Genomic DNA, 125,303 nt, shown 5'->3' with positions numbered 1-125,303 from the left:
CCACACTGATAGAATATATTCGTAAATCTCTAGGAATTAATTTCGTACAAACAACTTCCATAAAATATACGAGATTTTCGTACATATGATGAATCGTTCGTAGTTCTATCGAAACACTTTTGTTTTTTATTACGAGTTTTTCGTGAAAACCACGAAATGACTTTCGTTAGCTTATTACGAAACAGCTTCATTCAGCAAACGAGTCGTTCGCTGTTATATACGAATATCTTTATAATATTTACGAGCACCATTCGTCAAACCGTCCACGTCAAAGGAGCAATATGGAGCCATTGTTGCTGTTCGTCAGATAATTGTTGTTGTCTGACTATTTAGTAGTCGTATCCGTGTCCGCCGGTTGCAGGAAGATTTCCTGAGCCTCTTTCGCTTCCAGTTGATTCAGAATCTGGAGCAGTACAGAATCAGTTGAGCCGTCGCGAACTGCTCGTTGAATTTGTATGAATAATTTTGAGTTTTTCTCTGCCAGAGCGATATCGGTGTTGTCAAACATCGATCCTAAAAGATCGAATGCGACCAACGAATTCGTTTGTATTATACATAAACGTTTATTAAAATAAACGAAACTTTCGTTCATCAAGCGGCCATTTCCTCGAATCACAATAAAATCGAATTGGCCAGATCGATTTTTTTAAATAAAAAAAAACATCGATCTTAAAAGATCGACTGAAAACAATAAGAGGCCAATAAATACGAAAACTTTTCTAAAATAAACGAAAAGATTTCGTGCGACGAAATCGTTCGTCATATACACAAACGTTTATTAAAATAAACAAAACATTTCATTTCATTCACGAAAAATAATGTCGTTATCAACGATATCATTCGTGCAGTGTACATTAAATGTGTAAAATTTACGAAAGCTTTCGTTCACCATACGGCCATTCTCGTTCATGAAATGAACGAAAATTACTATTTACAATGCACGAAAATACTTCGTTGCAGAAAACGACGAATGAATTCGTGCATTGCATGATTTATTTTATTCACGAATTTATGTTATCAGTGCATCTTACATCCCATTCCAAAGTGTTTGACAGAGAATGGAGCCCTGAGTAACGCCCGCTGCGACTCGCATTGCCTTCTGCCCTTTTGTTCGTCTGGTACAGCAGTGCTCTACTCTGGAAGTAGCTCTTCAGGATCTGGGTCATTCTTTTATGCCACGCTGCGGCATTGGTCTATTCGAGGCTGGATGGCCCGGTGACTTCCCTGACTTTGGCAGCAACATCAGTTTCTGTACCTTCCTCATTTCGGGGATTACTATCGTCTAAAGACTTCAGCAGTAGCATCCTGAACATGTACGGATATGCCAGGATCGCAGCTTTCAGCGCCGCTGTTGGTATTCCATCCGGACCGGGGGTTTTCTTTGATTCGTCACATCGTCACATCGACGCGTCTTTGAGCTCGTCGTTAGTCACTTGCCACTCGATTGTGTTACCTCCTTCTTCTTCGCCGTACGGCGTCGGTGACCAGGTAGTTGAATCGTGATTCGGGAAGAGACCCTCAACGATTATGTTTAGCTTAACCGGGCATATTTCAGCTGGTGTCGACGGACCCTCGTCTTCGTCATGACGACTCAGTACGCGTCCCCCAGGGACTGGCGTTTATTTCTCAGCACAGCTACTTATGGCAAATGGCTTGCTAAGCTTGATCTCCTGTTTTAAAAAGTCCCTACCTTCTAGATACGTCGCTTGCGCTCCTCTCTCACTCTCCGATCTTGCGCTCTGAGCCCGCCTTCTGGATCTAAGACAAGCAGCGTATAGCATACTGAGTTACTCATTTAACCAGTAAGCTGCACGCCGTCTACTACATGGCCCTAGTTTTCGTGACATTGTAACGTCACAAGCCGTCACAATCCTTCTTGTTAGCCGTCAGCCGTATCAACGTACTTGATTCCGTTGTTCGCCGAAGTAACTCAACAAAGAGGTTTTCGTTAAAGGCTATCGTCTTCCACTTTAGCTTGCCGCCCGTCCTTCTTCGTGCTGCAGCAGGGTTCCATTGGCCGATGCGGTAGCGAATCGCCTGGTGGCCTCTATGGGGATACTTCTCTCACACTCACCAGTCCATGTTCGCCGTCAGTCAAGGAGTACAGAATGTGGAGAAATTTCTCTCGGTACCGATATCCGTTTCGTGAACCATTAAGCTCCCAGCTCCTCGCTTCGCCGCGATCTACTCGTTATAGTCCTCGGCGGTTGAGCTAGCCTCCACAACGTACCGACAGGTAGGTGTCGAGTGTGCAGTCAATTTCCACTACAAGAAATTTTTTTTACAAGATAACTTTTGCAAATGAAACTTTGAGAATTTCATTTAAAATATTAGGCATATTTTTGTTTAACATATTCAATTTTTTCAAATTTCTCCAAAATATTTCGGGGGGGGTTTGGTCCCCAAAACCCCCCCCGCTACTACGCCACTGATCTAGGGTAAAGTGCCTATTTTCACCATACTAAGCAAGGTGCCTCACTAATTTATTAATTTCATGGCCTACAATCAATGGAATGCGTAAAAATTGACATCAACAGCTTTGCTTCGTTGTTAAGAACCAATATAATATCACAAAAGCGCAGAAAACAGTGAAATTATCGTGTTTGAGCTCAACGCAAACTCGAATCGAAACCCCCCATTGTTGCGCTACCATTTGACTCAATGCGTTGAACAAAATTGGTAGGCACAGCTCTAACCAACGGCTTCAAATGATGGTGATAATAGAAACATGGCGAAAATGGGATCATCCCCCTACTACATGTTACATGGCTGCGTTTCGGCTTCGCCTCATCAGAAACCGACACTAACTTTTTGTCGGAATATATTAGCGCCGGCTTCACGTAAATCCCTAAAAACTAAAACACACTTTGTGTTTCAATCGAACGACTGATCAAACGTGATGTCCCGTCCGAGCAGAAGTTCTGTTTGTGCCGATGAGACATAGTGAAGCCGAAGCTTGTCTTGGCTTAGCAGGCCTATGCGAAAGCACTATGCTATATATTTTTGCGCTAATCTATTCCGACAAAAAGTTAGTGTCGTTTTCTGATGAGGCGAAGCCGAGACGCACCCATGTAGCAAGTAAGGATTTGTGCCTTTCAAGTGCAAAGACTTGTTTTACCAAAAAAATTTCGCTCTTGTGAGAATTTTTGGTGTTTACCAATTTTCCTCCTTAGGGTGAAATATAGCATAGTGCTTTCGCATAGGCCTGCTAAGCCAAGACAAGCTTTGGCTTGCTGTTGCATTAAATCTTCATTACAGCATTAACAGTGCAATAAAGGTCTATATTAGCATCAATAACGCATAAATGCACAGCCGAAATAGAGCATTATCGCTCGCTCTATATGCGTATATAAAGCTGATATAACGCGTACATGCTTCAAGCACACAGAACAGACGTCCATCTTCAGCATTCAACTTGTGTAAAATCTCTAACGGTTTCGAAGGTAGTTTGGATATCTAAACCAGGTGCGCTACTGTCGTCATGTTTTTTTGTGGCTGGGTGCGACAGAATTGACAGCGGTTATTACTCTACCCAGTCAAACTAGTCCGGAACCGATTCGGACTTCCAGCATGAATTCCAGCTCAAATGCGTCAACCGATAGAGTCGGAATCGGTTGTTTTCTTTGAGCTAGATTCTATGCTGATTCCATCCAGGATTTCGAACTGGTTCCGGAATCGATTTGACGGATAGTTGGGATAGGTCGGTGTGGCGGCGCTAGTGTTTTTCGTACATTAATTCAAATGTTTACACACGTTTTTTAAATATTTTTGTTCGATCATGGATGTCTGTTCTCTGTGCTTCAAGGATCTTTAAAGCATTTAAGCTTTACATGTGCATTTAGTGCCTTTATAGAGCAAATAGAAAGCCGATATAATGCTATTGTAATACTGTGGGTTTATTTGTTATGTAATTCTTCTTGAAGATTATATTGCGCGTTGGTGCTATATAATAGCATTAGTACTGCAGAAACGAGCTGTCAATCTCTGCACAGTAGTAGCACTATATTTCGCCTTTTCTGGCATAATACTAGCATTATATCAGTATTTAGGGCTTCACGGCTCTATAAGACTGCTTTATATGTGGATCTAAAGCAGATATTAGTCTACGTTATAATGCTTATTGGTTACTTGGGTAATAGCAGTTTTGCTACAAAACGAGGGATGGCTTTGGCAGGTGGAATGAATAACCTGTGTCACAGGAATATCGCCTGGTAAATGGAATCAAAAGCCGTATGAAGAGAGGGAGAATCCCAAGCATATTGCATACGGTTTGAAATCTTCTTCGCAAGGCACAAAAGGTATTAAAAGAGAAAACCCGAACAAACGGAATATGGTGAGGCAGAGTTGGAAGCTGCGGCAATAAATATCCCCAGTGAAATTCAGGAGGAAGTATGCGAGAATATTCTCAAGATGTATCCATTTTGATAGATCTTTTGTGAAGAAAAAAAAAATCCTGCGATTTTTTTTCTAAATATCGAAGTGATTTAAATTTTTTTAAGCAAAACGTAAGTTTCAGATTTCCGATGCATGTAATCGAAAGTTCGAACCGTTGTTAACGAATCGCTATGTAATTATCAAATATGGTATTCATTTTACGACAGGAGAATATCGTGTTGGCCCTTGCCATCTATATTGGTTTTGTGCTATTGATGGTTAAGCTTTTCTATTTATTTGTATTTCGAGGAAAACGTTCTAAAGCTTTTCTCGTCATAATTTCATATCGAGAATTATAGTACTTATATTACACACTTATTAATAATCTGTATAATAGGTATCACTGAAGACGAAAACACAATTCTATGTGTAAGAACAAGGCGCTTCAAAACAGTGAAAACTAGCGAAGCGGAATTAAAAAATAAATGCAACACTGAATGACTGAACAGAAAGGACAGATGAAACTAACGAAAAATCTATCTAACGAAATTCCAACACCACCTCATATAACAACAGCGGAGAAATGCCATGTGATAATAGTGAATAAAACCAGCGTTTAAAGTGATATGTTAGTATGTAAACAGTTTTACTAATTTTCCAAAAAACCTCAAAAGAAAAATAGCAGATTCTTACAAAAAAAAATAAATCTAAGTTAATTTTACAATAACGAATCTTAATTACAACCTACAATTTAATAAAATAAAGCATTTTGGATTTTAGCAGAAATTCCATTGATTGTTTTAGAGGATTTTATTCATTTGGCTCTGTTCGCGATCAGAAACACATAACAGGAATATTTCAAAACTATTACTCGCATTGTTACTTGTTATAAATTTCTGTTATTTTAACTACTAACGAGACCTAATTTATAACACAATATGTTACAAAAATTGTGTTCTGTTATAATTACGTTATATCATTCTGATCGAGTTTATTGCACTACTTGATTATATTGTTAATTATCACATGATTTATGTTAGGTTTGATTTTTATGCTTCGAATCGTCGAATCGTTTCTCGTTAGTAACTAGCACCAAGTAGGTGTCTTGTTAGACGGTATATCTATAATAGTACCCAAATTAGTACTAGATATACACAATAAAACCCAAACAGTTCACACGACACATGTGAATGCCTAAAGCAACTGACTTGTACCGAGTGATGTCCCGGGAAGCAAGTACAGAAGCTCTGGTTTACAGATTTATACAATATTTCCCAAATGAGAAGATTGAATTAAGGGGGTCTTCTACTCTCATGGTTTAAAAAATCGGTTTTTTTCTTTGTTTAATTTTATTCTATATGTATCTGAGAATATGCCATAAAAAGGATTTGGTGAAAATCATATTCCTTGGCATGTTTCTGAGAACCGAAATGTACCCATCTATGACTGTTTCTGAGATACTAAACGCGGCGCACCACGATGGCGCTTGTCTATGGAAAAATCAATGTTCAAAGAATTATATATATATATATATATATATATATATATATATATATATATATATATATATATATATATATATATATATATATATATATATATATATATATATATATATATATATATATATATATATATATATATATATATATATATATATATATATATATATATATATATATATATATATATATATATATATATATATATATATATATATATATATATATATATATATATATATATATATATATATATATATATATATATTCCCTATGCGCCACTGTGCGCCGCACAGTGGCTCGAGGCCTCGAAAATAAATTTTTGAAATATTAATATTTTCTATTTTTCCTAAATTTCTCATGTATTGAGTGATGTATATCATTGGATAAGAACACGATTTTTACCATGAGTTTAAGCGTAGCAAAGTCCGGAGTTTTTAATGATTTTCATTTCCGAAACCACCATTGTTCTGTTCAATTCAAATGCATGTTGCTCTTTTGATTTTGGTCCGATTTTAGCACAACTAGTTTCATTGTGTAGAGGAACGAAATAACTTGGTTAGTGAATAAAATACATTTGGTAAATACGCTTGGAACTATGACTTTTTAGTTAAAACATGCTTGAAGTGGTTAGATCAAAAATACTTTTTGCCTTTCTCATACAAAGAACGGCTGTGCAATCACTGTAAAAATCGACATTTTAACCGAGGCCCGGAGGGCCAAGTGTCATACACCATTCGACTCAGTTCGTCGATATCGGCAAATGTCTGTGTGTATATGTATGTGTGTGTATGTGTGTCTGTATATGTGTGTGTGTCATTTAAACTCACACAATTTTCTCAGAGATGGCTGAACCGATTTTCGCAAACTTAGTTTCATCTGAAAGGTATAACGCTCCCATAAGCTGCTATTGAATATTTAGTTGATCCGACTTCCAGTTCCGGAGTTACAGGTTGAAGAGTGCGGTCACACAGCAAATTCCCATATAAACTGGTACCACCATGTAGTTAAAATGATGTAAACCATATTAAAATTGATGTAACATTACTCTAGTTTGCGGGTCTGGATCACTAATGATCAATTAAAGCAGCTTTGATCACATTGGCCACCTATGACGGTTCATGACGCCTCCGGGGAACCCGCCAAGTTCCTTAGCTAATATCACACCCATTCCCCAACGAATTCTCTACCGATTTTTACAAACTTGATTTCAAATGAAAGATACAGTAATACCGTTAACTGCTGCTGAATTTCATTCGGTTCTGACTCTTGCTTCTGGAGTTACAGGGGTGTTAGTAAGGATACACTGGAATTTCCCATACAAATCGGTACAATCGTAATACCTCAGAGGCTAAAAACTATTGAAATGGTCACCAAATTACTTCTAATCGCAGATCTAGATCACTGATTGCCAATCAAACATTCTTTGAATATATTGTCCACTATCGACGATTCCGGAAGTCCGGAATTCCGGGCATATTCCACAATTAAAGTCACATCGGTTCATCGGTGATGACTGAACCGATTTTCTCAAACCAAGTCTCAAATGGAAGGCAAAATATGTAGTTGAGTATTGCGTCGCCGCCCCCCCCCCTCCTTGCCCTTACACCTCCCTCCTTCATCACTCCCCTCCCATTGGACCACCCTCACGCCCGCATTTCCTTCATCCACCCCGTATACCGAAATAAGATGAAGGATTTCTGACGCATCCTCCACTCCCACTCTACTAATTCCCTCCAATTTCAAACCCATTCCACCAACATTTCAAAATATAATCACATGAAGATAACATTGAGCTCATACTGATTAAGCTAATTAAATATTATTCTTTTGCCTTTCTCATATAGAAAGGTTATGCAATTGCTCCAAAAACCGACTTTCTAACCGAGGCCCGGAGGGCCGAGTCTCATATAACATTCGACTCAGTTCGCCGAGATAGCAAAATATCTGTGTGTATGTATGTATGTATGTATGTGTGTATGTATGTGTGTATATATGTGTGTATGTACGTGTGTATGTATGTATGTATGTATGTGTGTATGTGCGGATTTGTTAACAAAATGTCCACATCGGTTTCTCGGAGATGGCTGAACCGATTTTTACAAACTAAGATTCAAATGAAAGGTATAATATTCCTATAGGTTGCTATTGAATTTCATTTTCAACCGACATCTTTTTCCGGATTACGATTTGAAGAGTATGGTTACAAAACAAAATTTGTTGATTTGTCTACATCGGTTTCTCGGAATTTTCTGAACCGATTTTGACAAAATTGATTTTAAATGAAAGGTCCATCAGCTGCTGTTGAATTTTGTATGGATCCGAGTTCTGCTTCCTGAATTACAGGGTGATACGTACGATCATGCAGCAAATCCCGATTCTAACGAATTCTGCGATGAATGTAAAAAGGTGATTTTTTTCCAAAATGTAAACACAACTGTTGAATTTGTAGATCTAGGTCACCAACAGTCATTCAAAGTCTCTTTGGCCACACAGGCCACCATCGATGGATCCGGAAGCATCCAAATTCAGAATAACGGTTATATTGGTTTCTCGAAAATGGCTAGACCGATTTGATCAACTTAGTCTCAAATGAAAGGTGTTGCGTCCCCGGAAACTGATATTAAATTCCATCTACATCCGACTTCCAGCTTCGGAGTTACGGGTTGTGGAGTGCGATCACATAGAAAACTCCGATTCAAACCGATACCTCGATGAATGCAAAAGGTGCTCTTATATATACTTACCAAGTGTAATACGACTGAAAGACATTTCCATAATGTTATATTTTACGAACCAGCTATTAAATCATAGTTTGGAGAATTGCACCTATAGGTGGATTAAAACAGGTTTTTCACTAATGTATTCTGTACAAATTTCGGAATCATTTCGGAATGGTCACATCGTATTCATTCTATGAGAAATAACCTCTACTTTACGAATATCATGGTCTCGTTCTGCGCCTAGGTGCACAAAAAGGTTTAAGGAGATTTTGAAGCTTTGTTACTGATATGGAGACGCATGGTGTTTTGTGTAAAATAGACAATCTACAGTAAATCAACACGTTGTACAATGGATTTAAAGTAGTGCTCTTCATTTTTTATGATATTGCTGACATTAGTGAACAGTAACGGAAAATGTATCATGAAAACGGGATCATAGTTATAAGAAAGGTTCAATGACACTGTATGGAAAAATTCATTTAATATTTTACTACTTTTGACATCAAAAATGAGCTCAGCACCTCAAAATTAGCTTAAATTGTGATTTTCAGCCAAATTAGATAACATTTGAGGTTTTGTCCGACTTTTGTTTGAAGACCCACCACTGTGCGCCGCCGTCTCCGATGATTTGTACACGCCGTCGATTTCAGGAAAAAATGGTCAGCGCGCCGATTGCCTTTTTTGTGCTGCGCCGCCGATCATATTTAAACTCGCGCTGAGTCCATATTTGACCTGAATGTGCATAGAGTGAAATAATTTTGGTATACTCTTTGTAAAACTATAATCTTATTGAATGTAATACTTTTGTGTGATTCTTACCATTACCAATCTTAGGCAGGATATTGTAGTCCATATGGAACAAAGCTGCTTTCGAACCACACAGCAATTCAGCAAGCAATTCAACTGTCACCATTTTTGCGAGCGGTTTGCTTATGAACTGTGAATTTATATAGAGTTCCGCTGTTAAAAGACTGGACAAGCGAATATCAGCCGAATAGGTCGGTAAGAGGTATTAAGATATTCAGAGGTTAAGCACTATACTTGTTCTGATCGTTTCTTGTTTTACTAATCAATCAATCGATATGATAATGAAATAGCATTGACAGTATTTTTTCTGACTTTCTACTCGCATAGTCATCTGGAACGCAGCAATCAACAGTCAGTCTGTGGAAACGATAATACTTCCTACTGTCGAATTCTCAGTAGTTAAAGACACAAGTTACTCAGTACAAGAAAATATTTGGCTCATGCGGAATTAGATAGCATATTGCACGAAAGATGTTACTTTTTCATGGTTAGAAACAGTTAAAACTTAATGAACCGACATCTAAGCCAGCACAATTGTTTCTACAAAATCTGTGTAAATATTTAAATAAAAATACGTTGCAAATTACCATCACACACGTGAATCACCATTCTACTCAAATTTGCACGCAAGCAAGGTTCGTATAACGATTGCTGAACATCTACTGGCGATGTTGAAAACAGTCCTCGAAAGTTAACTCACGTCCCGTCATGCCTTCGATATAGTATTTCAAGCCGTACGACTTTTAACTATTAACCTTGGTCTGGTATTTCAGAAAGTAAGGCGTTGGTGTCGTGTAAGCCATTCGTCGTGTGTTCGAGCCTCCGCGAGGAAGGATTCTTAGTAGTCAGTAGCCTCGTAACACTAGCCATGCAATAGCCCTGCACATTCCTAAAACCTGGCTGCAAAATCTGCCGAAATGAAACTTGGAGCGGAAAACTGGTGCTAGACATACTTCTATCAGCATAATGGAATGTTTTCTGTAAGTTTACAACTGGTTCTCTCTAGAAAATTCATCCGCCTTTCAATTTTCTTATCTTTTGTTTCCCTTTTCCTTTAATTTACCGAAAAAGCCTACAAAACCGATACAGTAGAACTTTGCCGCAATCGAAACTTAGTACCATATTGGCCTATTGTTCGAAAGTGATTCGATGTTTAACCTGTATTGGAAGCCGCACCATTTTGTAATTTTATCATGCTAAGGATCTTTTTTCAACGAGATACGTAGAGAAAATATTGAGTGCGGTGTATCAAACGATCAAAGCCCAGAAAACGTCCCGTTAATTTCTATTTCAATATTTCAGAAAAAACATTATTGGTTATCCGTAGGATCTCGTGCTCGTGACTTTCTATTGAGAGTGGAGACCTTCTTTCGCGGTGGGGATACAGTTGACTGCTTGTCTGCTGTATCTTTGGGATTATTTGCTTCAATGTAGTCAACGAAAGTTTGGTTGGCCGTCGGTGACCTAGAATAGAAAATTTAAATTGTTTGAGAGACATTTTAGCAAAATTTTAACCTTTTTTGCTTTCATCGGAGTATCGGTTTGAATCACAATTTGCTATGTGATCGCACGCCACAACCTGTAACTCCGGAACCGGAAGTCGGATCGGGATGAAATTAAATAGCCATTTACGGGGACGCAATACCTTTCATTTGAGGCCAAGTTTAGTCGAATCGGTCTAGCCATCTCCGAGAAACCGATGTGACTGTTATTCTGAATTTGATACTTCCGCCGGGGCTTCCGGAACCGATGATGGTGGCCAATGTGGCCAAATAGACTTTGAATGGTTGTTAGTGACCTAATACTACAAATCGAAGCAGTTGTGGTCATATTTTGGAAAAATTTTCACCTTTATACATTCATTGCAGAATTTATTAAAATCGACATTTTCTGCGTGTTCGTACTCATCACCCTGTAATTCCGGAACCGGAAGTCGGATCCATTAGAAATTCAATAGCAGCCTATGGGAACGTTGCACCTTTCATTTGAGACTAAGTTTGTCAAAATCGGTTCAGCCATCTCTGAGAAAAATTAATGACATTTTTGGTCACATACATACACACATACGCACATACACACACATATACATACATTTATTTATTTATTTTATTTATTTATTTACTGGTCTTCGAGTTACTCGTACAGACAGTTTCTTAATTAATATTAATTCTATGTTTAAAGGTAGTCTTAGTAATGCTAAAATCATATTTGTCAGCTACATTATTAAAATTACGACAGCATACATTGAACGGATTGTTTTGAGAAAAAAGAGTACGATACATTGGTAACCGAAAGAAATCAGTTCGTCTGGTGGGTCTAGGCGGTACGTTGAATCGGAGCTGGTTCAGCAACTCCGGGCTATCTATATTGTTTCCCAGAAGATCAAACACGAAGAGCCGTTGCAGCATTATCCTCCGACTTGCAAGAGTCGGCAAACGTAGAAGATTGCATCGATGTTCATTGGGCGGTAGACGAATAGGATCAGTCCAAGGTAGTAACCGCAGAGCGTAACGAACAAAGTGACGCTGAATTCGTTCGACGCGGTTGATTTGTACAGCATGATAGGGTGCCCACACAAGTACACCGTACTCGAGAATGCTACGTACAAGGGCGCAGAAGAGCGATTTTAGGCAGTATACATCGTTGAATTGTTGCGTGTTTCTTTTGATGAACCCCAATACGGCATATGCTTTGGCTGTAGACATTGCAATGTGCTGCGCGAAACTCAATTTGCTATCGAGAAGAATGCCTAGATCCTTAACTGTGTTTACACGGTTGATAATGCTTGTTGACATTCTATAATCAAACGTTGTTAAGTGCCTGTTACGACAGAACGAGATCACATTACACTTTTGTACGTTTACTTCCATCCCGTTTTGTGTGCACCAATTTAGCAGAGAATCGATATCGGCTTGGATGGCACAGCAATCGACTGCCGGAGCAATTACACGAAAGAATTTCAGATCATCCGCGAACATGTACTTAGGGGACTGTATAGTGGAGCACAAATCGTTTACGAATAAAATAAACAGTAGCGGGCCTAGATGACTTCCCTGGGGAACACCCGACTCTATCACAAACGGAGATGATCTCATTTCATCGATACGAACGTACGCACAGCGTTCGGTGAGGTACGACAATATCCACCGTGTCAACCATTCAGGAAGTCCCATTCGTTGGAGTTTGGCCACCATTAGCAAATGAGGCACTCTATCGAACGCTTTAGCAAAATCCACATAAACGGCATCAATTTGTTGACGTTCACCAAGCGCGCTATTTAGTGACGAAACGTATGCCATAAGATTTGTACTTGTCAATCGTTTTTTCACAAATCCATGCTGCCACTCGGAAATAATATGGTGCACATTCGGATACAGCATATCATGAACGAGGCTTTCGAAAACTTTTGGTAAGCAACTCAAAATTGAGATGGCACGATAATTCTCAACATCATTCACGCTACCTGTGTTATGGATCGGTGTAATAGCTGCTGTCTTCCAGACACTCGGGAAAATTCCTTCGAACAATGATTTGTTGAAAATTATACTCGCAGGAACAGCAAGCGCTTCAGCACATTTTTTAATGAAAATAGGCGGTAGACAATCCGGACCAGCTCCTATGGCACCATCTAGTGACTGTAGTTTCAGCTCCACGTCGCGTACCGAAAAATTGAAGAGCGACATGTTCAGATCGAACATCGGTAGGCTATTCAAATACGCTTCAGACAAAGGTGGTCGGTTATTACTTTGCACACTTTGAAAAAAGGATGAGAATAGGTTTGCCGATTCAAACGGGGACTCAGCGGTAACATCCTTGTAACTGACACGTTGGGGGATTCCCTGCGACTGTTTCCGATTTTTCACAAACGACCAGAACGAATTAGGATCCTGCTTAAGGTTTTCCTCCGTGCGACGAATATAGCAACGAAAACAATGCGTAAGCATCGAGTTATATTCGCTCTCAATAGCATGCAACTCAGCTTTATGTCTATCATCTCTCCAGCGAAAAAAACGTTTTCTAACTTTACGAAGGCGGTTCCGCAGATGCTGTAACTCAGTATTCCACCATGGTTGCCTGCTACCGTGAGCACGACGGGGTCGTTTCACAGGTACATTGTCACGAAGTATAGTATCTGGTTTTTCATATAAACATGACACAGCTTCATTAACACTGCACCCATCCAAAATCTCATCCCATCGAATGTCGGCGAACATCTATTAACCAGATCGAAATCACAACGGGTGAAATCAAAGCCAGACGGGTATTCAAAATCAATAGCATTTTGCTTCACATCGTTCGTCTCAAACAGCAATACAAAAGGTCGGTGGTGCTGGTCGATTTTAAGCAGTGGTAACGGTGGCTCCAACAATTCCACACAACTATTATCGCTAATAAACGCTAAGTCGAGCAGTCTTCCATTCACGTTCACTTTATCGTTAATTTGAAACACTCCGTTGGCTAAAACAGACTCGACCAGAGATATTTCCTGTTCCGACGAAGCATTCAATGGCAGCAAACAGTTTAAATTTTCATCCGACATCCAGCGTAATTGAGGAAGATTATAATCCCCAACACTCAAAACCACGTCTCGATCACCCGCCAGATCCATTAATTTTTTTACACATATTGCATGTTGATCGTATAAAGAAGGCTCACTTTTGGGCGGGAGATATATAGTGCAAACTATTATATCAAACTTCGGCGATGAGATTCGAACAATAATCTGCTCCAATTGCTCGCAGCCAGAAATGTGAATAGCAGAGCTCTGAAGGTTGTTTTTTACTCCTATCAAAACCCCCCCACCTCGTCTGTGTTGGCTGGTTTGGGGGTTTCTATCACAACGGTAAATCGTATAGTTTAGAGCTAGCTCAGAGTTTGAAACGTCGTTGTTCAGCCAGGTTTCAGTAAAGGCAACAACATCATAATCGCACTGAGAAAGTGATAGTAGTAATTGATTTGTCTTACTCCGGACCCCACGCGTGTTCTGATAGTAAAGCGAGAAAGGACGGTAACTGTTTTCACGATTCGGACCTCGACAGTTGAAAGTAGAAGAGCGATGTGCAGACGGAGGTGCGCGGATGCAGGGTAACGCAGCCGATAGATCTTGAGCATCGGTAGAAGTTTGTGTATGGCAGTAGGCAAGTGCGAAGAGTGGCCATTGTGATTTAGTGTCTGCTGCGGCTGGCAAAAAGCGAAAAGTATTTCGTCTGTTCGACGTGGGCTGGAAATCAAATGGTCGGAAAATAATTCCCTTCTGCCAAGTTGAATTTGATAGTGCTAAATCTTTCAACTGCAAATCAATGCCAGCTTTAAACGAAACAAACGAAAGTTCATCGAGTGTTTTGCCTTTAGGTACAAGTTTAACAACGTCCACAGCTGTGTCTGTTTTTAAATTGTTCCTGATTAGCTTTTCGATTTGATGCACTGTTGCCTGAGGATCGAAACCAGATAAGTACAGCCAAAACTGTTTATTCTTTCTAGCTGCGACCAATGGTATAGTGTCGTCCGGTTCAATATCTTTTGTACCTTCGAAAATGTTATCGGTGCGATGCGGTGGTTCATTCGGGATTAACAGCCGTGGTCTCTTGCGTGAATTCGGGTTACGTGGTGTAGTGGGAAAGGGCGTTCGCTGGAGTATTGTATCAATCTTCGTTGTGTTGAGTGCAATTTCATTCCTCAGCTCGTCCAGCACCTTGTTCTGCTCATCAACCATTGACTGCATTGCATTGTTCGTGGATGAAATTACTTGACGAAAACAAGCGTTTGCCATCATTTTCATACAAGCTTTGCACATCCAAAACAATTGTGAGCATCCAGATACAGCGTCACGAATTTCCGCTGACTGGTGAGCACATTTGAGGTGAAAAGATGATTTACAAAAGCCGTTGCAAACTATTTCGTCGGCCTTGTCAAGACTGCGAGTACAAGCACAACAAACAGGCTCCATTGCTTTTTTCCGTACGACCTCAACACAAAGCGAATGCGGTGCAGTTTTTTGGAGATTTTCCGATATAATTTGACAAACAGCGTTGAACTCCGAGTCACATCGATGCAGTGATGAAAAATACGTCAGATATGTAGTAATCCACAACGAATAAATCCGAAAAAAACGATAAAAACACAATATTAGCACAGAGAGATAAAAACAACTAACCGACTTGTCTAACCTTGTTGCCAGTTTTTCACATACACACATACATACACACAGAGACATTTGTCGAACTCGACGAACTGAATCGAATGGTATATGTCACTCGGCCCTCCGGGCCTCCGTTAAAAAGTCGGTTTTCAGAGCAATTGCAATACCTTTCTATTGAGAAAGGCAAAAATGTTCCGCTTCACGACAGCACAGTCGTGTAGAACAATATTCAAAGTCAACGATCGCGGCGTAGGGTCGGATGAACGATGCTAAACCAACTTTACTCATTATGGCAGTAATAAATACGTTTCCTTTGGTCTCGAGATAACGGTGGTTGTCGTTCACTTCACTCGGTTGTCTGGCTCAGGCAGAAGTAGAAATTAGACTGAAAACCAGGTATTGTTATTTCATCTCAGAGGAATATTTATTAAAATGAATGGCATAAAACTGTTCATGCTTTCTGAAACTGTGTTAGCATCGATATTCGTAACGGTTGGCATTCCAAGCATTAGGAGCGGTGATTTAAATTTATCTTTAGTAATCGCAATTTTGGGTAGGGTGGGTGCTCCTATAGTTGAGGTGTACCAATAATGGCAGTAGTGGGTTATACGCCTAACTAAGGTACCAACCATCAACAAATATTTTTTTTATCGATACATCGCACTAAAATTATGCGACAATAAAACTGTTATCCTTGAAATTTGCTCAAATAACTATTGAAAAAAATGATTTTCTTAGAATTTTGAGCTCCCTTGCACCTATAGTTGATGTAGTGTACCTATAGTTGCAAGTCCTATAAGAAAGCAATGGGATTTGCAACAATAGGAACCGAAATTAGCGATTGCACCACTATTGGTACATGTGTTCCTATAGTGGTACAAGCGGTTTTGAATACATAAATTGGTTATTAAGCCATCTTTATATTTTTCCTATGAAGTAGGGACTGAAAGCTTTCGTTTAATGTATTAACATTGCCCATAGGTCTATTAATCGATTTTTTATCAAAAATTTTCCTTAAGCATGCGACTATTGGTACATCCACCCTACTGCTAAAAATATTTACTTTTATTTTTTCCATTTTCTCAAATAAAAATAATTTCCGGTTGAAAACATAGTGTTATACTTAAAGCTGATGACACCGCTACGTCATTAATATTTGGTTTAATTTTGACACACGCAGACACAATAGTCAACATAGCAAGATAATTGAGAAAATTACTACTTCCCATCCAAATCAAAAAATATCCCACGCCGCTTTGCGCCGCCGCCGCCGTCGATGATTTTAGCGAGTGGCATCACGCCGATACGCCGCCGGCCCAAATCACACCAACGCCGCCGATAACGACATTTTTCATCGGCGCACACCTCTAACTGTATGATTTTTCAACAGTGAACATGCATATTCATGAATCGCAAGATTACGACTATTTAGAAGTGCAATGTCTTTGCCAGAGTTGTTGATTCAAGAATTTTGAAATTCTGGCACCATGTGAAACCTGGGATAGGACGTGCGATGCGGAAAAAGTAAATGTCACCGCGAACCGGACCCTTCTTGACAGTTTTCATTAACTACGTAGTCCTACACTGATAAAAATATAACAGTAACATCTATTAATTCTACACACAGATTTTTGCAATTAGCGGCTGCATATGCATACTATTTACTCGCACATAGATCTGATGAGAAAAATATCAATACATACTATTTTTGCATTGACATTTTATAACTTCGGCACATAAAACATGAGTCTATAGTGACACGTACATATAATTTATGTGTAAACTTGTTGAATTCTACAGTTTGCACTTAAAATATCGTCGTGGCGTTTTCAGAATTTTGAAATTCTACTTGGTTACTTAGATATTGCGAGAAACGTCATGAGAAATTGTGAGTTTTTTGTTTAAAATCACTGTATCTAGGGATTTGCACAAGTTATATTGAAGTTCTAGATGTTTTTATGCGTGAAAATGTCTGAGGAACACAATGACATAAACATTTTCAAAAGAAAATTACACTAGTTGTGAGAAAAACACAGTTTTAGATTTAAATTGGAAATAAAGGATATTTGGCAACACTGTAACTAAAAATAACTATTTTTTCTAGATGCCCTGACTCATTTCCTTCAAAATGCATTTCACCGATTGTTTATAGCCCATATGAACGCAAAGATATGAATAAAAGTTAAAAATTGATGATTTTTTTCTATGGAAAATTTTTCATGCACGATTATGACACGTTATACAAATTTTGTCATCAATACACGCCTATGACACGTGTGAGTGCGACTTTTGTTTACATTCATAGTAAAAACTCGCAACATAGTCAAGCGATCTTCGTAATATTTGAGAGATTGATGAAGAATAGATAGAAGCATTAATTGTCTTCTTTGGAATGTTTATACCATTTATAAGTTTCAAGATATTCAATCTCAAACTTTAAAAATCGTTTTTCTCGAAATGTGCTAAATGGCGCTTGTCATAAGATAGCACAACAGCGACGATATATGTTTTGCACTTGATGAATATACTCTTTTTGCGCATATAATTGCTAAGTGCGGGTAACAAATGGATTGTACAGTCAGATTATTTTGAGTGTAGTATCATAACTACATCCAAAGCGTGTTATGTAAATATTTTGGACAAATTATTCAGATGAATTTAGCAGCCAAATAAGTAAATGTAACTGATACACGTAAAATTGTTTTATTCTATTCAATACTTATAATCAATATTGTTCTACACAGTATGATAGCATAATTCATGTCATAAGTGAGCTATACGATTTTCGAATCAAATCAGTACGTTGAACAAATTGAAGAACAATTGTGTTTGTTTAGCATTTTTCTGAATTTAGGAGTGTTGTGTCATTATTTCTGTGCGTGTTGCTAGCACCCCTTTTACAGATTACCATCGTGAGTGTTTGAATGGTGTTACAGAAATGGTACACAAGAGTTTTACGATTTCCAAATCTTAATTTCTTTGCGTACATTTTTTTTGGTTTTAGTTCAACGAAAAAAGAGAACCACCTTTCAAAGAGTCAGGAAACTGAGATACAGTAGGTCGACAAAATGACATGGTCAAGTTCACTAGCGCCTCCTAGTGGAAGAATCCCATACTCTTCGATATACCACCTCGAAGGTTTTGATCTCGTGATCAAATTTGCCGAATGCATTGACTCGCTTAAAAATCAGGAAATATCAAATTAGGTTGAACAACGTTGAACAAAATACATTAGGTTGAACAACTGACATGCTCACTAGCGCCGCCTAACGGTAGTTTTCTGAAAAAACCGTTATACCACATTTGATTTGCTAAGCAACCTCGTCAACGATACTAATTTTCTAAAAAATCTAGATCTTTAGATACAGTAAGCTGAAAAAATAAAATGCTCACTGGAGCCACATAGCGGCAGAATTTTAAATTCAAACTATTTTATCTTCCATTGACTAGCTCTTGATCTGCTGAACAAGTTTATCGATGGAAGTAACCCTCCACATGATCGGGATCAAGAGATATATCGAAGGAAATATATTTTGGTCGAACTTCCCACATCGCGCGTTCTATTGGTCTTGTTTTATCAAACAATTTCAGATTGTATTGTTGCACTTGAAGTATACCAGTGCACAAAAATGATTGTATCTTGTCCAAAACATGATTTTTGAAGAATAAATAGTGGTTTGGCATTGATAAATGTCTTTGCAACAAAATGACAACGAAAAATCTCAAAGTGTTGTTCAAAGTACAACAGCGCGAGTGCTCGAGGTTTAAAGATATTTGGCATCGGAAATACGAATTCGATTTCTGAAATTTCACTGGGTCATGCCCTTTGAAAAAAAAATTGTTCCAGCTTATATGAGAATTTCTTATGTGACCGGACAGTTCAGTCTATATTGCCAGAACCATAAAACCGAAACCTACGAAATTTTATAGACGCTTATGGGGATAATATACCTTTCAATTGGGACTAACTTTGTGAAAATCGGCCCAACCATCCCTGATAAACTGATGTGAGTTTGTTAATTTTGATAGGCGGTTACTTTTCCGGGGCACTTCCGGAACTATCTATGATGGTCAATAAGGTCAACAATGATCTAGAACTGCAAAAGCAAGTTGTTTGACACACATTTTAGTGAAATTTTTAGCTTTTTTGCATTCATTGCGGAAGTTTCTGTGCGACCGCTCGTAACTCCGGAACCGCAAGTTGGATCGGCATGAAATTTAATAGCAGTTTACGGGTTGTGAAAGCTTTCAGTTGATACTGAATTTGGTCCAATCGGCATCTAGCTATTTCCAAGAAACTGATGTAATTGTTATTCTAAATTTGGATACTTATACCGGGCCTTCCGGAACCACCGATCACCCTGTAATTCAGGAACTAGATGTTGGAACCACACAAAATTCAATAGCAGTCAATAGTAACCTTGTACCTTTCAATTAAGACTAAGCTTGTGAAAATCGGTTAAAAAATTCCGAGAAATTGATGTGGACGGATCATGACTTAAAATTTTTTGTAACCGTACTCTTCAACTCGTAACTCCGGAACCAGATGTCGGATCAAAATAAAATTCAATCGCAGCCGATGGGAATGTAATACCTTTCATTTTAATCTTAGTTTGTAAAAATTGGTTCAGCCATCTCCGAGAAACCGATGTGGATATTTTGTCAATACGCATATACGCATATATATATATATATATATATATATATATATATATATATATATATATATATATATATATATATATATATATATATATATATATATATATATATATATATATATATATATATATATATATATATATATATATATATATATATATATATGTATATGTATATGTATATATATATATATATATATATATATATATATATATATATATATATATATATATATATATATATATATATATATATATATATATATATATATATATATATACACACACATACATACATACATACATACAGATATTTTTCAATCTCGACGAACTAAGTCGAGTGGTATATGAGACTCGGCCCTCCAGGCCTCGGTTAGAAAGTCAATTTTTGGAGCAATTGCATTGCCTTTCTATATGAGAAAGGCTAAAACCATTTTAAACACTCTTTGACATGCCACATAATGCTTGCAAACGTACAGAAAAGTTTTCACTAGGAATTTGTTCTAGTTAGGCCACTGTGCGACGAATTATTTTAATGTTGGTCGCTAGTGAAAGTCCATTCTTTCCTATTCCGAAATTTCAGAGATGCTGATTTTGCATAAGGTGGTTCTATTAAATACACTGTGCCGGTTGCCCGGAAGAGAATCTATATGATGAGTAGTTCACAAGATAGCAGTGTTTATTTTGAGCGTTTATACTGTAATAGGTTATAAATGTTGAGGTGCGGGAAAATAGGGAACAGTATGAATTTTTGTAAAGCCACATTTTCATTGCATACTTGTTGTAAGTCTTGCCTAGCACAATGTCTAATTTGTAAATTCAGCTCGAGAGCATGAAAAATACTAATAATTATCAAAGTTGTAACAATTTCCGCAAAACGTGTTTTTTCGAAGAGGCTTGCCGTGACTATCATTCCAGTCCAACAGCTCAAAGCATTAAACTAAACAAATTTTATTTGTTTATGAGCTTGTGGTATCCTTGAACGATTCATTTAAAAAATTTATTCATGTAAAAAGGGACGATTTTTCCAAAAAGGCAACTTTATTGATATGAACAAAATTATTAAAAAAATCATTACATTGATATGAAAATTGAGATTAAATGGAATCGTATCAAAGATGTCGATGCCTCTTTATATGGAATCTATTGGTTGTAGGCCGAGTTATTAATAAAATAGTACGGCACTTTCTCTAATAAGGCCAAAATAGACCCATGCATGAGCCACCATTTGTAGATATCATGGCGCAGATAATAACTGCTTTCACAAAATCCATTATTTTCGTTTTTATAGTAGTCGTAAGTTTAATGAAATTGCATACGAAACTGCGTCATATATTTTCTATCAGATAGCGCGAATATAATGTTTTCATTCAGTGCAATGAGCTGAGAAACTAATTCAGCATGAATTTTTGAACCGGGACTCCTGTATTGAAACGTTAGAAATATTCTACTTAAAATATAATCAAATATTTCAATTCTGTATATTGGAGGTTACGGTTCTTGTACTTTTATTCTAATGATTATATATTAATAGTAAGAACAGAAGAAGCTTTGTAAAATCGAATCACGTACATTCAACTGGTTTGACTAGAATTAGAAATATTACATTAGTTAATTTACATTACCCTTTTGAAACGAAAATATAAAAAAATGAAAAGTAGGTATATCCATGATTTGAATTATACATATAGATATGGGAGGACGGATAAAGATGTGTTACAACTAAAGACTAGACTATGACATTAAACTTAACCTTTGCTTGTGAACTAGACATTTACACCACTGTGCTCTACTTAAATAAATTTTCATTCGGTATATCTACTTTTGATAGTAACGTTATTTTATAAACAACTAAAACTCATCTGTTTAATTGATGTATCTAATACCGTTCAATTGAACTCTTTTTGAAGTGTAAAATAATTTAATAACTTATTATTTCGTTGAACTTTTTTTCAATGTAGTTTTCACCGATACAAGCTAAGCTGGTCGTGGAGCTCATCTTCATTAAGAGCCGAATCTATACGAAACTCTTCATTTTGTTTCCGAAGCAGATCAAATATCGCAGCTAGTTGCACTTTTTCGATTCTAAAACAATGAAATCAAATCACGCACGATTGTTTTGCAAGACATAAAATTAAGTTACTCTTTTTCGGCCTCCCTCTGTTCTTCCGTGAGAGTTTTTTCCAAAGACTTTAATTTCGCAGATTTTAGCTGCCGAACGGATTCTATCCTCAAGTTTTCGTCTTCGCTTTCTTCGTCAATCATCTAACTGTTTTGGTTGTTCCTGAAAGGAATATATCCAGTATTCTTTTGTTTTGAACATTCTTCTTTAGGACAATTATACCTTCGTAAGGTGCTGCAATTTATTATCATCTGGTCCATTAGTTCCGTTTGTGAGCCGTGTCACACTTCCTACATAAATGGTTAAAATAACGATTGCCACAGATGTAACTATACTGAATATATAAAATGTAGAAAGATTTGTGAAATAGATCAGCAAATTTTCCAGATAATTCATTTTTTTTATGTTCCAGACAAATTGTGAAACCGTATGAACCTTATTAACACATGACAGTTTTTGGTGAGATGCAATTTATTTGTGTGTCAGTTTCTCCATCTCACCAAGGACCTTGCATCTCACTACGCTTTTGGCCAAAAAGTTTTTAGTACAGCACGTCTGATCTTGCATGCAAGATCTGAATGATGAATTCCAGGTATCTGCTACACTGAGAAACAAAAATATGCATAGTTAGCATACTTTCTATTCCCGTCTCTTTTCTTCTGCTGTGATTTTTATGCATTTTCATGCATATACTTCTAGTAAGCATTCAATGAGTGGATAGACCGAATATGTCCAATGCATAAAAAATACAGCAGAAGAAACGAGAGGCGTATAAAAAGGAAGCTATCGATGAATAAATAAAATTCTGTGTGTACGCCGCTATGATTTCAAAGCCGCCGCGTTAGGGTCGATCCACAATAAATAGAATCAATTTCAATATGAGTCATATATACGGTATAATTCAAGGGATCGCCATCAGGCGATGATAGTGTGCAAGTCGAAGTTAGTTTTGAAATGGTGATCACGTTTTTTTCAAGGAACTGTTCTCAATGTCATGTCTGGTAGGTCTGTGCTAAAACGCTTCAAGAATAATTCAGCCTAAAGAAATATTTAATTCTTTCAACATGTCTGGATCCTCCCAGAAGGCCGTGTGCCAAATATCAAAAATAAACGAAAAAGGGTAACTTTTCCACCTAAAAATTCAATTGATTGAAGCAACTTATTCGATGTTTTATCCAGATGTGAAATAAAAGAAATTTGTAATTTTCCTCGCATTATGCATAATGTCAATTAGAATAAACACCAATCTTCTCCGCCGATAACAGTGATGATCTCCAACTTCAGAGTCCTTCGAACTGAGCTTTCGACGTTCCTTCCGGATGTGAAAGTCTCTTTTTAGATTGGCCGAAGAGGAGAATGTCGAGCCACAGCGGATGGCTTGATTGGCCAAAAACGCCACAACCTGTATCTTACGGGGGAAGTTATATGAATTTTATTCATTTGATATCAATACAGATAGACAATTCAATGATGTTTGAAAAGGTTACCTCAAAGTCAAAGTTTGGACGAAATATCCAACAAATTGAAAAATTAACTTCGCTTTTCTTTTTCACATTTTATTCGTATGACGAGAACAGCCAACGGATTCAACGCGCCACAACGCTCTGCCCGAGCAGAAGAAAATAACTGTGGAATACCAAATTTAGGTATCAATACCAACGACTGTTTACCACAATATGGTATTAATGAGCTCTACATAAGAGGTAAAATACCAAAAAAAATAACACAGACATGTTCTACAAATAACTTTTTGATAATGTAACGAGTTATTATAATACCTGAATAATAATAAAACATTCTACAACCTTCCAATAACAAAATTAACTCTATGGATTCTATTCAATAAGGTATTGATTTGGTATTTGTAAAAAAACAGTGGAATACATAAATAATACGAAAATAAAGTATTATACCTCATTGAGGTATTGAGCAGGTATTTAAAATTGTTTCTTCAATACTTGCTCAATACCTCAATGAGGTATAATAATCAATTAATACCAAATTTTGGTCTGAATACCAAAAAATATTATGCTCGGGTTATTGCCCAGTTATTTTCTCCTGGTCGGGTGCAATTATTATAATCCAGTGTCGTAGATGACAATTGACAAATTGTCATTTGGATTCCAAATGAAGCATAAATCATTTTTTTAGCATGCCATATTCGAGCAAAAATTGTAAATTCAGGTTCAGAGCAACAAAAGCAACAAATAAAAAAATGCCTACCTCTTCAGGTACTAGTTTAAACGTGTTATTCCGCTTCACAATAGAAAGACAACATATATACAGATCTTCTATCTCCGTCACACCATCATAATGGTGCGCCATCTTCCGCTTCGGTGGCAGGCAATACGGCTAAAAGAACGATGCTATCATGCCCCAATAGTGTTTTCACACAACGCTTCCTTTGCTCCAACCGATCTAGGTAGCATAACGGAAGAAAAATTGAATTTCTTGCAGCAATCAATGTTTCTCACCCGCAATTTTGATGCGGCATCTATCCCAATTGTAGGGGAGAGATGACGCACGATGACATTTTCCTCTGAAGTTATGGATGACCGTGCTCATGATCAGAATGCCTTCTAAAAGGTCCCAGCTATTCAATACATGATTTACCAATTAAAAAAATCGAACGATGCAAAAAAAATTAATTTTAATGCGGTGCTGAAAAATTTTCGGCACTCTGTGATGCAACTGGACTGCCCATAATCGCAAGTCATTCCCATGTTCTGGGATTCCATATCTACATGGGACTGACTCGCGAATATAGGCAGTGGACGCACTTAATCTTTAATAAAATTTTCGTAAAGTAATAATAAGGATTTTTTACATCTCAAATTTGTACTTCTTTGCAAGACAAACTCACAATCTACTTATCTATTTACCTATATATATATATATATATATATATATATATATATATATATATATATATATATATATATATATATATATATATATATATATATATATATATATATATATATATATATATATATATATATATATATATATATATATATATATATATATATATATATATATATATATATATATATATATATATATATATATATATATATATATATATATATATATATATATATATATATATATATATATATATAAAAGTCAATGATTGTATGCATATGATTTATAGACTCCTAAACGGCTTAACCGATTGCCGTAAAAATTTGTACATAGTAGGCGTTTGTTATGGAGCGTGTTTGTGTGCTATTGGTTGGGGATTATCTGCCCGCTAGATGGCGCTTCGGAACAAATTGTGTTTTCCTCCTATATCGATGAAAGTCGCAGCAACGCGCGATGGGTATTAGCTAGTCTATCTATCTTCTATATATATAAAAGTCAATGTTTTTATGTAAATGATTTATAAACTCCTAAACGGCTTAACCGATTGCCGTAAAAAATTGTACATAGTAGGCGTTTGTTATGGAGCGTGTTTGTATGATATTGGTTGGGGATTATTTGCCCGCCAGATGGCGCTTCGGAACATATTGTGTTTTCCTCCTATATCGATGAAAGTTGCAGTCTTAATTTTCAATATATATATATATATATATATATATATATATATATATATATATATATATATATATATATATATATATATATATATATATATATATATATATATATATATATATATATATATATATATATATATATATATATATATATATATATATATATATATAAGAGACAATGTTTGTATGCATGTGATTTATGGACTCCCAAACGGCTTGACCGATTGCCGTAAAAATTTATACACAGTAGACATCTGTAATGGAGCGTATTTGTGTGCCATTGGTTGTGGATTATCTGCCCGTCAGATGGCTCTTCTAACCAAATTGTGTTTTCCTCCTATTTCGTTGAAAGTCGCAGCAACGCGCGATGGGCATTAGCTAGAAAAATTATAAGAGTACAAAAGTGATCCTATATACGAAATATAGAGAGTGTGGCATCTCATCCGCCGCGACATTTCTCTCGAAATTAACCTATTTCAATTATTATTAATCATCCAAATATCCTAACTGATGAAATAATATTGTAATCAAAAAAGTCTACGTCAACAGTTCTTACAACCCCATTGAGCTGGCCCTTATAGTTTCCAATTTTTTTTATTTGACACGGTCCGATGCGTAAGCTTGGCGAAGTTGTATATTTATTATGTATTTTATTCGCCTTTTATACATTTACAACAAATAAACAAAAACTGTGCGTCCACCGATTTCATTGCACACGTAATTTACCGTTGCGTATGGAAATTATTTTCCGCGTCGGTTGAGCATTTTGAACATCAGTTGATAACGCCTGAAGGTCATTCGATTCGCTTTCTTGGTTGTCGCTTTCGTCCATGCAATCGTCACTTTGGGTATCTTGTAGAGTAAAGTACATATTTTTACCATACTGAGGATGCCTGACTAATTCATTACTTACTCGGCCTATAATCAATGAAAGGTGTACAAATTGGCATCAACAGCTTTTCTTCGTTGTTAAGAACCAAGATAATAAAACCAATGCGTTGAAAACAGTGAAACTCTTGTGTATGAGCGCAACGAAAACTCGAATCGAATACCCCTATTGTTGCTCTACCATTTGATTCAATGTGTTGAACAAAGATGGCAGACACTGCTCTAACCAACGGTTTCAAATGGTTAGGGTCATAATAGAAACATGGTGTAAATAGGCACATCATCCTACATTGCTGATTGTTTTGACATTTTTTTCGGCTCGCGGTTGGCGGTCGCGAAATCATCTTCCTTGTTTTTTGTTATCTCGTTGGCAGTGTTGGTAGTATCTTCTAATGTACTGGAGGACGTTGTGGCTTATTAAGCTTTTGTTGATTGTTTAACAGATCTTACTAGGTTTGTTCCAGTACCAGGAGAAACTAGAAGTACTCCGGAGAAAATCGTTCCTGTACTCTCGAAAGGACACAAAAACCAATTACACATCGAGGGCTTTGCGCAGATTGACGCTGGTCCACATTTGAAAACTTTACATCGTCGCTGATGCACTATCTTACGACAAGCGTCATTTAGCACTTTTCGAGAAAAACGATTTTTAAAGTTTGAGATTGAATATGTTGAAATTCCTGATATTGCTGCTATCGCATGAAAAAGTATAATATTGGACATAGTTATCTATAACGCATAATTATACGAATCAGTTATGATTCATTTTTATATGAAATCTTCTGTGCACATTTGTGACACGTCATACATATTTTATCATCAATACACACTTATGACACGTATGCGAGCGACTTTGGTTTACAGTCAACCGATCTTCGAACAAATCGAGAGATTACTTCAGAAAAGATAGAAGTATCGAATGCATTCTCCGAAAAGCTTCTAACATTTATAAATTTTAAGATATTCAATATCAATCTTTAAAAATCGTTTTTTTTCGAAAAGTACTAAATTGTGCTTGTCATTAGATAGCACAACAACGACGAGGTGTCTTCGACGATTGAAAGCATACTGAAATAGCCCACTGATCATGACTTATTTTCTAGAGCAGATCAAGATTTTCGCGCCCTCCAATGCTGTCGTTCGTAGAAGAACTTGTGGTGCATTTTTTCGTAGATAGTATTAAGAGTGAAAACGCAAAAAATCAGATGATAGTATGAACCAATAAAATCAAAATAAACAATTATAAATTATCCCCATATTTTGTCCGCATTGAATGTATCAAAAAGACTTATACATCAGCTAAATTAGCTTAATTATAATTCTAAACTAGTAGTGTTCGCCCATCTATCAATGTAGATTGACGACATAATATACTATAATAGCGAGTCAAACTATGAGCCTCGGAATTTCCACAAAATCGCCGATTTTCATGAAAAATATTTTTTTGAGTAGGGTGCATGGAGTGTAACTTTTGGTATAAATATTTTGAAAACAATGAAATTGTATTTTTCTCAATTTCCTATTTCTCAAAAACTACTCAAGATAATTGGAGGAAGTTTTGCAAGGTTAATTCTATCAATCTTATAGAATGATGCTTACACTTTTATATACTTTTATATACTTACGGAATATTTGTTCTAATAGAAGTATATGTATTACATACATTTTTAATAAAGATAAATATTTTCGTGTTCTCGGCGCTACAAAAAATAAAAAAATATGCCAAGTGACGCAGAAAACGTTCACCTTCAATAATCTGTAAAGATATTTTTGTCCTTTTGTTCCTGTCCCTATGAATGTAGTGTTTTGTCACGCGCCGCGCTTTTTCAACATGCGGCGTATTTCGATGATGCCCACGATAACGCACTATCCACAGCCCACGCGAACTCGTCCAACGGGCATGTTCAAAATTGCGTTCAGCACATTGTGGTAACTATCATTTAGAAACGCGACGACTACTGTTGTGTAGAAAATCGTAACGTCTATTGTTTAGAACGTGATCAGTTCTATTGTTAGCATTTAGTTTAACATGTGTTAATTAAAATTATTATCATAAATAAGGTTTTATAGGAATAGGTAGGTAATGTCCGGGTACCCTGACAAGGTAGATAGTGTTGAGACAATGCTTAGTTCTTCGATTTGGGTTCCGCACGCGATCACTAGTTTGGACCGTGATTTGTCTGAGCTAAGGCCCTTGATAACATCCTGACTATCGGAGTAAAAGTTTATAACTTTACCGGCAAGCTTCGTTGAAGGACCAATTATACCCCGCACATAATCGCGAAGATCTCTGCTTGGAATACAATACACTACAGTAGCGAGTGATATTGTTCCAATCTCCTTTCACGACAGTAAACGACGCAAATCCGTTTATAAATAACAAAGTTATTAACGTTCAAAATAGTGAAACCCTGCCCTGCCAAAATGCGGTCACCAAGTATTGCGTTTATCCTACCCGAGATACATGCAGACTGCGCGTCGCTTCCAAAATAGACTGAAGGGACACATTGTCAAAAGCACCTTCAATATCTAGGAATGCACCCAATCTAGATTGCTTGAACGAGATGGCCTTATCTATGTTGTAAACAACATCCTGAAGCATAATGATGGTGGATTTCCCACACTGTTAAGCATGTTGCATTTTGTGCAGTGGATATATTCCTGATGTAATGATAGATGATTTTTTAAAAGCTTTTGGAAGATAATAATTTAAGCTGATAGGCCTAAAACTCTTGGCTTTTTTATAGTAGATCTCCCTTCTTGGGGAATAAATCTAACAGTTATTTCTCGCAATGCTTTTGGTAGCAAGACTGGAAAGCATAGTTTTTTTTAAGACATGTTTGAGAATATCAAACCCCTTTGGCAGTAGAACGGGAAATATTCCATATTTTCCGGACGATTTGTATGGAGAAAATCAGTCAAGACTGTCCAAGAGAATTGCCAGAATGAGATCTGTGAACATTGTTCAGTTCTGGATCGATAGAATCTGGAAAGTGTGAGTCGAATAGACATTAGTATAAAAGTTTTGCCAGACTGCCCGCTCTGCAGATCAATGACATTTATTATAAGAATTACGAGCTGACCTGAAAGCACTAGAGTCATCACGCTGACGTTGTTTCCAAGCTCTTCTCATATCCATCTTCGTTCTTTGAAGCTAAGCTTTCACCAAGGGATTCCCCTACTCGATTTAACAATACGAAGTGGACAAGTTTCTTCGTAGGATGCTACAATGAATGAGTTTGTTGTATTCACGACGTCATCCGAGTCGTTTAGTTGACTAATTTTTGGCAAATATTCATGAAATTTAGTGTCCAAGTTTTTCAGAAAGAGGTCACATTTTGATATGATTACTATATTTTGTCACATTGAGGGTGACATCATGATGATCGAAAAATATATATTTATGATCGAATAGAGACGGTTTAGTTTCATTTGGATCCTGCCAATATTCCAGCTCATCCAAAATTCTTTCATAGCAAAGTGTTATGTCTAACACCCAGGCTAGCTCCTCTGTCCCAAACCTCGCAAAAGTTGGAGATTTGTACTACTTATGTACTACATTAGTTCAGAGCTTCTCAGATTGATGTGTGAGCTGCCCCAAATGATCTGATGAGAATTTCCATCACTGCCAAAATGAGCGGAAGCTCATTTCTGCTACAGTTTTGTAATCGTCAGAAGAAGGTAACGCGTTATGCGGTAGATATGCTGAACTATATATGCTTGTTGTCTATGTTACCGATAGTCAGAGTAGCTGTGATTGCACAGATATCGTAGTTGTGAGCTCCGATATGACACACGCGTCAATAGCCTTATTTGCAAGAATGCAAGCAGGAGTCATTTCACGTGGGTTAGTCATGTCTGTCTTGTTGGAAGCAATGCACTATGGTCCCAAAGCTGTATTTAGGAAGACAAAACTGTTTGCGCCAAAACCGTTGGTTTTAGATATATAGTATCTTCGGCAAACTTTGTTAGTACTTTCTTGCCAACTTTTTTATATTAGTTGAATTAGGGTGGTCCTTGTGGTTAGGGTGTTCAAAGTATCAACTTTTTAGATATGTAAAATTCAGCTACATAGTGTTCTACAAAGTTATAAATCAATCAAATTGAAGCAACTTTGCCGAAGAAACTATGTGGCTATCTCTAATGGTTCGTGTGCTATGATTTTTGCAATATTTAAGGTAGGGTGGCTCTTTAAAAATTGGTTTTCTATTAATATCTTTTTATGTGTTAATTTCTCGCTAATACTTTGTTCTAGAGGTTTTTAGAACTTTTGTAAATACACATTTTTGCCGAAGCAATGAAGTTTCTATCTCTTTTGTTTGCATAGTTACAGGCGATTTTCAAAACAAAAATGGTTTTTTTCAAAGCTATATATCTTTCAACATTGCAAATGGATTTTCAATCTTTGAATTTCATTTAAAAGATCGGAACTTTTGCAGTTTTTGGTGAAAAACTACGGGAGCGTTATTTCTGTAAAATAAATAATTAATTTTTGAAAATGGTGTATTTTTCAACAAAAATCGTTTATAACTTTTCAAATAGACGAGATAATAACTTTGTTACTTCAGCAAAAATCTTCGCCATACAAAGTTCTAACAGTGTTGCAAACAAACTATTTACGATAAATCAATGTATGAAGTGACAAATGAGATATAGTGATTTTAAGGGGTCACGTTTTCAACGTTCAATCTCTTATGGTAAAATCAAATGAGAAATAGCCATTGAGTGTGATAATACCGAATGTCATGGCAATTCTATTGGATTTGTAAACGTTTTTGAAAGAACAATCTACCGTACATCTAAATAGTACAGTGGATTTACAGTAGTGTTAGCTGCAAACTATCGTTAATTCTAAATCGGCCTACAAAAGTTATCTATGCTCACTTGAGTAAATCCTTTTTGGTTTGGACTAGTGCTCAAAACGAGTGCTAGAAAGAAAATGTTTTAGTTCACGTCTTGTTATATTAAAATAAGATCTTGAAACGAGTTTGTTATTCATAGCAGCGGAAATTATTGTATGCTTTTCCAACATTTATGCAATGTTTGAAAGTATAAATTAATTGTCGACTATAATGACGGCTGTGGGTAAGTTAAGGAAAGATTCTCAATTTTTGTTACTTCAAAACAAATAAAAATAAGAGGTCTGAAAACCGCTAACCGCGAACTGGTAAAATAACTCATAAACCATAATTCCCTAGCATCTATATAATGCATGATGACGGTACTTGCTTTATTGGCCCCGTAATAGATAACTTTTATTTAGAGTTTACTATAGTACGCTATTAACACTATTGTGAATTAACTCTAACATGTAGTTGTACGGTAAAATGTTGTGTTTTCAAACAGTGTCACATATTCAATAGATTTTCATTATAACACACATTGACTATTTCTCAGTTGATTTTACCATAAGAGATTGAGCGATCAAAACGTGACCTCTTTAAATCACTATTTTTCATTTGTCTCTTCATACACTGATTTATCGTAAATACTTCGTTTGCAACACTTTTAGAACTTTGCATGGAGAAGATTTTTGCTGAAGTAATAAAGTTATTATCTCGTCTATTTGAAAAGTTATGAACGATTTTTGTTGAAAAATACATCATTTTCAAAAATTAATTATTTATTTTACAGAAATAACGCTCCCGCAGTTTTTTCACCAAAAACTGCAAAAGTTCCGATCTTTCAAATTAAATTCAAAGATTGAAAATCCATTTGCAATGTTGGAAGATATATAGCTTTGAAAAAAACCATTTTTTTTTGAAAATCGCCTGTAACGATGCAAACAAAAGAGATAGAAACTTCATTGCTTCAGCAAAAATGTGTATTTACAAAAGTTCTAAAAACCTCTAGAACAACGTATTAGCGAGAAATTAACACATAAAAATATATTAATAGAAAACCAATTTTTAAAGAGCCACCCTACCTTAAATATTGCAAAAATCATAGCACATGAACCATTAGAGATAGCCACATAGTTTCTTCGGAAAAGTTGCTTCAATTTGATTAATTTATAACTTTGTAGAACACTATGTAGCTGAATTTTACATATCTAAAAAGTTGATACTTTGAACACCCTAACCACAAGGACCACCCTAATTCAACTAATATAAAAAAGTTGGCAAGAAAGTACTAACAAAGTTTGCCGAAGATACTATATATCTACAACCAACGGTTTTGGCGCAAACAGTTTTGTCTTCCTAAATACAGCTTTGGGACCATAGTGCAATGAAGGCAGTGCTAAGTAACTTTTCAATATAGAAGTTTCCTTTATGGAAGTACGGTTCTTGAACCAATCCTATGGAAGCATTCCGCTGCGTAATGCAGCATACCGGGGAGTTCGGCCGGCTTTTCCCACGCTCCGTTCGCCGTTGAAAATAGAGCGGCTTCCTTAAATGGCCGAGCAACCAAAATAATTGACAAGAATTGCATTAAAATATATTTCCAAGTTTATGTTTTAGTTTGGCCGCACTGTTGATTCTTTCCTGTGTGCTAGATGCAGAAAGATTGTTTTCATTGTGGTAGTAGTGTAGGGGAACATGGGGAGACTTGACGAGGCTTTCAGTTAAACCCACGCAAATCTCTGAAAAATCCAAATACTTTAAAGGGCATTCAAATTCAATGTGCAAAATTCATGATTTTTTGCCGAATTTTTAATTACATTTTAAGTCTCCCCACTGCGAGATATTAAAGAATAGTAAATATTATAAATATTGTACCCTCCTTCAGATTTGCCACTTGGTGAAGTCTCCCTACAAAATCTTAGTTAAGTTTCACTAACATTAGTTCTTACGTTCAATGCCGTGCAAATTTTAATAACAACTGTTTCAATATTCCGATTTATGTAAAATAATTTCACTATTTCACAGAGAATAACATGATATATGAGTACTTTAAAAAATTAATTGCTCAAGTAGATATGTCCATACAAAGTTTGATGAAAATTGTATCATTTGCCGCAAATTTATTAATTGCGGAACATTTACTATGAGGAAAGGATTTTTTATGCCAAACTTTGAAAATTACCTTAAGGGACCGAAACAAGCACAAAAATATTGCTTACAAAATTTTAAGAACCGTTTTTTCCAATTGTAAAATCTCGCTCTTGGTCAAGCCTTCCCATTGTAAAGTAAAAATGGAACATTCGTATTTCTGAATCACGTATTGTAACACTTGGCCTATCCTAGCGTTTATTGAGTGTTTTTAGTGAATTAATTATTAATGGGGAGCATTTTCAGCAAAGTGAATCTGTCAAATAGATTAAATTCAAATTGCTGAAGTTCCAGTATGTTAAATTGCTAAAACCTTCAGCTGATGAACATTCAGCAAAATGTTACTGACTTTCGGCGAAAAAAAATGGTCTGATAGAATATATTCGTAAATTGCTAGGAATTAGATTCGCACAGAAAATTTTCATAAAATATACGAATTTTTCGTACATATAATGAATCGTTCGTAGTTCTATTGAAACACTTTTCATTACGATTGTTTAGTGAAAACCACGAAACGACTTTCGTTGGCTTATTACGAAATGGCTTAATTAGCAAACGAATTGTTCGCTGCTATATACGAAAGTCTTTATAATATTTACGAGCACCATTCGTCAAACCGTCAACGTCAAAGGAGTTTCAATATAATATGGAGTCATTGTTGCTATTCGTAATATAATTGTTGATCACCACGACGGTCTTGGTCTGACTATTTAGTAACTGTATCCGTGTCCGCCGATTTCAGGAAGATTTCCTAAACTTCTTTCGCTTCCATTTGATCCAAAATTCGGAGCAGTACGGATTCAGTTGAGCCATCGTAAACTGCTCGTTGGTTTTGAATGAAGAAGTTAGTTTTTCTCTGCGGGAGCAATGTCAAAAAATATGCTATTAAATACGAAAAATTCTCTTAGATGAACGAAAAGAATTCGTGCGACCAACGAGATTGTTCGTAATATACACAAATGTTTATTAAAATAAACAAAACATTTCGTTTCATTCACGAAAAATAATGTCGTTTTCAACGACGACATTCGCACAATGTACACTAAATTAGTAAAATTTACGATAGCTTTCGTTCATCAAGCGGCCATTTCTACACACCACAATCTTTCTAGTCCTCAACAATGATGAGCAGGTTGAAATAGAATCGAATTTGCCAGATCGGTCCCTTTAATTAAAAAAATCACTGATGTCAAATATCGATCCTAAAAGATCGAATGCGACCAACGAAATCGTTTGTAGTATACATAAACTTTTATTAAAATAAACGAAACATTTCGTTTCATTCACTAAAAATAATGTCGTTATCAACGATTACATTCGTTCAATGTAAACTAAATAAGTAAAATTTACGAAAACTTTCGTTCATCAAGCAGCCATTTCTTCGTACCACAAGAAAATCGATTTTCATAAATTAAAAAAAAAAATCGATGTTATCAAACATCGATCCTAAAAGATCGACTGAAAGCAATAAGAGCCTAATAAATATGAAAACTTTTTAAGATAAGTGAAATAAAATCGTGCGATCAACAAAATCGCTCATCATATACATAAACATTTATGGAAATAAACTAATCATTTCGTTTCATTCACGAAAAATAATGTCATTATCAACGATAATATTACTGCAATGTACACTAAATATGTAAAATTTACGAGTGCTTTTGTTCATCAAGCGGCCATTACTTCACATCACAATCTTTCTAGACCCGACTAGAAGTGAGCAGGTTGAAATAAAATCGATTTTGCCAGATCGATCTTTTCAGTTAGTTAACAAAATCGTTGCTGTTAAACATCGATCTTAACTTATCGATTGAAAAAATAATATGCTAATGAATACGAAAACTTTCTTAAGATGAACGAAATAAATTCGTGTGTGCAATGACATCGTTCGTAATATACATAAACGTTTATTAAAATAAACAAAACATTTCGTTTCATTCTCGAAGAATAATGTCGTTATTAACGATAACATTCGTGCAATGTAATCTAAATAAGTAAATTTTACGAAAACTTTCGTTCATCAAGCAGCCATTTCTTCGTACCACAATAAAATCGATTTGGCCACATCGATTTTTTTTAAATTAAAAAATATCGATGATGTCAAACATCGATCCCAAAATATCGACTGAAAACAGCAACAGTCTAATAAATACGCAAACTTTTCTAAAATAAACGAAATACATTCGTGCTACCAACGAAATCGTTCGTATTAAACACAAACGTTTATTAAAATAAACAAAACATTTCGTTTCATTCATGAAAAATAACGTCGTTACCAACGATAACATTCGTGCACTGTACATTAAATGTGTAAAATTTACGAAAGCTTTCGTTCAGCAAGCGGCTATTCTTGTTGATGAAATGAACGAAACCTATTATTTACAATGCACGAAAATACTTCGTTGCAGAAAACAACGAATGAATTCGTGCATTGCATGATCGATTTCATTATATTTACGAATTTATATGATCAGAGTTTGACTACGTTTTACACGCAATTCAACCATTGTAAATATACTAGGAGAACTGTATTGAGCATTGGAAGGTAAAATTGAGCACCTTCTAGCCCTGCGAGAAAAGCACCTATCTTTATGAAAAATGTCTTTTTGTGTTTCTTGACCCCACCGTTTTCAAGTGAAAATTGTTTTGAAACCTTACATGCGCTAGAAAGAAATAAGGCATAAAAGGGTTAACCGATAGTTCTGAATAAATATGTATATAACTAATGAAGAATATAACTTGAAATTATTCTGGCTGCAGCCAAATAGATATTGTCATCATTTCGCATGCTTGGTTCAAAACCAAGGGATGGCATATTAGGCATATTACCCTATCTATCACAAGCTCATTGAGTACCGGCAGTAATTTTACAGGTTAAAACATGTAAAATTCTATGATCAGCCAATAAATTACGATACAATTTTGTTTACGTAAACTGTATTACTAATATGTTTTGGTGTGCTAGCCATTATTTATTTATATCCAAGTTTTCGACCATCTTCAAGAGCCTGAATACTCTCGGCACGAACTGCCTAGTTTAATCAACTAATTCAAACCTCTGTTTTTGTGCATGACGTGCCCCATCCATTCCTGCATCATCCCAGTATTCGGTGATAGCGATACAAGCCACAATCTTTGATCGCAGTTCTCAGACACAGACAACCACGCGGTGATTTTTTTTGGTCGTGCATATTACTTTAGCAAGAGGCAGAACTTCCAACTTCAGTCTCAGGCTGATCGTGCAGCCGCGCAGTCCTAGAATTAGTGAACTTTCTTTTCACTTCTGTTTGCGTGCAGATTTGTTAAAATTCAAGGTACGCGAAGAGTGCCGGTTTTCATGTGTTAAAGGTTAGCTGATTTTATTGTTAATTTAACAAGTGCCGATCGGAGATCGTGATTCTAGTTTAAGAACAGAATGTTTTTTGTGTACGAATACACTGTTATTTATAAGTGATTCCGTTGGGCAGTATTGAAGGAAAAACAAGTTTTGGTTGCTGCATAGTTCGTCAGCTTAATGACCTTGCGGCTACAATAGAACGAAGATCATTTCGTCTTTGTTTCTAATGAGGCATTATTTATTCATGAATGTATCGTTAATGGGAAAATTAAACTTATTGGTAATATTGCCTACTCGAACATAAACACCAACTGACGTTGGCTTGTAAGAGATGATAGGTTGAAAACTTTATTTATTTTGAAGGCTTGACCATTTTCGTTTAGGATCTATATTTTTGTTCCACATTGTAGTATATATTATTTGGATTTGAACCCAATAATCAGATCTGCACGTTTTGCCGATTACTAAACTTATTGTTTTTGAATTCCGTATCTGATTGTGTCATTGATTAATAAACAGATCAACAGCTCTGGCACGGTTAACACATGTGCTTTGCAAAAATTTAGATGTTCCTATTCTCAACCAACAATTTGATCCCAAACTACATAACAAGTTTAGAAGGCGTTCAGACGTTAGTAATGTATAGAAGTAAACAATACTACCATAAAGGGCTACGATTCATGGGGGTTTCTGATTAAACAACTCACGGGAAGCAAAGGATACGAACTTGATTAAACAAAGTTTCAAATCACTGGGCATAAAATATAAAGCATTTTGTTCACCTTCTTGTATATTTTTTAAGACCGTCGCGTCAGATCCAGCAGAAATAATGGGATTTTCAGACCAATTATTGTAGAACGTATTGTTAGTGCAACACATGCAATATTTAATGCAATTGATCTGTTCACAATTTGTCAGGATTGTATATGTGCGTGTATGTTACTTTTTTCCATTTATATTATGATTAATAGTTTTGCCAATATATACTGATCGTATTAACTTCCTTTTAACTATTTGAATGGACATGCCTTAAAAGCAATGAGCAAGTTCAAAAACGTCATCATGTAATAATTTGTTTCGTAACTGATTGTCGAGCCGATAAGTCCATAGATGGGAAAAACGAAATAATGTTAAGCAAACCAACGGATCACTTTCTAGTGAACCGGTTCTTCTGTAAATGATGGAACATGAAACCCACGACCAGCGAAAAACCCCAATCGTTGGGGATATCCGGCTAATCGAAAAGCCCGTTCGCTAACGTGCGTTGTTTTCGCTTCAGGTCAGATTAAATTGTATTACTGCGATGACCTACAAAAAGAACAAATGCTTGTAGCACAGTTCGGAGCCGGGTGATTTTGATTTAAATAAATTATCAATAATGCTTTTAGAATTTACGAATGACGATTATTTCGTGTTGAAGTACACACCATATAATATTACTTAATTTGAAAAGGTTATCGCAGAACCACAAGAATACGGAACTGCAATCGTTCTTAATCATATTTTTGCTTTCAGCTCAACGGATAATGGCTAGTCTCTGGTTAGGCCTGATTTTGGCGTTCAGTCTGACCTTGGCATATGCACAGGAAGAGGTTATCGTACGTATTGATATAACATTATGATTTTATTGTTGTTATGTATTGCTTTCTATTCCGCCAGAAATGCCCAGGAGGAGAGTGCGTTAAACTACATCTTTGCAGAGATGGTGAACTCGTCACAGATGGTTCCAATTTAATCGATATCAGGTAATAATATAATAAAATTAATACATTTCTGAGTTCATTACTTTTCATTTCGGCATTCGATGAATACAGAAAACGTATATCGGAGATGCATTTTCAATATCGGAAACAAGAAACAATTGTGTGACAGTGCGACTCTTTGACAAGTTTGCAGACTTTTAAGTTACTTTCGGTGAAAAAAGCGTCGTTCTAAAAAAATGTTTAGCGATACAGAGAGTGTTCGTCTATTCAGTCAATTTCCATGCAATAATGAAATATTTGAGCAATGTGCTGCTAAATTTTTATTGCAAACTATTGAAAATTGGAGGATTCAGGAGGCACCTTGAAAAGGCGGTGTACACCATAACTCGAAATATCCTGGGCCAATAGTTTGGAAATTTCGCACAGTTTTCCTTTCTGTCATTGCCCAGGTAGTTGCAAAAGCGTTTTACAAAATTATTATTATTATTTTCACAATAACATGTTAGCTGATCTTTTTAGTGAAAATCGGGTATTTGGCTTCAAAGTGAAGTGAAAAATTCAAAACTCGAGAAAAAAATAATAGAGCTCCCATAATAGGTGTATTAGATTTCGAGTTACGATTTTATTTTGTTGGAGACGAACCACTGCGACCAGTATTTAGATATTTTGTGGTAGTTGAGTTACGATGTACACCGCATAACATATTTTCGGCGAGGCGCCTTCGGAGATTCGCTGTCACTCGCTCAATTTTCAGTATTTTCCCATGAAAAGTTGTGGAAATATTGTTCAATTGTGGCATTATTATATGAGAATTGAATGAACGCTCTTTGTATTGTCACAACAATTGATTTAAATGTGACTTTTTTATAGATTAACCTTAGCCAACGCTCTCCTCTTAAGAATCGAGATCTTATGCAATGGAATTTATAATACCTGTTATGAAACTCAATAAATATTTTTCGTGAAATGGCACAATTTTAAAATAATTAACACTGAAAATGTTATAAAAATCGACACAAAATTGATTCTTAAAAATCCTAGGTTTGTCGCTGGAGAAAGCTATTTTGAATATACTGTGAAAATTCAAGAACAATAAAAATCATTTGTTCGAGTTACATTGCCGGCTCGCTTAAACAAATGGTTTCGAGAAAAATGCGGTTTTAATTTTTACTGAGGGTATCAGGGGCGGACCCAGAAAAAATTTCGGGAGGGGTCCGAATTTTCGATTTTAAAATGAAAATTGTACAATTTTTAATACGTATTACATATCTTATTTAATGAATACCAGTTTCGCTGGTAAATTTTTCTTTGGAGTGATTTTGAGTTTGAAACTAATATAAACTTTAAACTCATTTAAAATTTCTCAACAAATAAAATAATTTCGGAGGGGGGTCCGAACCCCCAAGACCCTTCCCCTGGATACGCCACTGGAGGATATACAAAAAGGAATTACTGTATCGATTTTGTTGGCTATTTTCGGCAAATTTGAGACTAAGAGAAACGAAAGCAATGAAATTGAAAGACGGATAGGTATTCTAGAGCGAATCAGTTATAAACTAAGAATGGAAAACTAGAACTAGGCAGGCTCATATGGGCATGATCGAAAGGAAATGTGAAGACTTGGGTGCAACGTCCAACTCCTACTCTGCAGAAGGCAAAGAATTCTTCACATTTCCTTTCGATCATGCCCATATGAGCCTGCCTAGTTCTAGTTTTCCGTTCTAAGTTTATAACTGATTCGCTCTAGAATACCTATCCGTCTTTCAATTTCATTGCTTTCGTTTCTCTTAGTCTCAAATTTGCCGAAAATAGCCAACAAAATCGATACAGTAGAACCTTGCGGCAATTAAAACATAGTAACACAAAAAGGAATTGCGATTGAATTGAAAATGTGAACATTTATATATAGAAGCCACAGTACATGTTTGAAAAAATCCTTTTTAAGACCATAAAGCACATTTTAGGCCAATAAAAAACCGATTTTTCAAATATTAAATCCCATAAAACATGGGACAATTATGCGTATGACGGTAGTGTAACCCTTTAAGCAGTTGTCAGATCATGATTGGCTCAGCGTTCAGTTAGGTAAACTAAAATGTGTTGCAGATTCCCAGTGAAGATCGTCTACGTGTTGGTTACACCATTGAAGGCTCAAATACTCATATTATTCATAATTAATCTATATATTTTAAATTCTTATAAACTAACTTTATTAGTTAGCTTTAAAGTCGTCACTGTTGTGCTATCTTATGACAAGCGCCATTGTCACATTTCGAGAAAAACGATTTTTAAAGTTAGATAGTGAATATCTTGGAACTTATAAATGATAAAAACTATTCAGGTAAGACAATTGATCTATTTTGTCTTAATCGCTCTATTATTACAAAAGATCGGTTGACAATATTGGGAGTGTTGGCGAAAAGTGGAAACAAAAGTTGCATTATTATTATTTCGATGAAGCTTTATTATACGCATACATTATTTTTTCGATGAAAACACGAGAGAAAATAATCTCTATAAGAGGACAGAAAAACAATTGCATACACGAGGTCTCTGGTAAAACTATATTTAGACAAAAATTCAGTTCAGTTCAGAATTTGTAGATATACAGTACCAGCAGAAAGGGATTGTTACGTTAATAAGTACCATCGTAGACACCAATGACTGACATTTAGCCACTTTCGCGTTAATTTGAATTTTAAATTTGAATAATATTTTCGCTTGGGTTTTTTGTCTCTCGGTAGATAAATATGACCAGAAATAAATCAATATCATTGATGTACTTACTGTCCGGAAACTTGCTCTCCTTTTAAACAAGTTCAGTTTTGAATTGTTCTTCTTAACGGTCTTAACGGTATTGTTTAATACTTAAATTTAGAGGTATTTTTTAACAACAGGGATACCCCCCTTGATCGAGATGTCATTTTTATATATGCTGATTTCAATGATTACAATGTTTGTTAGTACACATGTTATAAGAGCAAAGGCATAATATCTCCATTCTACTTCAATGCTAAGTGAGATAAAACTGTCTTTGTAAGTTAACCTCCCAAAATTGGTTGAAATTTTGAATTCTTTCTCTTTGGATTTGCGTTCAATACACTGATATATTATATATTTTACACGGTGTGTTTGATAGAACATTATTCGAAAAAAAAATCGGTATCTCTAAAACTTCAGTATGTGATAGAATGAACATTTCTCTTTCATTTGCAACCGATCGCAAAATAATCGGTCGGGGACTCCAGAACAACTTTTTATTTTAAATATTTTTTGTTTGAAAATATAGGTTTTGCAATGAAACTGTTTGACATTTTTGCCACTAGGTATTGCTATAAACAATTAAATATTACTAAAAGTGAGAATCTGGTGGGATATTTCATTGTCTACAAATATGTTGAAAATTATAAATCGATCTAAAATCGCCCGGGAAAGCAATTAAAATTTTGTCAAAGTTTTAGATTTGTATGGGGTTTACTGGTTAATAAGCCGATTTCCAAAAATATTCTCCTTTTTGAACAATGGTTTGTTTTAATGGAATAGTGTAGAGGAATCTGAGCGCTGAAAAGGTCCCACCTTAAAGCGGAAAAAACATATTTCCAAATTTCACCAATGATATCTTATGACCAAGGACGTATATAGAAGAGTAGATCAAATTTGTATGAAATTGGTACTCTTTTCAAAGATGCTTCAAAGATTCCAAAGTAATGTAGTAAAAAAGGAACAGTTTTTTCTGTCAAAAATGTATTCGTTTCTTCATTCTTTTTCATTTCTTCCCTCGTTCTGGAAGACGGCTGATATAATCTGAATCAACCTCCTTTTACGTCAACATCTTGTAAGATATTCGGTTCCGCTGTGTTTCCAGCGCCACAATCCAGGCAAGAATTCTATACCTCAGTATCGACAACAATACATAAGCCAGAAGACGCCTTTTCTATTGCTTGGTCGAATTAGAGTACGGCTAGCTAAAGTGTTGATAGTTTTGGCCGTTTTGTCGCAGGAATTGTCGAAGTGGGTGTCGTTCATCGATCATCTCACCCAGTTGTTTGAAAAGCACGCTTTGAGACATGGTCACCAACAGTAATTTCAACATCGCTACTTCATTTCATTCGCACAAACTGCTGTTACATATAATAGAAAGACAATTAATAAAGGTTTGTTTTCTAGGTTTAACCCTGACGATCCCTGCGAACACTATCTTCTGAAGTGTTGTAAGATTCCAAATGAAGAAGATGAAGAAATCGTTGAACCTCCATTTTCTGGCGGGCAAGAAGTTGTGCAACCACCGTCTAGTCACGGAGAGATAATTCCTGTTCCTCCCACGACTCACGAAAATCTCAATAGTGTTGACGCAGGAGGTGGTGGTGCGATTGGTGGCGGAGGAGTAGGAGGTGGACCAATAGGGAACGGAGGAGCGGGCGGTGTGCCTACAGGAGGTGGAGGAATTGGAGGAAGTTCAACCGGTGGTGGAGGATTCGGTAGCGAACAAATACAAGGTGGAGGTGTCCACCCAATAGGAACCGGAAACGGAGGCATTGGCCCGATAGGAAATGGAGGCGGAGGAGCTGGCGGAGTGCCTACCGCAGGTGGAGGTATTGGAGGAAGTTCAACCGGTGGTGGAGGATTCGGTAGCGAATCAATACAAGGTGGAGGTGTTCACCCAATAGGAACCGGAGGTGCAGGCGTTGGTCCAATAGGAAATGGGGGCGGGGGCGCAACAGGAGGTGGACCAATCGGTGGTGGTGCTGTTGGAGGAAGTGGAGCAGATATTCCACCTCTTGGTCCGCAAATAGGAGCTGGTGGTTACGGTAATTGTCATGGACAAGGTTTCATTGGTGGTGGTAGTTTAGGTTACGGTAGTGGATCACCTGTAGAAATGTTTGGGGGAATGTTTCCATGGGGCAAGCCCCACTTGGGAAATTTGCAGATTGGTCAGTATCCACCCCAAATAAGTGGGTTGTTTAACTATGTAGTTGGAAGCGGCGGGCAATTTGGAAGTGTTAATAATGCGGGTGGTTTTACCGGAGCACCTCAAGTACCTGGTATGGTAGGATCAGGAGTTAGTGCGTCATCTAGTTCGTATGCTGGCAGCCAATCTGTGGGGCACTCCGGGCAGTTTGGGACTGGTTCAGTAAGTGGTTCGACATCTGGAGCTTTCGTTGGTAGTCAGGGAAATTTACAAACTGGAGGATCACAGAGTAGTGCCAGTGCCGGTAGCTCTTCTATTACATCTGGAGGACTGGCAGTGCCAGTCAGCCAATATGGGAGCAAACCAGGACAGTTTGGAAGTAGTTCGGTCACTGGCTCGGTATCTGGAGCTTTCCCTGGTACCCATGGCATTGATCAATCGACAGGATCGCAGAGTGGTGCTAGTGCGGGCAGTTCTTCTGTCACATCCGGTGGATTGCAAGTACCTAGTCATATAGCAACTGGGACTAGTGCTCTTTCGGGCAGCCAATCTGTGGGGCAATCCGGGCAGTTTGGAAGTGGTTCAGTGAGTGGTTCTACATCTGGAGCTTCCACGGGTAGTCAGAGCAATTTTCAAACTGGAGAATCACAGAGTGGTGCTAGTGCGGGCAGCTCTTCTATCACATCTGGAGGAATGCAAGTGCCTAGTCACACAGAATCCGGGACTAGCGATCTGTCAGGCAGCCAATATGGGAGCCAATCAGGACAGTTTGGAAGTAGTTCGATTACTGGTTCGGCTTTTCCTGGTAGTCATGGCATTGGTCAACCGATAGGATCGCAGAGTGGTGCTAGTACGGACAGTTCTTCTGTCACATCCGGTGAATTGAAAGTACCTTGTCAAATACCAACTGGGACTGAAGCTCTTTCGGGCAACCAATCTGCAGGGCAATCAGGACAGTTGGGAAGTGTTTCGGTTACTGGTTCGTCGTCTGAATCTTTCTCTGGTAGTCAGGCTAGTGGCCAATCTGGAAGAACGTTGAGTGGAGGTCCTGCAGGCAGTTATTCTATCACAGCCAAAGAAGTGCATGTTCCTAGTCATACAGAATCTGAGGCAAGTACTTCGTCTGGTTCCCAGATTGGCAGTCAAACGCTGGTGGAAAATATGCCGTTTTCTAATACATCGACTGGGTCTTCATCTGGTAATCAGTCTGGAGCTAATTCAATAACTTCCGGAGAAATTCAATTACCCAGTAATACGGATCCTTCACTATTCAATCAAACTAAGGGACAAATTGAAAATGAATCATTTTCTGGTCCGTTGTCAGGATCTTTATCTGGTAGTCAGAGCTTGGATAATCCAGAAAGTATTTCAGGAGGCCTGCAGCATCCCATTGGATCTGGAGTCAGTGAACAGTTAGGTGGTGGATCACTATACCCACATGGAGAAGTGCCAGGAAGTTTTTCGCCTGGACTTGAGCCTGAAAATCAATCTATCCCTCCTACTGGAGAAATTGAGGTTCCAGGTACAAACGATTTTGAAGGTTCAGACGGAAGCCAAAAAACAGGATACTATGGTAGCGATTCTAAAATACCTGTAGGAAGTATGCCAACTGCTGGTGCAGGAAACAAATCTCCAGGTCAGTCTGTTGATGATGTCTCAATTCATTCTGGAATAAAAAGCCCTAGTTTACCAGAATCTGGTGCCGGTATTTCGAGTGTATCTGCACAAAGCGAGCAAACATCAGGGCTTATTAGTAGTGGTGTTTCTACTAGTGAAGTGAAGAAAAATGATATGACTGGCATTTCGGCTGGTCAATTATCAACTGGATACCCAATCTCGGGAGTTACGCATGACCCAAGTGGATCTGGGTTGGGTGCCGCAGTGGACTCTCTTGGACATTTAAGTGAAGGCACACAAAGCACTACTACAACCGGAAAATTGCCAGGAGGTTCATCTGGTGTAGATGCCAAACCACCTGGACATTTTGGAATCGGTTCGTTGATACCAGCGGAAGGAGTTTCAAGCACAAAAGAATCATCAGCTACATTAGGATCCGATAAAGTACACAAAAGTGGTATTACTGGTTCTGGTATATTTAAAGGTAGTAATGTTGAACCTAGCGCAGTTTATACTGGCAGTTCTTTATCACAGGGACAACTTATTGGAGAAGCTGTGATTTCACCTGAAAAGGTATCAGCAGGAGGATTTACAGAATCTATATCGGGTTCCTTATCAGGTTCTGATTCCGGAGGTTTTGTTCGAGAACAAACTGGAAGTGCTACTGATACTATAGGAGTGCAGAGTACTGGTACAACAGGATCAGTAGGCGGTACTTTACATGGTTCCTCTGCTGGCCTGTCTGGTATCGATGGAAAGCATACGACAAAGGTAACACATGATTTAAACCATGGAGAAACCGACAAGTATTCTTCCAGCAGCGCAGGAAGTGAATCACATCATACTCTTTATGGGACTGGGCCGACTATAGTGCGACCTGTAGGAATTGGACATGGTTCAGAAACTATTTTACCTGATAGTAAGGGTATCATAAAAGATCAAACAATAAATACATCTGGAGCCAGTGCAGGAGGAACGTTTATTAAACAACAAGATTTTACTGCAGGTGGAGTAAAGGGTGGTCATCAAAAATCTACAGGTGGTGCTTATGGAGGGCACTTTACAGAGAAACATTCTGGTAAATACTCGTATGGCGCTTATGGTCATAAAGATAGCTCACACGGTTAGTACTGGTCACATTTTTGATGCATGGGTTCTGCACGAAATGCACGAAAGAATGTTACAAAATAAACCGCAAAAGCAGTGGAATTTCTCTTAATGCAAGCAAGCTAGATTGTAGAATAATCATTATATTCATGGCATTATAATATAATTGGCATTATTTCCAGATGTAACAGCAAATCCACTTGTTCCTTCGCAAGAAAACGTGGGATGTGGGATTCGCCATGCCGATGGAGTTGGATTCCGAATCACCGGCAACAATGACGGTGAATCTGAGTACGGTGAATTCCCTTGGATGGTTGCAATTTTGAAAGAAGAAAAAGCCTTAGATCAGGTCATCAATGTATATCAGTGTGGTGGATCTCTGATCCATCCTCAGGTTGTGTTGACCGCTGCCCACTGTGTACAAAACAAACAGCCTCATGAGATTAAAATACGCCTTGGAGAATGGGATACTCAAACTACCAATGAAATCTATGATCATCAGGTATTCTGGAACAAGAAACAATAAGGTTACCTTAAATATTTAATTCTGTTTTATTTGTTTGTAGGATCGAAACGTTATGGAGATAGTTGTGCACGATAAATTTTACAAGGGAGGTCTTTTTAACGATGTAGCCTTGCTATTCCTTAATAAACCGGCGGAAATTATTGACACTGTGAATACAGCGTGCTTACCTCCTCAGGATTATAATTTCGATTTAAATCGTTGCTTTGCCTCTGGTTGGGGTAAGGACGTATTTGGAAAAGAAGGAAAATATCAAGTTATTCTAAAGAAAATAGAGCTGCCCATAATGCCTTTCATCAAGTGTCAGGACGCTTTACGCACAACTCGACTAGGTAGAAGATTTAACCTAAATAAGAGCTTCATTTGCGCCGGAGGAGAACCAGGAAAAGATACCTGTAAAGGCGATGGAGGATCTCCTCTAGTTTGCCCTATTCCAGGAACGACCAACCGTTACTATCAGGCCGGTATAGTTGCCTGGGGTATTGGATGCGGGGAAACGGGAATTCCTGGTGTATACGTTAATGTTGCCGCATTTAGAAATTGGATCGATGAACATTTGACACAGCATAGCATCCCACATGATTATTACATCTACGTATAGGAATAACAAATTGACCCGAAAATACAATTCCCGAACGGATCGGTATATGTGATTTTGAATATAAAGATCTTAATATTACTGCCATGCGGGAACTATTTCTCACTGGTTTACAGGAAAAGAAGATTATCAACTGGTAACTTACAATGACACAAACTCATATTCGTACACCACTATGCGGAAGGCTTATATGCACTTTACAGATAAACATTTTATTGATAGATTTTAATTATGTAGAATGATTTTACTAGACAGCATAGGGAATATTGAAGCATCATCCTTGTAGTACAAATATTGTTCAGCATATCTACCGCATAACGAGTCATCTCCTTCTGATGATTTGAAAAGCGTTGTATCATATTGTAGCGGAAATGGGCTTCCACTCATTATCGGCAGTGATGCAAATGTTCATAACATCATTTGGGGCAGCTCAGACATCATCCAAGAGGCTCTGGACTGATGGAGTACATAAGTAGTGCAAATCTCTACATTCTGAATGTGGGAAACCGAACAACTTTTGCGAGGTCTGGGAGAGGGAAGGAGTTAGACATAACGCTTTGCTCTGAAAGAATTTCGGATGAGCTGGGTAATTGATGTTCCAAATGAAACTGAACCGTCTCTATCCGGGCAGAAATATGTATTTTTCAATCATTTTGATGTCACCTTCAATGTGCTAACATATCGTAATCCTAAATCTACAAACTGGGACCTCTTTTTGAAAAACTTGACGACCAAATATCATGGATATTTGTCAACAATTAGTCAATTGGACGACTTAGATGACGCCGTGGATTCTACAAACTTATTCATAGTAGCATCCTACGAAGAAGCTTATCCACTTCGTACCGTTAAATCGATTAGGCGAACCCCGTGGTGGAGGGCTGAGCTCAGTGATGTACCAAATCGAGTTTTTATAATTTTGGGAAAAAAACCCAAGATTTTTTCCCGGTTAAAACCGGTTTTTCGCGGGAAGATTGGGTTTTTTGCAATTTTTTGACATTTTAGTAATTTAACATTAATGTATTGTTATTCAAACATTTTTATTTTATTTATGAGCATTATTGTAATAAAGTTTTGCATGTATATGAATTCTGAATGGTTTTCCTCGATTGAATCATTGTTATAGCGGTGATCCAGTGGCGTAGCCAGGGGGGGGGGGGGGTTGGGGGTTAAACCCCCCCCCCCCCCCCAAACCAAAATTAATTGGATTGAAAAAAAAAAATGATACTGACGAATTTAATTTAATATTCCACAAAATATTTTTGGAAAAATATTCTCTGATCACTACATTGAGAACTGTGTTTAAAGCGTCATGAAAACTTTTGGAAAATTGTGGGAAGGGGATCTTGTAACTTATCTCTTAGCCAAAATCCCATAGTTGTCAAATTACTTCAATGTAAAATAAAATAACTGTCTGAATTATTATGAGCTCATTTTTGGAAAGATGCTTCAATATATGGATCAGAGACTATTTTTCGAATGGGAATCTAAATTTGAATAGGTTGATTGCATATAAAACATAAGCTTGTTTACCGAAAATTTGCATACATTTCAACATTTGCTGAAAATGTATTTTTTTAGATTGTGTAGAGTTTAGACAACAATTCAATATGGTTAACAACAAGAATAACATTTCTGAAACTAGTTGAAAGCTGATGTAATTTTGTCTCTAGTAGGTCAGGATCGGTTTTATGAGCATTGGATTTTTGTTGTATTATCAACTATATGAATAGCCTCTTAGCAGGATGCAATGAATGGCGTACTAAAATTTGGTGTACTACGTACTGCAAGTTGTGAGGTTGACTAATGAAGAAAAGTAAAATTAATGCTCGATAAATTTTTAACAGTCACGATCACATTCATTCGAAACTGCCAAATTTCGATGTTAAGTAACATTGAAGAATTTCAAAACGTAAAAGTGTTCATCTGCTGATAGAATAATTTTGACGGTTAATCCTCCTAGAAGTAATTATAGAGAAGAATTACTCTTTAAGCAAATTTGGGTCGAGACTTAATGTCTCCAGCAAAGTTTTCGAAAGTGCTATTTCAAACAACTTTGTCAAAGACATAAATATCCCACATATTCAGAGTATCGAAATATAGTAGTAGAAAACCTTTACAACAAGCTATTCTGAAATTACTGTATTTGATAAATCTCTTCTGTGGTAATTAAATAATAAATTCACATTGCGTTCAAGGTGCCTTTGAAGCTTACAAAAAAATAAGGGAACTGGATTTAAAACAAATAATTCCTAGATATTAAAAGGACTCAAAAACACAAAGATTGATTCCATTTTCAGGAGCTAGCTTCAATTCGGCGCTAGCTTAGTCCGCCCACCAAGTTAGTGTCGGATTCTGATGATGTGAAGTCGAAACGCAAGTTTCAGTTCCATCCATCCATAATTTAGTTATAGGTTTTGTGTTCTCAACTCGCAATGAATGTTTCAAACAATTTTATCCGTAGCGCAGAAAAAATAGTTTTCACCTAAATTTTTCTTCACTAAGAGAAATATAGCATGCCCAGTCCATTTAAATCCCTATATGTTGAATTCATGTAGCCTTCATATTGACATTATCAAAAACTTTGCTGAAGGCACCATGTCTCTTAATATTTTTGAAAAATTAATTCACCATAATTACCTCTATGAGAATTAATCACTAAAATTTCTATATCAAAGCAGGCGCTGTTTTATGTTGATAACTTCCCGAAGTTGTCAAACTTTCAAAGTCAAGGATTATTATATTAGGTGATCTTGAACGTTGAAATTTTTTTAGATCATTTATCCCACTTTAAAAGATCGCAATTTTTGACTACATTGACATATTATACAAGAAAATAATCTATAGAGGTTTGAAAACTGTTCCATGTTGATCTTTCTTGTTTGTAGACTGGAATGACATCTATTTGACTACTTATGTTTTTGAGTTTTCAAAAATATATCAAACTCATATTAAATTTTAAGATTTTTTAGAAAAATTTGCGACTTTCATCAAAACCCCCTCCAAACCAAATTTCTGGCTACGCCACTGCGGTGATCCAACATTTCTTTACAAATATTGTGGTTAAATTAGTGATAATAGTTTTCAACACGTTTTGGGCTAAGTCGATTGCGTATCTTACTGTGAATCCACCTAAACGTACTAAACATTTTTTCTACTGTTGCTGATGTAGTTGATGCCGAAAGAATTCGGATTGCGATTTGTGAGAGTTCTGATTACTGTTCATACTAAAGACGAATTTCAAGGCCACTCGTTTTCTGCATCTTACTCACTTTTACTTTTCACCGAACTAAATAGGTATTTTCAAAATTTTGTGTGAATACTTTATTTCGCTAAAAGTATAGGAACCCCTAAAATGAGTAACAAGCAGAATAAAAGTAGTTTGGGCATCACACGATTATTCTAATTTTCACTAGTCCGAATAACAATGACAATTGTTCGCAGAATTATGTGAAACAAGTTGGAATGTGGAATGGACCGAAATTAAAGTCGAAGGAACAGAAAATGCTCCGTAAAACCCGTTATAAATATACTAGAATGTGAAAATTGGATTTGAACTTCAAGTTTCAAAATCGGACACGAGCTTTTCGATTATGGCCTATAGAATAAAAACCGTAAAAAAGTATATCCGGTTCTTACAAAGGACTTTTCTTTATACAACTTTTAATCTTTTTTTATATATATATCTTTATTTTAGAGAGCTTTCAGCTTTGAGCTGGTTCACCTTTTTAATCTTGAATGTAACGTTGTACGGGTTTCATGAGCGAACGATCTACCACGGACCAGGTGTTCGCTCTTCGTCAAGTACTGCAGAAATGCCGCGAGTACAATGTGCCCACACATCATTTGTTCATCGACTTCAAAGCCGCATACGACACTATCGATCGAGATCAGCTATGGCAGATTATGCACGAGTACGGATTCCCGGACAAACTGACGCGATTAGTGAAGGCGACGATGGATCGGGTGATGTGCATAGTACGTGTCTCAGGGACGCTCTCGAGTCCCTTCGAATCACGCAGAGGGTTACGGCAAGGTGATGGTCTCTCGTGTCTGTTATTCAACATCGCGCTGGAAGGTGTAATAAGAAGAGCAGGGATCGACACGAGTGGTACGATTTTCACAAAGTCCATTCAGCTACTTGGCTTCGCCGATGACGTTGATATTATTGCACGAAACTTTGAGAAGATGGAGGAAGCCTACATCAGACTGAAAAGAGAAGCCAAGCGCGTCGGACTTGCCATCAACATGTCGAAGACAAAGTACATGATAGGAAGAGGTTCACGAGAAGAGAATGAGAACCGCCCGCTTCGAGTTTGCATCGGTGGCGACGAAATCGAGGTGGTTGAAGAGTTCGTGTACTTGGGCTCACTGGTGACTGCCGACAATGATACCAGCAGAGAGATTCGTAGACGCATCGTGGCTGGAAATCGTGCTTACTTTGGCCTCCGCAAGACACTTCGGTCGAACAGAATTCGCCGTCGTACGAAGTTGACCATCTACAAGACGCTGATTAGACCGGTAGTTCTCTACGGGCACGAGACCTGGACCATGCTCGTGAAGGACCAACGCGCATTTGGTGTCTTCGAACGGAAAGTGCTGCGTACCATCTACGGTGGAGTGCAGATGGAAGACGGCACATGGAGACGGCGAATGAACCATGAGCTGCATCAGCTGTTGGGGGAGCCGCTCATCTGTCATACCGCGAAAATCGGACGACTACGGTGGGTTGGGCACGTAGCCAGAATGTCGGACAATAGCCCGGTGAAAACGGTTCTCAATTGCAATCCGACCGGTACAAGAAGACGTGGCGCGCAGCGAGCACGATGGATCGACCAGGTGGAAGACGATTTGCGGACCCTTCGCAGACTGCGTGGCTGGCGACGCGCGGCCATGGACCGAGTGGAATGGAGGAATCTTTTGTATACGGCACAGGCCACTTCGGCCTTAATCTGTTAATAAATAAAAAACGTTGTACGGAATTTCCTGTGAGAGAATTATACTGGAGGTTCATCCTTGCCGACTTTTTCGGGTGAGATTATTCTAAGCGGTTCTCATGCTCAAGGATCTCTGTCCGATTTTTACGATTGATGTTTATATTCGATTTTTACATGCTAAGATATCTGGAGTGGGTTCTACACAGTATGTTTTATCCTTGCGACTTTTATTTTCGGTCTCTCGAATGTAAATGTAACATTCTTTAACCCTCCGGATGTCGCGCTTATGGCCCACTGAACGAGCAGCCGCTGGTGCCCTAAGACGATTTCGCTAGATTTTCAGAGCAGCGTGCACTCAGTGCACTAGCGCGACTGCCGAAAGGTTAAAAAACATTAAATGAACATCATACATTCGATAAAACGAAAAAACCCATATTTCGTCCGGGTTAAAATGATTTGGGAAAAAACCCGGTTAAAACCCAAAAATAAAAACCCGGGAAGATGGATTTTTTCCCATCGGTACATCACTAGCTGAGCTTGAAAGAATGAAGAAGGATATGAGAAGAGCTTTGAACCGGCGTCAGCGTGATGACTCCAGGGCTTTCAGGTCAGCTCGTATTGCATATAAGAAATGTCTTAGATCTTCAGAGCGGACTGGCTGGTAACACTTATGCAGTATTGTCTCTAGTCTGAACGAGGCTAGCAGGCTAAATACAATTCTCTCGAAATCGAAAGATCTTCAGATGAACTTCTTCAAAATTAGAGACGGTGTTTACTGCCGCTAGAAGCATAATTGTCCAATGTGTATAGGGATTCCCATAGCACATGGGACAGTTATGCTTCTAGCGGCAGTTTATGTGACGGACAAAAAAGATGTTCTTAATGGTCTCTTCGATGCAGACTTTCCAGGTTGTATCGCTCAGGAGCTGAACAATGTTCTCAGATCTTATTCTGGTGATTCGGACTCGTGGGACATTGGTTACCACCGAATCGGTCAAGTGGGCAATTGACAGCTTTGCTCCATAAAAATCGGACGAATAAATGGATTCGATATTCTCAAACAAGTCTTGAAAAAGATTATGCTTTTCAGTCTTGGTACCGGGTATACCCTGAAAGCATAGAGAGATATAACTGTTAGATTTATTCCCAAAGAGGGGCGCTCAAGCTATGAGGAAGCCAAGAGTTTTAAACCTATCAGCTTATGTTCCTTTCTTCTAAAAGCTTTGGAACGGATCATCGATCATCACATCAGGAACGTTAGTTTAGTTCAATATCCACTACACGAAATTTAACATGCTTATCAGTGTGGAAAATCCACGATCACTCTGCTTCACGATGTTGTTTACAATATTGAGAAGGTCTTCTTGCTCAAGAAATCTAGCTTGGGTGTATTCTTTGATATTGAAGGTGCTTTTGAAAATGTGTACTTCCAGTCTATTCTGGAAGCGACGCGCGATCATGGGGTATCTGCATGTATATCGGGTTGGATAAACGCAATGCTTAGTAACCGCAGTCTTTGCTCGTCACTGCGACAAGCTGAGATATGCATGTTGAGTATTTGCGGTTGTCCTCAGAGTGGCGTTCTGCCACTTTTGTTGTGGAACCTGGTTGCCGACGGCTTGTTGAAGAAACTCAACGATTATCAATTACTAATGCAACATGCATAAAGAGCTGTCGAACAGTGGTGTCGACAAGTTAAATTATCAGTTAAACCAAACAAAAATTCAATTGTTCTTTTCACGAAGAAACGAATAACAACCGGGGCTCGTCTCTTGCAGATCTCTTATTCTGAGCTACTGTGTGCAAATCAAGTCAAATATATTGGAGTTATATTGGATTCCAAACTTAATTGGTCTGCTCGCATTAAGTTCAGAGACAAGAAAGCATGCATGGCCTTCGGGTAGTGCAGACGAACTTTTTGAAAGTCCTGGGGTCTCAAACCTGAATACATCTATTGAATTTACACGACAATTGTGCGTCCAATACTATCATACGGATGCCTTGTGCGGTGGTAAAGGGCAGAGGTGATGACTGTCCAGTCAAAGCTAAATCATCTGCAAAGAATTGTGCTCATGGCGTTGACTGGTGCTTCCACCACAACTCTGACTGCTGATCTTAAGGTATTTCTAAATATCAAACCATTGCACTGTCAAGGGCCTTAGCTCAGAAAAATCACGGCCCAAACTAGTGATCGCGGGCCAAACCCAAATCGAAGAACTAAGCATTGCCTACCTTGTCTGGGTGCCTGGACATTCCGGTATAACTAGAAATGAATGGCTGATGAATTGGCCAGGGCAGCTTCAGCGGTTGCCTTCGTTTGTCCTGAGCCCGCCCTGCCGATTTCGACAATTTGGATAAGAGAAAAAATACGGTCCTGGGCTTCGTCCGAGCACCGCAATTATTGATGAACTCAACAAACGTGTCGCCAAACAAAAGACGTTTCTAGAACAGCCGTTCCCAGTGATTTATACTACATTTTTCAAAGCTTCACTCCATGCTGACCAGGGTTTTAACTGGCCACTGCAATCTCAATTATCACATGGCAACTATTCAGCGCGCTGAGTCTTTTTCATGTGATCGTTGCGAATTCGACTACGGAACCTCATATCATCTGATATGCAACTGTTCATCAGTAGAGCATGGTAAAACAATTGCGAAATCGAGTTTTCGGCCGTGCTTACCTAGGTGACACCATGTTTGGACGACTAAAACTCAGAGACATACTAAAGTTTATGTGGTAAAGAGCTTTAGGCTTTAGGCTTCTAATTCTACTTGCTACTTGGTGAAACTTTAGAGTTATCACAATACTTGGTCGGCGAAAAGAGTGAGGCACACGCCGGGTTGCTCCCCGGGTTGCGAGGACCTGAAAAACCGGAAGAACGAGCTAGTGTTGCAGCGACCAGAGGAATGTTGGTTAGTGGTTAGTGTATCATGCGAAGCCAGCAGGCGAAGCGGAAGGAATGGAAACAAAAGGATGAAAAGAAGATGGAACAAGAGAAGAAAGTGAAACGGAAGTCTTCTCGGAAGAGGTACAAGGGTGATGCACTGATCATCGAAGCGAACGATACGACGTCCTACGCCGCTCTTCTCAAGAAAGTGAAGGAGCTAAAGGAACTGGGAGAAAACGTTGCAGAAAGGAGGTGCACTCAGAAAAGCGAGATGATCTTCGAGCTGTAGAAGGATCTATTAGTCTAGAGCTAATTGTTGCTCAATTCTTGGGCCGCGAAGCAATCGTTAGAGCTCTGTCGCAGGAAGCCGTAGTCGAATGCAATGGTCTAGACGACCGTAGAAGAAATGAAGGGTGCACTGAACGATCAGTGCAAACTAGATCTACCGGTGACTATTCGGATTTGGAAATCGCGTGGAGGTACTCAAATGGCGGTGATTCGACTACCGGTGGTCGATGCTAAGAAGAAGGTGGAGACCGGGAAGATAAAGGTCGGTATGCTTGTTGAGAGTTGCTCAGCGAGTTACCAAGCAGATGGAGCGATGCTTCACCTCGGACATGAGGCGAGGAACTGCAAGGCCCTGCACAATGTAGAAAATGCGGATGAAAGGGGCACGTTGTTAGAGACTGGACGAAGCAACCAAGGTGCATGATCTGCAAACCGGAAGACGGAAATGACCACACGACGGGCGGCTTCAAATGTCCTGCTTACAGAAAGGCGAAAGCAGGCCAACAATGATGGAGATAACCCCGCTTAATCTCAATCATTGCGACATTGCATAGCAACGGTTGTGGCAGTCAACAACAGAAACGAAGTGCAAGTTACATTTATTAGCCTTACTTGAGCAAATCTTGCCTCAATCAAAAGTTATAGCTGGTTAAAAACGTTGTTGGCCACAAACAACATGGGTATGAAGGGGTTAAGAACCATAGTAATCCAAGAAGAACTAGAATGTGAAAGAAAAAAAAGTTTAGAAAAGCGTGAAATAGGGTCGTATGAGCAAGCTTAGAGGTTTCTGACGATTTAACTCTTTGTCTTGTATCGCAGGAGTCAGGATATTTCGGCATTTTCGTCGAGTGCGAATCACCTGAGTCTGCTGCATGTCCAGACAAGCGTAAAGTGACTTAGCATTTTATGCTGTCGGAACCATGTTCCCCTTACGTAAAATTTAGTTTGTCTATAAATAATGCATTGATGAACAACTCAGTGCATTAGTAGTAAATGTAGTGTTGATATGATAGATTAAAGAGATTTATAAGTGGGCTGAGATGTTGGCTATCTTTTTATTATCAACACTGAACTAATATCTCATATGCTAATTCATCAGTTTCTTCCCCCATCATTATCATCAGGTGATTCTCGGTAGTACATGTAGTAATATACTGTAACATCTTCCTGTGTCATTTGTTCATCAATCCAATCTCTAAACTTTGCCACATTAGTGTAGGCTGCTGGTACTCCAGGGCGTCCGCATCCGACACCCCAGGACACCATGCCAACTGCATATACTCGATATTGTAGGTCATCCGGGATAGCGTAGACAATTGGTGATCCTGCATCTCCTTGGCACGTATCTACCTCTGAGTCACCACCGGCGCACATGAAGCTATCGTCCAACGAGAACCGAGAATTCCTTGTCATCTTTCGCAACACACGCTCACAATCCGATCGATGTGTGTATGGTAGCTCGAGACTTTTTAAGATTTGTTGATATTTATTACGGTTAGTTGGTGTTGTGCCCCATCCGGTAGCCACGACATGTCCATTGGAGATGGTGAAATCGTTTGGGGGCAAGCAGACTGGCTCAATCGTATCGCCAAGATCGAATTTATCGTCCAGAAATAAAAGGGCAACATTATTCACCAATGATGTTGGTTTGAATGCAGGATGAACCTTAACTAGTCGAACAAATCGCTCCTCATGTGGAATAGGCTCTTTCAATGAACCCATGTCCCATTCACCGGCACGAACGATCAATGTTTCAGGTTTCCGCCGAAAAGATTTAACGCAATCTGCAGTTGTTAAAATCACTTCGGGATCTATCAAAGCTCCTCCGCAGACAAATTTAGTACCTGATCCCGTCCCAGTCAATATGGCTACCATCCATGGAAACTCTCCGTATTGGGACTCTCCCTCTGAGCCACCTATTGTGTTGAAACCAACGCCGCCCTCGTTGCGATATCCGCATCCTCGTGGTGTGTAATTATTATTCATTGGTTTAGGTTTGAGCGGATCAATCGTAGTCCATTTTTCAGTTGTAGTGCTCTGTCGTAAACAGCAAACCTTCTCTTCATTTTCGCATTCTTCATACATTTCTCCGGCGGTTGTGATACACTCTTGAGCAGATAGGCAAAGTCCACCAATGTCATTGCAGATCACTCTGTCGGTCGCAGGAGCACTGCTATCAATTATCGAAGATGTACTTTCTGTAGTAGTACGAACAGGCTTTGGTGTTTGTTGCCCTGGTTCTGTGACTGTAGCACAGCAAACAAGGCCATTGCATTCACCCTTGCGATCGCGGTAAGTTGTGCTACGGCAGGTATTCCTGGATGTACATTTTCCATTTCCATTGAAGCACGGCTACCGAAAATAATTTGAAAGTTTAAAAATAATATGATTATGAACGCACGGTTATACCTTTCCACTAGATGCAGCAGACGTGCTATTCGTTCCGTCGCCGGTACAACAAACATAACCCGGGAGTTCGCATTGCGATATTCGCACATTGATTGTGAGAAGGGATGAGCATTGATTCTGTGGAACACATTTCCCTCCAACGCTGTTACAGACATCGGAATCCAAGTTAGATTTAACTTTGTCAGTCGGGCAACAAGTATGGTCAGCATTGCTGCAGTCAGCATGCCTTGCTTCGATTATTGATATGCCATCTGGATTCACCAGACACTGATCATGTGGTACACATACACCATTATTATTGCATGTTTCCGGTTCCAGCTTTGGTGGGCTGATTGGTGTTTTCTTCTGAAATTTGCAGGAGTGAAAAAGAATTCATGAAAAATCTTTGGATATTGATTTATATAGGGTTACTGTCTTATGCAGGTCTGTGTGTGAGTCCTGGTAGATATATTTGGTTTGTTCCAATGCAAGCTTCTGGCTTCCAGTTGCTCCGGAGCAAGCAGGAATAAAAAAAACTTTTTTTTCCGGTTTGCTACCAGCAAAACTGAAAAATGTCATGGTCATGACCGGTCAGCTGGTTGAATGATTGCGTTTTCGCTCATGACATTCACAATTCGTACGACATGTCACACAAGCGCATGTACTATAACATGATACATGTGACAAGTAGGGGAAAGAGGGTAACAGTGGAACTATGAAAACGTATTGTTTTCATAGTTTCACTGTTACCCTCTTTCCCTTACATTTTACCACAGAGAACAGACATCCATGATCGAACAAAAATATTTAAAAAACGTGTGTAAGCATTTGAATTAATATACGATAAACACTAGTGCCGTCACACCAATCTATCCCAACAATCCGTCAAATCGATTCCGGAACCGGTTCGAAATCCTGGATGGATTCAGCATGGAATCTAGCTCAAAGAAAACAACCGATTCCGACTCTATCGGTTGACGCATTTGAGCTGGAAATTATGCTGGAAGTCCGAATCGGTTCCGGACTAGTTTGACTGGGTAGATGAATAACCGTTGTCAATTCTGTCGAACTCATCCACAAAAAAACATGACGACAGTAGCGCACCTGGTTTAGATATCCAAACTACCTTCGAAACCGTTAGAGATTTTACACAAGTTGAATGCTGAAGATGGACGTCTGTTTTCTGTGATTTTACATATCTCAACACAAAACTGGTTTGTCAGGTGGGCGTCAGAAAATGCACTGTTGTGAAAATAGTAAACAGATTTCATTGTTATGTGATATGTCGGCAAAGGACCAGTTTTGAACATGGGCAAAACAATGAATATCGTACTTTGGCGGATAATTGGAAAGATAGTAAATGAGACAAAATTCAGTTTTTTAACCATTCGAAAATTAAAATATTGAAAGTTATTCGTAGTTGAACATCAATAGTACGAGTAAGAGGAAGTTAAGGGTTTTTTTAGAACTTTGCGTAAAGTGAATTGATCAAAACTTTTATAAATTATAATTTATCATTTCAATAACATTCTGTAATTTCATTTTTCTATGGAAAAATATCGACAAACAATTCGGTGATGAAGCTTTTTGTAGAACGTCTCCGAAAAAACATTTGAAAATTAGATTTTCTCAAATGTTATTGCGAGTTATTAATTGCTATGTCCGCCACAGCCGCATGCACTTTTGTCATATGATGATGCGTGTGCGATTTGCCGGCGACGCTCCGCTGTCAAGTTTAGTTACGCTATTTTTTTAATTTTTTCTTGTTTACGACATTTTATTAGCTAGAGATTTCTATAGTTATAAAAATTTAGTGCCATAGTACTCAAGTGAGAACAAGGATTTACATATATACAGAATGGCAGATTCATTAGAAACAGGCTTAGGATCTTACGGATTAATCTGTTTTTGTTTTCTGTTGGCAGGAGTTGAGCTTAGGCAGCATTGCGACGAACCGCTCAAGTTTTCCAACATACCTAACGGCAAAGACAGACTTGTTCCGCGTTATCATGGGAATTTTGCGTGTTTATATTTCCAACACAAATATTCTCAGCGTGTGCGAATTGATCTGAGCAAGATGACCTATTTTGCAATCATCATAAAAGTTCATGATACCAAGAAACCATGAATTGGATTAAGTAAAGAACACAGAATAATTTCCAAGTAACAATTGAAGTTTTATAGCATGCTACAAGTGCAATCTAAGTTTTATGAGGCTATAGAACTTCCATAAAACCTGAATTGTTACTAGGGTTGACATATTGTAGGACAAAGGGATAGTTCATTTCTTGCGGGTGGGGTAATAAGTTCAATTTAGTGCAAGTAGGACAGTAAGCATTTCGCGTAGATCAAATTTTGTTATGTTTATGTTGTAATAAAATTTAATTATTTAACCCATTATTGCCCAACTTATTTTTCATGCGCAGAACAAATTGAGCTTTCCGTTCGAAAAATTTTAGCTGTCATTCAAATAGAAATATTTGTATACACAAAGTAGCTTATATAATTGGGAACACCTGATGAAAATATTAGATAAATTGGTGAATTGGCTCCTGAGATGTCGTTATCACATCGCAGCAAAGGAACTTACTGACTTGATCGAACAGCATTGAAAAGAGCATGCTATCAAATCATAATGCATATTGAACCGGAATATAATCAATAATATCCTGTGACATATCAACTCAACATCAGATGTTTTAGTCTGTAACTTTACGTCCATGTTGTGTAAATGTTTTAAAATAATTCATCTGAACATTCCAACTCGACAATATTTCAGTTATTTCAGCTCCGATTTCTTTATATTGAAGTCTCCCCCGCTGAATTCCTTAACTACCTACGCCCATGAAATTGAACTAAGGCTTACGGATAATTCATTCAAACATACCCATGGGGTAAATCTAAAATATATGATGTTATTTTGGAATGCTATATGAAATATCATTGGTACACCCGCAGTGTTGGTTTTGTTTTTCGGCGATTCGAACTATCGAACTTTGAACAGCTATAACCTGTTTTAGAGACATTCTAGCACCATACATACTTCGGCAAAGTTGTTCAGCATAACCTGGACTATTCTGCTATCTAATTTTTGGCATACTGCAGTAACAATTCTTGTCTGTAGAATCGAAAATGCAAAAAGGTAGGTTTTCCCATACTAATTTCCACACAAATTTCAAACGCAGTGCGCTACGCCGGGACGAAACCAATCGACATTAAAGTTTGCAGTTATTTGGGACCCCCAAATGGAACCAAAAAAGTGGTGTGCTCGGTTGATGTAATTATGATTATATATATATATATATATATATATATATATATATATATATATATATATATATATATATATATATATATATATATATATATATATATATATATATATATATATATATATATATATATATATATATATATATATATATATATATATATATATATATATATATATATATATATATATATATATATATATATATATATATATATATATATATATATATATATATATATATATATATATATATATATGCAACTTGAATGATTGCATGATTATTCAAGAAACAGTACCTACCTGTCCTACATATTTCGTCGGGCAACATTTGTATCCACTCCAATCGCACTCATCTGATTTTTTAAACAGCTTATATTTCGGTTCATTCAGATCAACTCCGCACTTTTCTATGGAAACACACTTGCCGTTGTTTTCCGCACATGCCTGTATGATTGTTGGAGTAAACTTAAAAGCTATACAATGTATAGTCCTTTCCATATCATACCGATTCTTTGGAACAGCACCTTAGGAAGTAATCCTCGCAGATATCGCCCATGCGTAGATCTAGTAGTCCTTCACCATCTGTATTTATCACACCATTCGGGCACAAATACGCATACACACAGACTCCTTCCTCGTTAGGCGATAATGAACATGGCTTGGGTGGAGTAAAGTTTTATTAGAAACTGTTGATTTAATTTGAACAAGCGCTTACCATATCTGCATTTTGTCGAGGATATAACGTAAAATATTCGCCGTAATAACGGCATTGGGAAATAGGCAGCAAAGATATCCGGTCAACCAAATCAATCTCAACCGGGACAAGAAATCCATTGCGATGTACTTTCACCTACCCGTAAACCAACTCACTGACTTAAAATACGTCCTTTGAACGGTGGAATGAGAATTCAGTTATCAATGCGAGCTCTGTGGAGTTCCCCAGACAGCGATAGGGACTTCATGCATCATTTGTTTTGAACCTTCGTGTATTGGTTTTAATCCTGAAAAGTACTGCATTCTGCGAAAAACTATAAATAACCTATTTCGACCAACGAAGAGCATTGTTACCCCTCAAAAGATCGTTTATTGAGTTTTATTTATTTATTTTTTCGCCAATTAATCAACCGTAAACTACACTACACAATATTTTATTATTCACATAGATACTATGATATCACGGAGTTGAAACACTTTTTCAAATTTGTTCGAGGCCTGTTTAGGTCAATAATGTTGCACTGCTCGTTAAAAAAAGCCATCATCTGGTTGAGTCATCCGATTTTAGCGTAATCTGTGCATATTGTTGAGGTTATAGAAAATTCCGGAAGTCGCCATCTTGGATTACAAAATGGCTCAAGACATTGATTCCCGTCATGTACTCGTCAACCCCATTCCAAAAATATCCATATTGTTGAGATTATAGAGAATTTATCTAAACCGGAAGTCACCATCTTGTATTGCAAAATGGTTAAATACATCGGTTCTAGTCAGTAGATCGTTAACCCCATTCCGAAGATACCCAATTTTTATTAGTAACATTTAGTTAGGAATATGTAAAATTGCATACAGCTTCTTACTGTACTGTACGTACTCAAACTATTTTTTCGAACTTGGTTCGTAAGAGTTCGTTATTTCGAATTTAGTTCGTAAAAAAATTACGTAAATAGAATATTACGTAAAAAAGAGTTCGTTAATGGAGGTTTAGAGTCCTTATTTTGACACCAGTCGCATACGCCATCCACTCAATTAAATAAAATCTACTTGCGTGAGTCCAATGCGTTGGACGTTTGCTCAACAAATGAAATACATTCTTAACTGAGCGTTGCTGTTACGCTTGTATTGACTAATTCATGTGCCGTTGTATTAGTGCGAGGTTGAGGTTAAATCGGGTGGAATTTTTGCCAAGTAAGGTTAAATCTGATGGCGAATCGTGAACATCGCGTTATATGTATGTTGTCCATACACATTGCAATTGTGTTGGTGTCCTAAACGTCAAATACGTCAATAAACAACCATTCTCAGAAGAGGGACTGCTTGAAAATTAGGAACAAGGTGGCGGTCTTACCCGGTTTCTCCTATATATAATCATGTATAAATGTCCAATCATTATAGGGAGCCATCCATATACCTCGTGGACAGTTTAGGGGAGGGTATGGGGTACGAAAAAGTTCACGCTTGTCCACGAAGGGCTCGTTGGTCGTATGGGAATTTTTCTCGTGGACTCTTAATTTTCTACCAAATTTGCACCATTATTGGCTTAATTTTTGTCCTTCGATTTATTCTAATAGTAAGAAAAACTTAAAGCGCACATTGATTTCTGTATAATGAAAACTGCATTGGCGACCATCATACAATTTTGCTCCAAGGAACACTTGAGTCAATATTTTGTAATTTTGTCAATTACCTTTATTTTTTGGATTACTTAGCTTGGTACAAGATTTGGTAATTATGATGAATGCAAAACATATGTTTTAGACTCACAAATTTTAAAAGCTCGCCATTTTGTCGAACAATGAAATATTTCCACAAAAGTCCAAAAAACTATCAACATTTATTGACAAAATCTAATCGGATTTCGTTCGAAGCTAAAGAGGCTATTTAGGTTTATATCCTGCAGCATTGTAAAATTCCATATTTTCCAGAGCTTCGAAATTGCTTCCTGAAATTATCGAAAAATGAGTCCACGTGGTGGGGAGGGGATACAGCAATTGTCTACAAAAGGGGAGGAAGGGATAAAAATATTTTCTGCCTACGTGGTATATGAACGGCCCCTTGGTTAGATGCGCATCTCTGCTATTTATGACAAGCGCCATTTTGCACATTTCGAGAAAAACGATTTTTAAAGTTTGAGATTGAATATCTTGAAACTTATAAATGATAGAAACAATTCAAAGAAGACAATTGATGCTTCTATCTATTCTGTATTAATCTCTCAAATATTACGAAGATCAGTTGACTATGTGGCAAGTTTTTACTATAAATGTTAACAAAAGTCGCACTCATACGTGTATTGATGACAAAATTTGTATGGCGTGTCACAATCGTGCATGGAAAATTATGATCAATTATTAACTTTTATTCATATCTTTGGCTTCATTTGGTCTATAAACATATGCTATATTTCCAGTTTAAAACATAAATTGTATTTTTCTCACGATTCGAGCATTTTTGTTTTGAAAATCATTTCAGAATCCAATTTCCCAACGGCTAGTTGCCTGATACATCCAAAGTATCAGTAACGAATTTGGTATATATTCATACCAAACTTGAATGAAGACTGGAAGACTGAAAGACTGGAAAGCTGTAAGACTGGAAGACTTACTTTGGTGGTAAAGTACAGGCGAAAAGGTATTCTAATTCAGAAGATGAACCAAAAAAAAATATTTTCTTTGTGTAGAAATAATACAAAATAGCATGCATGAAGATAGACAAATGTTATATACAAAAATAAATAAATAATTATGTAATTCAATACATAATGTTGTGATGGGTATTTCATTCCCTGATTCTTCCTCAGAACTAAGCAAGAAAATAATGAAGTAGTAATGGAATATTTATTTAATGACTTGTTTAACTCTTTTCAATGGAATTATTGATTAATAAAAATATGCTTAGTTGCTAAATTATACAATATCTTCTCATAAACTGAGTTTTATTAGATTCTGAGATGATTATGACATTCATTGGTTTAGTTTTCGATAAAAATACACTGAAAAAAATCAGTTTGGACAAGGAAAAGTTTTTTTTTTCAAATAACTTTTTTTCTTGAAAGAGCCCAACTTGAATTTTTGACGCTAGGTAGGGAACACAATTACATATCTTGGACAAAATTTCATCTAAATCAAAGATGGACTTTATTGTAAATGGATTTTAAATTTTTAAAATCGATTTTTTTCAGTGTAGGAGTCGATAAAATTTTTTCAACATTTTTATTTAAAAATTTGACTAATTTTGTGAAAATCACTCCTACAACATTTTTTGTATGATTTGTCATTTTTAAACTTTAGCCATTTGAAAAAAATTGTAAAAAAAGTTTGATCCTTTTCAAAAGATCTTAACTTAAGATTGATTTTAACTTTCATATAGTGGCTGAATTGTTTGTCGAACCGGTTCTCCTTGTGTTTTATGTACACAATAAAATGCCGTCGCAATGGTATAACATGAATCATTCAAGCGCACTGTGACAAGCTTCATCTTTTCATGGTGGAATACATAGAATATATTCAACGACAACATGCAATGTATATGGTTTTCTTTTAAAAAAATCGAAGTGCAGCTTTAAATGTGTTTAAAGCTATTTGTATTTTCTTTTCAAATTCGATGCATATGTAGTTCAGCTTTTTGTCTCGATGATGACTGAGAATTTTCAACGGCTTATTGAAATATCTGGAGGAACATGTTGAAACCTTCTGTTCCGAATGATTAATCCAAATGCTTCGAAAACAATAAAAAATATCTTTATGAATCCAACAGATAGTTACTATGTTTCACAAAAATATGTGTTTCGATACCATAAACTACTTTGTAGAAGATTCCAAGAACATTGGGGAATGCCTAAAAAGTAATCACGATAAAACCAATTTTAAGTCGACTTCCATATAAAATGTTACATAAATTGAAAACTATTAAATTTGGATATATAATGTTTTCATTAATTTGTTTTGTAGTAACATTTGCTAAAACTTGGTCGAAGAAACAAATTCTTTATCTTAACAATTTCAGAAAATAAATTTCGTACATCACTTATAGGTTAATTAATAACTGAACACTATATTCATATAGTTGCGCAATTAACTACTACTAAGATTAAGCCGAAAATATTTTTTAATTATTTTATCGTTCTAGGATTATCTCCCACAAAATATAAAAGAAACCACAACCTAAAAAAGTTTTCACACATTTGGAATAAATCATATAAGAAGCGTGACAAAGACATTGAGAAAAAACTGACCAAATTACCTCGAAACTGTAGTGGGCGGCACTTTTTTGTCGAGAAAAAGCATATATATTTTGTACTAATTTTTTGCACAAGAATACTTAAAAGATGCTTGGGGTTCATGAAAATCAAACGACCAGATACCTGAAACAGCATAAACTACAAAAAAGCTGCTCTAAGTAACATTTTTTAAATCCAATAGTTTTCCACCCCGTGTGTGTTCGAAACATTGTAAAAATGTGAAATTTTAATTAATGTTAAATTACACGAAAATGTTCGATTCTAAAATTTTCTGCTCGGTATGAAAATCTTAGACGAATTCAAAACATTTCAACAGCAGTCCTGATAGATGAATTATGCTTGCTTTCTGGAGATAGCAGTGTGCATGGGGAATCCCGGTGACGAGAAAACAAATGATTAACTCTAAGCCGATGTGCTGTTCATGTCGACCCTCAACGAGGCACTGAAACAACAAGTCCCAGAGAAATCCGTTCCGCAGTAAATAGTTTGCAGTCGGCGATGGATTGGAAGGTAGCAGTTTTAGTTAGTTGCATATGGTCTATTGGACTTGCGACTCCTCAGGAAAACGGTGTCATTTTTCAGTTTAACCGTCGAAAGTCGACCACGCCAGATCCTATCCTGAGCTTTTTCAATCAGTGCAACCGAGGAAGGGGGACTTGCGTATCCGAATGCAAGGACAGGTTTGTCGTTATAGATTAACTTGCGACGAACTTGTGTTATCTCTATACAATTTCAGTCTTCGTGTGGATTCTGAGGACTGTGTTAGCGTTTGGCATGTTTGCTGCAACAAAGAAGAGAATGATATTATTACTTTCCCATCGAGGAAACCACCAACGCTCCCCGCAACCAGTTCAACCACAAGTAAACCACCTACACCTAAATACACTACACCCACAACAACTTCGACCACGGAAGCACCGTTGGATGAGAACTGGACACCGCCGGACTGCGGAGTTCGGCAATCAAATACTGAAGTTAACAGTCAGACTATCGAAGATACAAAACGAGGCGAGTTCCCTTGGAATGTGGGAATATTTACGATGAGTACCAATTTTCTCGGCATTGAACAAAATGTGTTTCATTGCGCCGGATCGCTGATAGACGATTTTGTAGTCTTAACCGCTGCTAGTTGTGTTCGGAGAAAGAACGCCTCGACACTGATGGTATTCGCAGGTGTTTGGGATGTGACCGACGAGCAGGAAAAACGCCAGGTGGGTTAATTGCTAGGATGAGTAGATCTCTCAAGAATTTAATTTGAACTATTTTTTATTGCATTGAGCGCATGTTTACTTAGAGTTTAGAATCCGTAAAAAGAACTGTTTACAAAAAAATTGCACCGTGTTACAACTACATTTCTCTGTTCCCTTAGATAGTTAATCTAACTTATAAAACCGATTAAGTGCACCTAACAGTGAGATGAGATTTCTTACACATATTACTGTTGGATAATTCATTCATTATTCACGCAAAGTTGGCACCCAACTAGAAGTGACATGAACAAAGTTTCGAGTCCTGGACGGAAAATACTCGAATAAACTGAATAAATTTTTAAAAATCAAAAAACAAATTAATCGAATTAATAAAATGGGTAGAATTATTACATTAATCAAATTAATACAATAAATATTTCAAATTAGTTCAGCTTAAACAATAATTAAACAATATTTTAAAACAAGTTCTAAAACTAATCGAAAAATCTGAAGTGTTTCAAAAGTGAAGCAAATTGGATGAAATGAATAAAAGTGACAGATGTAATAAAATTAATAAAATGAAGAAATTGAAGAAAATATATAAAGAGGAGAAATCTACTAATCTAATCTAAAATAAATCATTTGTATAAAATGAAGAAAACAAAAAAAATGCGGTCAAAAATATATGGATAAAATAAACCCTTTCATGTCCAACTTTTTTGTTTCTAGCGCATTTAGGGTACAAAAGTCGTTTTTTCTGGGTGTTGGAGTAAAGATACACGAAAACCCGTTTTTAATCTAGATTGGTACTTATTTAGTAGTAGCTATAAGCTGTTTAATTTTTACCTTACGATCCTCAATACACATTTTTTTGTGGGAAAATCTTGTCATATATACATACAGACATTGTCCCAATTTGTCGAGCTGAGTCGATTTGTATATGAGACTCGGCCCTCCGCACCTCAGAAAAAAAGTTTGGGCGAACCCTATACATTTCTTTTGTAAGAAATTCAAAAATCTACTCAATCCACTTGGTAGTGAGATTAGACAATAGACATTATGTGTAATAATACTGCCGGCTCATTTATTAGTTTTCAGAAATCATGAAAAGTACGCACTGAACTAGAGATGAGATGCACACAGTTTCGGGTCCCGCACGAATGAAACATCGATTAAACTGAATAAATAATTGAAAATTAATTAAATAAATGAAACTAAAAAATAATGAAGCAACAAAATGAAAACGGTTATCGAATTCATAAAACATTTTATGAATCAAATTATTCAAAAAAAAAAAAATAAAATTAGTTCAGCTCACAAAATGAAATATTAGACAACACAGTGAAAGCCTGATTTAATCAGCCCCTATTTTATCTGCACCCGACTTTGTCCACCCCTGGTTTTGTCAACTTTTTACCCGATTTTGTCAACCTCATATGAAAAACCGTTTGGTGGGCTCTTGCGGACGAACAAAGTCAAATTCAAATGAATCATTTCTTGAGCATATTATTTTATCTTAAATATGCTAAGAATGCAAAAATAAAAATATGATTTGTTTTTAAATATTGCGCTGTTAGATTCTATTTTTTTAAATTATTCTAAATATTCAGAAAAGGTTATGAAGCTATTTCTAGGGGCTAAAGAATAGAATTAGAACAGTTTCAGCTTATTAAACAGAAAGAAAAGTATGTCTTGATTTTGTTAATGTCACAGTTTATCAAGGGGCTAAAATTAATAGAACAAATAAAATTGAGTCCAATTGAACCAAGTGAACAACAACTAGCAATCTCTCGATCTAGTGTGCATTGTCTCGAGAACAAAGGATAGATTTAATTTATTCTTGCCATCATGAGTAAAGTTGACGAAAAAACTCTGCTCCGACCCAACACAGCGGTCGTTGACTTTAAATTCTGTTCAATACGATTGAGTTTTCGTGAAGTGGAATACCTGCTGAAGGTGAAGATGCAGCTTAGACTTAAGGAGATTATGTATCTTCAGTATCATCATCTTCGCAATGTAGTACTCGTATCATTCAACAAATTAGCCCAAGCCGAATGTTTCGTTTTGCAGAACAACTTGAAGCACGTGGCTGAAAGTGATAAAGTTGGAATTAAGATTCCTGGGTATACAGAAAAAGACCACGTTAATGTAAAGCTACATGACCTATCACCACGTACCCCTCCTGATCTAATTGCAAAATACATGTCGCAATACGGAGAAGTAGAATCTGTTACACGTGATACGTGGAGAAATTTCTTCCCAGGTACACCTAACGGTGTTCTTGTGGTGAGGATGCGGATCGAAAGACCTATCCCATCCCACTTGACCATAAAACTCAAAAAACCCACGAAGCTACTATTAACTAAACTACGTTATGCACCCATGAGGGGCAAACTCCTACATGCAAGTATTGTAATCAGACAGCGCACCACGGACAACCTTGTGCGGAAGATTGAAGTGAAGGACAGGAGAGAATTAAATGATCCCCATAACGCAGCAGGCGAGCCGCGAAAGAAGGTCTTCGCTCGCAATAAAAAGTTGCGCGCACGAGATCCAACGAATAATCAATAATATTTGTTTTTATTTTTATATTTACATATTGTAAACACATGAAAGATCCACGGCTTCGTTAAGCTACCGCTATGAGCCGTGTCAAATAAACGAAATAAAAAAAATAATTAAATGAATGAAATGAATAATACGAATAAAATTAAGAAAATGGAAAAAATAGAACAAATAAATTAAATAAAATAAATTGAGTAGAATGAAAAAATGAATACAATGAATAGGGGCTGGTAGAGGGTTGTTGGTAAATCGATTGACTTGTACGCAGCTCACCTGGGTTCGAATCCCAACCCCGCACGTAGTATTAGAGATTTTTTCTCACCCAAAAAACGGGTAAAGGACATTAAGGTTAAAACCTCTACAATTAAAATAAAAAAATAAATAAAATGAAAAGTAACATAAATGAAATAATTAAAATAAATCAAAAATAAAATAAATAAAAGTGCACTGCAGGTTATGTAAGAGAAAACTTTCCTCTTTTGTTTATTATCAACCTATGTGATTGGAGAGTAGCATTTTGTCCGGAATTTCCACTCAAAGTTGGCAGTTGGCTTATACACTCTAATGTCGAGAAATAAATAAAATGAATAAAAGAAATAAAACGGATATTGTGTATAACATTATTAATATCAATAAAATGAACGGTATAAATAAAATGAGCTAAATTAACAGAATTGAAAAAATGAATAGAATACATAAAAGGGTAAACAGGATAAAATTAATTAAAAGATTAAAATGTAGAATTAAACAATATTAAGTCATAAAATAATATAATAAATTAAATTACGTAAATAATTTTTTTGGAAAGATGAATAAAATAAATAGCTGAAAAAAATAGTAAGACTATTGGTGTGAAGAAACTAAACTAAATGCTTGAACTAGAAAAAAATGAATAAAATGCGTAAAATGGAAACAGTGATTTAAACAAGTTAAGTGAATAATATGAGTAAAAGACATGAAACAAATAAACGATCACTGAATCCAAAGATTTAACGAATAAAATATATTATTGTAATACAATAAACTAAAATAAGCTAATCGAATAAAATTATTACGGAATGAAATAAATGATTTAAATGAAATGGTCATACAGTTAAAATTAGTCAAATTTTCAAAATGAATTGACTAGGTAAAATTTATGAAATAAAAAAACTGAAGACAAAGTTGTGTATAGAATAAAATTCAAAACAAAAATGATTTAACTACAGTTAATAGACGAATTGTTTCAGAAAGTTCTGAAATGCTTGTGAAATTCCCATTATTAGGAGAATGGTTAATTAGTATACAATACACTTTCCAGCGGTTTCATTCTTTTCTGTATTCAGTTTTTCCTTTTTTGATGTTCTTTTCTTTACGGCGTTGTTTAAGATTATCTGTTGTTTCCACTTTACAGCGTGACCTTAATAAGCTGTCAGGAAACTAGAGCCCATTTAGGGAAACATGTCATTTAAACATGTCTTTTTGTTCACATATTTCAAAAACAAATATATTTTTTGGTTTAAATGACTTGCACAGAACAGAATTTTCCGGTGGAGTATTTTAACGCGGATTTGGGAATAATAAACTGTAGTTCGTGAACGGATTTAGACGATCGATGGTTTGTTAGAAAGGTATTTCAATAAACTTTTAATTATTCATGATAAAATCTGGACACCTAAGCACAAAGACCTTAGAATTTCACAAAGATCCGTTCAAAAATCATTAAAATCTTGACCGATCATCTTTGCTGCCAATAAAACTTTACACGTTTTACCGGGAAGGAAGACTTAACGTTTTCCACAGTTAATGAGATTATTTTGACTCAAAAGCAATTTTTTTAAAGGGCATAGAAGTATTTGCATGCAACATTTAAAAAAAATTCGACTGTCGTATTTAATACAGCAAAACTATATGAGAAAGAGTTACAGGGAATTCAACCTTCTGCGCGAAAAATATACCCTAAAAAAATATTGTGACATATTTCACAAAATCAAGAATTGGTCCCCATATTTTAACTTTTTTCAGTTAATACTTTTATTAAAGTCATGTACTTTTATTAAAGTCATGTGACCCTATTTTAACTCAGCGCTTTTTCGAAACGAATTGAAATTACCAGATTTTTGTTGGGAAACAATTAATTACTCAAAAAATTATCATGCTTGTGGTTTTGCGTATCTGATCAGATTTCCAGATAAAAATAAATATTTTCAATTCGGAAGACTCGTTTCAGTTCCATGAACTCTAACTAGATTCTAATTGGACTATGTTTTCTTATTCGCAATTAAATAGTTATCCTGGAAGGAGTTGAAGAGTGAAGAGTCGACGATTAGTACATCATTGTTTTGACTAGTTTTATTTATGCGCAGAAAGAAATTATTTTATATAGAAACAAATAGAAAAAAGAGTCACATGATAAGTTTCCCCGTGCTGTTTTAAGTTTTAAAAATTTTTTTTTTTTTAGCAAAAGTTTTTTTTCACGCTGCAACCCTACCCCCTCATTAATACTTTCTTATTAATAGCTCCAGAATCAGGATACTCTGAAAAAATGTCTTTTGTGTTTAAAACGATAATCATTTCATTTGGTGATGTTCCACGATGAAAAAACGCGAATAACATGTAAAAAGTGTATAATTTCACGAACCAATTGTTTTTTTATTGAAACAAAATTCCGAATATCTCGAAAACTATCGCGTTATGGAAGATGCATTTTGATTTGAAATGAGGTTGAGAATAATATTTCATAATAAAATTATAGTTTTGTCTATCAATTTGTGTGAAAATTAAAGACATGTTTAAAACATTTAAATTTTTGGATTTTATGATATGTCACAATATTTTCAGTGCATATTTTTTCGCGCAGAAATTTTTATTTCCTTTAACTCTATCCCATATAGTTTTGCTGTATAAAATATGTACGTTAATCGAACATTTTTTGAAAATGATCTTATTGGCTGTGGAAAATATGTTTAATCTTCCATGCAGGTAAAACGTGTAAAGTTTTATCGCAATCGAAGATGGTCGGTCACGATATTAAAAATTTGTAGGCGAATTTCGGTGGAATTTTTTTTGAATGAAAATTGCGAAATCGGTGTAAAAAGTAGCATTTTCAAAATTTTGTTAGTCTACAGATTTTTTACGCGAATTTTTCAATTTCCCGCAGATTTTCGAACAAAAGCAGATTTTTACGCGCAAATTGGCACGATTTTTGAAAGTCTTTGATTTCGAATGATAATAGTTTCAACTTCGAAAAAAATAGTATATTCCGAAATTTTACAGTACACTCAGGTTTTTTTACGCGGGGGATACAGGCCGCGTAAATGAAAACCACGTAAATTTCAAAATCCGCGTAAATGAAAACCGCATAAATTTCAAAATCCGCGTAAATGAAAACCGCGTAAATTTCAAAAACCGCGTAAATGAAAACCGCGTTAATTTCAAAATCCGCGTAAAAATACCGCACAAAAAATCGCGTAAAAAAAACTTGAGTGTATATCAAAAAGCTGTAGCATTTAATTTATTATTATTCTTAATATATCCTTAATGGCAATGGAAAACACTTACTTTGGTATTTGACACAATATGCGTGGTGATGGTAAAATCTACTATAATCAGGCATAATAAAACATTTTCAAATTGTATTAGCACTGACCACAACCTTATATTTAATTCCAGATACGCAAGGTGAAACAAATTATCATACACCCAAACTTTGTTACATCATCCAGGATATACGATATAGCGCTCCTTGTTCTGGAAGACAAAGTGGATTTTACACCGACCGCTAACCGCATCTGCCTACCGGATATCGGAGTTAGTTTTAACGACAGTTACTGTCTAGCCACCGGTTGGGGTGTAACACCTACAGAAAAATCCTTTGAGCAGATACGACCAATTTTAAAGATGGTCGAACTGCAGTTGGTCGACCACAACGAGTGTGAGATCAGAATACGAAAATCCCTCCCATTTAACGTTCGATTCAAACTAAGTGAGGTATTCCAATGTGCCGGTATTGAGCCCGGAATTAGTCTTTGTCCAGGAGATGTGGGCTCTCCATTATTTTGTACTATCCCGGGGCGGCCACGACAGTTTTACCAAGTTGGAATATTCTCCTGGAGTGAAAGCCAGTGCGGCGAAAAGGCGGTCCCCGGTGCGTTCACAAAAATTAGTCATTTCCGAACTTGGATTGATGGACACATGGAGGCAAAACAGCGAGGTGTAAACGTATATGTTCCACAACCAGAGGACTCCAGCGAAGATAATAGCTTTGCAGCTGATTAAAATAACGATTTCAATACTACCCCAACGAGTTACCTTATTGTTCCGAAACTGAAAGGCTCTCTTATTTGTGTTTTGTTTTGCCCGTTCGTTTAAACACTCACACTACCAACGATTACTAATCTGGAATTGTGGCGTTCGGCGATAAACTTGAATTGGATGACCAATAGTTTTCGATGATACCTTCTTCTTTCTGGTCATAGAGCGGTGCGTGCAGGTTCCGTGTGTTTATTTTGTTCTGGTCCCATCTTCGAGCTTTCAATTGACAGGTCGGACCGGTTCTTCGAAGTTTATTTTACAACGGTAAGTTTTTATTATTAGTAAAATCAGCGACATGCAGCAACAACAAAAACTTAGCTCATACCTAATTGTACATTTTATGATCGTTGTGATTACGATCAGCAAGAGATTGTTTGACAGTGGGGGGACTCTAAATTGGGGAAAATATTTTTACTAACTGATAAATGTAGAACAATAGCATAAAGTGTGAAGGTTACTTTGTTGACGATGGCTCTATTTGACGCGATCATCAAATCGCGTGAAACCATTCTTTAAAATAGCAATAAAAGCGATTAATTCATTTCATTACCGCAATAGACAGTTAGAAAAGCTGGTACGAAGTATGTTCAATATACCACAGTGACAACAACGAACGGCAATGCTTTGTAGAAGCTAGAACACAGGTGTTGGATATGGGATCACAAGGTCATCGACCAAAAAAATAAACTGAATGGCTTTGGAAATACCAGTGCGGAATCAAAACTGGATGTGACAGTGAATCGGAGGCGAGATTCGTTCCGTTGGTTTTGCTTCAATGCAAGAGCGGAAACTGTTTGTAAATTGATAATTGTATATATTGGTAGGCGGTACCGCGTGTCCCGTAACCTGTACATAGTATTATAATTGGAATTCAAATTTTGAAATACAGTGCTTCAAATTCGAAATCGTACACCGTTATGTGGAATGTAAACATACGTAAACAAATAGGTTTTCGAGATATTTTATTTTTGAAGAAAGATTGTTCTAGACAGCATAAAGAAGAAACAATCATTGTCTTTGTACTATAAATGTAGTTTTTTTTAAATGTGTATAATTCTAAAGATATCTCATATTCGTAGGGTAAATATTAGCCTGGCCATTTTTGCAACTTCACTCCATCTCAGAGAGCGCCGGGTTGAAATAGTTTCATAGTAGCCTAACAAAAACACCAGTTAAATTTGAAGCCCACCCAAGAAGAATTAACCCTAGAACGTTGCACTGGGGTACAAATGTACCCCACGCCTTCTTTGGAGCCGTGTGAAGACGAGAATTCGGCATTTACTGACCTGGGACCATAACTATAATTCAATTTAGACTTCCTAGTAAGAGTAGGAAAAGGTGGTGTAGCCAGTTTGATTATGGTTTTCGTGGAAGCAGGTGTCAAAGTTGGCGTGGGGTACATTCGTACCTCAGTGTACGGTTGCCGTTAGTGTTTCGTCCAGTTTCGTGCTGTCAGTGGAAATGTGATTCGTAACAATACCAGTTTAAATACTGGTTGTTTTACTATGTGAGTAACAATTAGTATTATTTAATCATTTATTCAATTAATTTAATTTAATTTTCAAGTAGAAAAAAATCTTTCTCATTTTTGCTAATTTTTATTGTTTATTTTTTATAGTTTTTCAAAATAATGACTTGCAAGTATAATTTACGCATAGCAACTGCTGTAACAGTAACGTTGCGTGTTACGAATGCATTACTGATCAAAAATATTTATTTCATTTCAATTTCCACCCCATTTCGTGGTATTTTCCAAAACCAGATTTTTAAACCTTCACTCTTTCAAGTAATTGCACTTTTTCAAAAATTTCGAAATTTTATTTTATTCCGTTTCTAGATCATTCTTTCAACTTTAGAATCATTTCTTTTTCTAATCGGTTGAAAATTCGTAAATTTATAGTAATTTTTGTGAAAAAAGTCAAAACCACGATTTTCTCAATTTTTTTGTTTACTCACACAGCTGTTTACGCAATTAAAAACGCTTTTAATCCACCTAACAGTGTGATGAGACATTTCTTATAACTCTTATCACTCTCTTCGGATATTATATCGTTTGAGAACATTTAGAACTTGATGCTTCGCGATGTTTTGCCTTTCTCATATAGAAAGGTTATGCAATCACTCTGAAAAACGTCAACCTAATCCCGGCCCGGAGGGCCGAGTGTCATATCCCATTCGACTCAGTTCGTCGAGATCGGAAAAAGTCTGTATGTGTGTATGTATGTGTGTGTATGTGTGTGTGTGTATGTGTGTGTGTATGTGTATGTATGTGCGTATGTGTCAAATAATGTCACTCATTTTTCTCAGAGATGGCTGGACCGATTTGCCCAAACTTAGTCTCAAATGAAAGGTGCAACCTTCCCATCGGCTGCTATTGAATTTTGGATCGATCGGAATTCTGGTTCCGGAATTACGGGTTTCAGAGTGCGGCCACACAGAAATTTCTCATAAAAACTATAGGAAAAATTAAAAATAGAATTTTTATTTTTGATGTTAAATGTATTCAAGGTGCATAAAACGTCGAGATTTGATGCAAACACGAAAAAAATTTGACGAAGATTCACTTTTTTGGATTTTGCACATTTTTGCCTTTCTCATATAGAAAGGTTATGCAATCACTCTGAAAAACGTCAACCTAATCCCGGCCCGGAGGGCCGAGTGTCATATCCCATTCGACTCAGTTCGTCGAGATCGGAAAAATTCTGTATGTGTGTGTGTATGTATGTGTGTGTATGTGTGTGTATGTGTGTGTATGTGTGTGTGTATGTATGTGCGTATGTGTCAAATAATGTCACTCATTTTTCTCAGAGATGGCTGGACCGATTTGCCCAAACTTAGTCTCAAATGAAAGGTGCAACCTTCCCATCGGCTGCTATTGAATTTTGGATCGATCGGAATTCTGGTTCCGGAATTACGGGTTTCAGAGTGCGGCCACACAGAAATTTCTCATAAAAACTATAGGAAAAATTAAAAATAGAATTTTTATTTTTGATGCTAAATGTATTCAAGGTGCATAAAACGTCGAGATTTGATGCAAACACGAAAAAAATTTGACGAAGATTCACTTTTTTGGATTTTGCACATTTTTGCCTTTCTCATATAGAAAGGTTATGCAATCACTCTGAAAAACGTCAACCTAATCCCGGATGGTTTACGGAGAGGGGTTACACTCCCCCTCTACTGTTCACTCCCCTCCTTTAAAAATCTCCTTAAATCACCCCTCAGACCACCACTTCATACCTCTCCCTTTCAACCCCATCATCTTTAAACCACCACTATATTACAAAGCATACCAATTTAAGCTGGGGAGTCGTTCGTTCATGAGACTTTCGCCCTCCTCACATACCCATCCCCGCATGACAAAATGAGTTAGCAAGCAGATAACATTGATCTAATGCTGAGTAGGCTAATGGAGTATGATATTTTTTTGTTTCAAGTGTTTCACCGTCGACACGTAGCTCATCAAGTTCGTGGCTGGCATGCCATTGTGTATAAGTGCAAAGTGTACTAAGAATGTAATGGACATTTCCACAATTATGTTGAACATAAAAAGCCTCCGTGCCATAGTTTAGAGAAATGAGAAAGGCACAATTGCACCGCTAGGTGGATTAAAACAGGTTTTGATAACACATACTACATGGGATTGTGGCAGGACACAGAGAATCGCTCAAATCAGCATAGGACAACATCAGTGCTAGAAATCTCAAACCAAATCAATGGGAAAGCGAAAAAGTGGCCCATAAAATAGACATACAAACGAATTATTGCTAATGCTCTGTTAATAAAATATCTAAATTCCTTAATCAATGCATTGTGGTGGGAAAACTGAATTTTCCTAAAGGGGTTATGTATATTGTACTGAGCCAAAAAATCGATTTTTTTTTGAATCGGAATGAAGTTTATACTTTACTCAAATTTTCAACGCGACTGAGACCTAAATATCAACGCTTTTTCTGGAAAAAAAGCGATACTAGCAGTGACACCATTCAAAGAAAATCAACAGTGAATATTTCCAGACTTGGTTTTATTTCCTATTTAAGAAATATTGTGTTTTTTACATCCTAGATTGCATGATTCAGTGATCGAAACCCAAAACTTCATGAAGTATTTGAAATTATTAAATTAAAATTTGTGTTTGCTATTGAAATTGACAAAATGATAGTATCGCCCCTTTGACGATTGTTTACTTTTTCGGTCCCACCTATCAGCATTGAAGTATCACCCTTACATTTTGTTTACAATACCAATTTTACAATTGGTGGGGGTTTGGTGAAAATCGATCTTACTGTCCAAACGGCATAATTCCGAAACCGTAATTTTTGAAGTTTTAAAATTATGCAGAAATAATTTTTCAAAAAATAGTAACAGAGTTCGTGTTTTTAGCGAATTTGTTGACTTTATTGTAGTCATGAATATTAACCTGAGAAAATTCACCATAAATACTTCTTGGACGATATACCGTCAAAATTATTTTATCAAATGATGCGCTGTTTAACGTTTGTAAAACTCATCGAAGATACTAACCCTCCGAAATTGGCGGTTTCAAAATGATGTTATCTTGACCTTAAATTACTGTTTTTGAACATTTGACCTATACATATAATTGGTCATACAACAAAAATCAAATTCTCATCAAAATCGATCAGAACCTGCTAGAGTCGAATGGAAATCGTAATTTTTCATAAATTTCTCTCTACATTCGGAAAGTGTTATCCTCGATATTAATCATATTACGTTTTCGTCTCAACTCGACGCATTCCCAAAATGAAAACCTGTTTTAATCCACCTAGTGGTGCAATTGTGTTTTTCTCATTTGTCCAGACTACGATTCCATGCCTGGTTATATTCAATACAATGGTGGAATTAAATATTTCATGTTCAGTTCGATTTGCACATACGTACAATGGATCGACAGCCACGATCTTGAGATACTGACCGCCGCTGGTTTCAAGCGATGTTTCAGTATCACATAGTAAGATCCGGGAGGTTCGGGTCCTGCCGAAAATTTTCAACTTGTTAAGAAATTTTAAACTAGTTTTAATTTTAAAGTAGCAACCACTTACTGCATACTCCCTCCGGGCTGGTATGATTGACGATTTTTAGAGTGATTGGATTACCTTTCTATATGAGAAAGGCAAAAATGTCCCAAAAAAATCAATTTTTGTCAAACATTATTTTTTTCGAGTTTATATCAAATCTCGATGTTTCATGCATTATAAAGTCATTTGGCATCAAAAATACAAACTTGATTTTCATAACAGTTTTTGCAACCGACCGAGACGGTTGTGCCTCCAGGTGGAAGGTTTTGTTCTCGAGAGAGTGACGGAGTGCGAGACGCTGTATGCGTTATTGTGGGAGAGAGAGAGAGAGACCAGTTTGTTAAGTGTGAGTCGACAGTTGATACGTCGGAGGCGTGGTCAACGGCATCCTCGACAAGTGGTGTTTTGACAGCAAACCGCGGGTAGACGAATTTGCCTACCGCGGTGGCAGAAATCGACAGTGATCGTGCCTGTACACACAGAAAAAAATATAGTGTATTGGTGTCGTCGGGCAATTCTAATCGACGAGAGGGAAGCGTCACAGGTAGACCCATTTGCTCTATTTGTCTACCGCAGAAGTGGTACGACGAATAAGGAAAACAAGCGGCACCGAAAAGTGCCGCATCGACAGTGGGATTTTCGCAGCAAGCCACAGGTAGCCACATTTGTCTACCAAAGTGGTGGAAACGGAGAGAGCGCGCTTGTGGTGGTGATACCGACGAGCAGCTTAATCGGAGAGAGTTTTGAAGTGTTGCAGGTAGGACTATTTCTCTACTGAAGAAGCAACGCGACGAAGAAGGACAGCAAGTGTCACATTGTCAAACAACGGGCACCGAGTTTACAACGTAACACATGAGGTGTGTTCTACCGGTCTTCGTCACCTAATAGATAGCAGATAACAGGTATATTTTTCATTCCTTTTTGTGATAGTTTTTCTTACTAGGTAAAATGGATGAAGAGATGGGAGAACGAGTAACAGAACCTCCCCCTAAGCCTTATGCTGAAAATGTAAATCCGACTAGAATTAAAATTTACCCAGAGTCGTCAACGGGACCATGGATTGTATTTATTAGGCGTAAAGCAAAGGCGCTAAATATCATTCAAATTTCTAAAGATTTGACTTCGCGATTCTCGGATGTAAAAGAGATCGTCAAAGTTAATAAAGATAAAATACGCATTGTCGTTGGTAGTCTCAAACAAGCCAATGCAATTGCTTCTTGCGAGCTTTTTACGCGTGAATATAGAGCGTATATTCCTTCAAAAGAAATTGAAATTGATGGGGTCATCACAGAATCGAGTTTGACTGTTGATGACTTAGTTAAGCATGGGGTTGGTCGTTTCAAAGACACCATACTTAAAGACGTAAAAATACTTGAATGCAAGCAATTGCATTCAGTATCACACGAAGGAGATAAAAAAGTTTATCGACTGTCTGACTCATTTCGAGTGACTTTCGCTGGGTCTGCGCTGCCCAACTATGTCATTATCGATAAGATTCGTCTCCCTGTTCGCCTTTTTATCCCTCGTGTAATGAATTGCCTTAATTGCAAACAGCTTGGCCACACAGCCACTTACTGTTCCAATAAGGCACGGTGTGGCAAATGTGGGGGTTCTCATCAAGAGGTTACATGCAATGAAAATTCAGAAAAATGTTTAATGTGCGGAGAAAACTCACATGAGCTCCCTGCATGCCCCATTTATAAATTGCGTGAGGATAAAATTAAACGATCCTTGAAGGAGAGGTCTAAGCGCTCCTATGCAGAAATGTTGAAAAATGCTACCCCTAAACCCATCTTCTTAGAAAACACTTACGCATCTCTATTTTCGGAACAATCTGACTCTGACGGAGCGTGCGAAGGTACATCATTTGTTTTACCCGGAAATTCCAGAAAAAGAAAAAAGTCTTCTTTTCCCAAGCTGCCAAAAAAGGGCCTTAAAATTTCTCCACCAATAGATAAACTGCGCCCAAAACCGAAAAATTCCGATTCAAAACCGAAATCAATTCCGCCCGGTTTTGGGAACGTACAATCCAAACAGAACACCATTACTGGTAATAATAAAATTTCGACTTCCTCTGAGCCTCAGCCAGGGGTAGGATTATTGAAATTTTCTGAAATTGTTGATTGGATTTTTAAAGCATTCAATATTTCTGAACCACTAAAGAGTATACTTTCAGCTTTCCTCCCAACAATTAGAACATTTTTAGAGCAGCTGATTGCTCAATGGCCCATCCTTGCAGCGATTGTATCTTTCAATGGGTAATTCACCTCCTCCAATGAAAGATTCCATCACTGTTTTACAGTGGAATTGCAGAAGTATCATACCTAAAATTGATTCCTTAAAAATTTTACTGCATAATTTAAAATGCGATGCTTTTGCTCTATGTGAAACATGGCTTACCTCAAACATTAATTTCAACTTAAATGATTTCAACATTATTCGCCTAGACCGAGACACCCCGTATGGAGGAGTGCTTCTAGGAATTAAAAAGTGCTATTCTTTCTATAGAATTAACATCCCCTTGTTTGCGGGCATTGAGGCTGTAGCTGTCCAAACGAACATTAAAGGTAAAGACATGTCTATCGCTTCTATATATATACCTCCCAAAGTTCAAATTGGACAACGTCAAATTTTTGAGGTAGTGGAATCCATGGCTGCTCCGCGTCTGATACTGGGAGACTTCAACTCGCACGGAGTATTGTGGGGTTCCCTCTACAATGATAATCGATCCTCTTTGATATACAATGTTTGTGACGAATTTAATATGACAGTTTTAAATACTGGCGAAACAACACGCATCCCCAGACCTCCTGCACGTCCAAGTGCATTAGATCTATCTCTGTGCTCGACATCACTTCGGTTAGATTGCACGTGGAAGGTTGTACCTGATCCTCACGGTAGCGATCATTTGCCAATCGTTGTTTCAATTAACAGTGAATTAGGCCTTACGAATTCAATCAATGTTCCTTATGACTTAACACGAAATATTGATTGGAAAACATACGAAACATTAATTTCCACTTCTCTTGCTTCGACAGAAGAGCTACCCCCTACCGAAGAATATGAATTCTTAGCGGGTTTAATTATTGAAGCAGCAGAACAAGCCCAAACGAAATGCAATCCTGGAATGACAATAAATAGACGGCCCCCTAATCCTTGGTGGGACAAAGAGTGCTCTGATGCATATGAAGCTAAACAAGTTGCCTACAAAGAAATTATGAAACAGAAAGGGGGTATACGTGAGAACTTTGAAAATTATTTCATTTTGCAAAACAAATTTGACAGTATACGTCGTGCCAAAAAATCTAGTTATTGGAGACACTTCGTTAATGGCTTGTCAAGAGAAACATCAATGAGTACTCTTTGGAACACAGCCAGAAGAATGAGGAATCGAAACGTGACTAATGAAAGCGAAGATTTTTCGAATCGTTGGATATTTAATTTTGCCAAGAAAATTTGTCCCGATTCTGCTCCTGCGCAGAAAATCACTCGCGATGCTCCCACAAGTAACGATTTCATAGACTCGCCTTTGACAATGATGGAATTCTCAATTGCACTTCTCTCATGCAACAATAATGCTCCGGGACTAGACAGAATTAAATTCAACTTGGTGAAGAATCTGCCTGACCTAGCAAAAAGACGCTTGTTGAATTTATTCAATAAGCTTCTTGAGCAGAACATTGTCCCGCACGACTGGAGACAAGTGAGAGTTATCGCTATTCCAAAACCGGGAAAACCAGCCTCCGATCATAACTCGTATCGACCGATTGCAATGCTATCCTGCATCAGGAAATTGTTGGAAAAAATTATCCTACGACGTCTCGACAATTGGGTTGAGGCGAACGGCTTGCTATCAGATACCCAGTTTGGTTTTCGGAGGGGAAAGGGAACGAATGATTGTCTGGCGCTACTTTCGTCAGAAATCCAACTCGCTTACGCAAAAAAAGAACAAATGGCGTCTGTGTTCTTAGACATAAAAGGAGCATTCGACTCAGTCTCCATTGATGTTCTCTCGGAGAAGCTACATCAATGTGGTCTTTCACCGATATTAAATAATTATTTATACAATTTATTGTCAGAAAAGCACATGCATTTTTCATATGGCGATTTGGCGACACTCAGAATAAGTTACATGGGCCTCCCACAAGGTTCTTGTTTAAGCCCCCTTCTCTACAATTTTTACGTGAATGATATTGATAATTGTATTGTCAGCCCATGCACTCTAAGGCAACTTGCAGATGATGGCGTGGTTTCTGTTACAGGACCAAAAGCCTTAAATTTACAACAACCACTGCAAGATAGTTTGGATAATTTATCAAGTTGGGCTTTGAAGTTAGGCATCGATTTCTCTACGGAGAAAACAGAGTTGGTCGTTTTCTCAAGGAAGCGTGATCCAGCTCAGCTTCAGCTTCAGTTGGTTGGTAGAACGATAGCCCAAGTCCTGACTTTTAAATACCTTGGAATTTGGTTCGATTCTAAAGGCACATGGGGAGGCCACATTAGGTATCTAATAACGAAATGCCAACAAAGGATAAATTTTCTGCGAACAATAACTGGATCATGGTGGGGTTCTCATCCAAGTGACATGATAAGATTGTATCAAACAACAATACTTTCAGTAATGGAATATGGGTGCATCTGTTTCCGTTCAGCTGCGAACACTCACATTATTAAACTGGAACGGATACAGTATCGCTGTTTACGAATTGCCTTAGGTTGCATGCAGTCGACCCATACAATGAGTCTTGAAGTACTAGCGGGAGTTCTTCCTTTAAAAGACCGATTCTGGGATCTCTCTTCTCGTTTACTTATTCGATGTGAGGTTATGAACCCACTGGTAATTGAAAATTTTGAAAGACTTGTCGAGCTTCAACCCCAAACCAGATTCATGACAGTGTATTTCAATCACATGTCACAAGAAATAACGCCTGCTAGGTATGTTCCCACATACGTCAATATACTAGATATTCCTGAATCCACTTTATTCTTCGACACGTCCATGCAAGCAGAGATTCGTGGAATTCCGGATCATCTACGCTCGCGGGAGATCCCTAAAATATTCACAAGTAAATATCAACACATAGACTGCCTTAAAATGTTTTACACTGATGGGTCACGAATCAGTGAGGCCACTGGTTTCGGTATTTTCAACAATAATTTTTCAATTTCTCTCAAACTTGCAGAACCCGCCTCTGTTTATATAGCGGAACTAGCAGCAGTTCACTATAGTTTGCAAATAATTAATACTTTACCCCCGAACCATTACTTTATCCTCACTGATAGTCTCAGCACAATTGCAGCTCTTCGCTCAAAGAGGATTGATAATCACGATCCATTCTTTTTGGGGAAGATACGAGAATCTCTGAGTAACCTGACAAGAAAATGTTATAAATTTACCCTAGTGTGGCTCCCCGCCCATTGCTCTATTGCGGGCAATGAGAAAGCTGATAATTTAGCCAAGATTGGTGCACTAAATGGTGAAATATATGAAAGACCCATCGCTTACAATGAATTTTATAGCGCTTCTCGACAGAGGACACTTGCTAGTTGGCAAACATCTTGGGACAATGGAGATATGGGACGATGGCTACACTCAATTATCCCTAAAGTATCAACGAAGGCATGGTTCAAAGGATTGGATGTAAGTCGGGACTTCATCCGTGTGATGTCTAGGCTCATGTCCAATCATTATACTTTAGATGCGCATCTCCGTCGTATTGGGCTCGCTGAGGGTAATCATTGTGCTTGTGGAGAAGGTTACCATGACATTGAGCATGTTGTTTGGTCCTGCACTGAATATCGTGAAGCCAGATCACAATTAGTAGATTCTTTACAAGTCCGAGGAAGACCAATCCATGTTCCTGTTAGAGACATCCTGGCGTATCGCGATCCTCTATACATGGAACTTATCTATCATTTTCTAAAAGCAGCGTCTGTCAAAATTTAATTAAATTCATCTCCTCATACTCTCATCCAAGGCTAATCATTCACCAATTAAAGTGTCCTAGAATATTTAGTTTTTAAATTTAGACAATAACAGAAAAAAAGTAAATAAATACACCCGAAAATACTAGATCATTATGAAATACAACAATGTAAGGAAAAAAGCAAACAATAAAGTGATTTCAGTGTTAGTTTTAGGCAAAGTACTAGTATAGTTAAAATTAGTCTTAAGGATTTTTGTAACGTGCTATGTAAAAAAAGAAACTGGCGTAAAAAGCTTTTGCAAATGCCGTGTCAAATAAACGTATGGAAAAAAAAAAAAAAACTTGATTTTGAAAATTTTTCATTTCAGTTTATATGGGAATTTGCTGTGTGATTGCACTCTTCAACTCGTAACTCCGGAACCGGAAGTCCAATCAATAAAAAAAAATCAATAGCAGCCGATGGGAAGGTTGTACCTTTCATTTAAGACTAACTTTGTGCAAATCGATCCAGCCATCTCTGATTAACAGAGGTCACATTTTTTTCCACATACACACATACACACACATACATACATACACACACACAGACATTTTCCGATCTCGACGAACTGAGTCGATTGGCATATGACACTCGGCCCTCCCGGTCGGGATCAGATTGACGAATTTTAGAGTGAATGAGAAAGGCAAAACATTTTAGCAAATGTTGAAAGTTATGCATTTTTTTGGTGAGATGTTCTATGTTTTATAGACATTAAATCAATTTTAACTTCGCTTCCTATTAAATAAAGACCCTTATTACAGTACATCTCTACAAAAACGAGCTCAATTTGAAAAGAAATCTGAGGATTATGATTGATTACAGAACTCTGGAATTTTCTATTGGAATGTTTTCAGGCAGGATTTTGATATTGATGCAATTAGACAACTGTGAAATCAAGACCAATAGATCAGTTACATATCAGGACCCCATTCCGACAATTTATCAAAAGTCCTCATGATGTTTACAACAACAGGATATCAATGTACGGATCAGATAATTGTTATTGTAATATTGAATTGAATCAGTCTGCATCAATAAATTTTCAACTTCAATCCATTTTTTTTTTGGGTGTGGTGGGGGGGGGGGTTGTATGGTGTTAAACCCCAAAACCTTCTCTTGGCAACGCCATTGCTTGGAGTTATTTATTTCGCTTTTCATTTTCCGATATGTTTCAGATCGATCCGATGGTCATGAGTTAGAAAAATTGCAGTCAGAAGGTTCGCACAAATGAACATTTTTGCACTGATAAGTTATCAAGTTCCTTCCAGACAACTTGGAAGTGTTCGGTGATTATTTCTAGCGGTTGTAGATAGAAAAATGAAATACAAAATTCGTTTTATCGAAATAATGCTTGGCTTATTTCAATGGATTATTACTATATATATATTGAACAATAAATAGGCGACAAAGAGTAATCCACAAACAACAAGCCATAACTTTTAAAGTATTCAAAATAGATATTTGAAGTCTTCAGTAAAGTTATTCGCAAAAGTAAGAGCTACAAATTTGCTGAAGGCATCATTTCGATATAATCACTTCCAAGAAAATTTGTGAAAATATCTCACTCATAGGGGGATTAATCAGCAAAAGCACAATACCAAAAGAAAGGGCATATTGCCTCCATTAAATTCTCCGAAGATACTAGTGACCTAAAATAAGCCGTTTTGGCGTTAAAAATAGATTACATGTTTTTGGTCATATTTCTGGCAATGGGAAATGATAAAAATCTTTCGTCCGCATTTAATGTTAAATATCTCTTTTGATAATAGTCCGATTTCAACAATCTATAGCTTGTTCGAAAGGTATTTATTAAAGCTATCTAAAAACATATAAATTGTTAATCTATATTGTCAATTTCGGCAAATAATTCCAAGAAACTGCAAAAAACGCCATTTTTACACATTCAAACATTCATATCTTGGAAACTAAACATCAGAATAAAAAACAAATTAATAGCGATCATACTGTTTTTTAGTTCTTTCATTTAAAATTGGTTTGGATAAGATCGGTTCAGCCATTGGTGAGAAACACGAATGAGAATTTGTCCGTTACATACACACACACACACACACACACACAGACACACACACACACACACACACACACACAGACATTGTCCCAAATCGTCGAGCTGAGTCGATTGGTATATAATACTCGGCCCTCCGGGCCTCGGAAAAAATCTTGAAAGTTTGAGCGAATTCTATACATTTCTTTTATAAGAAATGTAAAAACGAAGAAAATGATATATTATACATTTCTTTTGTTTGCATTTTTACCTGCGCAAATTGTGATCAAACGCGTGGGGTACATTTGTACCCCAGTGCAACGTTCTAGGGTGGAAAACGCAAGTGCAACGTTCTAGGGTTAATGAACCCGAAAGTGGATTGAAGTGAACCATAGGCAATTTTATTGAATTTTTCTCCTGTTTACATTTCTAATAAAAGAAATGTATAGAATTCGCTCAAACTTTCAAGATTTTTTCCGAGGCACGGAGGGCCGAGTCTTATATACCAATCGACTCAGCTCGACGATTTGGGACAATGTCTGTGTGTGTGTGTAACGGACAAATTCTCATTCGTGTTTCTCAGCAATGGCTGAACCGATCTTATCCAAACCAATTTTAAATGAAAGAACTAAAAAACAGTATGAACGCTATTAATTTGTTTTTGATTCTGATGCTTAGTTTCCAAGATATGAATGTTTGAATGCGCAAAAATGGCGTTTTTTGCAGTTTTTTTTTAATTATCTGCCGAAATTGACAATATAGATTAACAATTTATAGGTTTTTAGACAGCTTTAACAAATACCTTTCGAATAAGCTATAGATCGTTAAAATCGGACTATTATCAAAAGAGATATTTAACATTAAATGCGGACGAAAGATTTTTATCATTTCCCATTGCCAGAAATATGACCAAAACATATAATCTATTATTAACGCCAAAGCGGCTTATTTTAGGTCAATAGTATCTTCGGAGAATTTAATGGAGGCAATATGCCCTTTCTTTTGGTATTGTGGTTTTGCTGATTAATCCCCCTATGAGTGAGATATTTTTACAAATTTTCTTGGAAGTGATTATATCGAAATGATGTCTTCAGCAAATTTGTAGCTCTTACTTTTGCGAATAACTTTACTGAAGACTTCAAATATCTATTTTGAATACTTTAAAAGTGATGGCTTGTTGTTTGTGGATTACTCTTTGTCACCTAATAATTGTTCAATATAGTAATAATCCATTGAAATTAGCCAAACATTATTTCGATAAAACGAATTTTGTATTTCATTTTACTATCTACAACCGCTAGAAATAATCACCGAACACTTCCAAGTTGTCTGGAAGGAACTTGATAACTTATCAGTAAAAAAATGTTCATTTGTGCGAACCTTCTGACTGCAATTTTTCTAACTTATAACCATCAGATCGATCTGAAACATATCGGAAAATGAAAATCGAAATAAATAACTCCAAGCAACGGCGTAGCCAAGAGAAGGTTTTGGGGTTTAACATCATACAAACCCCCCCCCCCCCCACCACACCCAAAAAAAATTGGATTGAAGTTGAAAATTTATTGATGCAGACTGATTTAATTCAATATTACAATAACAATTATCTGATCCGTAGATTGATAACCTGTTGTTGTAAACATCATGATGACTTTTGATAAATTGTCGGAATGGGGTTCTGATATGTAACTGATCTCTTGGTCTTGATTTCACAGTTGTCTAATAGCAGCACTATCAAATTCCTGCCTGAAAACATTCCAATAGAAAATCCCAAAGTTCTGTAATCAATCATAATCCTCAGATTTATTTTCAAATTGATCTCGTTTTTGTAGAGATGTACTGTAACAAGGATCTTTATTTAATAGAAAGCGAAGTTAAAATTGATTTAATGTCTATGAAACATAGAACTGCTCACCAAAAAATGCATAAATTTTAACATTTGCTAAAAATGTTTTTGCCTTTCTCATTCACTCTAATCCCTTCGTCGATCTAATCCCGACCGGGAGGGCCGAGTGTCATATGCTAATCGACTCAGTTCGTCGAGATCGGAAAATGTCTGTATGTGTATGTATGTCTGTATGTATGTATGTGTGTATGTGGAAAAAAAATGTGACCTCTGTTAATCAGAGATGGCTAGATCGATTTGCACAAAGTTAAGCTCAAATGAAAGGTACAATTTTCCAATCGGCTGCTATTGAATTTTTTATTGATTGGACTTCCGGTTCCGGAGTTACGAGTTGAAGAGTGCAATCACACATCAAATTCCCATATAAACTGAAATGAAAAACTTTCAAAATCAAATTTGTATTTTTGATGCCAAATGACATTATAATGCATGAAACATTGAGATTTGATGTAAACTCGAAAAAATAACGTTTGACAAAAATTGATTTTTTTGGACTTTGGTACTTTTTTGCTCTGTTACTATTTTCTGAAAAATTAATTCTGTACAATTTTAAAACTTCAAAAATTACGGTTTCGGAATTATGCCGTTTAGACATTAAGATCGATTTTCACCAAACCCCCACCAATTGTAAAATTGGTATTGTAAAAAAACGTAAGGGCGATACTTCAATGCTGATAGGTGGGACCGAAAAAGTAAACAATCGCCAAAGGGACTATATACTATATATACAATCATTTTGTCAATTTCAATAGCAAACACAAATTTTAATTTAATAATTTCAAATACTTCATGAAGTTTTGGGTTTCGATCACTGAATCATGCAATCTAGGATGTAAAAAACACAATAGTTCTTAAATAGGAAATAAAACCAAGTCTGGAAATATGCACTGTTGATTTTCTTTGAATGGTGGGTTTTTTCAAGAAAAAGCGTTGATTTCTGATTTCGATTTTTTTTTGACTCAGTACGATATACATAACCCCTTTAGAAAAATCAGTTTTCCCACCACAATGCATTGATTGAGGAATTTAGATATTTTATTAACAGAGCATTAGCAATAATTCGTTTGTATGTCTATTTTATGGGCCATTTTTTCGCCTTCCCATTGATTTGGTTTGAGATTTCTAGCACTGATGTTGTCCTATGCTGATTTGAGTGATTCTCTGAGTCCTGCCACTATCCCATGTAGTATGTGTTATCAAAAACATCGCGAAGCATCAAGTTCTAAATGTTCTCAAACGATATAATATCCGAAAAGAGTGATAAGAGTTATAAGAAATGTCTCATCACACTGTTAGGTGGATTAAAAGCGTTTTTTACTTAGATATACTATTTTAAAACCACTAAAATCAATATGAAATCGCAAATATAATATTTTCATTGAAGCGAGAAATAAATTACAAAATTTAAATTTCGTGCGGGGTCGATCATTCCTAACCAGGGGGTGACATCCCTATGTACAGACGTTGACATTGGGTTGGTTTAATTTTAACAAAGAGATGTTTATTGTTTATTTGTTGTACCTTTACCAACAGATCTCTTGGCGGTTGCTTAAACTAATTACATTTCAGAATAGATACTATTTTTGTTCCTTCCGGACGCCCAGTGTGTCAAGTTATATTAACTGACAACGGTTTTCGTGGTTCGGCAGCTCATATCTGTTTTGCCAAGGAAGAAGTCGGAGTGCAAAGTGTATGAACCGGCGTTGGATGGCCTCGATTCTGTTAACGCTGTTCTGTTAGAAAGGATTCCAAACAGCAGAACAATACTTAAGTGTTAAGCGAACCAGCGTGCAATAGAGTGATGATTTTAAACAGTATATGTCCCTGAAGTTTTTCGCTATTCGGAACATAAACTCAAGCTGTCTTGATGCCTTATCCACAATGAATGATGTATGTGGTTTGAACGTTAGTGCTGAATCCATGATGACTCCAAGATTCTTGACGTGAGAGTGTCTTGGAATGCTCAAGTCGAATAAATGGTAGTTAAATTGAATCGGATTGCGTTTACGCGTGAACGAAACGATTCCGCATTTACTCGGGTTTAAAAACATTCTGTTTAGGTCAAACTACGTACTAAAGCTCCCCAGTTCACTCTGAAGAAACTCGGCATCGCTTTTTCCCGTATTTGTCGTAAAATTGTCATGTCGTCGGCCAAAGAAAGGCGGGCTCCTTGGATTTTGATACTGACGCCTTTAAAGTAGAGGATGAATGTTACTGGATCGAGATGGCTTCCGTGTGGGATATTGAATGCAGCGAATAATGGTGCTGATAGACAGCCCTTAATGCTGACTTGGAACTGCATTCCATCGATGTAGGAACGAAACCAGCGCAGGAGTTGTCCATGAATACCGAGTTTGTCATGCTTCGCTATTTCGGTATCATGGTCGATTATGTCAAAGGCCGCGGATAGATCCATGTAAATAGTATCGGTTTGCAATCCGTCATCGAACCCATCGAGTCCATATGAGAAGGATGCTCATTATCGATCGTTCAAGCATAAAACCGTGTTGGTGTTGAGCCCTCATCTGAAATTTTTTACAGCGCGAGTTTTTAGGAAATAAATCATTTTTACATTTCTTGCAAAAAAGATGGGTGGGTAATGTCTGCGACATAACCGGAGAGATGTAGAATACATAAGGAACACGTTCTTCAAATATGTTGATACTCATTAGGATTTTCGGACAAAAGCTGATTTGGGCGAGGAATATTTCAAATTATTCTTTACAAAAATGATGGTGGTCCTGAAAAGGACCGGTTTTGTTGGCGTTGTTGGCCTTGGTGAGGGAGATGGCTAACGATGAAATTAATTGTTAGCATGAGGAAGTCGCGTAGTACTGGCCAATGGAAGAACAGATAATAATTGATTCCTGAAAATCAATTTTTCTTTATTCATGTAAATTATACATACTTACAAATCTAACAGAAGATTCCTGATCATATTTCTGAATCATTAGTGCGAACATTGTGTAATTTGGTTAAGTACAATGAAAGTTACAAACTTTCCAAACTCGACCTTCTGTTCCTTCAGAAATATTGAAATGGGGTGTCTATATTAAACCGTTAGTCGTGGTCACAATAAAAAAAGATGGGTGGGTAATGTCTGTCACATAACCGGAGCGTCGTGATTTCAATTCGAGACGTTAATTTAAATCTAATAATATTCAACAGAATCACGTTTGAATGGGAAATTTTCAAATAATTCTCTATGGTAATAATGGTGGTTCTGAAAAGAACCTTTGGTATCGGCGTTGGTGTTGATGGTGATGCGCTGGATCGTTGGATATTTTTGGCATGATAGTTACGTGCCTGGCGAACTGTTTTGTAACCTCGAACAAAACGACAAGACTGGCTTCTTCGGGTACCATTACGGCTGAACTTTATAAGCTTAGCTCGACTTTGAAATCCTGCACAATCTCACGAATCAGACACTGGTAGGGCCATTTTGTTTGCTACTAGCACGGAGCTGCGCAAAAAAATCATTTAATGCAGTTAGTTCACGGGGGCTGCCAAAAAGCATGAATAGAAGCATGCGACTTCAACGTTTCTCTTAAACACATGCAACAACACATTCGTTTTGGTAATACTGATAATAACAGTAGAAAGGAATGGAAAAGCAGTGCACGAAACGAGCGAGAGGATAATTTAAATTCTTGTTCCGTGTGCAAGCTACTTCTTTCCACCCAACGTATTATGTTGCTTGTTGAAAATTTGCTACACACCTTAAAATGAAAGTTTCAGTTTAACTCTCACTAGAACACTATTGATTGGTCCTGAAAAGAACCGTTGCTTTTATTGTAATTTACGCCCACTCCCACAAACCGACCAAGTAGGCATCACTGGCTTCATTACGGCTGAGTTTTGTAAGCGTAGCTCGACTTTGAAGTAATACACAACCTTACGAACCAGACGCTGGAATGTTAGCCAGCGGATTAGTTGCTCCGTTGCCCTTTAGTTGGGGCGAAATACTAGCATGGCGACAGTTCCTGATCGGTAGTTGGTTGCGATGGGCCACCAGTAGCTGGGGCACTTTTTCGGACCGTCATCATTGCCAACTGCTTTTCTCCGGTGGACTGGCTGCTTGCTAGTGCTTGAACGAATACGAATGATGAGAAAAACCGACCGACCAATATTCATATATGAAAACACGAGAAAGCACTACTATCGCTCTCCCGCTCGCTTTCGTGCCATTCCTGTGCCTTTCCTTTCCGTTCGGCTACCAATACTAGCATAACCAAAACGAATATTCTGTCTTTCCATCGCCTTCAATCTATTTTTTTATTGCGGGAGCATAATTCAGACGCACTCCCCGCGGACACGGTGAGCTAGAAAGCACTATTTTGCATTCTCGAACAAACCGACCAAGTAGGCATCGTTGGCTTCTTGGGGCATCATTACGACTGAGCTTTGTAAGCGTAGCTCGACTTTGCAGTCCTGCACAATCTCACGACCCAGACGCTGGAACGATAGCCTACTCTGTTGCCCTTTAGTTGGGGCGAAATACTTGCAGGGCGACAGTTCCTGATCGGGTTGCGATGAGTCACCAGTAGCTGGGGCACTTTTTCCGCCGTCGTCATCGCCAACTGCTTTTCTTCGGTGGACTGGCTGCTTGCTAGTGCTTGAACGAATACGAATGATGAGAAAAACCGACCGACAGATATTTATATAATCGCGCTAATATGCACTACTATCGCTTTCTCGCTCGTTCTCGTGCCGTGCATGAGCCTTTCCTTTCCGTCCGGCTTCTAATGGCCTAACCAAAGGAATATGCCGTCTTTCCCCCACCAAGTGCTCTCGCCAAGCAACCCAATGCGAATAACCATACGAACAAACATGTAGTGGACCTATATATAAACTTTTCATTATTTTATTGGTCGGTTGGTCTACCATAACGACGGCTCTGTGCGGGATGGGCTGAAAATTTTCACTTTTCCGAGTCGTTTTCGAAAGATTTTTCAAAACACATTTTTTTTGTTATTAGTACATGTTATACATACTTCAAATTTTAATACAGCATAGAGGAACATATTTGCAACAAATTGGCCTAAAAATCAAATCATTCTGTTAAGTATGATAAAAGTTATTAACGTTCAAAATCTGACGCGGCGCCGCAGCCGATATTTTGAAACGGGACCCCTATATTGAAACCTTAAATGTATTCTACATTAAAACCGATTCAATCCACATGTCAGTGAGATGAGACATTTCTTACACATATCACTTTTACATCATACATTAGTTTGCAGAACTCATACAAAGTTGGCAAGCAACTACATAGATTTGAGATAAGCATAGTTTCGAGTTCTGCACAAATAACACCTCGAATAAACTGAATAAATTATAGAAAAATAAAAAAGCAAATGAAATTAAAATAATTATGAAGCAAAAAAAAAACAAAAAAAGTTATTCATAAAATGGGTAGAATGATTAATATAAATTAAATTACTAAAATAAGTGAATCACATTAGCTCAAATGAAAATTAGACAATATTAAAAATAGTTCATAAAATTAAGAGAGTATATTAAATTATTTGAAGCTAACAAACTCATACAATAATAAAAAGAAACCTTCCAAAACCTTTTTTGCTTCAAAGTTTTGGATTAGAGAAACACGAAAAACCTGTTTTTATCAAGAAAGGTGCTTCTCTTGCAGTGTTGGGAGCTGCTCATTGACACCGATAACTGAAAATGTCTAGCAGCACTGCTTGTTGAACGTTTGATCACATATGATGGTCCGTATGAACGATTGCGAATTTCTCTGCAACCGATTCATCAATATGACGCATCTTGATGTTGATTAAATAATGCCAGTATAAATTCTAAACTATAAACTACTTTCAATCCAAATTTCAACAATTTTTAGTAATGCCCTGAGGAGTGCAAATATTCTAGTCACCTTTTTGCCTTTCTCATATAAAGAAAGGCTATGCAATCACTGTAAAAATCGACTTATTAACCGAGGCCCGGAGGGCCGAGTGTTATACACCATTCGATTCAGTTCGTCGAGATCGGCGAATGTCGGTGTGTGTGTATGTATGTGTGTGTGTGTATGTGTGTGTGTCATTTAAACTCACATAATTTTCTCAGAGATGGCTGAACCGATTTTCGCAAACTTAGTTTCATCTGAATGGTATAACGCTCCCATAAGCTGCTATTGAATTTTTAGTTGATCCGACTTCCGGTTCCGGAGTTACGGGTTGAAGAGTGCGGTCACACAGCAAATTCCCATATAAACTGGTACCATAATGATGTTCAAATGATGTAAAACATATTAAAATTGATGTAACATTACTCTAGTTTGCGGGTCTGGATCACTAATGATCAATTAAAGCAGCTTTGACCACATTGGCCACCTATGACGGTTCATGACGCCCCCGGGGAACCCGCCAAGTTCCTAAGCTAATATCACACCCATTCCTCAACGAATTCTCTACCGATTTCTACAAACTTGATTTCAAATGAAAGATACAGTAATGCCATTGACTGCTGCTGAATTTCATTCGGTTTTGACTCTTGCTTCCGGAGTTACAGGGGTGTTAGTAAGGATACACTGGAATTTCCCATATAAATCGGTACAATCGTAATACCTCAGAGGCTAAAAACTATTGAAATGGTCACCAAATTACTTCTAATCGCAGATCTAGATCACTGATTGCCAATCAAACATTCTTTGAATATATTGTCCACGATCGACGATTCCGGAAGTCCGGAATTCCGAGCATATTACACAATTAAAGTCACATCGGTTCATCGGTGATGACTGAACCGATTTTCTCAAACCAAGTCTCAAATGGAAAATGCAGTTGAGCATTGCGTCGCCGCCCCTCCCCCCGCCTTGCCCTTACACCTCCCTCCTTCATTACTCCCCTCTTCTTAGAACACCCTCACGCCCGCATTTCCTTCATCCACCTCGTATACCGAAATAAGTTGAAGGATTTCTGACGCATCCTCCATTCCCAATCTACTAACCCCCCATTCCCTACATGTTCAAACCCATTCCACCAACCTTTCCAAATTATAATCACATGAAGATAACATTGAACTCATGCTTATTAAGCTAATTAAATATTATTCTTTTGCCTATCTCATATACAAAGGTTATGCAATTGCTCCAAAACCCGACTTTCTAACCGATGCCCGGAGGGCCGAGTCTCATATAACATTCGACTCAGTTCGCCGAGATCGCAAAATATCTGTGTGTATGTGTGTGTATGTATGTATGTATGTATGTGTGTATGTATGTATGTATGTATGTATGTATGTATGTATGTATGTATGTATGTATGTATGTATGTATGTATGTATGTATGTATGTATGTATGTATGTATGTATGTATGTATGTATGTATGTATGTATGTATGTATGTATGTATGTATGTATGTATGTATGTATGTATGTATGTATGTATGTATGTATGTATGTATGTATGTATGTATGTATGTATGTATGTATGTATGTATGTATGTATGTATGTATGTATGTATGTATGTATGTATGTATGTATGTATGTATGTATGTATGTATGTATGTATGTATGTATGTATGTATGTATGTATGTATGTATGTATGTATGTATGTATGTATGTATGTATGTATGTATGTATGTATGTATGTATGTATGTATGTATGTATGTATGTATGTATGTATGGATGTATGTATGTATGTATGTATGTATGTATGTATGTATGTATGTATGTATGTATGTATGTATGTATGTATGTATGTATGTATGTATGTATGCATGTATGTATGTATGTATGTATGTATGCATGTATCTATGTATGTATGTATGTATGTATGTATGTATGTATGTATGTATGTATGTATGTATGTATGTATGTATGTATGTATGTATGTATGTATGTATGTATGTATGTATGTATGTATGTATGTATGTATGTATGTATGTATGTATGTATGTATGTATGTATGTATGTATGTATGTATGTATGTATGTATGTATGTATGTATGTATGTATGTATGTATGTATGTATGTATGTATGTATGTATGTATGTATGTATGTATGTATGTATGTATGTATGTATGTATGTATGTATATTTGTATGTATGTATGTATGTATGTATGTATGTATGTATGTATGTATGTATGTATGTATGTATGTATGTATGTATGTATATTTGTATGTATGTATGTATGTATGTATGTATGTATGTATGTATGTATGTATGTATGTATGTATGTATGTATGTATGTATGTATGTATGTATGTATGTATGTATGTATGTATGTATGTATGTATGTATGTATGTATGTATGTATGTATGTATGTATGTATGTATGTATGTATGTGCGTATGTGCGGATTTGTTAAGAAAATGTCCACATCGGTTACTCGGAGATGGCTGAACCGATTTTTACAAACAAAGATTCAAATGAAAGGTATATTATTCCCATAGGTTGCTATTGATTTTCATTTTCAACCGACATCTTGTTCCGGATTACGAGTTGAAGAGTGTGGTTACAAAACAAAATTTGTTGATTTGTCCACATCGGTTTCTCGGAATTTTCTGATCCGATTTTGACAAACTTGATTTTAAATGAAAGGTCCATCAGCTGCTGTTGAATTTTGTGTGGATCCGAGTTCTGGTTCCTGAATTACAGGGTGATACGTACGATCACGCAGCAAATCCCGATTCTAACGAATTTTGCGATGAATGTAAAAAGGTGAAATTTTTTTTCCAAAATGTAAATACAACTGTTGAATTTGTAGATCTAGGTCCCCAACAGTCATTCAAAGTCTCTTTGGCCACACTGGCCACCACCGACGGATCCGGAAGCATCCAAATTCAGTTAGTCTCAAATGAAAGGTGTTGCGTCCCCGGAAACTGATACTAAATTCCATCTCCATCCGACTTCCGGCTCCGGAGTTACGGGTTGTGGAGTGCGATCACATTGAAAACTCCGATTCAAACCGATACCGCGATGAATGCAAAAACGTGCTCTTATATATACTTACCAACCCTCTAAGAACGGTTGGTTTCAAAATTGTCCAATGAAGGACGTTCGTTGGACCGATTTGGTCATCGTCCAAATAACCGTTCAACGAACGTCCATCGTTGGACCCGTGTTGAACGATTTTGAAACAATTTTTTGGACGTCTCAGTGGGAAGTGTAATAAGAATGAAAGACATTTCCATAATGTTATATTGTACGAACAAACTATTAAATCATAGTTTGGAGAAATAAGAAAGGCACAATTGCACCTCTAGGTGGATTAAAACAGGTTTTTCAAGCACAGGCGTTAGTATAGATTTATATTCATCCTCAGGGCGGGGTTCCCAAAATCCCAGTGCATAATGACGGTACTGCATATTTCCAATCAGACAGCGCAAATCTAATTTTCCATTCAGCACAATGGCGAATATTTACGTTAACAATCGGGTGAAATTCCTGCCGAAAATTTTGAAACATGGCCCCTGTATTGCAACGTTAGAAATATTCTAATTAAAAATACATGAAGAAATTTTCAATATAGATCTCAGGCTAATAATTTAAACGTAAACATTTATGTCTTCCTAAATACGGATGCGCAATGTGTTTATTACGTCTGCTACTGAACTAGACTGTAACATAGACATTTTTTGTTTACTGATAGCGATTTTATTGCCGAACTTTGGACCTAACTAAAAGTTCGTTTCCGGTGGAAAAATGAGAAGTGCTGGAAAGTCCCAGAGTCCCCTAACATAATCTTCCAATGACTTCTGGATTGAAAACATGGATTAGACGGTGAAATTCTTTTGCATAGATTTTCTTGGTTATAATTATTATTATAATCATGATTGTTTAAATCATTCACGGAGCTGAACGGCGAATTGCACTCTTACCTTTTTCTTTTTATTTATAAATCGTATCGTCTCTATATTCGCATCGTCATTTGTATTTCAGAGCTTGGAATGAGGCAAACAGTTGCGTTGTTTTTTGCGCTCGTCTTCCTCGCGACGACGGTTACCGCCGACGATGGCGATCTGGACGAGCTCATCAATAGTCTCTTCACTAAAGCACCCCTCGATTCAGGTTCAAGTGTGACGAGTACAGCTCCACCACTACCCCCTGCACCATCTGTAGGCTCAAAGGTAGATATCACATCCGTTAGTTATCTTTTGCTTAACCGTATTTTTTATTGCAGTCGTCCTGTGAACATGGTCAACGGTGTATTCAAAAATACTTGTGCACAAACGCCAGCACGTCCGGAGAAGGTCAAATTGATATTCGATTCGACGGTGACAATCCTTGTGTAGATTACCTTTTACAGTGTTGCTACGAGGAAGATATTGTAGAAGTTCACTATCCGGGAGAGGCCAACGGTCTAAACCCTGTTTTAACTTTTTTAGATTCAAGAGCCGCCTATACCACCAACACCAAAACCACCGGTTGAGCCTGTTCTGATTCATCCTGGCTGTGGTAAACGCAATGCGGATGGAATTGGGTTCCGTATAACCGGACAGAAAGACAGCGAGGCAGAGTATGGCGAGTTCCCGTGGATGATGGCGGTGTTACGCCAAGAGAATGCGCTTGACCAAGTATTGAATGTATACTTGTGTGGAGGATCTTTGATTCATCCTAAAGTTGTTCTTACGGCTGCTCATTGTTTGCACAACAGATCACCTACCCAACTGAAAGTCCGTGGTGGAGAATGGGATACACAGACGCGCAACGAAATCTATCCCCATCAGGTATGACATTTGAAGTCCACACACTCTGCGAATGAACCATTACTTTCAGTTCTCCACAGGATCGCTCTGTGATTGAAGCGATTACACATCCAGATTATTACAAAGGAGGATTATACAATGACGTCGCTCTCCTGATTCTGGATTCTCCGTTTAGCTTAGATGAAGGTATTCAGACTGTTTGCCTTCCCCCGCAGGGTGCTAAATTTGATCAACAAAGATGTTTTGCTTCCGGATGGGGAAAAGATGTATTTGGTAAATCTGGAACTTATCAGGTCATTTTAAAAAAGATTGATCTACCAGTTGTTACGCACTCGCAGTGCCAGTCGGCATTGAGAACCACGCGCCTTGGATCGAAGTTCACTCTACACAAAAGCTTTATATGCGCTGGTGGAGAGCAAGGTTACGACACTTGTAAGGGAGACGGTGGATCGCCGCTGGTCTGTCCTATTCAAGGCTCTCATATGCACTATTATCAAGCCGGAATCGTAGCGTGGGGTATCGGATGTGGTGAAAATCTAATCCCTGGAGTATACGCAGACGTCGCAAATTTCCGAAATTGGATCGACCAACATATGCATCAACGCCAGCTTGACATCAGCAGCTACTCGCCGTAACATGTCACATTCCTTTCTCAATCCTAAGCACTGATGTTTTCCTATCAGTGAAACTTCCATGAAACGACCATAGCGAAATGATCCCTGATAATAGGTTATCAAAATAAAACAAAAATATGAAACATTTTACGTCTGCCATCATAGGTGTTGTTTTGAATTTGAATAGATGTGAGTGTTGGGAAAGCCCGCTTGAAAACTTGCTTCTGTTATTTGAGTTATTTTGCAGCGAATTTTCAGAGGAGGTTACCATACAGTAACATCGGATTTCTCAAGTATGCAGAAATTATTACTTTTGCGAATAAGTTTTAGTGCTCATTGTTCTATTTTTTGTGCGAAAATTACAGTTTGTTTAAAGACTACAAAATAATCGCTCCATCTCCGATCCACAGCCACAGCCTGTCCAGGTCAGTCGACTACAAATCAATTTGAAATATATGAAACTGTAACCAAGCGGTCTTATCGTTTTCATATTATTGGGAAATCTCTGAATAATAAAATTGCGAAAGCATGTCAACCAGCGATTAAATCCACTTAGCAGTGAGATGAAATATTTCTTACACATATCACTGTTGGATCAGGCACACAACTAGAGGTGGGATGATAGTTTCGAATTTGAATTAATTAAAAAAAAATCAATTAAACAAATCATTCAAAAAAAAACTTTAATAAATAAAAAAAAGTTATCAGATCCATAAAGTGAGTTGTATGGTTAATATAAATAAAATAAAATGAATAAATCAAATTGGTTCAGCTAATTAAATATAAAATTAGAAAAGTAGTATTGCAGTATTTTCCCCTTTAAAATGTGAGAAAGTATTGTTCAATAGTGGCATTATTAAATTGAAATTGAATTAATATACTAACTCTCTATATCGCCACGATTTTTTTTAAATGTTCCCTTTTACCGAATTGACTTACACCCCTTAATGGCGACCGATTTTTTTTTCAAAAAAGTTACAAAATACTCTGCTCTACGATCTGACTAGAAGTGAACTCCTTTTATTCAGTTATATCCTGAGCTAGCTATTTTACTCTGTCGGACCAAGCACACTAAATAAATGCTGCGCTAGCGTCTACTTTAAAGATTAAACATTCGGAACTGTTCATACTATACTTGAAAAAAAACATACCTCTGGCATAATCGCTAGATACTTTACAGAATGCAAAGTACAATAAGGTTTTTTATACAGGGGATATGAACTGTGCAAAAAACCGCGTTAAATGCGGATATCGACATTTTTCGACTCACATTCCAAAAACATATTCATGTTGTTGAAGTGCTGAATCTTCCAAGTCATTTAGCAGACCATGTTAATTGCTAAATATGTGTAAAAAATGCATTAATTGTGAAGGTCGTGTTAAAAGAATCAGTAGTGTACGCATAGAAATTTCGTTGCTCAACTATTAAAATACTGTTCTCTAATCAGTTTGAAAGTAAATGAATGAGGAAGGCTTTAAAATTGAATGATGGTCAGGGCCGGCGGATAGCGTGGATAGTATGGGTAGTACTACCCACTCGAAAATAACACTCGAAATTTTGGACATGTTCATAAATTTGAAATCTGCCACGTATGTATCTCGGGCACACGTTTGAAAATATCGATGCACAACAACTTCATTTACACAAACACACTGCAAGTGATTTAATGTAAATGTCATGCAAGCGTGTGTATTGCGAAAATGAGGCAAATCCCTATTCTATTACCCTCACCCTATGCTTACTATCCACACGTGTTAAAAGTGTAACGCCGGCCCTGATGATGGTGGCGGTGAATTTCCGCGGAAATAGGTATTTGAAATTGAGGTTTCGCACACTGATCAAATTGATATCAGAAAAGTTTTATCTCACTGCTGGATGGATGAATTTTTTTCGGTTTTTCCCTTAAGTATTACCAAAGTGTTATTTTTTGATTTACTAAAATTAATTAAAATTATTTTTTAAATTTCATTTGTGTTATTGATTTTGTAGCTACAATTCATTGAGTTTATTCGTAGTGGGTGGATAATTTATGGTGGTGGATAAATTATTCAGCTTAATCGTGGATGCTAAACTGTGTTCATCCGATCTCTAGTTGGGTGCCTCACTCGGAGTTTCGTACCGTATTTCGCGCGGAATTTTGCGCGAAATTTTGTACAGAATTTCTCACGGTATTTCACACGGAATTGGAGTTGGAGCCGTGGAGTTCACCCATCATTTCCTCTCTCCGGACCAAAATTCAATTGGGTTTTTGTGGGACCATGTGTAGCATTTAACTTGAGCGAAAGTTGGTCCAATTGATTAAGAATAAAGCCTGATGCTTCTTTGCTGCGAAGAGGTCATACGCGATACTAATTCCAGTGTTTTAGATTTGAACGGAATCTGTATGGACAATTTTTGGCGTCCTTTTTATGCATTTTTCATCAAATTTTTTTTCCAGTACATAGTAAATTGATATTTATTAAATATACAGTATTTGATTTGTACACGGTGGTAAAAGTCACAAATAAAGATGAACATTGAATTATTATTGAAAAAGTAGTCGTTTTGTTAAGACCTGGACTATGGAGGACAAACGCGCCCTTGGAGTTTTCGAACGAAAGGTGTTGCGTACCATCTATGGTGACGTGCAGATGGAATACGGAACGTGGCGCAGGCGAATGAACCGCGCATACTGCAAAAATAAGACGTTTGCGGTGGGCTGGACACGTCGTAAGAATGTCGGACGACGACCCGGTGAAGATGGTTCATGAGGGCGACTCTACAGGAACAAGAAGACGGGGCGCACAGCGAGCACGGTGGATACAGCAAGAGACTACAAGGCTCTAGCCTGGACGGTAAGTAAGTCTAGATCTCCCATAGAACATTTCAAATTTAGCTTCAGATTAAAGATGGGCATCTCCGCATTCGATACTTCAGCACTCTTTTTTGTAATAATATTATTCTACCGGAGATGCCGTGTGATCTTACTTACTTATTTTGATCCAAAATGATAGTTGTTGCATCCCGGTAATATCTTTTTATTTACAACTTGTATTACAAAACATATCCTTTTATTTATAACTCTTCAGAGTTGATAAGTGTTTAGTTATTCAGTTCACTAGTACCCTGGGGCCTGAAAAAGAAGTACGTGAAGTTTTGTATATTTGCACCATATATTCTGGAATGCTTCCATATTTCAGTAAACAACGATTATTTTTTAAATATTAGAACGGGTAAAAAGCTAATGATGAGAACTGCGCCAGAATTTTCCCATAAACATTGTCGTGATGAACCGTACATGTTGTTGCTTATACATTCTGGATACAACCGTTTAGTTAGAAAACCTCACATAGTGACATAGTCTTGGATGAATTAAAAAGTCATGTGAAGCTCGCCGTTTGTCCATTGCCATATAGGTATCACCATGTGATAATTAGAAGAGCGGGAGAAATCAATCCTCCGAACCGAGTGGATTTTCAGCTCTCATGGGGTATTCCACCCGTGGCGACGATTCGTTGTACCGGTTTTCCTCAACACCAGCACAGCACATAGACGATCGATCCTTATGGAGTAGGTACCGACTGAACTTGTTCCGGTGTCAAGATCACGCAAATGTCGTCTGTCCGAGTGATCGCGACGGCGCTTGTATGAGTATGGTACGAGTTGATTGTAGAATGTAGTAAGTGATAGTAGCTAGGGAAGCACCGAAAACCGGCCATCAGCCGTTTCTCTCTTGCTCGGGCTTAAATGATTTACATCTTCTGGTGTATCAGTTTATTCGTGCGCGAACCGCGAACCACGTAACTTGCTTTTTCTGTTCGGGGGTTGAAACATTCCAGTACCTTTGGCGCCTGTAGTGGATTTGTAAGTTATCAGTTCTAGTGTTTTCATTGGGTTATTTGTTCAATATCGACGCATCCCCGAAGACCTGTTTTCACCAAGCTAGTCAAACAGGTTCGAAAGGAGCTTCTTTGTTTTCTTCGTCTCCAACGTTCTGGATGAAAATTTCGGATACATCGTTGTGTTATGTCGCCGTGTTATTAATTCTAATTTTAGAAATTTTACAGAATTCTCTCAATAATAATTAGATTACTTTTAACTCATTGTTACAATTAATTTTCTTATAATTATATTCTTATATAATAAATGGAAAAGAACAAGTAATACAAAATTATGGCTTCCAGTTACACAGTCACAGTCTATAAAAAATGCTTTAAACTGTAATTTTAACTGTGTCCCACATTTCCATATCTGAGACTAGATGACCTTTCGAACTAATCGCAGCAAGTCGAGGTCAACATTATTTACCATACACCAGTTTTATATCAATTTCTTTTCCATGGTCACTTTGTACTCATCGTCTTTCTATCATTTCCTCTTTCAGCCATATTAGTGTATCAACAACCAGTAAATACGTACAACATGTTGCTCCGGTTTCCAACCGTCGCTACCTTGGTGGTACTTTTGGTGGCATGGACTCAAGCGCAAGATGATCTGGACGCTCTGTTTGAGTCTGTATTCAACACATCGGAAGGCAGTCAAGATGTCCCTGTCGCAGTGACCCCCACTCCAGCACCACCACCAGTTCCTGCTGCTCCAACACCGGCTCCAGTATACGTAAGTCACAGATGGAAAGCAGTTTTGAGTTATTTTTAAGTTGTAATTTGAAACTATTGAAGCATTCAACAGGAAGCGATGAACTTGGTTCTGTGAATAATGATCTAAATTTATTAACGGTGATTGCCAATTAATTTGGTAAATTAGTACAAGAAAAAGTCGGTGTGAAGAATTTATTATATCTGGATTTTATTTTCCGAATTATTTTTTATTCGGTAGTTACACTGGACGTTTATGTTAGATGAGAACTGCGGACGAGAACTTTTCAAGCGGACTGTCGGATGTATCCGCTGATGTTTTTTTGATGACTTTTAGTTTCTAATATAAGCAAAGAATCAAGGCCTATCTTTTTATAACCGTCCGCTAATTCTACCGACACTATGAATCTTTAAGCAGATCTCTAACAAACGTAAACTTTTAAGTGCATTTACAAAGTGTCTTAGTCATACCGCTTTTGCCAAGCCGAGTTAAGTGCATTCATTTCTTCCTCTAAAGTTAAATCTTACACACCGAACTGTCTGAACAGTTTCACATGGAATGTAATCTGATTTCATTTGGCATCTTTTTTCAAGTGTCATAACTATTTTTAACCTGGAATATAATGCAATGAAAAAGAGTCCATGTTGAACATGGCAAAAGCTCGTCTTAGGATAGCTCGATTTGTGTGGTAAGAAAAAGAAGGACTGCTCTGTCAACCTGGATGATCTACTCGCCTCGCCCCTCTCGTCATAGCTTTGCATTATGTATAATTGCAAGATAAATTTTCATAACGTTGCCGTCCGATATTCTAACGAGATAAAACTAGTTTACAAATTTTGGGGTAATCCAATCAAGAAAACAGTTGTTTTCTAAATAAATTTTACATCGCTAAACACGAAAAACATTATCCATTTTCTTCTCAAAAGAAATGTTTTTGAGATTCTTTCGAAAACACGTTTTGGATACTCTTTACAGTTATTTGGCCGACGGGTACCCGGGTATACACAAAGCTGAAATACCAATAACTAAGGTAATTTTCAACCGATTTTGATACTTTTTGGTGTTTTGGATTCGGGAACTCATCCACTTTTAGACTAGGTAAAAATGAATCGAGGTACTTCATTCGGTTCACAAATCGGTTAAAGGAAGCCATAGTTATGAGCATTTCAATTTGTGGGCACCCGGGTACCCTCGTTAGCCTGTTAATGGTGTTTTTTTTCTTGGTCACATAACGGTTAAGGGTTATATACAAAGTAGAGGAGAAAAAGTGAGCTCAGTTCGTGATTTTTTAAAGGGTATGTACAAATTTTGTTTTTGAAAAGCGAAAGACAATTTGTTGGTAGTACAGTAATGTTTTGATTATATCACGCCTAGTTATATATATAGCGAGGGATGTATATATGTATAAAACAATATATAAGTATAAGTATATATATTCACTTACATATATACATACTGATTTACATACACATACTAAGATACGTTCATATACATATGTACACACACAGATACATGCATACATATATGGATATATTAGCGTGATATAACCGAAACATTACTGTACTATCGAAGAAAATAAAAAAAACCGTGTTAAAAATATATTGAAAACTGTCGGAGTTATAACCTCTCCCCCGAAGCGCATTTTTTCACAGAGGCTTGCGGTTCACATTCTCCCAGATGAACCTCTCAACTAATTTCAAAAAAGTAAAAAAAATATATTGAAGAAAAATGTATTGGGTTCTTGGTGTGTTCGGTTTCCCAAAAATATTTTTTCAGCAAAACACTATGATAACAAAAAAAATCGATATTTGAGGTGTTCAAATTTTATGCAAAAATTCATTGCAACGATTCGAAAAAATTTGGGTGAAAAATTTAGTACATGAAAATGTAAATACGAGGAATTTAACACAAAAATTATGAAAATCGGATGAGTAATTTTATAGATATCGCATTCACCGCAACGATTCTTTTCAAGAAACTACATTCCGAGATAATCGTGTTAACTTCCTTCGGGCCTGTGAGCAGAAAAAAATAATAAAAGTAGGGTATGGAAATTCTCAAACTATGAAGATTTTTTCCGAGGTATGGAAAGCCGAGTCTTGTGTACCAATTGACTCATCTAAACAGATTGGGTAAATGTCTGTTATCGAGAAGGAATATTCAACAGACACTGCTGCCTGCTGGCTCGTGATGGTGTCGGATTGGTTTGTAGTAGTTAAGCCTACCGTTAGGTGCAACTACGGTAGGGATTGTGATCTTGTTTTTTATTTTGTGTTATTCGTTTCTTTGCTGCTTTTTCTTGCCTGCTGTCACACCTTCGCGGTATATCTGATCTGCTCAGGTCTATTGCAAATATTGTCACTTGTTAAGACATGAACCGATCCGGAGGTGTCGATCATAATTATTTATATCTCTTTGCAACCACCTTCAAAGGGTTTCTAATCGTTCTTGGCGCTGCTTTAATGTGCTAGCTGGTGCTGAGAGACCCCCGGCGACGGTATTTCTCCCGATACATACGCCCATTTTCGCAAGCAATTTAGCTGCTACATACTTCGACGGAAAGATAAGCAGCGATAAAATTTTTCCAGGCACCGATATCCCGATTTTGACCGACTTCGGATTTTTCCTCCTTAGCTCCCACCGTTAGTCCACTGACCAACCTTTGCTGTGTAACTGGTCTATTCGCAACTTTTATTATATTTATTATTTACTTTATTGCTTTATTACTTGATATTTTTTATGAAGTAGGGAAAAACCCCTTTGAGTGGAGTTTGCTTTTGTAATCTCTTCAAAAAGGCATAAAAACTTATTCATCTTATCAAAATATATAAATACAATAAATTCTTAAAGTAATTTAGCTTACTCGGTTAAATAATACCATAACAGAGCTAAGCCTCATTCTTCACATGTATATAAAATTCAAAGGACGGTAGCGTGGTTCTCTTGATAAGTGAGTAGTCGTATCGTATTCAAATTCCTGACAATATATTAAATTTTGGAACTGTCAGAGTTTATGATTGGATCTCATGAGAAATTCGTAGTTGATTTTAAGGACAACAAAATCTCTATTACTTAGTACTTCCCTAAAAGAATGAAATATTGGTTTATACATGCAAAATAAAGTATAGAAAAAATCAGTCTTATTTCACAAAATCGAGGACAATGTAAAATGATACGATCAATCTCTTCATACGTCTCTAAACATTCACATAAACTGTAATCGATATTATGAATGCGGTAAAAATGGCTTCTACGTGAATAGTGATTTGATATTATACGGAGGACGTTTGAATAAGTAATGTGCTAACATTTAGCCTATACATCTACTGGCAACTGTTGCTAATGTCGAAACTTATCGAAACATCAACCGATCCAGAGAAGCTGAACAACTTGACATACGTGCCTTTCCAGCCATCCTCGCAAGGTTTCTTCAACGACTTGTTTCTTGACTTGGGTTACTCCCTACTCAAATGACATTTTATGTGTCAAAACGGCTCGAAGTATATTTTTTTCCTGAACAGGAAGTTAATAAATTTTTAAAAGTTATTAAAAACCCTCATGGGAGGGATTTGAACCCTCAAAACCCTCCCCTTGCGCATGGCCTAACTTTATTTGTGGATAGAACAAGCGTGCTATAAACGTCTGTAGTATGCAATCTAGTGCTTTGATCTTGATGAAATTTTGCACAGATATTTCCGAAAGTATGTGCTGTCAGAATATGCAATAATTTTTTTTTTCAATTGTAAAAATGCCTCAAATGACTTGAACCTCTATTGAATTATTCTCCGTAAAAGATACGTCGAATTGTTTATCGTTGAAATCAACGCATATTTTTTTACAGTTGCTCAAGATCTAGTTTTTTTATACACCAGGAAACAGTACAATAAGCCCCATATTAAACGGACTGAGTGCCTCATAACGAAGGGATAATATGCGCCAGTTGAAAAAATTTAATATTTGTTCATATACAATTCTAGTTCTAAAAAGCATGAAATTATCATTATATAAAGTCCATATGTTCTAATATTTATTTGGCAGCTGCGCCCAAAATAAAACAGGCCATTGGGACTTTTTGTACGAGGATAACCTGTTGTGCAATACTTAAGATTTTATAGAACATAATTAGATTCTTGCCGTTTTTCAGCAACTCAAATCTAATAGTAACCAGGGCCGGCGGAAAGCGTGTGTAGTATGGGTAGTACTACCCACTCGAAAATAAACGAGTGGGTAATTACCCACTCGAAATTTTGAACCATTTCAAAAAATTTAGATGTGCAACGCATGTATCTCGCACTATTTAAAACATCGATGTTCCACAATTCCATTTGCATAAACGAACGTGATTTAATGTGAATGTAATGTAAATGTGTGCATTGCGAAAAGGGAAAAAATCCTTACTAATGGACCCCTCACCCTATGCTTTCTACCCACTCGGGCGTAAAATGTTTCGCCGCCCCTGATAGTAACTCACAGTAGCTCTATACATTCGACTATATAAACTATGAACAATATCTTCTATAAACAAACACACAAATCTCTGCAAGAATTTGCGATTAATCAACATATTCATATATGTAATAAAGCATGCTTTACTATAAATACTTTAACGAATCTAAATGGTCTATCCAGCAACGTGGATGGTTTTGAGAATGGGTGGGGGAGGGTGGATGTTGAGTAAATATGACAAATGTTACATTTTGTGACATACAGGGGGAGTAGACTGGTACGAGACTTAACAGATTGCTACTGAAGCAAAAAAATAAAAGCCGTAATGACCAATTAAGGGGAGGGGGGTGATTTTGTTTGACAATTTGTGGAGGCTGAGCGAGTCTATTTTGGGCAATTTTTGAGTGATGTGATTTATGAATAGTGTAATGAGCAAACTAATTTGAAGACCGAAACTATTCTGTTATTTATGTTGTTTCATTTGTCCTACAGTTATTAAAGTTTAAAATCTCGCAAGCTGATATTGCATTCTTCAATATATTCTACATAAAAATAACTTGATATTAAGGTACTTTATTTCGGAAGCGAACATTCTGAGCGATGAATTCAAAAAAAAGTGGAACATAGATTTTGAGTGATGATGAACATCGCGTTTTTCGAGATAACTCCGAAGATTTATTGTCATTCGACCAATTTTCAACATTTAATAATGAAAATTTAGGCAAATGTTGTTCAAATGTTACATTTTTGTATGGAAATTGACTGAATGGATTAACACTATCTGTATCGCCAAAGAAAATGTTTGAAAGCAACAGCTGTTTGTTGATTAAATGGTGACTTACAATTTTTCCTTCTTAGTTATGCTTCGCATAATAATAGACCCTCAAATAGGGGCTTGCCGCACTGAAATTGCTGCATTGATAAATTTCAGACACCGTTTTGTTTTTTGTATTTAGTGCATCACGATCGAAAATAGCAATAATTTAGGTAATAAACTTGGTTAAAAAAACCAACTAAGTCTATGTATTCTCTATCCGTTTGCAGACATGTACCGGTGAGTGCGTTCCATATTACCTGTGCAACGACAACGAAATCATCACCGACGGTACCGGTATTATCGATATCCGAGTCGGGGAGGATACAACGGTGGAGAACGAATGTCCCAACTATCTGGATACGTGCTGCGATAAAAAGGAAGTTCTAGACATTCCTCCCTCAACAGCCACGCAGGCTCCTCCACCGAATAACCGCTACACATGCGGTGCTCGTAATGCCGATGGACTAGGATTCAGGATCACCGGTAACAAGAATGGCGAATCGGAATACGGTGAGTTCCCTTGGATGTTGGCTGTACTCCGTGAGGACAAAGTTATGGATTCCACCCTGAACGTGTATGAGTGCGGTGGTTCACTGATTGCTCCGAACGTGGTTCTGACGGCTGCTCACTGTGTACTGAACAAACAGAAGGAATCGCTGTTGGTTCGTGCCGGTGAGTGGGATACTCAGACTAAGAATGAACTATATCCTCATCAGGATCGTCGCGTGAGAGAGATTATTGTTCATGAGAAATTCCACAAGGGATCACTGGCAAACGATGTTGCTTTGTTGATTCTTGAACAACCTTTCGATCTGGCAGAGAACATTCAACCCGTTTGTTTGCCGCCAAAGAATACTCAATTTGACGGAAGTAGCTGTTTTGCTTCCGGTTGGGGCAAGAACGTGTTTGGTAAGGAAGGCAAATATCAGGTTATCTTGAAAAAGGTGCAAGTGCCAGTTGTTTCACATCAACAATGTCAGAACGATTTGCGCAAAACGCGACTTGGAAATCGCTTCCGATTAGATCCGAGTTTCTTATGTGCTGGAGGAAAAATGGGCGAAGATACATGCCGCGGTGACGGAGGATCTCCCTTGGTGTGCCCAATTCCCGGGATACCAACGAACTACTATCAGGCAGGTATCGTTGCTTGGGGTATTGGCTGTGGCGAGCTTGGAGTGCCTGGAGTCTATGTGAACGTGGCCATATTTAGAGATTGGATCGATCAACAGCTTACGCAACGTCACGTCGAAGCAAAGCACTATACTTATGTTTGAGGTTACGGTGAGATTTAAGAATGAAACAGTGTCAAGTGTTAACAAATGTAAAGTGGCGTGAATAAAGACAATCTACCGGGTCTTCAACATATCTTTGCATATTTTTTTACGATAGATTGAGTGATTATTTCGTTGGGTTAATTTTAGTGTGCGTTTACAATTACTATCGTTCTTGGTGGATTAGTTGATTGTTGTCGTAGATAATATGGCGGTTCTTCTCATATTGATATATATTTGTAGAATTGTTGTTCAACCCCTTCAGATCCATGTTTTTTTTTGTTTATGTAAAATACAGTACAGCTACTGTAGCTCTTGAATGTGGGATGTTAATGGCTCTAGTTGCGTTTGCCAAAACTGTCATGTAGCCAGTAATTATCGTATAAGCGATGATAATTAATATTTTATGTTTTAGCAACATTTGAAAAGTAAATGCTTGGAGAATTAGTGAAATGAATATTATTGAACGATACTGAACTGAGTGAATAACATGGATTTTAGAATGAATATTCTTTCTATTCATCACGAGTCGCATCAGGTTCATTTTCAGTCGTCATAAAAGAGCTTCGATTATTTTGATCTCTGATCCTATGTCCGAACCCCAATCAGAAAGGATCCATAGTGATAGTAAGATCGTAACGCTAGCCGTGTAACAACCTGTATACTAAGAATTGTTACGTACCATTCACTCACTTTCAAATGATGCCCATATTCTCTCTATTTTTTGGTAATTGAAAGTCGCAATCTTTGCTTTCGAAATGGCACAAATCATCAATTTTCTATGTCTACTAACCAGCCCTTTGGAAATGACACCCCTACCGATGATGGTTCTCACTATTTTGCGATAACCGTAGGCCACCATGTTGGATTTCAAAATGGCCGTAATCATGAATTTCCCATGTTTACTGACCACCCCAAATGACTTCGATATAGAAGATGATTCTCATTATTTTGTGGTAACCGGAAGTCGCCATCTTTGATTTCAAAATGGCGGTAATCGTCAATTTTCGGTGTCTGCTGATCATCCCCTTTCAAATGACACCCGTATTGATGGTGGTTCTTATTTTTTTGTGGTAACCGGAAGTCGCCATATTGGAATTCAAAATGGCGCTAATCGTCAAGTTTCGGTGTCTGCTGACCACCCCTTTCAAATGACACCCATATTGATAGTGGTTTTCAGTATTTTTAGGTAACCGTAAGTCGCCATCTTGGATTTCAAAATGGCGGTAATCGATAATTTCCGATACCTATTGACCACCCACTTTCAACCTACTTCCACATTGATGATGGTTTCATTGATTTGTGATAAATAATTTCTGAATCCATTCTTAGAATAAAAATGGAATAGTTTTCCTCTCAGGGCAAAAGTGGTACCGTAAACCGGGGTGACATTGATCACTTTTTGAAGTAATCATTACATATTTTAAGACGCAACACGTTTTTTCGAATTTAATATTTTTAAACCATGTACCGATGTATGGAGAACAAGATAGGATGGTTTTACCTAAAATTGTCCGTTTACAGCTATTTTTTCAAAAATGATTTCAAGTTGATGTCCGTTTTCGTGTTCCGGGGTGACTTTGATAACCTGTATGTTCACTAGAGTGACAGGAAAAAATGACCCCTATCGGCCCACCCCTGCGTCGATTTCTAGTCCCACCAGGAGTACTTGTTCCAAATTTGAAACAAATCGGACAAGTCTAGCTACCGGACCAACGTGCCTGAAGTTTGTATGAGATTTTTCGACAATTTACATAGAGAAAACCCACTAACTCGCATTTTTGTCGCTAGGTGGCACTGTATGCATCGTATTATCACTGTAAGTGAAAATAAGAAAGATAATTTAATTATCTACAACTTTGTCGAACACAGCTAGTGAATCCGGCTTTGTTAAAAGAAGTTATTAAACTTTTAGCGAAGTGATGTCTGAGTCAGTTTTCCATGGGGCCTAGCAGTGCATGGTTGTGCATCAGTACTCGATTCGCACGAACTAAAAATTTTTGTGACATAATGATTATATTTAGCTGAATAGTATGTTCAGAAGAATTATGGTAAATAATAGGAGTCATGTTATGGTTAGAAAATTTTAGTTCCACCTTGTACCGCATAGAAGGCGCCAACACTAGCTTTTCAACGGAGAGAGATAGAAATTAGGTGTCTTCCACAAAGTTGTAGAACAGGTATTTTTCAATAATTCTCCCGAACATATCGATATTCTATCTCTCTTCTATGACAAGTTAGTATTGGCGCCCTCTATGCGGTCACATTTGGAACTAAAATTTTCCAAACAAAACATAACCCGTATTATGTGGTATAATTTTTCTGAACATACTATTGAGCTAAACCTAACGATTATTTCACAAAAATGTATAGTTCGTGAGAATCGAGAAGTGATACACAACCATGCACTGCTAGGCCCCATGGAAAACTGACTCAGACATCACTTCGTTAAAATTTTAATAACTTCTTTTAACAAATCCAGATTGACTAGCAGTCTTCCACAAAGTTGTAGACAAGTAAATTATCTTTCTTATTTTCACTTACAGTGATAATACGATGCATACAGTGCCACCTAGTGGCAAAAATGAGAGTTTGTGGGTTTTCTCCATGTAAATTGTCGAAAAATCTCATACAAACTTCAGGCACGTTGGTCCGGTAGCTAGGCTTGTCCGATTTGCTTCAAATTTGGTGCAAGAACTCCTGGTGGGACTAGGAATCGAATCAGGGATGGGCCGATTGAGTTTTCAAAAATTCATTATTTTTCTGGGCAGTCTAATGTTTACCCACATTAAGTTATTGATATCAATGTTTTTCATTCTAATGATTGTTTAAACTAATTCTGGAAGGATACTCATTGTTAAATAGATGTTAATTAGTATTATACAAAGTATTTCAATGTACTGTAAAATTCGAGTAACCAAAATCCGCATATTTTTTTTCAACTTGAATAAAAAATTCTGAAAACCTTTAAAACTACTAAAATTGTTTTGTTTCAGTATTTTATCAATGTACAAAAAGTTTCATCCATTTTAACACGTTGGAATATTGAACAATAAAACAAATTTGCGAATTTTAACTTAAAATAATTTGAAATAATTGCCAACTAGTTTCACAAAAAAATGTATTAAAAATAAACAAATTCTTAAAACTAAATTTAACATATCCCAATCTAAAGGAAAATAAAATGCATTGCAATGTAAACAACACACACACAATGATACTGGACTGTTTTTCTCCCTCTCCGATAGAAAATGAGCTGTCATCAGCTCTGAATTTGTGGAAACCTTTGCACCGTAAATGTCGCATGCTGTCAGAAATAAACAATCGAAGTCAATCCCGCCTTTGTTTAATACGAAGTGAAAACTGATAATCATAAAACTAAATGTATTTAAGATTAACGACAAACTTTCGAGAATTATCATATGCGAAAGATATTTCAAGGGCGACGGGAGAAGAAAAAGTTCACACTAGAAGCGCACTCAAATCAAATCATGCATTTTACATTTTACATTCGGCACAATTTGTAATCCTTTTATGAAACTCCAAAATGACGAATTAACTTGTTTGTATTTATATTAAATTATTACGCTGTTTTGAAATGATTATCTTGATTACCGCTTCCGAATGTAAATAAAGAAGACAAGTTCGTAAAAGACGTCACGGAATTATTTTCTCGCATAGAAATTTACAGTATCGCAATTTGTGGACGGCGTTCTATGGTGGCGACATCATTCGAAACACGGTGGTTTCATGCAACTTAGGCTAAACGTCAAGTTGCGGGAGGGTTGAAGTTTACCGTGACTTATCTTTTTGTCGGTTCCGACAGCATGAAATAACAAGTTGCTTTACGCTTGTCCGGACATGCCGTAGACTCAGGTGATTCGCATTTCTAATGCCAAAGGCCTTGACTCCTACGGTAGCAGACAAAGGGTTGAGTCGCCGGTAAACTCTAAGCTTGCTCAAATGACCCTTTCACGCTTTTCTAAACTTTCTCCCTTCAACTCCTTGCTCTCCTTTGAGTACTATGGCTCTTAATTTTGAAAAAAAAAACACCTTCCAGTCCCTTGCTGATTAAATGCCGTAACAACAGTTGCAAAAATGTCAATTATGCAAAAAAATTGCGGGTTACCCCCACACCCCCAGCCATTCAATTGTGAATTATACTTTTTTAATTAGTTCGCAGTACATTGCGCTGTATACGTTTGAACTTAGTAAAATGCTTTTTCTGGATTTTTTTGAGGTATATAGTTCAAACCTTAGTCAAGTCACCGCTAAAAAATGTTCATGTTTTCATACCAAAATGGACAAATAAGCCGACTTGTGCCTCGAAGCATTTCTTGACAGTAGCGTTGGTGGTGCCCATGATATCTCCGCAACCGATGAACTGATCTTTAAACAGTTTTTTTCTTATTTTAATAACCAAGTAGCATTTCTAGTTTTATAGGACACTACAAGTACAATCTAAGTTTTAAGGAATTCTGTATTCTGTATCACCACTGAATCACACTGCACAAATAAGATTACCGGGTTTGTTCAGAAAATATTAAAAAAAAATACCAAAACATGGTTGTCCCATCCATTTGGCTCAATGGATGGGACAATCGTGAACAGCGTTTTTCTCGGCTTGCTGTTTTTCAACATGGGACTCTTATGCTGTTATGGGCAGTTCAGGAGTACCATAAAACCTTAATTGTTAAAAGGGTAGCTAGACTTTCAATGAAAGGATTTGGAAACAATGATTAGTTATGAAAATTACGTTGATTTCTTAAAAAAAAATCTTAAAAATCTTATATCTTTGGAAGAGTTGTGAAGATTGCTTTCATGAATATTTTAACTAAATTCAAGAAGTCTCTTCCTGTAATGCTTAAGAAGTTATAGCTCGTTATATTTGGATATAAAAATATTTTTTTTAATATCTTTTTAATTATCATTCCTACGGGTTTCATATATTCTACGAAGTTATCTCAATCGTCAAAATACACAATTTTGATTTACGCATAATTTTTCATATCTCGAGTATTTTCGAAGATATTGGATATTAAAAAAAACAATAGTTTTTTTTCAAATCATCTGTAACTCTACTGGAGACAACGAGAGACAAGTGAACTCTATTGAGTTTAATAGTGTTGATGTAGCATTTATTACTGCAACTAGAGTTGGCTGCCCGTTTAAATGTTATAATTTTTAAACTTTTGCAAATTTTAAGCAAAATTACCCAATAACTTCTAAATCGCAAGAGACAGACCGATCATCTCTTCTAGAAAGATATGTAGGGGAATGTGTTCGATTGACGGCACACTTTTGTTTTTGGCTCACAACATTACTCCAATTGAACAATATACAAGAATAAGCATACCAATGGAAAGCTAGAGCCTTAGCTAATAACTTATGAAAGAATTTAATTTATTCTGTCAGTTTGAAAAAAAATATTAACAATTTGGCAAAATGTTAATTTTTTACCATTTTGAAAAATGTCGGCACCCTAAGAAAATTGACTAAAAATGGAAAAATATGAATGATAATCATCAAGATTCAAAGGGAAAAGGATTTTTTTTCATTTCAATAACCATCAACCATTATGAACATCATTCTTCATCAGAACCATAATATGTGTATGTGAAAAACTAGTGCGAATATTACGCACTGCCAATGCACTGACGGATTGAATTCACTGCAATTGAGTTAGTTTCAAGCATTTCATTTTTTACCAAAGCTTCAGATAGATCAGATAGAAGTCAGCCAAAGGGAGAGGGGGCTACTGGGACACCCCCCCCCCCCTCCCCCAAGTTGTCTGGTCGTGACAATCTGGTATATACAATACTACCTAACGGTGAAAACACGACCAGGTGAGCTTTCTTCATGTAAATGTAAAACGCTAAACCGGAAGTCGCCTTCCTGGTTTTCAGAATGGTGCCAAAGATCGAATTCTGGTATCTATTTGTAAAGCCCGTTCCAAAATACCCATATTGATTAGGTTATTGAGAGCATTTGCCACAAAAAATGGGGTGCCGACAACCGACCATGTTTGGGTGCCGACAACCGAATTTAATAACCTTTTTGAAAACTTATGAAAAAAAATTGTGGCGAACATTTCGGCGCCATTCTATGTTGAATCACAAAATAGAATAAATTCACATCGCAAATATTCAATGCGCATACTTTTTTGATCGATTTCCTTCTTTCTGTAACAATAAGCAAATCATTTAAAAATAACTTTTAAGTAGAGTTTCACTTGTTCGAAAAATATTTTGGGTGTAGAACAGAATCTTCGAGTCTGTTTGCTCCAGCAATCGACACGAAAAGATCGTGCTAATATAAGACACAAATCATATTTATCAAAATGTCCATGTCTGGTTTCTGTCAAAAACTACATAGGGGTGCCGACAACTGACCAGTAGACCTCTCCACATTTTGAATAAGTTTTGAAATATACATGGGTCAGCTCAAATTTTTGTTCTAGGTGTGAATTTAAGAACTTTCGCCAAAAATGACCTCATTTGGACATGATTTAGAGGTGTCTCCAATCAAAAATCGTGTTTTTGCTACGTTTCCATAGTAACATCTCAGATCGTATCAACCACCCGGAGTGATCGGTTGAGTAATCTTTTTGCTCTGGCCCTGTTCTTGTTCGAACAACCAAGTGCTCGGCCTGCGCCACCCGGATTTCTTTTTCAATCTCGGCCTCAGCCATCCAACACCAATAGCCGCGGTATTTCGATACCCCAGTAATAGTTACGCGAGTGAAGTGCCCCATCAGCTGATCAGTAGTGCGAAACCTAAGTGCTCCGTATTTCGCCTCCTGGCGGGTCTGCGCTATCCCGAAGGACGGCAAAGCCGTCAAAGGATCGCCTCCGATCCGAACCAGCCAAATTCCAGGCATACTACGGCTTTTCCGCGAAAAAAAAGTGAAGTGAAAATCGTAGCAGGTATCAGGAGCGCAGAATCGTAAGTAGGCAAACTGCTCGCGCCTCCATCAAAAAGTTGAATTTCAAATCGGTGAACTCCATCAAGTTAAAAATTCAAACTAACTAAAAACTTGCCCCCCCATAATAGCGTTGTCCGTCGGCGACTTGTACGCGTGTGAAGTGGCGAACCCTAAACGGGAAAGATTCAAATCGGATAATCGGTGTGCGCGTGTGAAGTGACTTCTATGAGTATCTAGTGACGAACCCCAACCGAACGAGGTACTATAGAAGGACGAGTCCTACCTTCTAGGGTACAGTAGTGCTACAGTAGAGGAACCGACCTACATAGGGGAGACTGCCCTACGTAGGAACACACAACTCCCAGGTAATTTCTTTCCAAAGAAAACAAATTATCGTGTAACTGATTTTATGAGTGCAAATCAATGGCCCCCGGGAGGGGGGCCATCACCCAGTCAGACGATCCCATCGTACCTAAACTCCGGCGACAATATCGACCAGCAAACGCTGTTACTGCGCGCAGCTGGAGACGAAAATGGGATAAGCGGGAAGCTCCCTACTAACCCATTCTTGATCCACTTAACCCTCAAGAACGCCCTAGGAACGGAACCAACAAAATATGTCTCAGCGGTGAAAGAAGCAAGAGGTACCCAATACGCCCTCCGAACCTCCTCCAAGAGGGCATACGACAGATTGCTGAAAATAGATCAGTTAGCCGATGGACAGAAGGTCGAAATTATTCCGCATCCCTTCCTAAATAAAGTCCAAGGCCTACTATTTGACCTTGACACCGCCAACATGGAGACGTCGTCCATCTTGGAAGCGCTGAAAGAGCAAAGGGTCATAGAGGTTCGAAGGATCACCAAAATAGTTGACAAGAGCCCTGTAAACACACCGCTCCTGGTACTCTCTTTCTCCGGGTCCCATTTGCCGGAAGAAATCTTTCTAGGTATGGTGCGCGTAAAAATTAGACGATACTACCCTAGCCCGATGCAATGCTTCCGTTGCGGAAAGTTTGGGCATGGGTCAAAGGCATGCAATCAAAAGGAGGTTTGCCTCAATTGCAGCGGGGAACACCAAGTTATAAAGGGGGTCAAGTGCAATGAGGAGAGCAAATGCATTAACTGCGGTGAGAAGCATTCAGCCAGAGATCGACAGTGCCCTGTTCAGATGAAGGAGGCCCAAATAATTAAACTTAAAACGGATAGAAATCTAACGTTCCCCGAAGCCAGAGCACTGATCAACCAAACAACCAACAAAAATACTTTTGCAGATGCTCTCAAAAAAAACCTCACGCCCACAGCTGATGAAAGGGACATAACCATACGCGCACTAACGGAGGAGGTCGACAAACTCAAGAAACTGGTAGCAAACCGATCGACGGCGGCACCCAAGGACGATGAAATCAAAAGACTCAACGATGAATTAACCTCCTCGAGAAAAGAAAATAAGGAACTAAAAACTGAAATGGCGGCGTTAAGAAAATCTCTCGAAGACATTAAAAAACATCTTATTGCCAAAAAAGCAGGCGAATCCTCCAAGCCGATGGGCCCCCCGGCAAACATCCGAGACCCGAGATTAACCTCGACCGATAGAATGCAAACCTACCTAGCAACCCCAGAAACTCCATGCTCCGGTGAAAGGAGATCCAGCCGTAACAGAAGCAAACAAGAGCACCGTGTCGATTGCACAGACAAATCTCGCAGCCCTATCAACAAAGAACACCAAAGCAACCCAACCGGAAACACCCAGGAGGGAACCGCACCTAAAAAACCAAAACCTAATCAATCGCAGAACAAAAAATGCGGAAACCCCGTGGACTGCACTGAACTCATTTCGGATTGAAAAACAACGAAAATACCAACAGCAGTTAAATCGCAAACCAGCAAAACAAAACACTAAACCAAACTATGCAACAAACACAACAAACAGCAAAAGTGAATGACCCAACAAGAACAAAAGATCCAACTACAACTGCAACTGACACTGTTCTAAACAACAACCACCATACCAACAAACCCATGAAACACCGTAGCTCACGCAGGGAAATAGTCCCCAACAAACCATCCGAAACAGCCAGCTGCTTGGTCAGGGAGAAAGCCTTACCCCCTGTACCGGCCCTGTCCGGGGTAGTACCGACCACAGTCGACGATCCTCCGGTAGCTGTCGGTGCAGGGGACCCGACCCTCTCCCGGGTAAGTCGCAACACACCTTCTACAACCAACGAACAGCCGTACGTTTCTGAACTGTTTCCAGACAGGTCTGCACATCAACTCGCCTGCCCCCCCGCCTGGCACACAACGAAGGGAAACCAACGCCCAGTGACGAACACCAATACATATCAACCAACAAATAATAAGTATTACACCGAAATCCCAGCCCACCGGGCACCAAGCCCCATCGCCGGATGCTCCTGGCATCCAATGAGATTCCACAATTGGCAACCGACTGAAGTAACACCTAACCCCACCCTTGCGGGCCCCTTGCCATACTCACTGCGGTCCCTGGAAGGGCAGTCCGCCAGTCCACTTAAACACCACCACCGACAGAGGTACGCCTCATCTAACCCCAGATGCACCAGATCCAACAGAAGACCGCCCGAGGACTTAGCCTCAAACAGATCATCCGAAACCGCCAGCCGTTTAGATAGGGAGAAAGTCATCTCCCCTGTATCGGCCCTGTCCGGAGTAGTACCGACTACAATCGACGATCCTCCGGCAGCTGCCGGTGCAGGGGAACCGGTTTCCCACCGGGTAAGTTGCAACACACATTTTCCCATCAAAGAACAGCCGTACGCCCCTGAACCGCTTCTAGACAATCCAGCCCATCCACACTCCTACCTTGTCGCCGGGCAAACAACGAAAGGAAACCGATGCCTAAGGACGAACACCAACACAAAGCAACCAACGAATGGAAGGGACCACAACAAAAGCCCTGCCCACCGGGCACCAAGTCCCATCGCCGGATGCTCCTGGCATCCAATGAGATTCCACAACTGGCAACCGATCGAAGTAACACCTAACCCATCCCCTGCGGGCCCCTTGCCATACCCACTGCGGTCCCTGGAAGGGCAGTCTGCTAGCCCACTCGAGCACCACCCCCAACCGAGGTACGCCCCTCATGACCTTTGTAGCACCAGACCTGATCGAAGGCCGACAGAGGATTTAGCCTCCAACACATTATCCGAAATTGCCAGCTGTTTAGTCAGGGAGAAAGCCTTCCCCCCTGCATCGGCCCTGTCCGGGGTAGTACCGACCATAGTCGACGAGCCTCCGGCGGCTGCCGATGCAGGGGACCCGGCTCCCATCCGGGTAAGTCGCCTCCCCAATTCACACAACCTAGACCAGATTATCGCCTCTGGCGCCTTTCCAGACTGCAACGATCACTCACAGTCCATCGAATACAACCATTCCCCGTCCGCTCCCCTGTTCACGAACGGAAGTCCGTGTAGGAGGACCACCGAGCTAACTTCAACAAAATGGAGTCCCATCTCACAAAGCAGCAATATTATCATCGAGCCGGAACCCCATGGTAACGCTCCTGTCAGAGGAAGGAAGGAAAGAGCGTCCGACCACACACCTTACCGGAACCAACCAACCGCGGAACACAGACTCAGTCCGGACAATTTTAGCAAATCAATCAATGAGAACGACTCCACTCTCCGGCTCACACTCGCTTTACAGTGGAACATGAACGGCCTCCGGGGTTGCTTAGGGGATCTACAGCTGCAAATTGCTCAACATCAACCAATATGCTTGGCTCTCCAAGAAACTCATATCCGGGACGGGACCAATCCCGGACTATGGCTGGGCAACCGGTACTCGTGGGAGGCTAGAAGCGGAGATAACATCTTTCAGACCATTGGCCTCGGCATCCGGACCGACATACCATCAACCACGGTACAACTCAACACGGAGCTTATAGTCGTGGCACGAACCATATCCTATCCGGTCAGATGTACAGTGGCCTCTGTCTACATCCCCGCCGGAGTGTGCAATATCGGTTCAAAACTGAAGAACATGCTGGAGCAACTAGACACCCCCTTCCTGGTGATGGGGGACTTCAACGCCCACCATCCGCTGTGGGGATCTGGTAGAAGCGACAAACGGGGCAGCCAAATTGCCAAAGTCATGGAAGAATGTAACGCTATTATACTTAACAACGGAAGCTTCACCTATATCAGAGGCCAATACTCTTCCGTCTTGGATATATCTTTCTGCTCCGCGGAGCTCGCTGGGGCCTGTGGTTGGTCCGTTCTCGCAGACACCGGAAATAGCGACCACTTCCCAATTCAAATAACGTACGACCGCATACCACCAACCACGACTCGCCGTCAGCGCTGGCTATACGATCAGGCGGACTGGGTAGCCTACGAAGAGGCAGTCTCGGACTTTCTCGCACCAGGCCGCGAATACACGCCCGACCAACTAATGGCTAAACTGGTTCAAGCCGCCGAGCGCAGTATTCCTCGTACAAGTGGCAAACCTCCACCCCGAGCCACCCACTGGTGGAACCCGGAAGTCAGGCAAGCCATTAAAGACCGCCGCAAAGCACTCCGGATACTGAAAAAGACCCCTGCTAACCACCCCATGAAAGAACAAAGGGCTGCAGAGTTTCGTAGATCACGAAACCGGGCCAGAAAGGCCATCGAGGCTGCGAAGATCAAGAGCTGGAACGCGTTTCTCCAAGGGATATCTCCCGATGTTTCCACCACTGAGCTTTGGAGGAGAGTTAACGCTCTCAGCGGGAAAAGAAGGCAAGTCGGCTTCTCCCTCGAAGTCAACGGAACCACAACAGTCGAACCCCGAGTAATTGCCAAAGAACTCGGCAAACACTTCAGTTCGTTGTCCTCTGACGCTGCCCTCCCTCCAACCTTTTTAGCACGATGCAGTAGACTCGGAAGAGCGCCCATATCCTTCCCACCGGACTCAGGGCAAGACTTCAACAGAGCGTTCTCTGGGATAGAATTAACAGCGGCACTCGCTACCGCGCACGGCAACTCCGCCGGACTAGATGATGTCGGCTACCCTATGCTGCAGCATGCTCCACCCGAGGCCAGAAGAGTGCTATTGGAATGTTTGAACCGCATCTGGAGTGGTCAACCCATCCCATCTTCTTGGAAAACGGCCCTTGTAATCCCCATACCAAAGAAGAGTAACACTCCTCGTACGGCGAAAGACTTCCGGCCGATTAGCCTGCTCCCCTGCGTAGCAAAAACTATGGAGCGGATGGTCAACAAACGGCTTATGACCTACCTCGAAGAAAACTCCCATCTTGACCAGCGCCAATTCGCATTTCGCAAGGGTGGAGGGACTGGAGCCCACCTCGGATCATTTGGAGAAATTCTCCGGCAGGCTCTGACGGACGACCTGCATGCCGACATAGCAATACTGGACATCGCCAAGGCCTACAACACAGTCTACCGCGAGGGGGTTCTCCGGCAACTAGTTAATTGGGGAGTCACCGGTAACCTTGGAAACTACATCAAGGACTACCTCAACAATCGTGTCTTCCGAGTGGGAGTCGGTAGCCTACAATCCAGAACGTATGTGGAAGAAAACGGTATCCCACAGGGATCCGTCCTCGCCGTCACTTTATTCCTCGTCAGCATGAACTCCCTCTTTGCATCTCTACCGGGTGGAGTTTATGTTTTCGTCTACGCCGATGACATCATAATCGTCGTAGTGGGAGGATCGACCGCTCGAGTGCGGATGAAGCTTCAAGCTGCAGTAAACGCCATCGGAAAATGGGCTGAAACAGTGGGGTTCAACATAGCCGCCGCCAAATGCTCAGTATCACACTGTTGCAATTCTTATCATCTAGCCACTGATAGACCGGTCAAGCTCAGAAATACACTTATCCCTTTCCGCAGAGAACCAAAAATACTCGGTATCACGCTGGACCGCCGTTTAACTTTCGTATCGCACTTCGAGACTGTCAAACGAGACTGTGAAAGCAGGAAACGCCTCATTCGTACCATCAGTGCCCGACATCCGACATGGAACAGGAGAACTGCTCTGAACGTCAGCAGTGCGCTCATCAACAGCAAAATATTCTACGGTATTGAAATAACCAGCCAAAATATGGAAGGGCTTATGAGGATCCTTGCTCCCCTGTACAACGGAACGACTCGGTTGGCCTCTAACCTACTGCCGAGCACTCCAGCCGAAGCAGCCTGTGTTGAAGCTGGCATTCTCCCCTTTCGGTGGGCGGCCGCTAGCATCATACTCAGGCGCGCTCTAGGATTTCTCGAAAGGACCTCCGGTGGCTCTTGTGCCCTCCTGAAAACGGCTCAAAATATATTCCTGGAATACACCGGCACAAACCTCCCAGAAATAGCTCGTCTCCACAGGACCCGGGACCGTCCCTGGTACACGAGAAGTCCGAACACCAACACCAACCTATCCAGGTCACTGGGAGCAGGCCCTCCCCCCGAGGTCGCTCAGGCCAAATTCCTAGAGCTGATGAACCAACGATTCCCGAACCACGTCCGGATCTACACTGACGCTTCTAAGCTGCAAGGAAAAGTTGGAGTCGGCGTCTGCGGAATAGGAACTGGTCTGGCCTACCGCCTCCCCACCAGCTGCTCCGTTTTCTCGGCAGAAGCAGCTGCCATCAGTCTCGCGATTGCAAGAAGACCAGAGGGAATACCGACTATCATTCTGACGGACTCTATGTCGGTCATATCCGCCCTGGAAATGGGAACATCACGCCACCCTTACATACAGGCCATAGAGGGCACCT

The 125,303-nt window shown here is 37.8% G+C and overlaps 7 protein-coding genes across 9 annotated transcripts; 5 read left to right on the top strand and 2 right to left on the bottom strand.

Moving 5' to 3' along the window:
- Positions 1–20,511: 20,511 nt before the first annotated feature.
- On the bottom strand, positions 20,512–22,771 carry LOC131692577 (uncharacterized). Its single transcript, XM_058979696.1, is given in 3 exon segments — positions 20,512–22,291; positions 22,350–22,490; positions 22,543–22,771. Coding segments are annotated over 3 exon segments (444 nt in total). The 5' UTR covers positions 22,725–22,771; the 3' UTR covers positions 20,512–22,170.
- A 14,174-nt stretch (positions 22,772–36,945) lies between these two features.
- Positions 36,946–47,592, top strand: LOC131689290 (uncharacterized transmembrane protein DDB_G0289901-like). 2 transcript variants are annotated; one of them, XM_058974274.1, is made up of 6 exons: positions 36,946–37,098; positions 38,603–38,685; positions 38,747–38,832; positions 42,958–46,439; positions 46,606–46,925; positions 46,990–47,592. In XM_058974274.1, the coding sequence occupies exons 2-6, from the start codon at positions 38,614–38,616 to the stop codon at positions 47,545–47,547; spliced, it is 4,518 nt and encodes a 1,505-aa protein (XP_058830257.1). In that variant the 5' UTR covers positions 36,946–37,098; positions 38,603–38,613; the 3' UTR covers positions 47,548–47,592. The 2 variants fall into 2 exon arrangements, with proteins under 2 accessions (XP_058830257.1, XP_058830258.1); XM_058974275.1 differs by having other exon boundaries at positions 36,949–37,064.
- Positions 47,593–56,693: 9,101 nt separating this feature from the next.
- On the bottom strand, positions 56,694–62,235 carry LOC131693298 (phenoloxidase-activating factor 2-like). The gene is made up of 5 exons (XM_058981013.1): positions 62,035–62,235; positions 61,825–61,977; positions 61,620–61,763; positions 58,067–58,411; positions 56,694–58,009 (listed from the first exon to the last, which is right to left on the bottom strand). Exons 1-5 carry the CDS (start codon positions 62,035–62,037, stop codon positions 56,753–56,755), a joined length of 1,902 nt encoding a protein of 633 aa, XP_058836996.1. The 5' UTR covers positions 62,038–62,235; the 3' UTR covers positions 56,694–56,752.
- Positions 62,236–66,703: 4,468 nt separating this feature from the next.
- On the top strand, positions 66,704–74,304 carry LOC131693300 (phenoloxidase-activating factor 2-like). The gene is made up of 3 exons (XM_058981014.1): positions 66,704–66,953; positions 67,010–67,484; positions 73,680–74,304. The coding sequence occupies exons 1-3, from the start codon at positions 66,772–66,774 to the stop codon at positions 74,283–74,285; spliced, it is 1,263 nt and encodes a 420-aa protein (XP_058836997.1). The 5' UTR covers positions 66,704–66,771; the 3' UTR covers positions 74,286–74,304.
- A 139-nt stretch (positions 74,305–74,443) lies between these two features.
- Positions 74,444–100,676, top strand: LOC131693302 (phenoloxidase-activating factor 2-like). The gene is made up of 5 exons (XM_058981017.1): positions 74,444–74,585; positions 99,146–99,333; positions 99,387–99,533; positions 99,592–99,933; positions 99,993–100,676. The coding sequence occupies exons 2-5, from the start codon at positions 99,154–99,156 to the stop codon at positions 100,545–100,547; spliced, it is 1,224 nt and encodes a 407-aa protein (XP_058837000.1). The 5' UTR covers positions 74,444–74,585; positions 99,146–99,153; the 3' UTR covers positions 100,548–100,676.
- Positions 100,677–104,214: 3,538 nt separating this feature from the next.
- Positions 104,215–111,730, top strand: LOC131693301 (phenoloxidase-activating factor 2-like). Of its 2 annotated transcripts, none has more exons than XM_058981015.1 (3): positions 104,215–104,370; positions 104,891–105,123; positions 110,593–111,730. In XM_058981015.1, exons 2-3 carry the CDS (start codon positions 104,929–104,931, stop codon positions 111,637–111,639), a joined length of 1,242 nt encoding a protein of 413 aa, XP_058836998.1. In that variant the 5' UTR covers positions 104,215–104,370; positions 104,891–104,928; the 3' UTR covers positions 111,640–111,730. The 2 variants fall into 2 exon arrangements, with proteins under 2 accessions (XP_058836998.1, XP_058836999.1); XM_058981016.1 differs by lacking the exon at positions 104,215–104,370 and adding an exon at positions 104,442–104,460.
- A 7,240-nt stretch (positions 111,731–118,970) lies between these two features.
- On the top strand, positions 118,971–120,404 carry LOC131687337 (uncharacterized). The gene has a single exon (XM_058971415.1). It carries the CDS (start codon positions 118,971–118,973, stop codon positions 120,402–120,404), a length of 1,434 nt encoding a protein of 477 aa, XP_058827398.1.
- The last annotated feature ends 4,899 nt before the right edge of the window (positions 120,405–125,303 follow it).

The sequence above is a fragment of the Topomyia yanbarensis genome, chromosome 3, assembly GCF_030247195.1.
Source record: "Topomyia yanbarensis strain Yona2022 chromosome 3, ASM3024719v1, whole genome shotgun sequence".
Taxonomy (NCBI): Eukaryota; Metazoa; Arthropoda; class Insecta; order Diptera; family Culicidae; genus Topomyia; species Topomyia yanbarensis.
The sequence above is the reverse complement of the archived record's forward strand: the minus strand, read 5'-3'. Positions and strand labels throughout refer to the sequence as shown.

Bases quoted from the DNA above. Each gene is read 5' to 3' on its own strand.
- LOC131693298 (XM_058981013.1), bottom strand. The intron at 61,764-61,824 runs GTATGATATGGA...ACAATCATACAG, and splicing joins GGTGCTGTTCCAAAGAATCG to GCATGTGCGGAAAACAACGG. The intron at 58,412-61,619 runs GTAGGTACTGTT...TGCAAATTTCAG, and splicing joins CGACGAAATATGTAGGACAG to AAGAAAACACCAATCAGCCC.
- LOC131689290 (XM_058974274.1), top strand. From the start codon at position 38,614: ATGGCTAGTCTCTGGTTAGGCCTGATTTTGGCGTTCAGTCTGACCTTG. The intron at 38,833-42,957 runs GTAATAATATAA...TTTGTTTTCTAG, and splicing joins TCCAATTTAATCGATATCAG to GTTTAACCCTGACGATCCCT. The intron at 46,440-46,605 runs GTTAGTACTGGT...CATTATTTCCAG, and splicing joins TCATAAAGATAGCTCACACG to ATGTAACAGCAAATCCACTT.
- LOC131693300 (XM_058981014.1), top strand. From the start codon at position 66,772: ATGGATTGGAAGGTAGCAGTTTTAGTTAGTTGCATATGGTCTATTGGA. The intron at 66,954-67,009 runs GTTTGTCGTTAT...ATACAATTTCAG, and splicing joins GTATCCGAATGCAAGGACAG to TCTTCGTGTGGATTCTGAGG. The intron at 67,485-73,679 runs GTGGGTTAATTG...ATTTAATTCCAG, and splicing joins ACGAGCAGGAAAAACGCCAG to ATACGCAAGGTGAAACAAAT.
- LOC131693301 (XM_058981015.1), top strand. From the start codon at position 104,929: ATGTTGCTCCGGTTTCCAACCGTCGCTACCTTGGTGGTACTTTTGGTG. The intron at 105,124-110,592 runs GTAAGTCACAGA...ATCCGTTTGCAG, and splicing joins CAACACCGGCTCCAGTATAC to ACATGTACCGGTGAGTGCGT.
- LOC131693302 (XM_058981017.1), top strand. From the start codon at position 99,154: ATGAGGCAAACAGTTGCGTTGTTTTTTGCGCTCGTCTTCCTCGCGACG. The intron at 99,334-99,386 runs GTAGATATCACA...TTTTTATTGCAG, and splicing joins CACCATCTGTAGGCTCAAAG to TCGTCCTGTGAACATGGTCA. The intron at 99,534-99,591 runs GTAGAAGTTCAC...TAACTTTTTTAG, and splicing joins GTTGCTACGAGGAAGATATT to ATTCAAGAGCCGCCTATACC.
- LOC131687337 (XM_058971415.1), top strand. From the start codon at position 118,971: ATGAGTGCAAATCAATGGCCCCCGGGAGGGGGGCCATCACCCAGTCAG.